General features: G+C 41.6%; 1 protein-coding gene across 1 annotated transcript; it reads left to right on the top strand.

The window, feature by feature from the left end:
• Nucleotides 1-33,324: 33,324 nt before the first annotated feature.
• LOC117535417 (E3 ubiquitin-protein ligase PDZRN3-B-like) lies at nt 33,325-138,166 on the top strand. The gene is given in 11 exon segments (XM_034199901.1): nt 33,325-34,157; nt 41,403-41,489; nt 43,581-43,688; nt 129,146-129,399; nt 130,949-131,033; nt 132,545-132,643; nt 132,803-132,865; nt 133,352-133,453; nt 134,043-134,159; nt 135,790-135,900; nt 135,902-138,166. Coding segments are annotated over 11 exon segments (3,138 nt in total). The 5' UTR covers nt 33,325-33,443; the 3' UTR covers nt 137,300-138,166.
• The last annotated feature ends 6,013 nt before the right edge of the window (nt 138,167-144,179 follow it).

Below are 144,179 nucleotides of genomic sequence, written 5' to 3'. Positions count from 1 at the left end.
TCAGACTTTGTTAGCCCTCTGACTTTTCCTCTTGAGCTACCACAAGGTTCATATTTGTGGTTTTGAGTGAAATGTCTCATCACCCATAGGATGGATTGCCATGAAATTGTGGGGCCAGGGTTTTTGAACCACGTCAGGATGAATTATCTAGCGCCATATGTACATTAACACTTTCATTCATCCATAACTTTATGACCTGAAGCTGTTTTCGCTGTGAAACTTGCATTTTCAATGGAAATGATAACATTGTTGTTAACATGCTGTGATTATGTAGAGTTTACATTGTAGACCAGGGGTGTCAAACTCAATTTCATCGCGGGCCACATCAGCATTATGGTTGCACTCAAAGGGCCGGTTGTAACTTTAAGACTATATAAAATGATGTATTATATATTACATTATTGCCTTTGCATTGGATTATAACTTCAGAATTAACTACGTCTGAATGTAGAAGTTTAGGGCAAATAATTGCAAATCTCTTCAATGAGAATGTCACAAAATAATTTTAAAAGAAAAGCCAAATTCTGGAAAAAAGTCAAAATCAAAAAAAAGAAGTGACATTTTAAAAAAGGAGGTGAAATTAAAAAAGAAACATTTAAAAAAAGTCAAATTCTGAGAAAAAAGTCAAATTTGAGATGCATTATGGGACATGTAGTTTATGGGCAACGTGCTTCTGTAAATCATCATGTAACCGTATAATAAACATATAATTATTTGCAAGCTCTTTGCTGGGGCCACAGAAAATGAAGTCACGGGCCGGATTTGGCCCCCGGGCCTTGAGTTTGACACCCCTGTTGTAGACCATGAACAGCCAATTGTCTGTGAAATCCACAATCGTTTTTCTTTCTGACTCAAGGGAAGATTTCTATAGAGAGAGAGCGAGAGAATGAAATCTATCAAATATATATATAAAGCAAATGCATGAAATAGTAAATGTATTAGTCAGAACTGTGAGGTATGTTATCCTTTTCAAACACTTGCTGGTTGCTTTTTTGTAAATACTATGTATTATAGCCGACAAGGATTTGAATTGGGGAATTCAAAAAGATACACTGAAGGATCATTTTAAAGATGTTCTCTAGGTTTCAGCATTGGAAATATAAATACAAACTAAGGTGAATGTTTGTATGTTGTATTTATGACCATGAACACAGCAATCTATTTACAGAAAGAAACAAGACATTCTTGATGATAGTCAGTGCTTGATAAAAGATGAAAATTGGTCGTGGCGGTAGCAACTGTAATTTAACAAGAAACTGTTGTCACTGCGAGAAAGTAAAAATGAGTTTGATGTGAAAATTCAAACAAACTAACTGTCAGTCCCCCAGCTTCTGTGTGAGTGAAGCATTTCCAGGTTGTGTCTCGAAGATAACAGCCCGGGTGTTCTAGTTCCTAGTTCTAGTTTTATGATTTATGTTAGTTTTGGGAGATATTGAGTGGTGAACAAAAAATTAACAATCAGGAAACATGTTGCGCTTCAGAATGGATTTTTCTCTGAGCCCAGTGTGGGAGACAGAACAAATGCCAACATTTTAAATGCAAATGTTAAATTGCCATTACATGATAAAGGGCATGTAATCAGCGGGAAACACATTTCTGCAGTGATTTACAACCATAGCTACATCATGAATGTCCGTTATGTCTGAAAGACAATCCTTTGTTGCACACGGTGAAGCCGACACTCAACCCTGTCATTGTAAATCTGAATCTCCTCAAGCACACATTTTATATTTTATGACAAGGCCAACGAAATAGGCCACTGACACTGAGCATTACTCATCATTCACATCGGTGACACTTCTCGGGAGCAGAAATGTCTCATTAGACAGGTCAGGACCTGACTGATGGCTTCTTGTTTCACAGATCTCTCTTACCTGACAAGCAGCTTTCAGGCTCAGCATACGTGCCTCAATTGTCCCGCATGCATCCCAGCCTCTGTGTGTGGATAACGTACCGTCAGCACGCAGATAAGCCATTTGATTTTCTGGCCTGGGAACAAGCGGGTGTTGATGTTTCTCAAAATGCCTGCTGTGATAAGGACAGACGATAATAAAAAGCAGCCACATAAAAAGAAAAAAGAAAAACTGCGATAGATTCCTCTCCAGCATGCCCTTTCTCCTGAGCTTGATGTTTAATATGTCATCCTGAGGTATAGCATTTACACATCCCTGTGAACTGATTAGATCTGCAGGGGAAATTAGCTTTTGATATGAAAGCCTCTCCATGTAAATAGCACCCTGAGCTCAAAAATATAAATATCCCCTTGCATTCAGGTGCTAATGTGAGGCTGCTTAGCGACAGAGGAAATCACAACTTTAAAGCAGAAATGTTCTAGCAATGTAACAAATATTTGGTATATTTTACAGAATATGCTATCTCTGAAAAACTGAATGATATGTGTCTACAGCATTGCTGGAAACTTGAGTATAACACCCTGGAAATTATATAAATTGTGAAATATTGTAAAGATGTCATTATTCTGTAGCCTGTACAATAAAAAAAAAAAATGTAATTTGCTTGGCAGAGTGGAACATGTTGGTGTGTAGATCAAAGCAGACGTGATGCAACCATTACAATGAGAAAACAGCATCCTCAATGCTTTTTTAAAAAGTCCCTCAATTCTAGATTTAGAGCAATGGCTAGCACACAAAAACACTGCAAACAAAAGCAACAGCTGTTTAACTCTGTTGATATTTCCATTTGGATAGAAAGCTGGCTATTGTAGCATTTGGTAATTAGGACGAAACTAAAGGCAAGTACTTCAATCAAAAACATAAAACTACAGTAAACAACAAAGTTGAAGAACTGTTTTCTGATCGGACCCCCCTATTGGCGGGACAACATTTGTCTGCGGGCCTAAAAACCGTCACAAATCTCTGTTGAGGTGACAATGCCAAAGGATAACAAAGAGATTGGTTGTGATTGAAGCCCACCGAATAGGAGGAGAGTAGATATTAAGATCACCAAACTCAGTCAGTTCCCTCTTCAGCGGACCATGAATGCTTGTACCAGACGTTACGGCGATCCCTGAAATAGCTGTCGAGATATTTCAGTCTAGACCAAAATATTGGACCGACTGACATCACCATGCCTTGATGCTATCATTGCAAAACATCTTGGTCCGGACATGAGTTTGACTTTCAAATGTCACACCTTGTGTTGGCTAAAGGATGTGGTTGTGATTGTGAACATGGATTTATGTCACTTTTTACTTTGTTCTGCTCTTCACACCTTTTCAAAGTTACCCCAAGCGATCAACCCCTGTGCATTTGTTTGATTTTCTATCATGCTCTAAATTAAATGCATGTCTTTGAAGCCGCAGAGTTGTTGTATCGTACCACAATGACGTTTTTAATCAGCCCTTTTATCAATACATGTTCCCATCCATCATTTCCGATTTGGCAACAGGCTCAAATATCTCTCCACTCCACGTTATTTGGCTTGAGTCCCCTGGCAGTTAACCTCAGCATGGCTAAGAGAGGTAAGCTTTGAAATAGACTTTGTAGAGAGGGATCCTGTGTTTGAAAACCCCTTGCACATCATCAAACCCAGCAGCATGAGAGGCTATAGGTCAGAACATCGGGGAAGAAAACATACAGGGGAAGCCTCAGAAGTGACTTTGATACACTGTAAGAGCACAGCACGAGCAGAAGAATGCTCTCCCCCGAGCAAAGATCCCATTTCCTCGTCCTTTGGCCAGAAAGCGGGGGTCCTGCCGCTCTTGACCAGACTTCCTCAGGACAAGAGCGCTTTACTGACCCATCCGTCAGTACTGTTTACATTGCCTCTTGTAAACTCTCAACTAACTCCGTCTCAAACTACCCCGGTTTCCTTTGAATTCCTTGTGATGATGGCACCCAACCTCAACCTCCCCCCCCCCCCATCGAGGTCCTTTGTTTATGTATTCCATAGTTGTTCCAGATGTTAGAAATGATTGAGAGTCAGTGTTCTGAGAAATCGCTTGCAGCTCAGTTATGTGTGGAGCTTTCATCAATGACACAGATCATTACAGTTTCTTTTTGCTACTGTGTCGGCGGCAGGAACGGAGGCTGCGACTTAAATAAGGCAAAAAAAAGTAGATAAGGATGATGGATAAGGATCTATCACGCTGATTCATCCCTGCTGTCAACAAATGTCAGACTCCTAATGGTATTCATCATTGTGCGAAGTTGAATGTGACTTTCTTGGGTGATTCTTTAAAGGGGAAAACGGCTCCTTTTAACCACTGCCAAGAGAAGATCTAAAGGAGACGCTGTCCTCTTGGTCATGTGTCCTTAATGCGGATAATTAAGACCAAAGAGTCAACAGTGTGACTCAAAGGCACCAGAAGATCTATTCTCCTGTGTCCTTAGAAGCCAAAAGAAGCTCAACATGATTCAACTCCAGTGTGAGGCGGGTTGGAAATGTAAGGAAGAATGCAAACGAAAAAAGAAGGGAAAGACTTTCAAAGAACTGCCTGGCTTTACCTTAACTCAATTTATGAGTTGTCACAAGTGAAGGATACAAAAAGAAAGGCTTATGGCTCGTCAGGAACACCAGCAACAATTCAAACCACATTAAAAATCAAATACAGGATGGGCCAATCTCATCTGACCAGTTACAATAGCACAGAAATCTCCTGTTCCCCTCCTTGTAGAAATCAATACTTTCAAAAAGGAGCCACAGCTAAGTGGGCATCAAAAACGAAAAGCCTAATTCATCTATTTCACCGGGGCCATTTCTAGCTAACGGTACCTGTGTTAGTCAAACAGTGCTGCCTTTCTATAGCTCTTCTCTGTATCTCTAGATGTGACCCAAAGGCCCATTAGCTTTCATCAATCAGACATACTGAAGAGAAGAACAACATCTAATCGACCTTACCTGTGAGTGAGGGAGTTATTGCTAATGGACCCCAGCCGTTTAGAGATAGTCTCGCTTTGTACCTTCATTTCTCAGCTGCACTGCACGCTTCACTTAATAGATAGGGACGCATTGAGGAGAAGGCTTCTTTTTAACTGTAATAAAATAGTGTGTACTCTCTATCCTCTGTGGGTATAGCAGAATACATGTGTTGTTATTAACTTTATCTTTGTGTTTTGTAGAGACATGATATGATTTTGTATGAAAAGAAAGGCTTGGCATTGAATCGTAGGAGTGTCGAGCTGATGGCTGATGTGAAAAGCATGGTTAACAGACGTGGTTTACATTATGCAAATATTATACCATCTACACTTCAAATATTTGTCAAACTAGCACACCAAAACACTTATTTGTATCAATATAATGCAGCTAGGGTGTGTAAGTGCATTCATTTGTTGCTCACAAACAGATATTTGTCGATGCTTTCCTTGTTTCAATGCTGAAAAGACATGACAGCTTCGGTTGAAAAACAGTCAACAACATTTCCGATGGCTTTACTGTTAAATGAGATGTTTTTGCAAAACTCCTTCATCTCTATTGACACTCTAACCACAGCTGTACGTAGTTAATAACAGTGATTTAGTGTTTTGCCATTCACACATTGGAAGGGGGGAAATGATAGCAATCTGTATGATAGGAACATAATCAGCATTAATTGTTTTAAGGCTTTTATGGTTTTGCCTTTGAGACATTAAAGAGGGATTGTCTTTAAACTGTCGGCTTACAAAACAGGAAAAGAAAAAAAGCAATTTGGCCTTTTGTAGTCTTTGTCTGGCATCTGTGTGACATTTAAAGACACCAGACATATGTCTGTTTAAGACACAGATAATGGGGATCAGACCACCATGGCTGTGGCACGCTCTGAGTGCTGATATGGTTGATGTCAGTCAGTCACGATCTGTGGAAAAGTCCCTCTGTCACACACACCCACACACACACACACACACACACACACACACACACACACACACACACACACACACACACACACACACACACACACACACACACACACACACACATAGATAGATGGATAGATAGATAGATAGATAGATAGATAGATAGATAGATAGATAGATATATAGATAGATGGATAGTAGTAGTAGTAGAACCTTTATTTATCCAGGAAAATCAATTAAGAACAAATTCTTATTTACAATGATGACCTGAGAGGAGGCAAAGGCTTCCTGAGGGGATGGGGTTTGGGAGAAAGAAAAAAAAGAGACAGACTCCGGGCACTACAGAACCCAGGACACAACACACACACATAGAGCAAAGATGACAGGCATAGCAGTTAAACATATAAAAACTCTAAAACAATATTGCTGTGGTTCAATCAGTCATTACAATCAGCATCAGGCAAAGCAGCTACATGTGTGTACCAGGGTGTCAATAATAGTGACATTGAAGGTGCGGGGGGAGACAAAGGTTTTCCTTTTCAATGTTTTTTGAATGACATTCCAGCTATCAGCTGCTGCAAACTGAAAGGCGGAGCGGCCAAAGGATGTATGGGCTTTGGGGATCTTTAACAGGATGCTTGTTGCTGACCGGGTGTTGTGCGTCGGGGGTGTGCGGATTTGCAGTAATTGTGTGAGGTAGAAGGGGGTGAGGCCTAGGAGTGTTTTGTAAACAAACATCAGCCAGTGGATGTTGCGCCTGGTCTCAAGAGAGGACCAGTTAGCCAGAGAGTACAGGTCACAGTGGTGTGTCCTCTAGGGGGCATTGGTGGCGAAGCAGATGGCGGAGTGATACAGAACGTCTAAATGATCGAGAGCTCCTTTACACGCCGAGAGGTAGATGGTATCACCGTAGTCGAACAGAGGAAGGACAGTCATCTGGACCAGAGAGAGTTTAGCAGATGAAGTGAATCCTATATAGAAAGCTGAGTCTAGCTTTAACCTTGGTCTGAATTTTGGAGAGATGTTCTGAGAATGACAGATTACTGTCAATCCAAAATCCAAGGTATTTATAAGATTGAACTATTTCGAGGTCCCGGCCATCACAATAGTGCCAGTTTGGGAGGCACCACTGCGGCCAAACCACATGATCTTGGTTTTAGTGGTGTTCAGGACCAGGCCAAGGGCAGAGAGATGTGACCGTATTCTCTGAAAACTATCCTGAAGAGTTTTCAGGACAGTATCCGGGGAAGGGCCAGCAGTGTACAGAATCGTGTCATCAGCATATAGGTGGATAGAGGAGTTGCCCACTGATTTCTCCATGTCATTTATATATATTGAGAATAGGATGGGTGCTAGGATAGAGCCTTGTGGTACTCCCTTAGAGATGGCTAGGGGCTGTGTCATCAAATTGTCAGATTTTACACACTGGGTGCGCATGGACAGGTAGTTTTAAAACCAGGTTATCGATTGGTTAGTGACACCAATGCATCTAAGCTTTCCCAGAAGCAGTTGGTGATCTACAGTGTCGAAGGCTTTGGCAAAATCGATGAAAATGGCAGCACAGTATTGTCTGGAGTCAAGGGCATTGATGATATCATTTAGGACTTTGAGAGTCCGGATAGATAGATAGATATATATATAGATAGATAGATAGATAGATAGATAGATAGATAGATAGATAGATAGATAGATAGATAGATAGATGGATAGATGGATGGATGGATGGATGGATGGATGGATGGATGGATGGATGGATGGATAGATAGATAGGTGGGTGGATAGATAGGTGGATGGATAGATAGATAGATAGATGGATAGATAGATGGATAGATAGAGAGATAGATGGATGGATGGATGGATAGATGGATAGATAGATAGATAGATAGATAGGTGGATAGGTGGATGGATGGATAGATAGATAGGTGGATAGATGGATATATAGATGGATGGATAGATAGATGGATAGATGGATAGCTAGATGGATGGATAGATAGATAGATAGATATATAGATGGATAGATAGATGGATGGATAGATGGATAGATAGATAGATAGATAGATAGAGATAGATAGATAGATAGATAGATGGATGGATAGATGGATGGATAGATATATGGATAGATGGATGGATGGATAGATAGATGGATAGATGGATGGATAGATAGATGGATGGATAGATAGATAGATGGATAGATGGATAGATAGATAGATGGATGGATGGATAGATGGATAGATAGATAGATAGATAGATAGATAGATAGATAGATAGATAGATAGATAGATGGATAGATAGATATATGGATAGATAGATAGATGGATAGATAGATAGATAGATAGATAGATAGATAGATGGATAGATAGATGGATAGATGGATAGATAGACAGTAGGGGTGTAACGGTATCCGTATTCGTCCCGTACCGTCACGGTTCGGACGTCACGGTTCGGCACACGCAGTCACACGACGAATACGCCTTTTTTTTATGAGTGGGAAAAAAGTGTCATTCAGGGCAGTATCCACTACATTATATATAATCCAGGGGGCGGTATTGCGCCTAAAAGCTGTTTGCCAGCCGCCCTTAAACAACAAATGAAGAACAAGAAGAAACACAACAACAAAACGAACAAAATACAAGAAGAAGAAAAGTTAGTATGGCGATTTCAGATAACACAGGAGCTAGAACCCACCTGCTTCTTTTAAATCAGCTGTGTGGGAACATTTCGGGTTCCCTGTGGACTACAATAACGATTAAGTGTGCGAGTGGTGGATCGGACGAGGACGGTGTGTCGCCGTTGTTCTACAGTGGTGCGGTATGCTAATGGTAACACACGCCAAACATGCTAAATCATATCAGAAGGCATCACCCAGATTGGCCAATCACCGGAGCCCGGCAAAAGACAACAGCAGTTCAACAGCTGATCCCCGCTGTTTTTATAAACCAATAGACATGAAAGCCGTGAGACCAAAATAAATAACGGAAGCTTTTGGCATATGTTTTTCAACGACTTTGCGCTCTTGAAACACTTTCTTATTATTTATGATGTCATATTTTCAAGACATTCTTTTTAGTTTTACAGCTTGATGAAACCTTTTTGTTTGACATCAGCCATTATAGATAATATGGCCATCTGAGTGGTACTGTGTATGGTTTGTTTTTAACTGTTTAATACAGTTCATTATTCAAAAAAGAGTTATTTATTTTTAAACTGAAACTTGCACTACTGTTCAAACATAAATAACAACAAACCTGGAATTATGCATTTGGGACTTTTTTTTGCTTTTTCTTGTTGTACCGAACCGTACCGAACCGTGACCTCCAAACCGAGGTACGAACCGAACCGTGACCTCCAAACCGAGGTACGAACCGAACCGTGACTTCTGTGAACCGTTACACCCCTAATAGACAGTTAAAGACAGTTTTGCTTTATTGGGGGGGTCTGGGGGGGTCCGAAAACCAGTCAGTATCTGGTGTGAGGGGTAGGATTAGGGTTAGGGGTAGGGTTAGGGTTAGGGTAATGTTGTGAATCGAGTGGCCTGTGTTCGTCGTCCATAACATACGCCTGCCCATACCATAACTCCACCACCACCATGGGCCACTCGATTCACAACATTACCCTAACCCTAACCCTACCCCTCACACCAGATACTGACTGGTTTTCGGACCCCCCCAGACCCCCGCAATAAAGCAAAACTGCACGTTTCAGAGTGGCCTTTTATTGTGGCCATTCTAAGGCACACCTGTGCAATAATCATGCTGTCTAATCAACATCTTGATATGCCACACCTGTGAGGTGGGATGGATTATCTCGGCAAAGGAGAAGTGCTCACTATCACAGATTTTTTCAGATTTGTGAACAATATTTGAGATAAATGGTTATTTTGTGTATGTAGAAAATGTTTTAGATCTTTGAGTTCATCTCATGAAAAATGGGAGCAAAAAAAAAAGTGTTGCGTTTATATTTTTGTTCAGTGTAGATAGATAGTTGGATGGATAGATGGATAGATGGATAGATAGATAGATGGATAGATAGATAGATAGATAGATAGATAGATAGATAGATAGATAGATAGATAGATAGATGGATAGATGGATAGATAGATAGATAGATAGACAGATACTTTATTCATCCCAAATCGGGAAAATGATTGTGTTACCGCAGCAATGTGTTAAGGTATTTAAAAATGTACATCAAACAGCAAATACATATATATCTACGGTAGAAAAGACATGTGCCACAAATATACACAATATCAAATGTTCTTGAGAAGTTAGAATGTTGTAAAGAAGACCGATACAGCAACAGAAATATAGACAGTATAGAAAATATACACATTTATATAAATATAGATATAAACAGTGAAAAACATGAACGGTCTCTAACTGGTTTTGTTCGAAATGTTCCCCACAGCTGAATTTGATAAAAGTCCCATCGGGTTTTAAGATGAATTACTTTTACCATAATGTGAGAAACACTTAGAATTGTCACAGTGAGAGTTATTTTAGAGAGTCCATTTTTCGAGCGCTGTACAGTATCAGGCCTCTATTTCACTTCAGACAACTTATCACTTTTATTATGACTTTGGCTCTAATTAATCCTGCAGCCACCAAGTGTGGTAGTATTAGTGGTTGAAATATGACCTATTTTCTGCCTCCCAGTGCAGCCTCTAACTAAGACATTCTTTAGATAAATCGCTTTTCAAAGAAAGCTCCCCTTTTTTGCGGCGCATACTGTAGCAGCTCCTTTTTCCCCCTTTCCTCTCTGTGACAACTTTGATGGTCAATTATATTTAATAAACAGTTAGGGCGCAGAAATAAATCAATTTCAGGAGGGCCTAATCCTCCTTCTCAGGCAGACTGTGAAGCCACATGTCCTAAAGAAATGTTTGAAAATGAACTTTAATGGAAGACATATGTCATGCAGCAGAGGTCCTGGGAGGCCCATTCTGCTCACTGCTCGCTCTCATATGTGACACGCAGAGCAAAACAAATGTTCTTCATCCTTTCGGTACATTTTCCTAACAGATTTGTGGACCATATTTTGAACCAATGTCATGTGTTCATTAAGGTCCTTTTAATTATGTTATCACTCTGGGGCTCGCTCAGCACATGACAGGGTCTACATTTCAGCAGCAGATGCCCGGCTCAACACATGTGGTCGGGATAGTTTACAAACTCTCGGGCCGGATGGTTTGCTGCTTTCACCAGTCTGGTTAACCCCGGGACATCTGAGAGACACTCCGCACACTGCTGGTGAAGCTACACAAACAAACATTTCTCAAAATACCTAAATGACAAATCACTTTTTAGGGGGGAATCCTAACGGCGCTCCATCATCTAAAATGGTTCCAAATGTTTGGCCTTTTCAGCGAGTGCACTCTATGTCACACTTATATTCAATCTTTAACCAGCTCAACACTACATATATATATATTTGTCTAATATCTAGTCAGAATGTGTCTTTACACCTGATATAAGATAACTTCAGAAGTAACACTGCAGTGAGATATCGGGTCTTGTTTTTAGACAATGCATCCTCTTGTTAAGTAAAACAATCTTATTTTGAGTTGTTTCTCAGATGAAACACATATTTATTTACATATTTATTAGAAAATCACCAACTAACATCAGAAAACAGAAAACGTTTGAGCATTAGCGGCTTATATTGTAACACAACATGTCCTGATTCTGGTCAAATATAGATCAAAATGAGTTCTCCCGGCTAATTACAACATCTGATTTATCTAAATATCCCTTCTTATTTCAATAAATCTTACCAAGCTAATTGTCACTTGTTCTATTGGCAGATTTTTGCACTTATTTCAAGGAAAAACAGCTTGTTTTCATTATTGTTGAACTTGTTTTAGGAGCAGCATTTTTTACAGTGAATCAAGACTGGTTTTCACTTGGGGAACGCAGAGACGCTCCTTCTTGAAAGTGGGACCAAGTCTTTTTACGTGTGTTTTGTGCAGCCTGGTCGTCCATCGCAACAGCGGACAGTAGAGGCGGCGTTTCAGTTGCTGCTGGTTCTGATCCAGAAGGTTAACGATGAGGCTTTGACCGCGGGGACTCCACATCTTTCCTGTACGTCCTCTGCGGTTCGAGTGGTTTCAGAGAGCACAAGCAGATTAAAGAAGGAACTTGAGGGGGGGAAGACATTGAACCAAGCAGCTGCCAAATCTCAAACACTAATTGCAGGGCAGCGTCTACGTTGAAGAACAGTTTTCCCTCTTCTCCTCAAACTACTCGCTTCAAGAATTGATGCTTGACTGAAGAACCGTGCAGATGATTGTCTGATTTTCCATGTTTTGCAGTGATATTCGAACTGATTGGGATTATTGAAAATAACCCAGTTGAGGAAAAAAGACACAATAAACGGTGTTCTTGCCTAATAAGGTGTTACAATTTTTTTTCTAATTTGCATCTATTTTCTCCCGGCAGGTTCAACATACAGTGATTTACTGTTAATAAAATCTCTTGTGTCTGTGGAAACGTGTTAACATTCTTAATGACCTCATTAGGATTCCTCAAAGTAAACCCCCCCTGTTGTGAGGAAACACTGATTTACATCCAGCAGGTAAATTAGGCCTGCTGCACGTCCTACAGGGATATGAATGTCTATAAATCAGCCTCACGTGAACAAATATCATATAATGAGATAAAGCTTGTGAATTTGAATATTCATCTTATGTGTCCTGAGACAAGCTGAATCCCCCGCTGTGAATCAATTAAAAAAAATCCCTGAAACGCCTCCATTGGACTCCTTTGTTTACTCCCCTAACATAGTGACATCACTATTTAACACTCGCACTTCTATTGGCTAGCGCTCCCAACGTATTCTACGTGATATAGGCTAAGGGGCGGGACATCTCTAAGCGGTTGACCAATCCCAACAGAGCCGGCCAGCTAACCAATCAGAGCAGACTGGGCTCTGGTTTCAGACAGAGGGGGAAAAGAGGTGCTGCAGCACAGGCAGTATGAGAAAAATAAAGAGCTTTTTGAACATTAGAGCATGGAGACATGTCCCAGTAGAGACACTACATACTGATATACACCTGAAAAGAACATAATCGGGCTCTTTAAGACATATCAAAACTAGAAATTCTGGTGGAATATGCGACAAGTAATATAAGATTTGCCTATTATTTGGAGGGTATGTCATCTTGGTAGTGCCTGCTTGATCTTTTTGAAATACATGTTCTGTAACATTAGGCTTTTAACTTTGTACCCTCATGAGGTGGTGGACATTTTTCACAAATAGCACTGAAATGATAGATGTTTCAGGCTAGGAATTTCTTATTTGTGCAATTTTTCTCCTTATTATGTGGAGATCTGACAGTAACAGTATGGGCCTAAAAGGATATTTCAGATATTTAACATTTATTTTCCCCAAAAGTTCCCTCGTGACACAATTTTACCGACACTTTCACATACAGATACAAGGAAGAAGGCATGCAGCTTTATCTCAGTGGGTGTGTTGCCTCGGACATGCAGCGGGCAGCACGTTCACAATGAATATCAGATTATTGCTCCACCAGCTTTCCAGTCATTAGCTCTCTGAGAGAGCTCTTTGGTTTCTGTATCTGACACAATAACATGCTTTTAATAAAAATGCAGATGATCAGCAGGTATAATTAGTTCCGCCAAAGAGGTGATGTGTTTTGGTTTGTTGGTTTGTTTGTCTATTTTTCTGCAGAGCTACGGAAAAACTATTGACCTCATTTGAATGAAACCAGGGGAACCTTGACCTTGACCTTAGTCCGACATATAATCTCCAACTGTGACAATTGCCAGAATCCCCCTACAATGTTGTGTAAGAAATTAAAATCAATGTTGATATGGCGTAATTTAAATTAAATACAGGGTTTTAATTTAAAGCAGTTTTATTCTGAAAAAAACGGAAGTTTACACTAACTATTAACTTAACACTTTTATTCTGAAAAGTCTTCATTTCCGGTTAGCATTAGCATGTGGCTAACATTTTGAAACTGTGAATTGAAGGTGAAATTACATGTGATGTTGTACCCTAAACACACTGGGATTAACACTCATTTATTGACGCTGAAATAACGTTTATTAGGGAATGTTTAAATAACCACAGAATCAGAATGATGTAATTTAGCAACAGAAAAAGGCAGGAATTGACCCGCCCCGTCGACGCCGGCCAATAAGAGAAGACTACAGTGGGCTACCCGTGAGCCACAGGAAGGATCGGACTCTTTTTTTCCTCCAGCTTGCAATTTCATTGTACATCACTGCATTATTTGTGTAATTAAATGCTGTTAACTTTTATAAGCTTCCCTTGACTCTTTTCAGTCTGTCCTGCTCTCAGGGTTCAAGAATTACTAACAGTTGTTAAATAGCATCAATCATTTGGCTCCTCTCTCTGGTAAATGCTCTTTTAAAGTATTTTGTTTTGTAACCTTTTGCTATAATTATAGTCTCCAAACTAAGATAACCCTAGTGAAGTCATTATGGCATCAACAGGGTTATTAAGACCTCTAGGGTGGCATTATACAACGGGTGAGTAATGCATCCCATGATGAGCAATCTAATTATAATGTGTAAAATCTGTGAAATGCTCTTTACTCCTTAGCATATTAATTTCATCATATTGTATTAACAACGTTAATGTGTTCATGCAGCCCTTGTTGCCCCATAATGCATGTCACCATAACCCTCTTCACTACTAAATCATGACGACTGAAAAGCTTCGAATTTGCCACATATTTCACAGGTCACAAATGTTAAATTACCACACAATGATGGTATGATTTCTGAGCACAGCGATGGGTTCGCTTCCATAAAACTCAAAGAACGACGACGGTGAATTAAAGCAGATATAAATTGGAACGGGAGGCTGTTCTACTTTGTAAAAACTTGTTTCATGTCAAAGTCGTCCCTTTCTTGTGGTTTTTCTCTGTTCTCACGATGCAAAGATATTGACATAGCTCTGTACAACAAAAGCTCTCGTCTGGCCACAACCCTGAGAAGCATGACATCATGGGCTAACTTAAAGCTACGCTGGAGAGCGTCCAGATAAAAGTGGCAGGGTATGCGAGCCGTTTAAGCCCCATCTGGTGTGAGGACTGTGTATGCAGCCTCGGAGCTTTATTATACATGGCATGAAAGGATTACAGCACAACAGTTTATTTAGATTTCCTTGAAGATCACTGATTTGGACCTGCTGCAGAGTCAACATTGACCTGTAGGGCAGCCAGATGGACAGCTCTCACAGACCGCAAACTTCAGAACAATCCATATCTCTGAGACGATGAGCATCAAAGCATATCTTCTCAAAGTATAGATTAAAAACACCTCAAGACACATCACAAGATCATGAATATGAATGTGTTGATAACACAACGTAGATAAAAACAAAAGGAAGTCATTTGGAACTTTAATTTCAAGCGCACAAAATTAAAAAACAAAAAGTAGTCCTTATTAAGAGTAGATTGCTTCCTGAACGATCATTATCAAGCTTATTACACGCTCATCATCTTCATTTAGAAAAACAAAACCACTGGAGTGTGTCCTAAAGGTGTCATTTAATAAAGTGTGATGAATTGTGTGTTATTGATTCAGTGCTGCACACAACGGTTAAAAAAGAAAGAAAGAAGCATCCCAGTACTCGAGCTGCCATTCTCAGAGTAACTAATGATGTCCCGGAGGATTTGTGATTCTGCGAGCAGCGTTAGTTCTGCTCGAGCTGAGCATTCAACCTGATTCTGATAGATTGGGTGGACCCCTCAACGTATTCCTTGCCACAAAACCCTCACTCTTATTAACAGTTAGGGCTGGTGATGCGTTCTCCCCATTGGTTTGCTCTTAATGGGTCAGTTCACCCAAATTGGAAAGAAATAAACATTTCTTACGCACCTCTAGTGGAGATAGACAAACAGTCTGGGTGTTATTGTTATTGTTGCCTCTACAGTGCATTGCTGGTGAATGGAATTTAGTTGCTTTAGGTGCTCACAAGATTGAAGAAGAAACAACAACAACAAAATAGTGTCACTGTAATTTTAAGGTTTGTCGATTTTGTTGAGCAACCGGGACATTGATTTGTGAGAAAGTTGAGTTTATAAAATGCAGTACAAAAGAGTTCCACTTACCTCCATTGTGTTGGTTGGTATCTCATACGGAGCAACGCTATTCAAAAACATCTGTTAGAGATAAGAACATGTTTTTGCATAAAAATGAAATTGGCATGAAATGGCATGCTCGCAGAAACTCCAAAGTGAAGTTATGTTTAGGGTGGAAAGAAAACACAACAAAAAGATTGTACAAATTAAAAAAATAGTAGATGTAGTTGGGTACAATCTGCATCCTTAACAATGGCGCCAAGCAATTCGGTTTTTGGTGCTATTGCTTACATGCTCCAAAGTAAAGTTGCTACACACTGTTTCAGTTCATTTGTAGCGTCCTCTGGAAACTGAAGCACATTCATGCTAACTCCCATATGTATGGTTTCTCTCATATTTTAATTCCGTCTTTGCCCCTCATTCGACAGGACCTGTAGCTCGTAGTCAGACTTTTCTTTCTTTCTCTCTGCCTACTGTGTTTTTGGCTAAAAGGTGACGTTTATAAATTGCCAGATAATTGCAATCAGAAGCAAAAAGGAGTAGCTTCTTTGAACCTTCTTGGGCTTTTGTGATGTAATTTCATTAGCGCACAATTCCGGGAATTGTACCTTGAAACAGGTCAGACAGCAGTTGCATGTGATCCAAACACATGGACAATTGGATGTTAAGAACAGATGAAAAAATACAATTCCCACCCACAGTTGTATGGGTTGCAGAACTGTTAGCTTTGATGTGTTTAACATACAAAGAAACAAGTATTTTCGAATGAATTTGATTAATTCTGGAGAAACTTGTTCCCTATTGATTTTCAGACTGTACTGACCCTTAGTAAACTTTAGCTGTGTTTAGCTTCAGGCTTCATTCTCAAAGCTGTGTGACCAAATATGTGTTTACTGATCGTCTTCTTAAGCTGTTTAGCTGCTGAAAAAGGTTGGCCTATTATGAATAAGGCTTAGTCCTATTCTTCTTTACTCTGTTATTTGCTTATCCTAATTTTCTTACTTTTAATCCGTCCCATTTCCATGAATGCGTAGAATTTGTATTTGTCTAGCTTCTATTTGTCATTTAGCTTTTTGTAAAGCACTTTGCTTATCAATATTTAGTCCACACCACACGTTTACTCTACATTATGTCATTACGGCGGCAAAAAGAGAAACCCAATGTGTTCAAAGACACAAACCAGGACAGCCTCAAGGCTAATCATTTCATATTCTTCTCCAAAATACAGAAGTTATTCAAGCTTTGCTGATTTGTGTGAAAAAGTAGGTCAAAAACTAGAATGCTAAATAGGAGACTTGTGTTTTGTTCAAAGAATTAACATATTTTTGCACACTATGTGTAAACCAAAGTTACTGCTTGTTATTTTAGGCCCAGCCCACACATTGTGATATCTCTCACCGTGATCCTTTTCAGAATCTAAAATATTCAAATAAAAAGGCTTTTCTTTTTGTACAGCGTTTACAGGAAGGTTGTGTTCGGCTGTGGGGTAGAGGTGTGTTTGTTTTCACGCCGCTCCAAAGAATATAAGCAGACGCTATCTCCATTCCCATCTGATCGAGCCAGGTAGAGCAGCAGCAGTATTGGCAGGCGAACACTCTGGACCGAATGGAGCCGAGGTATTTGCCTCTCAGGCATCTGAAGTAAGACAGTGAGGAGAATATAACCAGCCCTGCAATCAAGTCAAGTATTTCCATTGCATAATTCATCTTTGCTGTAGAAGTGTATTTTGCTTATTGAAAGATTTGACTATTGTTGTCAAGCATAAGTCACAAGAGTAATCTGCGATTGATCAAGATTACGTTGAAAGTACTGGTAACTACTTGTATTTTGGAAGGGGATCAAACTAATACCTGTGTGGGGTTCAAACAAACTGGTAAGAGAAATCCGAGGGTGTTTTCTTTTATAGTAGCATCATTTCTAAATGATTGGCATGAAGTCCAACAATTTCAGACACTTATAAAGCATTGACAAAACCACTGTCACAGAAAGGCGCTGTGATCACCCTCCGTATAATGTGGGCTACACAGGGCAAAAGCTTATTTTCTACTCTGCGAGCTTTTCCTCTGTTTTCACCGCACCTTAAGCGAGTGTAATTGTCATTTTTCATAGCTAAGGTTTGCTGTTACACCAAGGTAGTGATGGTTGTTACTGATCCACGGTGTTCACTGAATGAAATACATTGTGCTTAGTCCTTTGCTTTCTTTACCTTTTCACTGCCATGCAAGTTCATAGCAAACATCCATTCTGTAAATACAAGAGGGAGTTTGCGTTCATTTCTATAATGCATCAAGGTTTCCATATTATTCGCGAGCTGTAACGCCGAAAGCCTTACATTTTACCTGAGGAAATCCTTCTTTGTGAAGGATGTATTGTTCACTACAGGAAATGTATCTACAATGTCAATATGCATTCTTTAATCAAGAACTATACAAGGTAACATTCAGGAGAAAACATTCTTAAGAGTGATACACACTCAAAAACTTAGATTTACTGTCGGCAACATCAACAAAAACCCAGACTGTCATCACATTTTGATTTAAATATCGCAGCATGGAAGTTAACCCTAACACCACATTTTCCCCTCTGATTCTTCTGTTATTTTTGGCAGAATATTCTATGTTCCTACAGGACTACATTGCTCATAAGCTGATTGAGAAAACAGGGTTGCCTTCAAACAACATCAGAAAATGTAATTTCCTCAACATATTAAATGTCTGTCAAGTGATCTCTTAAATCACACCACAGCTCCACGGGCCAAAGAGGGAGAGAAGAACAATAGATCAAAACAAGTAACATAATTTCACCCGTTAATCCGTATTTACTCTCATGACGATGAATAACACCAGAGACAACCATCTCTTGATTATAATGGCACATGATTAGATTAAGGCTGCATTTAAAACTCTAAAAATACTTCATTTCGGCAACCGTTCAAATCGAGTGAAAGCCAGACCAGCGCATAAGGGAAAGCGATAACTATGACCTCAGTCTGTTATTTTGGTAATGGCTAATTAGAAGGGGCTTGTTTCCGATTAGCTCCTAATGTTACTTACACAGGCCATTGCCTTGTTTCCGTGTATATTGAGTTATCCCTCAGTGAATCTTGCTGCTGGAATAACTGGTTTGACTGTTCCAATCAGGCGGTTTGTTTTTCTCCTTGATCACATACACAATGTCTGACCATCATTCTTGCTTTTAACCCATTTCTTGTCATCTAATGTATGTTTCTGATTTCAGTGATCACTCCTCTGAAATTGTTCTGGTAAACTCCAGGAGAGAGAACTGATATTTGGATGCATGGCTTTAATTATTTTGTGAAGAAGTGACTGTGGTAATGATGTTAAGCTGTTGACAATGTTATCCCTCCAACATGTTCAGAGTACACAACACTACATAACAAAATATACAATATAGATCTAGTCATTAGAGCAATTTCAATCTGGAAATGTTAAATATTATCAGTAGTGAGAAAAGTACTAATGCCACAGTCTACAAATACTCATGTCCTGAGTTCATGATGTTAAGTTAAAGGTCAGAAGTGTTATCACCAAAATGTACCTAAGGTATCAACAATTAAAAGTGCTTATTATGCAGAATGGCTCTTTTGAAAATGTATATAATATTCAGTTTTACCAATACACAGCTATTTTTTGTTTGGATACTTTGTGTACTATTGAGGGAAAGAGTACACATATCATATCATGTTATTTATGTAACTTTCGGGCTCACATTAGGACTCTATTAGCTGGCAACTAGGTGAAGGTGTATAAGGTGAATAGGGGGCACTAGCGTGGCTTAATTGTTTGAAGCATGTCGACAGGCATTAGATAATAAACCCTTAAAGTACAATCTATAATAATAATAATTTTTTTAAGACATTTGTAATTTGAACCCCCGGTGTCACAGTGCCCAAGAAAAGTTGGAACAAATGCTATGATGAAAGTATTTCTGGGATGTGTTGTATTCACTGTTCAGTGGGCAATCGGAGGCTTTGGAGAAGCTTTGCTAACACCTGAAGCAGGGTGACAGCACAACTGGAGCTGCAGATAAAAGCTGCTCTGCTGAAAGCTCGTTGATAATGAGAACAGCGAGCATGAGGCGGAAAGCTGTGACTGTAGTGTTGACGTGGCAGGTCATCCAACTGGCATACTTCACACTTTCCCGTGCATGGTGGATGAGCAAGAGCATGATATGAACATTCCTTTTACTGTATCCGAACAACTGTTGATTGTTCATACTTTAACACCAACGGGCAAATGTGACCGTTACACTGAAGAAAAGATTGGATCAAACTAATTAGCGTTAATATTACAATCAGAGAAGAATACTTTATTTATCCCATGGATTTGCTCCCTTTTAGTGTATACAAGTAAAACAAATGAAATATAAAATGAAATAAAAATGAAATATAAATAAATGAAATAAAAAGAAAATAATTAAAAGAAAAGAGAAATAAAATGAATAAATAAAAATACAATAAAAAAAATTAAATAAATAATAAAACAATTAAATAAATAAAAATAACAGAAAATTAAATAAAGGTATGGGATCAAGTCAAAGTAAAAAGGTGCACATTGTCCTTCAATATACAGCAACAATAAATATATATATTTAATATATCAATATACACAGTGGTATAGGTACGTATCAATAAAGATATCGCAGTAAAAACCCTAAATGATATGACTATTGCACGGTTGAATAATTGCACTGTTTATACAGCCTGATTAAAGCGCATCCTTTTAGTTCAGGCTCAAGGGCTAAAGTCAGACGGGATTCCTGATCGGTTGCTTTTAACTAACCCAGCAACCGTTTCATTATTTCCAGCAGAAAGAAAGTGAAGCCATATTGTAGTTGAACAGAATCTTAACGTGCGAGAGGAAGTCATATTTTGATGCCACTCGCCAACCACTCAGTCTCTGGGCTAGCTGTTCAGTGCCCACTCTGCCTCCATTTGTGTCCCATCGTTTGTGGCCGATGAACATGACAGTATTTCCCCTCTGTATAGAAATCAGGGTCGATGGAATAGGACACACGCAGATGCTTTTTCCTGTTTAACTCTGGCATGCAAATGTAATGCATCTTCAGTAGAAAGATCTGAATACAGAGCACCATCAAAATGTCTCCACTTTTATTATACTAGTCTTCGAGCAGCTCATTAGATTACTTATATTTGAATATGGTAATACTACTGTGGAAAGACCAATGCTGAATACAAACACTCATTGCAAGTTTCTGTTATTATATCTTAAATATGAAATCTCTCTCAGCCGCATAAAATCCCATCTATTTTCGACTTTTAAAGAATTTGTTATAGACTTTTCAGAGTGGCACCTTCCCCAGAGTTATCAGGCTGCTGTTTGCGAGAATAACAAAAGTTATTTTATTTTAATATGTTATATGTGAAACATTTGGTGGCTGCAAGAAAGTGTCTTGCAACTCCCTCGGGGCCCCAACCCACAGTTAAAGAACAATTGTAATAAGGTGTTTTGGTTTGAGTTTGTCCTATCTCACAGATGTGCGATGCAATAATGTTCAAAATAGGTCTGTTGAAAAATACTCATAAATCTAGTAGTTTTTTTAGAGCTAGCATCATCGTAAACAATACATTTTATTCGTGGGAGGGTTTTACAATAACACATTTAGTTAGTGGCTTGCAGGAGGACAAATGAAAATGGCTCCAAATCTGACATACAGACATTTTGAATGACTGTACCGTCTCTTTTGTGTCGATGGCTCTGTTGTGACAAACTATTAACACACAGTCGGACTCCTAACTAAAACTCATGTCCACAGTTTAAAATGACTGTTACTGCCAGAAGGGTTAACAAAGGATTACAGTGTTGAAATGTATACAAAAGTTAGCGAGCAAACTAAACTAACCAGTCAGTCAGGGGCGGCGCCAGGGGGGAGCTAGGGGGTGCTGAAGCACCCCCCAGGATTGCCAAAGCACCTCCTAAGCACCCCCAATAAATATGTTTTTTATTTTTTTTCGAAAATTATTATTATTATTTTTATTAAATTAAATTAGAAAGATTATTGATTACATCAATGCATGTGAAACAAACAAATGTTTGACCAAAAACATAAAGCCAACACAGGTGATATGATTAGGCCAATGGCCAGCACCCATTCGATTTTTGACCTACCCATAGGCTAAATTACTTTGTGACACTTGAGTGACTTCCTGTTAGCTAGAGCGCCAAATGATTTGCTAACAGCAAAGTGAAAAAAATTATCGGTTTTTAGTCCTTAAACGTCCACGTGTGGACACTCAATCAAAACCACCTGAAAGCGAGAGGGATTCTGCACATAATAGGCCTCGTGAGTACAAGTAGCTTACTTCTGGGTCTCTGTGTTTCATTCAAGCTCTGCTGTGTGTGTGTGGCGGTTGCCCGAGCCATTTTGTGTGTGTGCGCGAGCAAGCGAGAGAGAGAAGCTCGCGCACCGGTGGGTATCTACCGGAGATCGTTGTGGTTAGCATCTGGTGCTAGCTAGCCAAGCTAACGGGTATAAGGAGCTTTTTCAACAACAAGGTGGAGGGAGAACTCTCTCCTGTCAGACTGAGAGTCTCAGATAACCTCAGCTCAGGTGAAGTAAAGGACTCTCAGTGTTTAGTTAACTTTAGTCTAGTTATCTCAGTGGGTCTCAAACGGTTTGTTTTAAAAGGGGAGTGATTTGTAAAATGTCTATGAAGAAATAGAAAATATGTTTACAGTTCTGTTTCATATGGGTGATGAGAGATGTATCCATATCTCTTAATGTTGCTCTCAAAGTGCACCAGATTGATGCTTTTAACTTCAATATTTAAAAAAAATCTTCCCGGGGAAACATGCCCCCGGACCCCATGGGAGGAGGTGAGGACCCTCCTAGAGGACGTGAGGTCCACTCCCCACTTGTAAAAATAGCACTTTACCCCTGCTTACGCCGTGAGCTGATTATCGAGCCTTCATTGTTACAGTCGCGGGTGCACTGTGTGTGTGTGTGGGGAGTGTTGCAGTAGAAAATTCAACTGTAGCGCTGGTGCATTAATGGGAAACCCTTAATGTTTGAGCACCCTCTATGAAACGTCAAGCTACCCCATAGCACCCCCTAGAGAAAATCTCTGGCGCCGCCACTGCAGTCAGTATGCTATTTAGCTAGTTAATGTTAGTTTTAGGGATGTCCCGATCTCCTTTTTTTGCTCCCGATCCGATTCCGATCATTTGATTTTGACAATCTGCCGATACCGATTTTTCCCGATCCGATCTTTATGCAATGCATTAAGAGAAACAAAAGGTAACAGATAACGGCTGGTCATCCAACGCGATGAATTCAGCTATCTTGCTGTTATTTGTTTGGCCTTTTCACTGTTCTGGGGCAGTTTCTCTTTCCTTTTGAAAGCCTCTGAAAGTGTCGGTTGTGTCAGTGCAGTTCCCTGAGTGGCCGCTGTGTACTCGTCGTGTTGTTGTTGGTGTTTGTTTCTCAGGTGGCGTATTAGATTGGTCGTGTTGAACGTAGCTCTGTTCTTTCCACCACGCGGAACCTCCGTCTTGCAAACATTGCATCTGGCTGTTACACTGCCTTCGCTTTCCATTTTATAATACTTCCAAACTCCTGACATTTTCTCTGTCCCGACTCCCGAGTCACCAGCTGAACGTAGCCTCTCGTTAGCTTACTGCTACTATTAGACACTGCGCCCTCTCTGTTGCCAGCTTTGAGAGACATGCAACCAGGTCTGAAAACAAGCCCAAAAGAAGCAACACATACATGATGTTGTGTAATTTTAAACCAAAACTAAGTCCTCAGGATGACTTTAAGACGTGAACATGGTCATTTTTGTTTTGTAACATAAAATAAAATTATACAAATATTTTATAAAAAAATAAATAAAATCCCGATCCCCGATTTTTTTCTCCCGATTCCAATCTTTTGAAAATCACGTGATCGGCTCCAATCCCCGATCACGTGATCGGATCGGGACATCTCTAGTTAGTTATCTTACTACTGAACATTAGCTGTCTATCTAACAAGCTGGCTAGCAAACATTAGCTATCGATCAAGGACAAATAATCTTATATTAAGCCTGATTTCAATTAGTCCTCTCCAAAACGGATTTCAACATCGACAACATAGAGTAAACACTGCTCTGTTCAAAGCTTCATAATTCGAAAAGTAATCATGATATTATAATAACTGACCTTGTTTTTAGTTCTACGTTTCTTTTGAATATTTTCACTCGTATTCGTCAATGGATGAAATGTGTTTCGGGGCCGAAGGGGATTTTTTTGTTGCAGTACCACCAGTGACCAGTGGGCAAAGTGGAAATGTGTCCTTCTTAGAGATGTTAAGATTCACCGATTCGCATCGGTGCACCGGCATAAACGTTCAAGATGCGAGTGCACCGGTTTGAAAGAGTGCACATCGGCTACAGTTTGGGTTGAACCGGGTTGAACTCGCGATGCATCGATTGCGTAGCGTCTTTGCATCGGTAAAAAACCGATTCATTCATATAAAATTCCCTCATCTTGTCAACGCTCAGCAGAGACGATCTTTGATATTTGCTTAGCCACTACGGAGGCCGAGAGTCTCAGTTATTAACACACACGGAAGTTGAGGAGAAAGAGAAACACAGCGCACCGAAAAATACCTACAAATCAAACGTTTGGCAACACTTCGGATTGTTCAAGAAAGACGGTGTAATAGTCCTTTATGCTATATAGTTGACCGCAGGTCATGGAGAGTAATAAGGTATCCGTAGACTTTTGTATGAGGTATCTTTATTACTTAACAGGTCTACAGCCATGATACATAGATCCGTCCTAGATGCGGGCTTGCATACACACAGTATCACGGTACGTCCACACAGCAGCTTTTCAAAAATCTTGAAAATCTTGGAGCTGGGCGTGTCTGAAAGCTTGGGGATTTCGCAACCAACAACCAATCACATGAATCTCCCGCCCCCGACATACAAAGCAAAAAACCCCGGTTCTTCTCCACTATTTCTTTTAACATTTTGAACATTTATGAGATTAATGTCTATGGTGCTATTTTATGCTACATTCCATGCTGGCTAATGATACTGTCTATGCTTGCTAGCAACGAAGTAAACTAGCAACGAAGTAAACTGGATATAAAATCCCCAAACAAGCGAAAACCTACCAGTTTCACCCACTGCCTCTGCCACCTCCCTCCATGCCTGGTTCCTCCGGGTTTGTATCCCGGTAAGTAAATAGGGACTGGTCATAAAGAACCGGGTGATTTGCTACCGCAATAACTAACTTCTCCTCCATTTTTGTGGAATATAGAAATGAACTGCGGGTCTGGCTCTCCCAGCTTGCACGCGGTTTGATTGGCTAGCGCTTGAACTGTCAGATTTGCATAAACGGATCTGATTGGCTGTCGCTTCCAGCTCAGCCTCAAAAGTTGAACATTGTTCAACTTTGGAATCCTGAACATCCTGGAAATCTTGGAAATCTTCGCCTCGCCCCCCCACAATGCAGTTCGGCGACAAGCGAGGGAAAGTGACGTCATCCCCATTCAAAGTCAATGGGCGGAGACGCGCTGGAAGCGGTGGACAAATCGCCAAAAGCTGCTGTGTGGACGGGCCGTCACTCCGCAGCCGCACCCCATCAGTAACGTCCTGATGGTATATGTGCGCGGCACTATATACTACAGACGGTCAACTTGAAAAATCGCTCGCAAATTGTTAACGATGCCGAGCCGCTTCAAAGTACACAAGTAGTACGAGGAACTTAGCGACGCACATAAAGAGGCGACATGGGGTCTGCGGCTGAAAAGAGAAACCTGAAAGTTAGACATACGAGTTAAATCACTCAGTGAGGTGTTCTGTCAGAGAGAGTGGTGTTTAGTTTACAGCAGCCTGTGACGGCCAATAATAATTTAAATGTCTTCCTTACTGTAAGCAGTTATGAAATACCTGTTTGTGAAAGGTTATTTGTGTTCTTTATTGTTCATATAGAACCCACTGCTTTCTGCTCACTGGTGAGTTAGCCTATGAATGAGTGTTAAGCACATCAGGCTGGCAGCTGTATGGGCATTGCACTATGGTAGCTGTTATTTTCACATTGTTAATCATGAGCAATGCATCCTTACATTGTTGGATGTGGACTGTGAGGTGTTATAGAATTGTACTCTGGAGAGCTTTTAAAGGTAACAAAATAAACGGCATGATGGGATGTGCAGTACCAAATATGTAAAGCACTTTTTTGTTAATGTATGATTTGCTGCATATAAGGAATAAAACAAAAATCCTCTCGTACCATATTGAAGTATCATTATTTTTGCATCGTGTTGAATCGCATCGTATCGCACCAAATCGCCTAATGTTGAATCAAATCGTATCGAACTGTATCGCAACAGGGGTGAATCGTATCGTATCGCATCGCCTAGTGTTTCAAATGTATCGTTAATGTATCGTATCGTGGTAACGTATCGAGATGCGCATCGCATCGGCCTCAGTGATGGAGATGCACATCCCTGGATTGTTGCAGAAAAAAAGTATAATTTGGGATTTAGACAAATGCTTGAGTACAGTCAGTGTTCAGTCATTTTATTCCACCATTTAGATTATAAAACATCTTATTTTTTAGTCTGAGAGGTCATTGAGTGTCTAAGGACTATCCTCGGGGAAGCATGAACATAGCCAGCAAAATTAAATATTGTAATTTGATATGTCTGACTAAGGAAATAAAAGAAATATGGGAGAGTCATCAAAGAGTCAAAAAATAGTTTAAAAAAAAATCTTGAAATAATAAAATATATTAAACATTAAATGGGTTTAATAAGAATATGAAATCATATGCATTCAACAGTGTGGTTTGTCTTTTAACTTGTTTTTTAACCGATGTTTTCTTTAATAAGCTGAGTTAAGAGGTGCCAAGTATACTTTGGATGTTATTTATGGTCGCAGTGGGAACAGAGCTTCCAGAAAATCTGCAGTGCTTCACATGCTTCAGAAGGAACTTTCTCTCTTTTTCCTGATAGATTCTCAAGTGCCTTCCTCCCCCCTGCTGAGGGACTCATCTGTTCCTGATATTACACCCTTGTGAGTTGGACACCTCTGTAACGAATGCATTATGTTAGTCCATCTGAAAAAATTGCTGGTCTGCTTACCGTCCCCACCCCACGCCTCGTCACCATGGGTGCTCGGGCTTTTAGCTGCACTGCTCCCAGACTCTGGAACTCCCTCCCCCCGCACATCCGACAGTCAGACACAATCACCATATTAAAATCCCAATTAAAAACCCACCTGTTCAAATCTGCCTACTCACTGTAGTGCTCCCCATTATATGTTTCATTTGTGTCCACTTGACTGTCTCCTCCATGATTTCCTGTTTGTGTTTTTATCATGTTCTGTTGCCTATTAGCGGTTTCTTTTTTTTAAACAAATTGTACGGTGTCCTTGGATGTCATGAAAGGCGTAATGTATTATTATATTTTGTGTTTGCTTATTTCATTTAAATATGTATATAGTACAATTGATTCAACAAACTGTATGTTTAGGAATTGCATCAAGTAGCATGCCATCTATCCCATTAGCACGATTGAGTTAACAGAGCAGCTTATGTTAACACTATGTGGTAAAACAATGACTCATGATGTATACAGAAATGTGTATATTGCTTATCCACACAGTAAAAGTGACCACCGTTATTTATGATTCTGTACACATCTGTCTTCTCGTGGGGGCAGTATAACAAGGTAACATTTCTTGGGATTTACATGATCCTTGTATATACAGTACATTGTTATCCACAGTAGATTTCTGGAAAGTCGTGTGAAATAAAGGATGACAAAAAGAACATAAGCTTTCTACAGGGGGCCAGATCACTTGTGTTGCAGGTCAGATCGCTCCTGCATAAGCTGCTAAATATTACAGAAGTCCAGGACATAGCAAGGATACTGAACTTGCTCTGCCTGGGGGCCACTTTCAAGAGATAACAGGAGGCCAGGGGCCAGTTAATTGCCTGTTTTCAACCTTTCAACATGTTCTGTCTTTACTCATCTTTGCCAAGAGGCATGTCCATTAGCAGCAGCCTCTTGACAGTTAGTTGTTCCAGAGGAAGTTTGTGGACATTTCAGGCTTAACAGTTTTTGAAACAAACAAACTCATTGACTTTATGTTATACAAAACAAATTCCATTACATTGTGTACGAGAGAGAGCTCAACAAGACTGCAAACTGCATGTTGAGTATCACTGTTCAAATATCAAACTAAAAGTTATTCTTGCTTGTCCAACTTTAAAAGAAAATGGAAATAGAAACTTTTGATTTAGATACTTTTATTGAGTATGAAATGGTGGAAAAAAGGATATTCAGTCATAATGAAAACCTTTGTCAAAATAGCGTGCTTTTCATATTCCCCACGCCTAACCAGCATTGAACACAGAATGATTGGTGTTGTTATTATAATCCATGTTTACATTTTCTCTCTTTTATTATTTTTAGAACTGATCGTTGCTACATTACCATTTGCATTATTCTAAATTGTATACTTGTGTGTCTTATTGTGTTATATGCTCGGCTCCCAGACTCTGGAACTCCCTGCCACTACACATCCGACAGTCTGATTCCATAACAACATTCAAAACCCAACTCAAAACCCACCTGTTCAAACTGGCATTTTCTTTATAATCTGTACCCTGTGTCCTTTTGTGTCCTTTTGTGTCCTTTTGTGTCCTTTTGTGTCCTTTTGTAGTCAATTTCCTGTTGTTTGTCTCGTCTTACCCCGGCTGATACTTCACTAAATCCACTGTTTTCATTTGTAAGGTAAAATTGTAAATCTGTAACCCTGTAAGGTGTCCTTGGGTGTTATGAAAGGCGCCCCCCAAAATAAATATATTATTATTATTATTATTATTATATGTATTGACAACTTGCTGTACTTGGAGAAGCCAAAGACACATTTCCGATGAGGTGACAATAAATTCATTTTAATCTAATCTGATCCAAACTTCTTTCTTTGCATCTATGGATATTGAGATTAATTATGAAGCTACAGTTTCAATGCAATGGGTGGTGGAGGTCGAGCTGCTGCAGCACAGGCAGTGTGACAAACATAAAGACCCTTATTAACACTACAGGACACAACAAAAGAAGAAGATGGACCTTAAAATGAGCATAATATGGGCCCTTTAAACAAAATACCCATCAGCTCCTAATAAATTACTTCTGTTTGACTTATTCTGGGGAAACTCTTTGGTAAATCACTTTGCTAATACAAATAACAAGTATTAAACGGTCGTGAACTAATCGGCAGACAAATCAAATCAAACCACAACTGTTATCTTAGCAGCACCTACTGTATATCATAATAAACGACTTCAGTGTCCATTCATGCACTAACCAAGCAAACAAGGTGTAAAGGGCTGGCTTTCTCACAGTCATTATTGTAATAATAGCATCAGCAGCGCTGGTGACACCACCAATAAAACTTGTTTTAGTAATAATTATTGTTTTTCTTTGGTCCAGAAGGGCAGCTCAGCCAAATGGGGCCAAAGGCACTGTTTACTCTGTCTGCACATCTCTACCATGATGTTTTAATTAGCTTCTGTTTGCAGATTTAGGTCAGATTTAGTTCGAAGACGTTACTTCAGTTCATATAAAATGGGGATTTTCTGTACTTGCAGTTTCGCTGTTGGGTAAATCCGGGTTCCACTGACCCACATCCTGTTTCAAACCTCCCTGCGAGAATTCATAGCCGTCTGCTGTGAGAAACCAAGCAAGACATTTATTGCCTCCCTTCATGCACACAGAGCAATTTGTGATACAGATCTCTTTAGCAACGGCAAATAGTTGGTGCATCACTATCTCTGCTGTGGATCTACTTTTGTTTTTCTGCATTTGACTAACAATTTACGCCGAGTGAGACGCCGTTGTGTGGCACAACACTCTCACAGTCAATTAGGAGTGTAAAACCGGTATGCTATCAAGAGTGTCTCAAAAACACCGCTGCTCACACCTGTGTTGTGCAATCATTACTGATTCACATGTTTATTCCTGTGAGGATGTTGTGACGGTTGAGCTGCTGTTCTCTGTCAAAACAGACCGACAGGGCCGAAGTGGTTATTTGGATCACCCCATCTGTCAGTGGCCTGTTAGCAAAGACCAGTGTATTGTTGGTTCCCAGCCACTAGACCAAACCGTCTATAAGGTCACCCTGAGATCTTTCCAAACAGCCTTTAAAAGTTACTTATTCACTCAAGGCGCCGGAGCCACAAAACTCATTTTCCCCCTCGTGAAAGGCACAATAAGTCACTGATGTTTGCAAGAAAAACAAACCATAGTATTGGCGTATAAATCACTGGGGAGCTAGTCTCGGTTTTGACAATATTACTGACTCCCGAGGGAGTTGCAGGCACATGAGAAACCACAGCGAGATGATAGTGTATTTCTTTTGTAAGTACATCGTGTTTCAGCGCAACATGAAAAGGCATCCCGAAAAGCAATAACTCATCTTTGTAGTTTCCCACATGGCCCTCATGTCTTTGACATATCTAAAGAAGAGTGGTGATGATTACTAAATGGCCCAACTCCAAACGCAATATACAAAACACCCCCATCACACATGTTGAAAACTCGATCTCTCTGTTGCCTTACAACAAAGGCTTCCAGCAAGAGGGTTCAACAATGAAACCCAGGACCAATCTCTTCATGTCACTCAATTGGATTACACACTTTTTTGGGCATCTATTATTGGATTATATGTTTTAATGAGAAATAAATGATAGTTCTCGGTTAATGGAATACTAAGACATTTTTGGAAACAGGCAAATTTGCTTACTTGAAAATGATAAGTACCACTCTTGTGTTTTTAGACTTTGAAGCTACAGCCAACAGGCCATTAGCTTAGCTTAGCATAAATAAGAACTGCAAAATAGCCAATGAGCACATTCCTTTAAATTAGAATCAGCTGATGCAATAAACCAAAAACACCTGGATGCTTGAATTCTTGCATGCAAATTATCTTCAGATGCCATTTTGACCTGCAGGTCAGGGAGGAGCGTTTTAGTCTGGTCTATCCTGACCCCACACTCACAGTTTAGGCTGGAGGACTGGGATTCATTCTTATCTTCACTGGTACGTTGTCTGTCTTTTGGGCTGGACCCAACACAGACTCGTCTGAGCCCCCTCTGTTGCCACTTCATAAAGCTTCATGGAAAACATTCCTGAACAGACAAGTCCAGTAGATAACATATCGGTTCCTTTAACAAACTGTACCATGAGAATCCAAAAATAATCTCATAGCTTTCTCTGACTCCAACATGGTCTATAAAAAAACAACATATTATTTATTCTCACTCCATTTTGAGAGCAAAAATGTCCCTGCATGTGGCACTCTCGCAGTAAACAGCCATACACAGACAGGCAGGTTGTTTGTTCCTGAGTTGAAATAATAAATCACAGAGGGCAGGTCGGCAAAGAGGTCGAGAGGCTGGTTGTAGCTGCTGGTTTGATTCTGCAGCCCTAACCTCAATATTCCTAGCATAATACTTCCAAGGTAACCTGAACCAAATGTGCTAGATTTCATATCTGCTTTAATCTCGGAACTGTGAAAAGATATATTGAGCTGTGCATGAAATAACTCCAATCAGTTTGTGAGAAGTGGCGAAAGAAAAGGTGTTAATGCAAACCCCTCTCGTTCATTTCTTCTCTCTCTAAAGGTCATTTTAAAAAAGAAGAGAGAGTACTCTAAAGAGTACCTGCTATGAAAAGTATGTCATCGCACAGTGAGTATGAATCAGGCTGCACTCACACAGTACAAGGACCTTTGGCGTGCACAGAGTTTTGCTTCCACTTCATCTAAGACAACCCATAACATCAGTGTAGGATTACCTGAGAGCTCAAACTCTCTCTGTCACACTTTGTCCATGAAGTCTTTGATAAGCCCTTGTTTTTAGTTCTGGATAATGCACATATGGAAAGGTTTTATTGAGCATGGCATTGCATAAAACTGGATTTCTGAAAAGAGGGGGCAACCAGGAACGGGTGTCTCATCAAGGCTGGGTCAGAACCAACAGCGTTTCTGCCTTAGCAGCAAAGGCCATTCTCCTCCTTCCCTGAACACATGCAGGGTGCACACTGGAGTTGAATTTACATTTCAAATACATTCACTATAGAGGCCTCCTACTGGGATTAAGAATGCACTCAATTGTCAAAGTGATACAATTATGCAATACCATGCTTCCTTTGCATATAGTGTGGTGAGAGGTGTGTGCGAACAAGAATCCCACGGTGGCATCTTAGATATTAATTGTCATACCGCACACCACGTTCAAGCTGGATTTTTTCCCCACTTTTACCCAATCTCCTCCTTGTTTAAAGTGTGTTGTAACTTGAACTTCTCACTTGTGGTTGTTCTAGTAGTGTCCTTCCAAAGTTGCTTGTTTTCACAAGTGTTGTGCATGCCTGAGCGCTCTCCCCCCGAGTTTTTTAAGTATCTAGTAGTCTTGTCGTCTGACTTGTATAACATTTATGCCTTGTGGAATTTGGCAGTTTATCCCTAGGAAACATTTGATTACAACTATAGGGCTCCATGTTAGACTCTATCTCAAATGTTGAAATACATTGTTATCCCTCTACAGTAGGGGTGTCAAACTCAAGGCCCGGGGGCCAAAATCCGGCCCGTGACTTCATTTTCTGTGGCCCCACAAGAGCTTGCAAAGAATATTATATGTTTATTATACGGTTACATGATGATTTACAGAAGCACGTTGCCCATAAACTACATGTCCCACAATGCATCTCAAATTAGACTTTTTTCTCAGAATTAGACTTTTTTTCTTCTAAATATGCCTTTTTTTCTCAGAATTTGACTCTTTTTTTTTTAAATGTCACTTTTTCTTTTTTAAATGTGATTTTTTTAAACTTTTTTCCAGAATGTGGCTTTTCTTTTAAAATCATTTTGTGACATTCTTACTGAAGAGACTTGCAATTATTTGCCCCCAGACTTTAAAAAAGCTTTATAATACCATAGTCTCAAGTCTCAACCTTAAATGCGCATTTAATAGAGTAGTTACGGTAAAGAAGTCATCCATACTTTCGCTCCTCAAAATGCTGCCTTCAGGAACTGTTGGAATCATTTTTTTATTCCGCTTTGTGTCACATGAACATCGTTTAAGAAAGTTTGAATTGTGTTATTTTTATCACCACGTCTGTAGAGTCATTAATAGCAAATATAATGTTCACATTTTGCAGAATAGACTGCAACTGTAGCTTTATAATAATCTATGATGTCTATTTTTCGGTTTCATTGTTTTTAAAAACAATCAACTTCATCCAGATGTTGTCTTTTGTATTTAAAAGTTATACGACAAGTATATGTCTTCTTAAAAAATTAACTCAAGTGATTATATTTTACGTTTAAAAACTTTTCGGAGAAGATTTACGAGGCGCACTTGAACGCACCAAAAGTCTCGGTCAATTAGTTGAGTTTAGACAGTGAGGAGAGCCTGTAGTCGGTCTGTGAGCACTCCACCAATGACCAGCTAAAAACGCCCCACTGCTCCGACTCAGAACAGCGGGGGTGGGGAGTGAAAAAGTTTGGCTTTGGACTTTCGGAAACCATGGGATTCGAGCTGGACCGCTTCAAGGGCACCGTGGACCCGGATTTTAAATGCAACTTGTGCAACAAAGTGCTGGAGGACCCGTTGACGACTCCGTGCGGTCACGTCTTCTGCTCCGGCTGCGTGCTGCCCTGGGTAGTCCAGCAGAGCAGCTGCCCCGTCAAATGTCAGCGCATCTCCGCCAAAGAGCTGAACCACGTCCTGCCCCTGAAAAACCTCATCCTGAAGCTGGAGATCAAATGTGACAACCACGCAAGGGGCTGCGATGCCGTGGTGAAGCTGCAGCATCTGCCTGAGCACACCGAGATGTGCGACTACACCCCGGCCAAGTGCAGGAATAAAGGATGCACGGAGGTCCTCAGCCTCGGGGACATGGATGCTCACATGCGGGAGACGTGCGACTGCAGACCGGTGGGGTTGTGCGAGAGCGGCTGCGGCTTGATGCTCACTCTCAGAGAGCAGAGATTAAAGAGCCACTGCTGCCTGAGAACCCTGAAGGCGCACAACAGCGCACTGCAATGCAAAATCATCAGCCTGGATAGAGAGTTCAAGCAGCAGACTATTAAAGCCAACAAGAGGGAGAAGGCACTGCTGGCTCAACTTTCGGAAGTGCACAGCGAGCTGCAGATGACAGCTCTGAAATATCAGAAGAAATTCACCGAGTACAGCGAGAGGATCGATTCCCTCACCAAGACCGTGGCTTTCTCATGCAAGGTAGGCTACTTTTAAGGAGTACAAGCAACTTTTGTCCTCTTGTACAATGTTACTTTCTCCCTGTCACTGAGGGATAACCTGCATTCTGATTTAAAACACATACAAGTACAAAGAATACAACCTACTTCTAAATTGTTGGTTCTGATTGTTCATTCTGCATAAATTGCATTTTCCTCCTCATTAATCCTTTCTGTGCCAACTTTATTTAAAATATCTTCCTCAAAATGTTTGCTTGCTATCTTGGACTTACTCTTCCCTTTACTTGGCTTCCATGTTGTTTGGGTAGTTTTGAACTACTCCCCAGATGAAAATAGAACTTTTGATTTGAGGATTTAAGGGATTGTCCTCCTTCAAAGTGTTCAGGAGTCCTCCAGTGCCTTTTCTTCACTGTCTGTTTTTGAAACATGGATGTCAGCTGTGCCTGTGGCCAGCTGGCAGTCAATGGGGGAGGGCCAAATATTTACTGCAGTTCTGTACACAACAAGAGCCAGGTTGCAGTTATATTGCCTCCTCGCAGCATGCTTGTTTGAGGCTCTCTGTCATCGGGTGTTAGCCCCTTTCCCCCTGAGACAATCATGACAAATTAGAACCGTGGATGTAGCAAAGTTACTGGCACCAAAGTTGTATGTGTTGTTGAAGAGAGTGGAGATCAGTTTCCATATTTGAAGAGCTAAAAGTCCCCATGTTTTTGTGGATACTGTGATAATGGATAAAAGGTGGAGTATTTCCTGCTGGTCACTGCTGGTTAATAATGTATCTAAATCTGTGGGCTAACGGGCCCCTGTTGAGGTCCAGGAGCCCTGGTGTAAGGGTGTTTTATGGCTCAAATAAAAAAAAAAACCTAATGCCTCCTGTAACAACCAATTATCAACGTCATAAAGGATGGAGTAGTTCATAAGTAACTTAATGAATTGAATTAGTGCATGGTGGTTGCACTGCTGCTGTGATCAGCAGAGGGGAGGGGTCCTACTGTAATAATCAGGCTTAGTTATACAATCTGTCCAAGAACAGGAGGTGGCGCTTTTGATTGGGCACACACTGCTGACAGGGTTACCTAAAGTAATGTGGATGAATGGGAACCTTCATGGACACTGCTCTTTAAACTTACACCTCTTAAAAGCGAAAGTCTGGATGTTTTGAAGTGCAGGAGATGGTGGTCAGCACGTCTACAGTTTAGGAAAAACAGACATTAGTACTGGCATGAATGCAAAGCAATTTTCTATACTATATTTATTATATTTTCACCGCTTTACCAAACACAGAGCCCTCTCTGACTGGTAACTGAAGCTGTTCTTTTCATTCAAGCTGTCTTAAAACTCCCCCAGACACCAGAGTTATTGTTCTTCCGCTCCCTTGATCAGTTATTATAGCTCACGGTTAGTTTCTGTTCCCTTTAAAACACCAAAGTCACACGGTAACACAAGCAAACTAACCGATTGAGGCAGCAGCAGACCAGCAGCTCCAGTGTTTTGCGAGGTAAAATAACAATTTTCGTCAATGCTATGAAAATATTCTGAACTCAAGTTTTTTAGGCGGGCCTTTCTTTAAGGTGGCTTAAATATGTTTAGCTTCTTCCCGTGCCCATCGCAGTACATTGCTTAGTACTTTTGTCTGCTCCTTCAAACTGGGGATTTTCTAACCGCCATCTACTGGTAAAACATTCACTATTGACCTTATACAACCCTACATCCGAACCAACCTTTTAACTCTCTTCTTTTGGTCATTGAAGTTTCAATTTCTCACTCAACTGCACATCTTGTTTAAGTGACATCTTCCAAAAACCTCTATTCTCTTTTTTTTTTGGTCCTCTTTTCCCTTGGTGGTTTCATTTCTTCGCTATGAACTCAATACCCAGAAAAACATGTTCCGCTAGAATGGCAAATTGCGCATCAAGATCACCGATCCGGGGAAATGGTGAAATCGCTCATGCTGGCATCCAGGGGCTTGCTGGGTCTGAAACACAGCTGTGTTCCACTCCTACCACTGAGATATGTTCAGTGTATGTTCAGAGAGGTAACAGAAGTGCTTTGTTCTGAAATGTACATTAAAAAAAGCAGGAATTGTTCCAGAACTCATTCACATAAGAGAAAGAGCAGGTCGGATGAAACTACCTTTTTTTATTTAAATAGTTTTAGAAAGACTCATTCATTGTGTCCAGTCAAGCAGAGAGCAGGCTTGTTTGGTGGGAGAGCCTCAACACACATGGCTACATGAAACGGAGCATAACAAGTGGGATTAGCAGTGGTGGGCGGGCGACTTGCAGACTGCTACTGAAGCCCCCTCAAAAGCATTACTTCCTTTTTTTTATGGTGTCAGTAATGTTATCAGGTTTGGTGACACTCATTGCCTCTCTCATGGGGGACATCATGATTTGTCAAAGCAGGAAAAGCCCAGGTTAATGACATGTATAATGGCTCCGTTCTTTTGAATCCATGCTAGGGAGCCAGCATTCATAATGCCATGAACCTGGAACAGCTAAATGGAGTGCATCCGTTACTATAGCCATGTTGCACAAAGGTACATTTCCATGGTGAAAGTGCAGTTTTGTTGTGACATGTTTCTTCCTCGATTTACTGTGGAAGAGGGAATCCTGGTCTATCGTTACGGGCAACCTACTTTAGTTTGTTTTTGCAACTCCGTCGCTTCTCGGCTTGGACTTCCTGAGCCAGACGGAGGGTTTTAATGTCTTCTTTTAATAACCAGGAAGCGACTGAAGGAGATCAAGCTGACCTGGCTATGTGGAATTACTGACATGAGTTTCCAATAATAGTCCTGACACTTTTTAAATGTCTTGTCTACCATAGCAATAAAACAAAGCCAAAACAAAGCAGCTCAGATCTTCCTCTGAGTCACTTCAGGGCTGCTAGAATTGCTCTCACACTTTCCATTTAGTTTCATCTCTGTTTTTGTACAGAGTTCCTCTTCAGCTGCCGTGGATGACGGTGTTTGTACTTGATGCGATAAAGAGTGTCTATCAAAATCACAAGACGTAAAACAGATTGAGCCTCACATTGAATTGATTTGGGAAATCATGGGCTCAATTGGATTAATCATTAGGCTAATTGTGGTCTAATTCTAAAGCATGAATCTACAATAATTTAACATAGGGCTGCTCAATAAAACGTATTTTAATCGCGATTATGGCTTGCAACGATTACGAAAACAACGTAATCGAAATAAAACGATAATTTTAGTATTTTTTATTTTTTTTTCAGTTGAATTATACTTAAAGTTCAGGGTAATCAACTGTTAAAAATATACTGTTCAAAATGTTTTCTCCAATAAATGGATGTTTTCAAAGTCAATGAATAATCGCATTTAATAATCGCAATTACAATTATTGACCCAAATAATCGAGATTATGATTTTTGCCATAATCGAGCAGCCCTAATTTAACAGTATAATGTAGCCCATTAGTTATCACATATTCATTGGTGCCAATTTAATATGTCATAAATCACATCGAGCTATCGAGAAGTCACTGAAAACACGAGTTCTGGGCATTTGATTTGAAAGTAAACCTTCAAATAAAGGAATTGATTAGGTTGCTGATTCCTTTTTATACATACTTTAGCTTCACTAATGATCTAATCGATTTGAAATCCATCACATCATCACACACAAACTGCTATCAATTAACCACCATGATCAAGCCACTGAGTTTCTGCTTCTTCAAGGAATACTTTAATCCCAACATGATCATTTGTTTATCAATTACCCACTCTGTGTCACTTTGATTCAGCGCTGCAGTATCTCAGTTTGTATTGAGTGTACGTCGCCGATTCAAAGCACTGGACTTCCCAGGCGCCTCAAATGTGTTTTGATTCGAGTCCTCTTTTTCCATTTCCATTCCTTAAGTTAACGTTGTCATTCTCAGATACTTGGTAAATAAAAAATACAACAAATCTTAATGGATCAAAGTAAACATAAACATTTTTTTAACAACAACTAGGCCTACACTATATCAACACATCAGTTAATAAACTCAGACACAACAACTGGTGCAGTCTAAATAATTCTAGCAAACATTAATGTGCTTGGAAAGTAGTGAGCATCTGACTGGATAAATGGGACTTTCTTCATTCAATAAACAGGCATGCAATACAGTGTTTCCCCTACCATTGTCTTGGAGGGGCGCTGCCAACGGAGCCCCGCGCCCCCCCTGAAATTCAAGGTGTTTAAAAAGATAAATAATTATAATTATTTTTTAAATATATATAGCACCAAATTGCAACTAATCTATGTCACTTTTCACATTGAACATGTGCTCTTTTATTACATAAACTAAACGCTTTCATTTTAAGTTGTGAGTTTAGTGTTTTTGACCCTAAGAAACACTGATGATCAATAACAATAATCCACAGCTCCTCTCTCTGCTCCAGAGGATTTAAAATATATATATCCCCCCCCCCCGCTCAGGCAGCACCCCCCCAAAGCAGTACACCTAGGGGAAAGACTGCAATAAATAATGGTCGTTTTGGGGGGTGAGAAGTATCCCCTTCAATTCTAGGCCAATGAAACATTTTGTTCTGCATTACAGTACCTTCACTATAATAAGATAAGTTTTAAGAGGCAGACTGAGGGAAGCAGTTTGATGCAGGACAGACTCGGAAAGTGTGACTGTTGCTGAGGAGTGTGCCAAGGGAGCAGCAGACCAACATTTCTCTGCCAGTTTGCTCTCTTTCCTCGCTGTCTTGTTCTTCTTTTCCCAATAAAGTTAATGTTTACTTGGCATCTCTTCCATGTGTTCCAGTGTGATCATGTTTTGCCTTTTTGGTGGTGTTATTTTTTATCACCTACAGGCATACCTTTTTGTTTAAGTAAATACACAACCTCCTGAAGAGATTAACCTCATTTTTTAGGGATTAGAGACTTGCTAGAGTGTTCACAGATGTGGAAAAAACACTCCTTAATTACTCCGAGTTCATTTTAATGGTTCTCGAGGACAACCTTTTAAAATTCTTCTAATTTCTTATGAGGGCTTGTGGCTATTCAGTTTAACTCCAGTGAAGGACCTGTTTCTTCTTTTTTTGTCAAATCCGTTTTCACTTGACGCCCAACTGTTTTCTTGTTGACAGTAACGGCTGTAGTCTCTCTAATGGGGAGGCATGTGTCGTTAATGCTGTGCCGTGACACATTGCAGGAGCACACATTCCCGAATGGCCTGACATGCACATGATGGTCTTTTTAGAATATAGGGCAGTAAGGACACTGTACATGCCAAGCTTTATATTTAGCCGCTCTACAGTATGTAGCAGCATACTGGAGTGGCAGCTGAAATTATGTTTCCTCATAACTCCCTTTTAAGTCCTGCTTGGAAAACAACTATTAAGAGCTGACTGTGCTGGTTTCCCAGAGGTTTTCATGTCATGTTGTCACTGAGTAAGAGGTCCTCTGGTGTATTCATTGACAAAGGACAACAGTTTTTGAGAGGGAAGGGCTTTTCTGAATGGTCACTGTTGGTCTTTCGGCTTGCTGAGCCTCAGGGAGTGGCCAAAGCCAAAGCTAAATGATTTGAGAACAAATATTCAGTTATTGTTTCATTTTTCTGACAATATTAGCCAAATACTAATATTATGGTTCAAAGCCACGGAATGGATGAAATGGATAGTTGAAAACGACAAATAATTACTTTTGCGAGATTGTTCATTACTGACAGTATGCAGAAGAAAAAATAAATAGTTTTGTCCTTTTGTAATTTGTTTATCTTTTGGAGCCCAGCAGAATTGGGAAATTACATTTAGATTTATTATAATTTCAATTTGAGGCTTACAGTTTTAAACAAGGGTATTTGTACCAAGCATAATCACAAACTTGTCTTGTGTCTAGATTCATTGAATATCAGATTCTTGTTCTTTAGGTCCTTAGAAAATAATGTCCATTTAAAGGGGACCTATCATGCAAAATGCACCTTTGTACGTCTTTTATACATGAATATGTGTCCTCGGTGTGTCAGGGAACTCACCAAGTGTCAGAAAACCCTCTCTCTTTTTCTCCATGCCCAAAATCTGTAAAAACGGGGCTTTAACGGATCTGATACAGATTTGAAAATAGTCTGACGTCAGTGACGAGGAGCTCCGCCTACATGGCCAACTCTCCACCAATCAGGGGAATGAGAGGTTGCCGTGGCATGGTAACAGCATGGTAACATGAGGCTAACTCGGCCCCCTCCTTTGCAGGGGGGCGAGGTCAGCTGCAGCGCATGCAAAGACAGGGGGTGGAGGAGAGCAAAATAGAGCTAAATGAGGCATGGCTAAAATGCATGATCTGTTTGGTATTTTGAAAAAGAAAACGTATAAATATACCTTTTTATATACGTATGGCCCTACAATATATTATTCAAATATAGCATGATAGGTCTCCTTTAAGTTAAACTGTCGAGTCGTCCATAGAAACCCTGAATAATTAATCCCATTTACTAATATAACATTGGTCTCTCAATAACATTCGGATATCATTTTGATGTTCTATTTAATATCAACTACTTGGTTAATGACAAACCCATGGTATGTCACACCCAACAGTGTTTTGATATCCAGCTAACGACCCCTAATTATACTGTTGACAGTTTAGCATTGTAAGCGCTTAAACTAGCCTTAGCTTCACAGACTTAGCCTACATTATGAACTGCTTCATAGAGTCCTGGAAGTCAAGACTCAGCTTTTTGAGTGATACACTTAACACATAGTATAAGACGGACAGTTTTACCATGAAATTCGCTAGCTGCCATTCATCATACTCAACAACTACAGAGCTATTGTTAGCGATCTAAATGTTAATCGTACAGACACGGGACCTCAGACAGATTGTTAACTAGAGAACGGTCAATAACAAGTTCAGTCTCACACCAAGAATATGCAAGCAAAATGCCAGCAGTGTGTAAAACCCTAATTTGCTACACCTTAGAAGCAGCTGTTAAATATGTATTATCATTAAGCCCATTACATTTGAAAGTGGCACTGTTTCAAACTGCAGTTTTAATATAAAATCAATTCATTTCAGCCCTAGTGAAGATGTGAGTTCTCACTTTTACACTTTCAGATCACCTCATGCAGAGCTATCATTAATTAACTCAATACAATGTGTTACACTATTATCCTTAATACATAAGATAATGGCATTTTCCTGCTCTGTTCTTCTATAAATTCAATCATTCTCTAGCTCACCTGGAGTTAATCAAGGATTGTTATGTCATAACCTCCTACCATCTCATTGTTCAAGTGTCTCTCCTCTGTCTGTCTTTAGGAAGGCGAGACAAAAAGCGTGACGGTTGTCCTTCTTCGTGAGGGCGGATCTCTGGGTTTTAACATCATAGGAGGAAAGCCATGCGCGGTAGGTTGGAAGCCGAGCGTCTTGGAGGTTTCATCTCCCCCGGTGATCAGCCAAGTATCATATAGCAACGCAGGAATGAATAGCACATACTTGAAGCACCACAGACTTTCTCTGTACTGACGTACACATCTTTGACATTCATGCATGTGTTTTGTAGTCTGTGGATTGATGCACCGCATCTATTACGTTTTATTGTGTTTATATATTGGTCTGGTTTCGCGGATTTGGCATTACAGATTAAAAAAACTATAATTACTTTTATGAGAGTTAAATCTGGGATTATGGCTTTGACCGCAGTTGTTTTGTCTCTAATTGAGGGGATTTTGGTGGTGAGGTAAACACAGAGGAGAGGAAAGGGTCTTTTTATCCCAGCCTGAACCTTTCACGGCCACTTTTCCGCCCTGGGGGCTCTGAAGTGAATGTCGTTAATGATGCCTCACGCTCTGCTGAGTGAAGGGTTGAAAATACCTCAACACTGGTTACAAATCTTCCATACATGGAGCCTCTTTCTGCAGCTGAAGTCCTATTGAAAAGGTATTCCCGTATCTGTTTCATTGGGACTGTACTGAACAGTGGCTTTTTTTCCTCACTGACAGTGACGCACTTTTCTGCAGCGACATAGATTATCATAGTAAAACTTTTTATAGCGGGAAACTATAAAAAGATCTTCACATAAAAAGCTGTGTTTTCTACTGGAGCCTCCTAGATTTGCAACCTTTTGTGACAGGACCATGTATCAAACCAAACCATAAGAGCGCAGATATAATACTTGGCTTTCCTGCTAGCCTCAAATCAACAGTCTGTGTATGAAGCTATTCATTAAAATGGAAATACCTAATATACCAGTAGCCTTTGACATCGTTTCATGTGGCTGTCACTCTGGCATGGCTTGGTACGAGCAATCAGCTGCCAGGTTCTGTGGTCTGTGTAAGGGCTAGTTTGTCTACAACTCTGAAGATAGGGGGTTAGTTGTAAAGCAAAGAAGTACGAATTAGTCGCAAAGCATTGCTGCGTTAACACTGTACATGATGCCTCTTGAGAGAGGAAGCAGAGCTGAAATAATTCATTGGAGTTAGCACTGTGACTTCTAAAGTTTCTTGAAGTATTCCATTACATTGCAGTTGTGTTGCAGGACTGAGTGTTTTTACATTTGGTTTTAAAGAGAGTGCTGATAGAGATGTAAGCAGTCTTAGCTCTGACCCTGGGGTCATGGCGACAGATCTACCTTATATCAATCCAACATGTCCACATGCCCTTTTGCAGGCCAGAAATGTCCCTTCAGGCCTGGGAAGCATCTGAAATTAAAGCTAACCCTTGAGTCAACACTCATGGGCAGGGTTAAAGGGTCAGTTCACCCACATTTATAAATAGACTTATTTTTCTCTTTCACCCCGACTGGTATCTAGCCCTCAGATATATTTGAATACATTGGCCCAGATTCTGGAATGAAATATTTGTGACCCATTAGGGCTTTCATTGCATTTTGTTTATCCCCAAAAGTGGGATTTTGCACTCAGTCATAAGTTAGTTGAAATACATTTTCAGTAGAAAACTTCACTTAAAAATTGAACTACCAAAATTGTTTTGGTGCCTTTTGTGTTCAGTTCAATGGTATTAAATACATGTGTCATTTGTTCCATTAAGGTATGTCGGAAGTCATTTTGTGGTATTTTAGCCATAACAATATTGTGTTGGTTGCAGGTCATATATCGTTATTGCAAAATGTCCTTTATATCACGCAGCCTTACTTCCTGGAAATAGTTTGCAGCTAAATATGACGATTGATCCGAGAAGTTTTTTTAAATGACTTCAGAAAAAACTGCTATTCAATTACATTTTATTGAGTTGGTAAAAGTTTCAGGGGATTCTTCAACTTCACTTAAAGACAAACAATTCTTCCTTTTCTGGTGGCGGCAACTGCTCAATGTTTCCAGGGTTTTAAGAAGTAGCGTGCAACTTTTTATTGAGAGATTTATTGGGATTTGTTTCAGATTTTATGAGAAATGTGTATGTACACCACTATCCTCTTACAATCGTAGCACTGTGCGTTTTTTTTATTGGCAAGACATTAATTTAAATGTATTCTCACAGGACGACAATGACAGCACTTCAAATGAAGGGATCTTTGTATCCAAGATCATCGAGGAAGGACCGGCGGACAAGGAAGAAGGCCTTCAAATCCACGACAGAATAATAGAGGTATGTGTTTCATATGGAGGAAGTCGATGTGCTGGAGATAGGGAGGTTGGATTATGTGACAGCTGCCGTCTACCTTATAAAGATGACGACAGCAAGGAGGCAATATTTATGTTCCTGTGACTTTAGAAAATTAAACTCCAGCGGAAAGCAGCAAATGTGACGCGGTGAATATATATTTTGGCCTTTTATTTCAGCTCAATCCTGCTGACAGTAAATGTTTCAACTGATACTTCTATCAATCAACACTCAGGCAAAGGCTTTGTTAAGTGGGGCATCGCTGCAGATTGAGGCGAAGCTGTCTGTCTTTGGTTTTTGCCGAGTGAAAAAGAGCCCTGTGTTCGCTTCCTAGCTGACAAATCCATTATGACAGAGCTGCCATGTAGGATCCTCCTCTCGCCTTTAAACAGAATCTCTTGTGGAAAGGTCGGCTCACCCTGAGGTCAACTTGAGGGATGCGTTGAGAACTCTGCATCACAAAGGTTGCTTTTATAGAACAGTTGTCAAGCAGAATCCCACACAATGGCTTCATTGAGCGGAGATGTTTATGTGCATTACGAATGTGTATCACCGCCTGCCGCAAGATGACAAATATGGTTTGTCGCAGGCTTTATTGTCAAACCTCAGTGAAATTGCCCCGGAGCTTTTTAACCAGACGGACATATTTGTTTACAAGAAAAGAAGACTTCGACATCTGGACCAAGTTGATCACTCTATCCTGTCATTCAGGCAAAAACGCCACAAGCACTCTGGCACAAGCCTCATGCCACGGCTCTAAATAATGTGGTTGTAAGTACGGCAAAACCATAACCAAGATGTGACATGTTAGTCCTCAGGTATAATCACTTGCAGTATCACAATCAAGTGGCTTTAAGCTTTCTGCAACCTGAGATCCCTCAACAAAGGGCAGGTTGAACGGGCTATTCTGGTGACTTGAGGTCAACAAGAGACTCTGAGTGGGCCACAAGCTGATGAGCGAAGAGACATTAGCTCATGTCACATGAACGTGGCACTTGAGTGTGTGTCTTTTGCAATGCATCTGCTGTGTCTGTTTTTATGAGTGTTCTTCCATGGGTTTGCCAAGGCGTGTGTGAAGGTTTGGGAATCATATTAACGGGCCAGATGTTGCTGTATTTAGTTACTTAAGAAGATATCTTGTGTATGATTTTGTGTTGGGATGGCCATTCACCCTGTATCACTGTGTGTGTGTGTGTGTGTGTGTGTGTGTGTGTGTGTGTGTGTGTGTGTGTGTGTGTGTGTGTGTGTGTGTGTGTGTGTGTGTGTGTGTGTGTGTGTGTGTGTGTGTGTGTGTGGTGTGTGTGTGTGTGTGTGTGTGTGTGTGTGTGTGTGTGTGTGTGTGTGGTGTGTGTGTGTGTGTGTGTGTGTGTGTGTGTGTGTGTGTGTGTGTGTGTGTGTGTGTGTGTGTGTGTGTGTGTGTGTGTGTGTGTGTGTGTGTGTGTGTGTGTGTGTGTGTGTGTGTGTGTGTGTGTGTGTGTGTGTGTGTGTGTGTGTGTGTGTGTGTGTGTGTGTGTGTGTGTGTGTGTGTGTGTGTGTGTGTGTGTGTGTGTGTGTGTGTGTGTGTGTGTGTGTGTGTGGCCATTGTGGGTGAAGTCAGAAAATCCCACCAATGAACAGAACACATGAACTGAAAGGAGGGAAAGAGCCTAAGGAGCTAGCAAAGCACCCTATTAAGTGACCTTTTCTTTTCAAGAGGTGAGAGATTATTTGACAAATGGCATCATAATAAATCATCCAACCATTGAAATAGAAATAGGCAGTTCAGAGTTGCTGTTCCACTTTGGATGGGAAACCTGATAGCACATTACGAAGACTCATTCTTTGTTCGCTGGGTCAAACAAAGGTTCCATGTCATGGTTTCTTCAGACCACAATAAGAAATTCAACGTCACATGTTTGCGATTGTGCAGGTTGCATCTTTAACCTCGGGCCATTGGGGCTGTGAACTCTCAGTGGTGAATCAAAGGAATTTAATCCTGAGCGCCAAAAGGCAGTTTCATGTTTTTAACTTGTCGGTTGAAACCAACAGATCGTAAAAACAACTTCTCCAGCATCCTGTGTGGAAACGCTGAAGCCTTTAAATCTGATCAAATCTCATGAAGTAGGATTTGGCATCAGTGGCATTCACACATATCTATAGGACAAGTTTTAGTACACGTTTAATGATCTTTGCAGAAGCTATATTTTCAAGGTACACCTTTAAAAATAGGTGCTTTTAGGATGTCTAAAAAGATCCATGAACCAAATCTTGTTTTTCAATTTAGTCCAAAACCTCATAAACAGTCATTAAAGGGCAAAACCTGAGATCAAATAGTGAGATGTTTGTTGATGACAAATTGATTCCCAAATAAATGACCAAACCTGGAAACAATTGATCAACAAGGCAATGAATGGAGTAATCGTTATGTGCAATCTCAGGGGGTCCGCGGGGTCGTAAAAAGTATTAAAAGTTGATAAATCAATTTAGCGAAAATTAAGGCTATTAAAAATTATTAAACGGCATTTTCCAAGGTGTTACATTTTGTAGCTTGTTTCCAATAAGTATATAAATTGTCCAAAGAGGTTGTATTCTACAGTCTGCCTGAATGTAATCATTGCGTAGGTGTATAGTGTGATTCTGTGTAGTTTATTTATGGCATCCCGTTGGGTTTGACGTCATCTGAACAGGACATCGCACGCTCACTGCTTGATAGCGCGCGAAGGTCCGTTTACGCCGGTTGCTAAGCAACATCGTTATGGGGAAATGCAAGTTTGCGTCCAAATGGTTGGAAGATAAGGAGGAAGGACAATCAATACTGTATATAGTAAATGTGAGGTAGAGTGTCGCCAAGGTAACCGGTTAAAACTCCAAGTGGCGATGAGGTCTTAAAATGTGTGGAAAGGGTCTTAAAAAAGATCTTAAAAGGAATTACATTTGACTTCAGGATTCCTGCATATACCCTGAATCTAAAAAGTAAGCTTCAATCAGCTCTTCAGCTCTTAAGTTTTTCCTTTTAATCTTTCATATTTACCTTAAGGTGTTGGCTCCAACAGTACTTCTAAAAGGCAGCGGCTTCAGAGCACTTCTTGCCAAAAAGAGAGCTTGAAAAAACACACTGTATACTTTTTAATAAATCCTTTTACACCTTGGTTTGAGTTGAAATGTACTTTTTATAGGTGTATGTTTTAATGTTCCTTATATTAAAGCTGCATTGACTTAGGGTTAGGGTTAACAAACTAACAACATGACACAGACTTATTATCCCATTAGCATTCATTTGGTGTTTCTGGCCATGTTATGAGCTAGTTTAATTATTCACACATGTTCACAAGTTTTTACTTTTGTCTGTTCATAGCGTAAAAAAAAACGTTATTGTTGCGGCATAAAGGTTAAATAGAGTGGAGAGTGGGCTGGAATTACGAAAACATAAAGTATGCTAAAACTATGAACCACTATGAGTTATTTTTAGCATTCTCCACCACATCACCACCCTCATTGACATTGCAGTAGACAGGCAAGTTCTTCCTTTGTTCCCTCACAGGTGAAATCTGACTTACAGAGGCAATCTTTTCGACAGCCCTCACAAGCCATAGCATTACCCCGCTGCGGGGGATCAACCGCTCTGTTACAGAACAATCATATTACATGGAGCGGTGAAGAGCAAGTTCACCTGAGGAGGCAGAAAAAACTGAGCTGTTTTCTCTTCCTGTAGTAGAGGTGTTAGTTCCAGTAAGTTTATATGGATGTCACATGTACATGATGATCCACGGCTCGTCCTTCTATAACAGGCTCTTAGCGGGGGAGTGTGATAGCAGATGGCTGTCCTCTCACTGAGCTATAGGCTGGTATGAATCAGCACATGAATGCCTCCTTGTTCAACCGGACTTTTTTCTCATAAAAACCTGGAGCCGTGTTTGCTTTCGCTCGCCCCTCTGCATGCTGAAAACTCTTAGCACTGTGGTCAGGATCTGCTGCCGGTGTTTGCCGCCGGGATTTCATAAATAAGTTCTGATTCAGAGCTACGAGGGGATCGCTGTGGAAAAAGGGCCTCTGCTCTTCAGCTCTGGTTTTCACACAGCTGATTGACATGTTATTTAGAAAGTCAAGTGTTTACGTATGTATGTAATCCCATCTTTTTGCCACCAATGTCTCTACACAATGAGCAATACTGGAAAAATCCTGACCTTCCACTTCCCTTAGGCCTCTTTGATTGTGCAATGCAAAGCCAATGTCACAATCCCCGAACGAGCGTGCCTGAACTTTTAAAGCGAAGGGGATGTTTTCGGTGCAGGCTTTCGAGTGTGAAAATAGGAAGAGAATGGAGACGCCTGGGCTGCTGTTGTTAACGTCGCCTTGTAAATCCTCAGCAAACATTCTTAGGTCGCAGAGGGTGAACGGAAACAAGTACTTTAAAATAAACTGACATCGGGAGCAGCCAGTTGGAATATGGAGGTTGTTTTTGGATGGAGGTGAGGGAAGGAATGTGCCCCTGCTAAGACAATGTTTGCATGCATATATTCTCTGGATAAAAGGTAGAATTTATAGAAAAACCTTTTCATTCATGATTTTAAAGTAGTATTGCTGGTTTTTAAAGCACTAAATGGTTTAGGACCAACTTATATTAACGAGCTCCTGCTAAAATATGAACCATCCAGGAGTCTCAGGTCTGCTGGGACGGGTCTGCTCTCTGCTACAAGAGTCAGAACTAAACAAGGAGAAGCAGCATTTAGTTGTTATGCCCCGACCATCTGGAACACACTCCCTGAATCCTGCAGGTCAGCTGCAACTGTTGATATTTTTAAATCGAGACTAAAAACGTTTTGACGCTGCATTTGGATGAGTTGTTCACATTTTAACTGCAGTATGGCTTTTTATCCATGTATTTTATACCTGTTGTGTTTTTTTTATTATCTTTGCTTTTTAAATGCTTGTTTTTAAAATGCCTTTTTATAATGTGCTTCATCTGTATACTGTTCTTAAATGTCTTTTGTCTTATTTTGTAAAGCACTTTGGGTTGCCCTGTGCGGAAAGGTGCTCTAAATAAACGTGCCTTGCCTTGCTTGATACAACCCTAACCCCTTGTAATGCATGGACCAAAAATAGAAGGAATATTTGTGCTGGGAAAGTGTAATGCAAGTTGGATTAGCTGCCAGCAACCCCTGCTCATTGAATCTGTTTGAGATGCATAATGATTTGTTTTAGGGTGATTAGCTTGAGCAGTAGGAATGTGGTGGAGAATTGCCAAGGGTCACAATCAAGCTTTTCTGAAATGCAAAATAGGCTGCTCTTAAAACAGCACTGTATTATTTATTGGCAAAGAATATGAAAATTGAACCTTCGTCCTGAGACTTTGTAACTCACTACATCCTTATCAGCTTTATTGTGTTTGACACAACCTGTTCCCATGGCCTTATTGCTGCAGCTTATACTAATTACCAAAGTATCAATGGGTGGCTAAAGTTAACTCCATTGTAGATGTTTAAAACATGAGAAAAACGACTTTGTACTCCAATGAATACATTTGATCCTAAACTGCCAAGAGTGATTTCACGTCTATATTTCAAAGTGACACCCCTTGAAGATGCACATATGCAATCTCTTACTTGTCACTAGCTGTAAGAGTTGCGAGGTAACCCACAGTGAGCCACTAAACACCCCACAGTTACTTAAGTGTCAAGCCCCAGCCAGATAGCACTTAGCAGTGACTGACAGAAATGTGAAGTGAGCTGCGTTTGAGGTGGGTCCGAAGCATGCGTGTCAATAAGCCATTATTCCTTTTTCAGTGTCAGGGCCAGCGATGCAAGCCAAGTAAGATTACTGAACAATTTAGGGAGGAATTGGAAGCAGAAACGCCGCCCTTTGCTGCATTTTAGCTGCATTAATGTTTCCTTTGGAAATTCCAAATAAAATCCTGATGACAGAAAGGTTAGTTTCATTATAGCTGATTCAGTAAGTGTTCCCTAATGTTCTCTATGCATTACATGGCATGCTGTACAATGTGCTCAAGGATAGTTTTACACTGTCAGTGTGTTTAAGCCCTGAATGAAATTGTATACTTGATTAGTTCACTGTTACTGACTGTTATTATTACCTCCGCCAAGGAGGTTAAGTTTTCGGCTCTGTTTGTCTGTCAGCAGGATTATGGACAAACCTTTGGCCCAATGTTTGTGTTAAATATGGTAGGAGATTGTAGCATGGGCCAAGAAATAACAGAGTTACGGAGTTCGTTACAATGGCAAGATGGGGCATTTGTGCTGCAATTATGTGGTGTCGAAATACCCACAAAACATTTCCCAACTAAGAAGAACGCCCTTCAAGTCTCAACAACTTGAAAATGGATATCAAGGTGTTGTTCGAATCCCCTTAGAAGAATTATACAACAAATCTTCTTTCAAAATTACAATTTAAGACTCAACAATACAACGAAAAACTACTTCCCAACTCGGGGAAACAGACAATCCGAGGAGCATGTGAATGCATCATTGGCATCGATCTAGGCTCTCTGAGTGCCATTCTAGTTGGCGCATGTAGTGTCATTGAATCTGGAGAGTTGTCGTGTCAGAAGGTGTATTTAGGTGCATGTCACGAGTCCTCCTGGAAAAACACTGTCAGATTACAACTGAAGCGTATGATTGTTCGGACTTCACTGTCACTAATAAGTTGTCGCAGCACATGACATCGTTGGCAGGACATGTGCTAAAAGTTCCCCAGGCGTTATTTCTGACCCGGAGGGCTACGAGGAACAGACATAGAATTTATTTCCCTAAGGGGGATCACATGTTGTTTGGCATTCTTAGGCAAGAAGCAGGCCTTTGTCAGGCTCTTTATTGGATTGTGGCCCCTCTGCAGGCAGCGTGTTTATTCCCCAGATGGGCAAGCTGAATGTGGCACCGCTCTGTTTCTCCTGTCTGGCCTTATAGACACGATGAATCCACCCCAGGCTAAGCGAGCCAATCCTAGCAACGAGCCACATTCCTGTGCCCCGTGGTCCAGCTGAGGCAGGAGCAGGACATTAAATCAAATCTAACTTTAAAGAGTCCATAATCAGCTTCTGGTGGTAGCCGCTACCCTATTCAGAGCTGGTTTTAAGAAGTGAGGACAAGCACACCTTTGTTTTCCACTGCTCCATACGGGGAGGGGGGAAACGTTTTCTAAGATGTGGAGTCGTGTCAGTCTAGAGATGGTGTGAGTTGAGCTTATGCCTCGCTGCCTCCAGAAAGCTGCTTTTGTGTCTCTCCCGCTCGACACACACAGCATTTTGTATTTTCCACTCAGTTTAAACAGCTTGTGTCCTCAAAGGCCGTCCGTGCGCTTAATGATTTATGTGGAGACGTACAGTCTGGGCCTACTGTAAGTGTGTTTGCTCTGCTCCAACAAAGTCTCGCTCCTGCCCCCTTGTTCTCTGGAGCTATTGGGTTAATGTACGGCTCCTAAAAGGTCTAGAGAGGGCAGAAATAGACAGGTGTAATTAAGGCACATTTTCCTGCCAGTCAATCACTGTCCTTGCGTAAATGGATCAGTAACAATCGTCTCAGGTTGCTCTTCCAGCTGCTTCTCATGTCAGCCTGGCCCCCAAGCACAGACTACCCACCGACTCCTAATTAACTACCCTCAATTAAACCCTAATAAGCTGATTAACAGACCCTTAGTTGGGCTGTAATGGCCCGTCGTTTCCTCCCAGTGCCCCTCTGAAATGTATCTTGACGGCAGCATGTTAATGACCGCCCACTCCCTCTCTCCCTTTCTCCCTCTCCCTCTCTCTCACACTTTCTCTCTCTGGAAAAGACAGTGGGTTTCCATCTGGTTAAATTACTGCCACACAAAGTTTGAAGCATTTTTTTAACATGAATAGATTGACATTCAGTTAATAACAAAAAGTGAGTCTCTTGCCGTTTCATCCTATGATCAATTTAAGATCTACATAACAATTACAAGAAGACATATGAGAAGTACCTCAGATTTTCCATGGAACAAGTAGAGCAAGTGGTCAAATTACTTTTAAGTAAATCTTAACCTTAGAACATTATTTGACTCAACAATATCACCTAAGCTTCCATTAAGTAGTTCTTAAAATGTACACTTCATGAGTGAATAGTTTGCCAAATTGTCATGACATTTTCAGAGCACTTTAAGGACTGTTTGTCATGTTGGCTCCAATCCTGACAACCTTTGAAAGCTATTAAATGTGCTTTGAGGTTTCAAGTAGAGAATTTAAGTTCTCATGTGAATGTTGGCATGGCGTAGTTCGATATACGGTTACCTCTACTATTTCAATGTGTATTTTAAATACGAATATACTAAATTCCGGTATCTCTCTCGAGGATTGACACCACTCTTTCACCATACCAAGGAACCCTATATAATAATAATAATAATAGCTTCGATTTCTATAGCGCCTTTCAGGGGACCCAAGGTCGCTTCACAAGTAATAGTGCAAAGACAAACATAACAAAACAAAAGACAGACAAACAGAACAACAGATCGATTTAGGGGCCGAAAGCCTTGGCAAACAGATGGGACTTGAGGGCCCTTTTGAAGGCTTCAAGTGTGGGGATGTTGCGTATCTCCGCAGGGAGAGCGTTCCAGAGGGTGGGGGCTGCCACACTGAAGGCTCTGTCCCCGTAGGTTCGCAGTTTGGTGCGGGGGGTGGTAAGCAGGCCAGAGTCTGAGGACCGCAGGTTCCGGGGTGGGGCATGTGGGTGAAGGATGTCCGATAGGTACTGGGGGGCAAGGGCATGGAGGGATTTGTAGGTAAGGAGGAGGATTTTGTAGGATATGCGGGACTTGACCGGCAACCAGTGTAGGTGGATGAGGGTGGGAGTGATGTGAGACTGGGATACTCTGACCTTGCATGACACCTTATGCTAATGATATCATCAGATCACATGAAAATCAATCTAGTCCAGCTTCAAGTAATGCATTTGTGACCAATCAGCATGTGCGACAAATAGATTCTGCATTAGCATCGGTTTATCTGAACTCTAGTGCATTCCTTCATTTAAAGAAGAGGTCAGATTGGTTGAACTAAGTCTTTGATAGAAGCTGATAGACAGATTCAATCATGGCAGAAGTCTTTTCTGGAAGTGTTTTTTTTTCTTTTCAGAAGGTTACCAAGGACAGCTTCTCAGATTGTTCTGAACAACAAACAATCTGAAGATCAGGGTAGAGATACTCTGCGATAGTTTAACATGTCAGTGCTACTCTTGAGTCCCATGGCAGATTTCTGTTCAACTGTACCAAAGATAACTCAGTATTTCAATGTAGCTTTCTCAATATTCAACATGAACACAGAAGGAACTTCACCAGGGAACATGACAGAAATGGAAAACTGTGGCAAAGTCCTAAAACTAGCAGCTTAATAAAAGTGTTGACAGTCTTTACCAGATGTATTCCCATTGTGTAGACCACAGGTTAAAACTCCTATGCTTCTATATTTAAAGACATATTAAATCTGTGTTCATGGGTTCCTGCTGCAGAGGAGACAGAAATCCTGAAGGCCTTACTTCCTCATTTCTGTCTGAGCGTTAGGGACAGACTGCATAAATGACTCTAGACAGTAAAATACTTCACTATGGTGCTTTAGTCAAATAAACTAGGGTATATGGATGTAGTTTATTCCACAGAGAGCTCATGGATAACGGCAATTTGGCCAACATAACAACTAACTGGGGGCTGGTGATTGAGAGTATGTTCCATGATGGGAAATCAATTAAGTGGAGGAACAGGCTGCCAGCTATGTGGCCAAATAAATCACAAGATGTTGACATGCATGCTGCTCTGGTTATGGAGTTGTTGTTGTTGTTGGTACATTTTATAAGATTACAAAAAAACCTGAAAGTCAGTTAGAGAACACCTACAGTCATATCTCTTTTGACACAACAACTGGATTCTCGTGAGTCTGTTTTATGACCGGTGCCAGCATTACGGTGATGCACAGAGGGACTTTCCTGTTTTTATTACACAGATTCCATCCCTCACTATAGTTGGCGGCAGTCAGACGCTTTGGCACGTGTATTTGTTTCTACGGAAATGGCTATAGGCTGACAGTGATTTAGACATGGTTTTGTGAGGCATTGTAGGATCCAACTTTGGTCCCCTCAGCAGATTATAGGCTTAAGAATTCCCTCATCAATCAAAATGCCCGAATATACTAGTCTTCATCTCCGATGGAACCATTGCAGTTTTTGCTCCAGTGAAATGATGAAGTGGTCTTCATTTCTTTACCCACAGCTCTGTGTGACGTTAATCTCCGCTTGCTGTTAATCATATACAGTAGCTCTTTCCTACGCTTCCCTAACTCTGTCAGCCCTTAAGGTCGCAATTCATTCTGTTCTGAAGCACTAACGGGACTTCTAAAATCATGAAACTTAATTGTTCCCGTAAGCTTAAGGAGATGAAAGACTGACTATCAACAATCAACAGGGTAAAAAAAAGTAATGCCGGCTCAGAGCTATTGATTTTAGAATTAATGCTTTCTGCTTCCTAGCATTCAGGTACTTTACATTCGAAGCAAGGCAAGGGCACACGCCTCAAGTTGCTGTCTTCACCGTAGAGCAGGCGACACCCATGATGAATGTGCCCTAGTGAGCTATGCAGCCCTTTCAGCTGTATAGTACACTAATGCAAATAAATCTGACCAGAAAAGTGAGTTTGGGCCTCAAGTAGGCATTTCAGATCAAAATTAGATAAAGATGTAGCCAAATCAAAGAATATTTGAAAGGATGATATCGGTAACTTAAAGACTCTTGCAGTGTGGAAGGTCCATCCAACCCCCTCTTTGACCGAAAGTCGTGCTTTCTCCTGCTTTGCATTTTTGACTTTGACATGCAAAGTACTTCTCCTGATTGAAATCTATTTCTCATTTGTGGTTCAGGTAAACATTACTTTTTCCAATCACTCCTTCCCATCCGAAGTTCTACTCTGACCTTCAGAACAAGTCTGAAACAAGCCTGCTCTCATCAGCCCGTACACACTGCAGAACTGCGGCTATGACCAACATTGCTGCCAACAGATGTTAGGTTTCATTTCGTAAGGCTCCATTAGGACTTAACAGATGCAAAGCACACGGGGTTGACATCACTGTACATAATTGTCCCTCCTGTACAGAACAGATGTTTGGTAATATGTGAGCTAATTGGAATACACCAACACACATTTTCTTCAGAGAACATTTGCACATGTGCCTTGACTTTATTTATAGTACTCATGCAGAATTAGTACACAAACATTTGGTTCTTCTACTTTAAAGGGACAGCTAACTCTCAAATATATGTTTTCCTGTAATTCTATTCATCAATATAGATTATTCTTGGTGTGATCTGCCGAGTTTTGTAGATATCGGATGTAAAGATATCTGCCTTCTGTGAAATATAATGAAACTTGATGGGATTCTGCTTGGATTGCCCAAGGGTCAGAAAAAAATATGTATATGAAAAGTTTATTTGTCCCTTTTACCCAAGATGATGCACTAGAACAAAATAGTTCCTACAGGAAACTGCTCACAACCAGATCTGCGGATTATACTATGAGTTATCGAGTCATGATTTCTGTAGAGACATTGCTATTAAGTTCTTAAAATGCATTTAATTGATGAGAAAGCACACCCACTCTCTGTATTAAATGGCGTTAGATGCTAGTAGCTCTTGGTACTACAAGCCTATGAGGTATGGGCATTAATGGGTCACAGCTAAGAAGCGACCGTTTCCCTTATCAAAATGTTTTTTCCACTCTACCATCTTCCCATTCTCCCTACCTCTTTGGGAGACGTCTTAGAGCTCCCCTCCATTCACCAGCCAACTATTGGAACCGGTGGCCGCCGCGCCGCCTTTTCTCATGCAAATGTATGCAAATAGAAAACATTGTTCTTCAGCGTGGTTCTCCGTCTCTGTTACGCCGCTTTGCTCTGGCCTTTCTCTAGTTCCCCAGAGAGAGATGTTCCCTTTCAAGTGTTACCTCTCTACCTCATTCAAGACTTCCTCTTTCCTTTTGACAAACAGCCTGGAGGACTGGCCGTCGCCGGCTCATTGAGCAAGCTTTTCAGCCATCAAGCATACTGTAGGGAGAAAAACAGACAGAGATGTTCTGCAGGTGCCTCCCTCAGACATCCTCGCTCATGTCTTATTTTTTCCCTCCCCTCATATGATGAGTTACTCTATAGAGGGAAGTAAAGTGGGCTCCCTCGCAATACTCCCTTTTCTCTGAGTATACATGTATACAGGTGCTCTTCCTACAAGTGCTTACTTCTCTTCCTTCGAATTCAACCTGCATATATTCAGTGATATATGCCACATGTTCTTTATTACTAAGCAATCAGTAAAAAGAACATAGCCTCTCGCATCACTGAATTTTGTTGGACATAGCTTGAAAGAAGCTACTATAATTTTGAATAACACTTTTCATAGCCCACCTGTGAATAGCTGACTTTCGGTATTTCGGCATGAGACTGCAGTTTTATTAAACTGCTTAATCAAAAACACATGTTAAATAACTTCTCTCTCCCATTCACTTGTCCTCTCATCAAAATGATCATGTCATACGATAGTGCTTAGGCAGAGAAAATAACTGGCAGGCTCAGGAGAAGCCCAGGACCACCGGCTGAGAGCACAGAGCCTGTGCCAAGGTCAACGCCAAGGTGTCAATAAAGATACCTTTAGTCCCCGCTAACAGAGGGGTGCTTTGATTAGAGCCTCAGCAGGAATATGCAGCATTTAATCAGAGGTATGCCAGCGGACGCACAGTGGCAGCCATTTTGTCTGAGTCTTGGAGTGAGATCCAAACAAATGTCCCCCTTCTGCCCTCCGTACCGCACCGGAGCTCTTGGCCGAATGTGTGATTGATATGTGCAGGTGGTAAAGGATATCCCCCAGAGTATTTTCCCTCTTTGCCAACTTATGAAAACAGAAGTCTTAAAGCAGAGAGGCAGCGCAGGCCAGGAAAAGAAAAATAAGTGTCATTATCGTCTAATGTCTCTCAACGTCATGCCTCCACTGGCTGGACAATAGGCCTTTTGTAAGTCCATTGTCGGCTGCCTTGGGCTTACTTTTAAATACAACGATATTTAGCCCTTTTTGTCACTACAGTTTCCACACTCCACTCGTCAGTGACAGTTCACCCTGGAAATAAATGGAAGGAGGCTGCGAGAGCCAAGAGAGAATAAAGCAGGGAGCCTTTTCTCCTGCAGAGTGCTGACGTGTTTCAGTTCATGCGTGCACCAGTAAAAGTCAGAGGGGACTTTCACTGATGCTATAAAATAGTTTTGTCAGGTTTAACTGATATGCAATCATGTATATGGCACAAAGGGTTTAAGCCTAGGTTATGGTCCAAAAGAAGACTGGTTTTGATTGTGTCCATTTGCTCAGATTATCTGCTATGATTTATTGTCAGGGTTAGAAATATCCCACATAATCCTTGAATTCTTGATTTATGCTCTTTCTAGCAAACAATAGGTCCCCGCCATCTCTTACATGCAACCTAAATGTACACCAGATATCTATTTCTTTCTGTTTTCATATCTTATGGCATCATGTAGCCTTATTCTGCCAGGACATGCACTCTTGGCGATAACAGAACAAGAACACTAGATGGGAAATGTGAGCACTCAGGAATTCAGACACCAGAAGCAGAGCCGATGTCGATAAGGCAGAATTTGGCCACAATGAGGGTGAAACGGTAAGGATCTGTTTGGCTTTGAAATCCCTTCCTCTTTGATTTTCTATCCAGACTGTCTACCGAGGGGGAGATTGCGAACGAACAAGGCTCGTTGAAAACTGTGGCCTCTCTGCTCTCTATACTATATCAGGCCAGCAGCTGCTGTCTTTCAGCGAAGGCATGCCGACTGCCGGGGCTTGGCTTCCACACACACCGGATCTTATACAAGGCCCTTTATTTTTGGGCTTATGACTTAAAGAAAAAGAACACAACCCCATCTCTATTTGTGTTTTAAGAAGAAAAAACATTTATTCAGGAAACCTTGACTCTCTGGATAAGATATAGTGTTGTCTTACTGAGATTTAAACAAGGTGCCAAACATCAAATTCCTTGAATTGGAGCCAAATAAATGTTAGCCCTCTCCCAGCTGTCCCTTGGCACATCAAGACAAGACCTTTTTTATTATCTGATTTTTGGAGAGTTTTCGTTAGTTCTGTTGAAACAGTACCGCTGCTGGAACCGAAAGCCATTGGGAACGCCACCCTTGACACACACCCCTACATGTGTAGGACCAGATCAACATTTTAAAATTGATACTTTTTTTTTGTACGCCACAACTTGTTTTCACACAAAGCTACCAGATGTGATGGTTGCAATAATATTTTCCAACATTATCACTGCGTGTTTAACTCGCTGTGAAAATAAGAACCACATGTCTAGCCGTCGTCTATACATAAAGGTATAGGTTGAGGAAAATGAAAGCTCTTCTGTGTCTGCTGGACCTCCTCCCAGTCCCTTCCCTCCAAGTAGCCGACTCGCTCCTGCACACTAACCACAACCGCAGCGCATTATACCGACATATACTCTCCTGTGCTCAGAAAATCATTTTTGTGTCCTGCAAGAAACATTTCCACAAGTCACATAATTCAAACAATAATTAGGAAACGTCCGTGGCAGTGACTATCCCCCTAAGTTCTCGTTGCAGGTAGGGGTTTTGAAAGAGAAGTGGTTCCAGACTGTTAATGTCTGTCACAGCAGAGTCAGAGGCCTGTGATTATTTTGGTGCAAAGGTCCAAATAAACCCTGTGTGGGTCATGACCTCCCTGATCTGAACCAAATGGGCTGCACTTTGCGACCTTTGTTGAAAGACTAGTGGCTAAACATGGGCGACAATAGATTTTCTTCCTCCCACTATCGCCGTCAGACTAAGCTCTTCTCAGGCAGAACATTCCAGAAGTGAGAACATTGCCGCTCACTGGCTTACTTAGTTTGTTTACACAACCTAATTTGTCAAAGAGTCATCAGGCAGGTTTTTTTAGACAAATATACAAATCCTTACTTGAGCCAACCTTTTGAAGGCTCCTTCAAAATGTGTCTAGACAAATGCCTTTCTCATCCATCACTTTCCATTTGCGAAAGTGTTAAATGAGTGCAGTCGTGTCGCCCGCGGCTGTATGAAAACTGTGGACATCAGCATGTATGTTACACATCCATTCAAGTGAGCAAACACAGTTCATTATCACGGGATTCCTTTGAAGTGCGAGTGATTCATCAAGTGATGAAAGTCAACACTTTCAAACATGTTCAATGCCCGGAGGACTCCTTCACACATGCTGCAGCTATCTCCCTGCTTTTGTACCACTGGACAATTTACATGGCCCTCCAAATCTAGTCAATATTTATGTAAGGGTGTACATTAGGGGCAGTCCGCCGGAGCTCTGATCAAACGTTTCTTTTATCTATGACCTTCGTCTGACTCATTTCACAGAAGCCTCTCACCAGGCTGGGGGTAATCAGATGTCAGGCTGGGTGTTCGCCAGGGACTTGAGCATGGCTTCATACATGGGGGCCAAGGCTTCAGCACTCCCCCCCCCCCACCCCCCGTGGCCTACCTAGCCGACTGCCCTCGTCTTCTCATCTCACCCTGACACATTGCAGTGACAGAAGTTCCTTTCAGAGTACAGCACCTAACAAGGAATGAAAGGTTGGAGGATGGGGGCAGGATGGAAGCGTTCAAATCCATTGAGAACACATGGTGCTACCCAGATCCTCTGCAGTGGGATTCAACTGCTTCTTAATCAATTATTCAGCTAGATGTGCTGCCGTACATACAATGGCTGTAAGTAGTATGTCTTGGCAGTTGATGCTAGGTTTAGTTCTTTTTCTGTTCTACCTAAAACGTAACATCCATTTATGTAACCATAACGTATCTAAGAATAACTAAAACATGGCTCTGGAGGATTAGAAAAACAAATCTTTACCTTTTTGTGTTGAGAAGAGCCTGCCAGCACAATGAGCTCAAGGGCTATAAAACTGGCCACAACTGGTACCGGCGCTGCATGATGTAACTGTGAGAATTTACAGAAATCTTATATTTCTTGTAGACAAGAAAATGGATCACTTGAAATGTTTACTCAGATGTTTTTGCGCTCATTTGTCTAGTGGTAAAAAAAACACAAAATAAACGCCATTCATAAATGGCTGCTGTGGTTATGTGTCTTCTGTTTGAGCCTCGCTTGGCTGTGTTTCGTGGCCCATGAATTAAATTACATGATGCAGAAACTCTAGGGGGCCAGACTGGAGACTCCACTTACTCAGCGGTGAGTGGCAGTGAAATTACTCTCCTGGTTCCCCTTTTCTGAGAGGATTTTGTACCATAGAGCCTAAATGACTAGAAGCCCTTCCTGACTCTAATAGCTTCGCTCTTTCTCTCGGTGTCTCTTTCCTTGTTTTCTCAGATGGTTCTCTCCTCATCTTGAGCACACATTGGTTCTCTCTTCCCCCAACCTCTGATTAATCAAGTATGACTTTCAGAGGAAAAAATGCAACTCTGTGGTTTTGATTCTTGTCGGTGTGGAATGTTTTTTAGCTAAATATTAGGTCTGGACTTTTGGGAGTGAGTGTCATCCCAGTGGAGTGTCCATCGTGAATAGTATCCTTGTAATCTTCCATCGAAGCATTACGAGTCAAACCAAGCCATTAAGCTGAAAGTTAAAAAGTACAGCATGGTAATGAAGTGCAGCGTAGTGTGATTTTCTCAGCATGTGTCTGTGGGCTAGCACCTCCGCACTCCACATGAAGCTCGCTGTTTTACATATTGTGGTGTAGGAAAAACAAATTGCATGAGAGAGGTTCAAGGGCCAAAGCGAATGTTCGTTTGGGGAGAAACGTTTTGCTGCATATCATTTACATAATTTAAAGGGGGATTACGGTAATCTACCACTTGCATCACCTGGTTGTAATGTCGCCCTGCTCCCCTCGTTGTTGTGTCTCCTGAGAAAACGGTTACATGGGCTTTCACAGCTGACTGAGCTGTTTATCCAGCTCCTACGCAGAGAGGAAAATTCAACTCACAGAGTAGAAGCTGCACTCCCCTCATCACAAGAACAAGAATCATCCAGCTGGAACCAGAGGAGGAACACACACCCGCAAACACATGATTCACTTTAGTCAATTAGCTTGTTTGTTCAACAAAGCTTTTATACCTCTTCAGAAATATCTTGCCTTTGTGCTGTTCATTCCAGAGCTTTATCTGTAAGTCGTAAACAAGCACCTCTTAAAGGAGAAGCCCATGGGCCCTGACAAGAGAATGAGGGAGGGGACAGGTCAAGAAAAAAGTGATCAAGATGCCCAGCAGGACTAAACTTTGGAGCTAAGAGTCAAAGGAGGATAAGAAGCTAAACCTTTTTCTTCCTCTTGGGTACATACCTTTTAAAACCTGCACCATTTAAGTATTGGGGCCCAAATCGTGGCATGTTAAGTATAATTACTTATTTGTCCATGTCTTAATCCAAAGGTAGCGCAGGTACAGTATGCTCGAGGAATGCATCACTTATGGCGCATTTCCACTACACGGCCTCGCTCTGTATGGCTAGGCCTCGTTAGGTCTTGTTAGGACTGGCTCACTTTATGGCGCATTTCCATTACAGTTTAGGAACTGGGGCAGTATCTATAGTAATGCAGTCATGGCGATGAGAACCACAAAACCAACATCAGCCGTTAGCTGTTAGCACTCAGAGCTCACAGCTCTTCATATCTGTTCAGAAACTAGACAAAAGTTAAACAAGTACAAACCACAGACTGTCTGTGTCATGGCGAATACAGTCGCTGGTTTATTTATGTCTATATAGGCCGTTGTTGTGAGTGTGGACGGTCGGAGCATACTGCGTTAGCTTTCCATTTAGAAAACACGCATTTTAAAAGGTTTTTCGCCTGCCGTCTGTCTGTAGACTTGTCAAAGCATTAATTAATGGTTTTTACTAACCGGTATCAGTATGTTGTTACTTCGGCATCATTTTGAAACTTATATTACAATTTAAATCACGGTCAAATATGTTCATCTTGTTGTGGTTGTAGCCCCCTTGCCAGCGATTCTCTCTCTAGTTTAGCATACTCAGCCCGACTCAGCCTGGTTGTTGGCCCGGAAAGAACCTCGATTTTATGGGGCCAGAAAAACTGTGAAATAGTACCCGCTAGCCGGTTTCAACGCTAAACGCAACCAAAAACAGGCCCCGCACGGCTCGGCACGCTTAAAGCGAGCTCCGCGCTGTAGTGGAAATGCGCCATTAGATAATTTAGGCTTTTGGCAACTATAAAGAAGCCTGTGTGTGGCCTAGATTTCTAGGATTTGTTAGTTTATGGGGGATGGGACACACTTTAATAAAGATGAGTTGTCTTTCAAGAGGCACTTTTCTCCACATTTCTGCAATGTAACACACTGAAAATATAAATACTTTTGGCTTTTAATTATTAGAAACTGCATTTTTCTGCAGATGAGAGATTGAGAGGCCTGTTCTTCTTTGTTAACATCGTTTTAAGAATGTTATTCTGAAGAGGAAATAAAGGGGAACAAAACATGTTGGCTGTTTGTCAGGAATAACAGGAAAAGGTTTATTGAGGTGCAACATTTCCGCTGTGAGGGATTGTGCTAACTGGTCAGGTTGTACACTGATTAGCAAGTGTGACATCACTAGATTGTACAATGATTGTGTTGAGGTAGTGAAAGGAGCTTTGTATACTGTAAAATAAGGATGGACAAAAGAAGGAATGTTGAATGTCTGGTCAGTGTTTAAGGCTTGAGAAAGTATTCGTGTACAGCTTCCCATCTGAAGCACAGAAAAAAGGCTACAGAGACATATTGGCAAGAGGAAAATATGAAGAAGACAAAGAAGGGAGTGGAATTAAAACAGGATCTCCCTATTCCTGCTGGTTCATCCAAAAGCTGTGGTGCCTGGAGGCTGTCTGCTGTCTGCTGTATTGCTCAAAGGGCCAGATCCCTCCGGTTGTGCTTATCTAAGCACATCCAGTCTGGTCCAGTTTTTGACCCGCTGCTCACTTTCAGCGCCGATGTTTTCTCCTTTGAGCTGGATGTGTGGTCCATTGAGAGTGTGGTAAAAGGCTGGCAGCACAGGGACCACCAAAGTTAAGGAAATGCCCAATAGCCTCTATCAGCAGGCGCCTGCACCAGAATCCAAATGTCATGCTATTAAAAACCATTCTCCAGCTAGTTATCCATCCATCTACTTTGAAAAGCACATTCCCATTAGCATTAGTGATGTCCTGAATATCTAAAGTAGCCTGGTGGAGTTTTTTTCTTCCAGGTGGAATTTCTCATCAAAACATAAACACCCTATTTATACTTAGACTCTTGATATGTCTTGGGTAGAATAGTTACAACCAAAAAAACATTAGCGACAAGAATAATTGTGTCCGAACCACATCCCATGGGCCTATCCGTATTTGTATGTGGGAAACCAAAACGGATGCAATTAGATTAATAATCTTCCCAACGGAAAATATACATGTGTCAAAAGAAACATGTTGAATAGTTTGCTATGTTTCTCGTGACAATCAGTCACATGGTTCGGAAACTGATGGATGTCTTGTCGTTTCAGTCGATAAACAAGAACAATCTTTAAAGTAAATTCCATTACATGGGTGATTTGCTGGCAGCCCTTGGGATGTTTCCCACTGAGGTAATGCTGGTATCAGACGACATAATATTTTTCACTGACAAGATTGTGGCTATATCATTTTCGGTGATAATGAAGTCATAAAGAATCGTCCTAGCTTGACCAGACACATGGCAGTCTTCCCATTAGACCCACCTTATCCCAGCTTGAATCTTTAATGACATATAAAGATGACAGGAGGTGCTAAGGACTGACTTCACTGTTCATGACCAGCAGCATAATTGTTTCCATTTGTTAACAGTTCTGCACCAAAGAGTCTGTGTCTGATGGATCGAACCATTATCGGGCATAAGATACGTAAAAAAGATTAGCTAGCTTAGTTTATTTTCTATGTTTTCTGTTGGGTTTGTCTGTCTGCTAGATAATGGAACAAAAACCTTTGGCTACATTTTCATGATACATGTTCGAAGGTTGTAGCATGGACTAAGGAAGAACCCTTCCAAAATCCATATCACTTAGGGCAATGCCTTGAAGTTGTTCCTGTAGTTTATTGTATGCTTTGTACATGGTCTACAAAGGTTCAAAAGGTTCACACTCATCCCCCAGCCTTAAACACCTCAATTGGACTCCATTGATATCTTCTGTAACATGATGACATTACAATGTTACAGTCGGGCTTCCATAGTGCTCCTAGACATTGTACCCAATAGGCTCTTATTATGCTCCTAGTGTTCAAATGAAGCTGCTCAAAGGTCTGCTTAAAAAAAAGTGTTTCCTCCCTGCAATAGAGATACACGTGCACTGCACTGAGCCTAAACTAAAAGGACAATGTCCACACTTGTGAGTATTGGATCTTAAAATGTCTGCAATGGGCTTGGCAAGGTTACGCTCATGATCAACGACAGATCTGCAGCCATAATAATTTTATTCCAGCCTCACAGCTCTGGAGGGGAGCAGCTGGGAGGCTCACATGTCGCGAAGACATTATTAATGTGTATGTTTATAGCAAGGCTAACACTGCCAATAGAGATCTCGGTTACCATTATGTCTATATGCTTGATGTGTCAGTTGGATCTCTTCACTGTTTTGAGTAACAAGGCCTGAGACTAATGGATGTTGCGGGGGGTGAAAAGTCTTGTTCTGATGCTTATCCAAACATCAGTTTTCAAACTAGATTAGAGTTCACATTTCATAAATTTGATGTCAGTGTTCTCATTCAGTTCATGTGATATCACGATTTGGTATTTCACTTTGGAAACCAAACTCCTTGGCAAAAAGAAAAAGGGATTTAATTTTTACAAGACTCCATCAAGAGAACTACGTCCCATTTTTTTCACTCCATCTTATTTACTAGTTTGCCTCTCGCTTCTTTTTGGAGCAAAACAATTGCTATGGTTGAATAAACAGCTGCACACAAGACGAGGCTTTGGATTTATTCGAATTTTGGATTGATGGTTTGCCAGTGTAATTTAATCCTAAATGACGTCTCATTTCATCTCATTTTCGTTCAATTGTTCACATAATAAAAGAGAATAATGACAGAAAATTGGGGTTGTTACCAGCGTGTCCCACTCTCAGCTCTCTCCCAAATCAAGTCATCAGTCCCCGGCGCATATTGACAGCGGTGATGACATGGGCCCATATGACTCCATACCAGCCTCTGATATGCCTTTCTGTCCACAGAACAAGAGAGTGTTATTCCACACATTCCTGAGTGGAGCCTCTGTTCTCTCAGGATGACCTTCAACTTATCTCTCCATCTGAGCATGTCTGGTATAGGGAGAGGAGTGGTGGGACATAAGAGAGGGACGGGGTGAGGGGTACAAATCTCACGCACACACTCAAAGAACTGGTCGAGCTTGTTGGGCGAGCGAAAAAAAAAAAATCTGCTATTTTATTTGCGTTTGAGTCTGTAACCCTGAGGAATTACATTTTCTTTGTGTGGTTTATGTCCGTGTGTGTTCTTTGGATTTCATCAAAGTGAGAGCCAGTTTGGGCTTAAGAACTTTAAGGTCAGAAAGTTTTCTAAGTTGAAGTCATTTGGGCAAGTTCCCACTCCTGCAAGGTTTCTATTTTAAGACTAAGCTCTGGGTTAAGAGTTTACCATAGAATAGGGAATTAAGGCGAGACACAACATGCACTGGCTTTGAGTGGCTATTTTGCTTCAATAACATGTTCTCTTCAGATTAGCGGAAATAAAACAATGTCCAAGAATCACATTTAGGTGTTAACTTCAATCTATCTCTGTGCAACCGTATTTTGTCTTAGATTCAAGGCTTAAAACACCTTATTTTCACAGTAAATCTTAACATTTTCAAATAAAATGTAATATAAAAATGTTCTTAATGGAACTTATCAACTGGGGAACTGTAAGGATGATATTTATAAGTTGACCCGTGGAGGATAAGTTGACCCGTGTGTGACCCGTGTGAACAAGAAATGTGTAGTTTCTTGCAAAGCATTTAATTCTACAATTCGTTCAAAGCCCTTTTTTCTTCAGAAATCACCTTTTTTAATAATCCCTTAAAAATATGTCAACAATATTAAACCTTGCTTTATCCAACGGTTCGATTTCTGGTCTAGAAGTGAAAATATGTTTCTCTGAAATCTAAAATAAATTGCCTTAATGTAAGTAATCAACCGCGGAAGCTTTATGGTGATATATACTAATTAATATGTTTGTATACCTGTAGTGGCAGTGAATTAGATCATAGTACCCAAAATGGTCGAGGTGGCTACTGTGATAAACGATCTCAACTTTTATTTGAGTCTTTCTGCTTGCTCCTAGCTTCCAACACAGGAAACTGACTTGAGAACATGGTGGCGTTTGCCAAAGTCCTCCCTTTCAAGTAGAATAGACAGTTACTGCATGTACACGGTCCATCAGGTTTGCGGTTGTTTCTGCTGATCTGTTCATTCACAGATATGTCCAACTGGGTAGGAAACAGTCCTGATCCATCCTCTTCAGGCTTCCACTTTTATACTCAAAACGTCAGCTTCACTTAATTAAGTCATTTCAGCTCCATGGGATCCAAGAACAGCACTAAATCTGTCACCCCAACGTGTGCTGTCCAAGAAAGTATTGAGCTCTGTTGCTAGAATAATGACCTTGTGTCACGGTAATGGAGTCATTTTGAGGGAGTGAATCGAGGCCGGGAGTTTGCTGCTGGACTTAGCTCTATAGGGTTTTACTCTCCAATCTAAACTGCTGTCTGTGTTTTGCCTAGCCATTATCTGCTATCACATATGCTGTTTTTGCTACGATATCACAACAAGATTTAATGCTATTTGAATATCTCTGCCAATAGAGAGGCGAAGTCCCGCCCATCTACTTCCAACCCATGGGACCTTATTTCGGAAAAATTATGTATTGAAGTCAAACGTATCTTTCGATCCCGTTTGAATTGTGCCACGAATTACACATATGATGTTTGTCAATCTTAAAAAATAATTTCCATGTAAAAAAAAGTCACAGTTTGTCGTAAAACTGTTGAAATATAAGACTATGAAAAATACGCAACTAGAAAGACTACGAATCCCGGTCCCGCATGCTGGCTCTTACGGAACCGACTAACTCCCCTTGTGTGTACGTACAGCTCTCAACGTGCCCAGACTTGTAGTGATTTTCACCTCTTTTAATACTTTTCGCCTCGTTCTGAAAGAAAGAAGTGAAATGTGCCAACGTGACGGCCATCTTGGTGTGTGGTGCGAGACGGGAGATGTAGTTCATTGAGCGGTTTCACACAAAAAAAAGTGTTCCTTCACAGTTTTACTTCACATTTTAATTTTTTTGACTTGCAAAATTATCTTTTAAATTGACAAACATCATATGTGTAATTCGTGGCACAATTCAAACGGGATCGAAAGATAATCTTTCTCTCACCATTGACTTCAATACATAATTTTTCCAAAATAAGGTCCCATGGAGGTCCCCCGGAGAGGGAGGGACTTCGCCTCTCTATACCGAGCGAAACACTGGAAACCATTTGGACTGATGAGACGGTTAATGTGCATCAAAAAACAATTTCTTTCTATTTTTTGAAGATACTATTTACCCTAAGATAAAAAACAACACCACTTTCCTCTTACCTGTTGTGCTATGTATACATGTCAATTATTTTTGGTGTGAGTTACTAAGGGTTGGAAATATCAGCGTCAAAGATATCTGCCCTTTGCTGGATTTAACAGATTCAGAGGGCACTTGGCTTTTTCAAACTTTAAAAAATCCTCACACAGTTAATCAAAAATAATCCAGATGTACTGTACCATTGCACAGGAGGATTATTACATCTACCAAAGGATGAGAGAGGAAAACCCCCAAAAGCTGAATAGGGCCCCTTTAAGTATTTTATTTTATACATTAGCAGGAAGACATCTTTACAGACCATATCTCAAACACCTGGAAACTCACACAAAAACAATCTAGATTGATAAAAAGCACTAGAGGCACACCATCGAGGGAAGCTTTAGCGACAGAAGACTGAATATAACCTGGAGAAACTCTTGTGACAGAAGTTGTTGCATTTATATATTGAAGTGCCACTACTACACACAGCAGGTGAAGTAAAGAAGCAGGTGGTGCTTGGCCTTATGTTCACACCATTACTCCACCTGACAGATTGAATTACTTCACCCTCCCGGCAAACATTATGCATGCAAAAATAAAGGTACCCAAGAACAATTTTTTTTGTTATGAGTTCAAATGAGGAGATACCAGCAGTTCATCGGGGAGTAGCCAAACTTCTAATGAGGAAAACACGCATATTATGCTGCACACATCATTAGAGGAAGAGTTAATTGTGAAGTTAAATTAGAGCAGCTGCTGAAATGATCAGTGTAAATACGTGAATATATAACAGTATCACTTCTTCCAGTATGTATTTCGTGTGTGCAACTGTTCAGTACATGTGGGTGTTCCTCTGTGTGTGTGAGGGTGCAACTAAAGCCCTGTGGACTTTTCACATAAGTCCCTCTTATGGCCCCGTAAAGCCTGATAGCCGACCGCCACGGGGTTAATTGGAGAATGCGTGTCTATGTACTTGGCTACAGCCGAGGTCGCAGGGTGTCATAACCCAGCTAATCAACATCAACTGCTTGCAAATTAGCAACACATGCTGCCTGGTTAGTGCCAGAGGTGGGGACAGACTCTTCAGAGCCTGACATGCAATCAATACCTTTTTATTTGTATTGTAAGCACTCACGGCCTGTTGTAATTTCAGCCATTTTTGTAATGCTATTGTTAAAAAAAATAGCAGAATAAAGTATAATTGATTGACATTCCCTTTAGAAAATCAGCAGGTTTGAAAGATCTGTCACAGTGCAGATAACAACTGCTCCTCTCAGTCAGATGCAGAGCTGAGAAGAGGCCCCTTGTCATTTAGAAATTATGCAGGGATGAGTCCCAGAGCACATTAAACATGTGTCAAAACCATGAACAGCCAGTAGCCCTGAGCCCCCTGGTTACCACTCTGCCTACTGAAAGCTGCCCAGATGGGTACTTAATAAACACCAGAAAATACGACTTGGAGGTGAATCAGCACTCGAGTTCCAAACAAAACCCCAGCATGGATTTTAAAACACTTTACACTGCTACCATGTAAGGTAAAAAAGAGGCAGTTTGCATGTGGCACAATGCTCAGTTGTTGAGCGATTTGAAAACCACACTGTCCCCTTACTGCTCCTAATTAGCTCCTCGTAGTCATGATTTAGTTCTGGACCCCAAATCCCCCTGTTCCTCCACCGGAGACCATAAATCTGCTTAAAGCCGACCCAGTCAGAGCGGGGCTGGCTCGCAGAGGTCCGTGTAGTGTAGCGTTTTATTTTACTTCCACACAAATTGCTAATTTCATTTGCAGAATAAGTAAACAACCTCTGTTTTCCCCTCCGTCAATCCGGTTGGAAACATGATGAAATATTGCATCTTCTCAGGAGTGTTTTGACAATTTAGAGCGGTTCTGATTTACTGGTAACAGGCTGCCATGTTAGACTTGGCAGTGCGTTCAGTGTTGAGCTGCTCTGGGCCGGGGGGGGGGGGGGGGGCGGCACAGACTGACTGACTGACTTAAAGCTTGCCTCAGCATCCAGCTGGATCTGAGCTCATCTCCCCGCTCTGACTCAAGCCCGAGCGAAGAAGCAGATGACGCGTTTGTGTGAGGGATCGGGAGAGGTGCATTTACAGACATCATTAATATCTCCGTGCCCTGTGCGGTCACATTGTTGGAGTTACACATCATCAGTCAGATCAGGGAGAGCGATGCTTAGTGGCTTGAGTCGTTTTTAAGACTGTCCCATTAGATGATGCTCTTAACTACAAACAAAATGTTGACATACTAAGCACAGTTTCTGCTAGCTGCTCGCTCAAATGTTGGATCTATTGTTGTCAAGTAAGTGTTTTCATCACCTGTTTTGAATAAAGATTGTTTGCAGGCTCTGACTGTTAGAGATAGTCTCTAACATAATTCAACAGTCAAAGCCAAAAGTAGAACATGAGCAAGATCCTGTCAGAACAATGTTTGTCATTTTCACATTTAGATATTTCTAAATAGTGGATTTTAAGTGCTTTTCTCATTGAAGTGGGCAGAGTTCTAATCGAAAAGCTTATGACACCAATCAGAACAATTCAAAATGTCAACAATACAAGATTTACTTTTTACCCTCACATTCCTGATGAAAACTAGCTTGGCAAACTTTACAATTGTCTTAATGTGTTTTCCAACTTAATGTTTGATTGTTATTTAGTCAAATAAAGATACACCTAGCCAGCATAACACTCTTAGGTCCCTCGGGGGCAGGAGAGCAAGATGTAATCATGACAGTGACATGTAATCGGCATGGGAACAGAGCTTCTGGGCTGGAAAACCAAAGCAAAGGTCAAAGGCTAAAAAGCTCCACACAGCTGCAGAGTTTGGTGATAATGGTGATAGGTTTGTCAAAAATGGTACCTTTCACACTTCACATAGTCATTTGACCCATCGTTAATATAAAAAATATAGAAATGTTGCTGCTTTGATTTGGGGATGTCTGCTCCAGTTGGTTGTAAACGATCCTACAAATAATTTACTAAATTCACTGAAACTCTTAAAACCTGCCAATAAACATAAATACATGAAAATAAGTACATAGTTTGACATGAGTTGAGTCCATGAACTAACTCAGGGATGCAATTATTACCCAAAATGCGCATTCATTGGCTTACATTCACGATAATCACTGTATTTAATTATTGTATGATATATGGACAGGCCCTCCTTTTGATTAATCATAAGATGTATGGATTTAGGTTGAGTGGTTCTATTGAATTTAGTTGTAAAAAGATAAAGATGGAAGTGTTTTCTTACATTATTATCCAATTATCATTATATCCATGGCAAAAGGGTCTTTAAATTACAATAATGTTATTTATTGCAACTTTTTCTGGGATAATATGTGATATCCATCAGAAGCAGTTATTTTGACATGCCTACTAACATGTGCCACCATATTCGACTGGTCATACCAGACCAAGTAGGGTTATAGCAACACAACAGTTCCTAGTGTATTAAATTGCACAAGGATGAGTTTTTATTACCAATGATCTCAACCTTTTTATTTGTAACTGAAAGTTGCACTATGCTCTATTTCAAAGGTGTCTTGTAAAAGTTACTGTGCATAAAGTAGTCTTGCTTTAAACCCTGACAGAAACATGACATTTATGCAACACATTAGCGTGACGTCTGGCTGCTGTTCTGTTTTTGTCAAGACCCTCGCAGGACAACTCGAAGTGCCCCCCCACCAACAGGTGCCGCTACTATTCTCTGTGTACACTGCCCCTTCACCATGAGGATTGCATGTTACAACAGAGCACTGTGTTCCGTCCCTGGGTGTGTTTTTGTCATTTTCAGACGTCAGTTATCTTCCGCGGAGCCTGAAATTACAAGTCGTGACTGATTCGCACGCTCTCCGGTTGGCATTGATACCCCATCTCGTAAGAATAGGCGTATATCAGCCCTTAATTTGGCACGAGTGTAACCGATCTGTTTTATCGCCACGCTTGGACGGCATGAGGTGTCAAAGCAATCAACGATGATGGAAACTAATCGCATTGATGAGCGCATGGCCGTGTAACTTCATCTCCAGCCTGCACATGCCTTCCTGTGGATTTACCCTGATAACCACCTTCATAAACTAGTGCTGAGTGCATAAAAAAAACACATATATCCAAGAGGCGTTGCGAAAGGCTCATAAACGGTCTATATTAATAGCCGGCACTTTCAGATGTCGGTATTTCATTTGCACGGGATGCAACCCGGAGGTATTCTGGGTAGTTTGCCTCCTACAACACTGGCATGCTGTTCGCTCCATAGCGCAGACATATAAACCTTCTCCTCAACCGCCCAGCCATGTGTTTATCCTGGATTAGGTCATTTGTATCCTTACACCTTGGAGGCCTGCTTTTAGCAGCGAGGCTGAAAGTGAGAGAGGGCCCTGTCTGAAGTATTTTCCCATCCCAAAAATGGTCGTACGGTGAAAGACGCCGTGTGTGGCTGCTGTCAGCCGCTCAGGTCTTGCTCGCGTTGTTTGTTTATGTGACAGTCATGAGTGGCGTGCCGCTTCACATCCAAACATTGTGTGTGTGTGTGTGTGTGTGTGTGTGTGTGTGTGTGTGTGTGTGTGTGTGTGTGTGTGTGTGTGTGTGTGTGTGTGTGTGTGTGTGTGTGTGTGTGTGTGTGTGTGTGTGTGTGTGTGTGTGTGTGTGTGTGTGTGTGTGTGTGTGTGTGTGTGTGTGTGTTGTGGTGTGTGTGTGTGTGTGTGTGTGTGTTGTGTGTGTGTGTGTGTGTGTGTGTGTGTGTTGTGTGTGTGTGTGTGTGTGTGTGTGTGTGTGTGTGTGTGTGTGTGTGTGTGTGTGTGTGGTGTGTGTGTGTGTGTGTGTGTGTGTGTGTGTGTGTGTGTGTGTGTGTGTGTGTGTGTGTGTGTGTGTGTGTGTGTGTGTGTGTGTGTGTGTGTGTGTGTGTGTGTGTGTGTGTGTGTGTGTGTGTGTGTGTGTGTGTGTTAAAGGTCCACATTCATCCACTGAAGCCCGGTGGCGGCCAGCAGCTCGCCAAATGTACAACAGAGCGCCTGTTGTGTTTTGGTCTGAGCTGCGTCAGCTCCTTCGGGGAGAGACGTTAAAGAAATGCCTCGGACATGAATCCGATTTCTGTGTGCAACGTGTCGTCCTCCCCAAGCTCCGATTCTGACGATGCCGAGTCAATCATGAGCCATTTGACTGTTTGTTTGCACAGACTTAACAAAAGCCCTCAAACTAAACAGCTGTGCTCTTTAGAAAAGGTTGTATTGTCTTAAAGCCTGTCTTACCACTCATCCCTGATGCCAAGCCTCGGGAAAAGGAGCATTTTAACTGATTAAATCGACATGCCCACTGGGCGATCATTAGCATGATGGATTAGATTACGCTGACTCGTAAAAATGCTGACATGTTTTGAAGAAGCTACAAAAAAATGTGTAAGATGTAAGTTACATGTTGTCAGAAGAAAACCGGAGGGTATGTGAATATTTCTTGATGTAGCAGAAAGTGGGTGTTTTTAATCAGGTTGTTTTCACGCCAAATAATTACCTTACTTAGATTAAAGCAGCAATATGAAAATCACTGTAATTGCCTTGACGATGTAGCACATAATTACTACATAAAAACCTGTGATCCTGAAATACTTCTTTTAAGGTTAGGAGAGATTCTATCAACCCAATCATCCATTTGAAGTAGATTTAATTTACAAAGTCAGGACAGAAACATGGCTGCCTCGAATAGCAAGAGGAAGTATTGATTTATTTCTGTTTTGAGTTATTCTCAGCCCAAAGAAAAATCACAACTTTATCAAAAATGTCTGCAGTGTCTGATCGCTGCAGTTATGTCTTAATTTAAAACTGGCTGAACTCCGAGGCAGGGAAGTGAACGCAGTAGGGGAGAGACTGATGGTTGAAGGCTAGAGGAAAATAAACAAAGGGAGAAAAAGTAAGCAAGCATGTGCTGCTCTCCATTTTTAAGGGGAAGATGTGAGCGCACTGCAAGCCAAAAATCTTACATCATTTCAGTTGTTAAATCCTATTTCTGTCAAGTGAAGAAATCTGTCTGTAGAAAACCCCAATGCAAACTTATTTTAAAGGGTCCGTACTATGCTGTTTTTGGTTTTCCCTTTCCTGTAGTGTTATATATACGTTCTGCCTGAAACGCCTCGATTGCACTCCTTTGTTTACTTCCGTGATATAATGAAATCACCATGTCACACTCGCACTTCTTTTGGCTAGCACTCCAACACATTGGCTAAGGGACAGGACATCTCCAAGCTGTTGACCAATCTAAAGCTAAAAAGACTACAGACACTGCTTTGGATATTGTTACTACGCAAGGACAAGTACTTGAAGTGGTTGCCTGTTATAAATACCTTGGTATCTGGCTTGATGATTGTCTCTCTTTTAAACTTCAGGTCAATAATCTGCTTAGAAAGCTGAGGGCTAGGTTTCTTTTTCAGAAACAAGTCCTGTTTCTCGCTTGAGGCCAAGAAAAGGCTAGTCTCTGTGACCTTTTGACCTGTGCTGGACTATGGTGATCTGGTCTATATGAATGCACCTGCCCATTACCTGATCAAGTTAGATGCTGCCTATCACAGCGCACTGAGATTTGTTACTAACTGTAAAGTATTAACCCATCACTGTACCCTGTATGCCAGGTCAGGTCTGCCTTCACTCACTGTACGGAGGCTCAGTCACTGGTACATGTTCATCTACAAAGCCATGTTGGGTAAACTACCTTTTTATATCTGCTCTCTGATCTCTCGATGAATTGAAAGTACATATTGCTTGAGATCTCATGATGTTGTTTTATTAAATGTGCCAAGTGCTAGGACTGTCTTAGGGAAGAAAGCTTTTAGTTGTGCAGCTCCACTAACTTGGAACAGTCTGCAAACATGTTTAAAACTGAGCACTTTGGTTCCCCTTCATCATTTTAAAACTCAGCTGGGTGACATGCTGTTTGATACTCATGGTACCTGTCTCTGTAAATAGAGTTTGTAAACTGTACCCTGTACATTATGTTGTATGTCATCCTTATTGTTGTTCTGTTGTTTTTATGTTACATGTGTAACTAATGTCCTGCAGGTCACCCTTGAAAAAGAGATCTTTTGATCTCAAGGGGCTTCACCTGGTTAAATAAAGGCTACACACAAACAAACAACAGAGCTGACCAGCTAACCAATCAGAGCAGACTGGGCTCTGGTTTCAGACAGAGGGTGAAAAGAGGTGCTGCAGAGCAGACAGTATGAGAAAAATAAAGAGCTTTTTGAACATTAAAGCATGGAGACATGTCACAGGAGAGGCACAGAATATAAATATGAACCTGAAATGAGCATGATAATTACGTCCTCTTTAAGTAGGTTTTTTTGGTGACATTTTTCTTAATATGTAATCATCTGGCTTCCTCTGTCCCTTAGACAATCCCTATTGTATGTGGCACTGCTCTGGGTATACGGGAATAATTGTTCTCTTTTTACAGAATTTCTCAAAGTAAAATCTTGTAAGAATGGACCAAATACATACAACTTTACTTGTCACTGTGCATATCATTCCCAAATGTATGCATTATTCATAGGAATGTAGCCTCAATCTTTAATCAGATTAGATCAAACGACTTGCAAACACAGTCAGCACGTTGTAAACAGTGCCTCCGAATATGCGGCTCCTCCAGTTTTCCGTCATTGTTTTTTTTTTTACAAGAACAGTTTTTCTCCTTCTCCCTTCCCCAGGTCCCTGGAGGTTAGATCCGTATTATATCTTCCAAATCCGCAGCTCGCTACGACGGCATAACTCTTCATGATGGCTGGATTTGGGCTAAAGCTGCTGTCAGAACAGGATATCTTGCTAATGTGTTGAGCAGGCCCTGTCCTGGAACAAAAGAGGAGGGGATACAGAAAGAGTGGATGAAAGAGTATAGAGCAGGAAGGAGAAGGAGAAGTCAGGAATACAGTGATAAAGTCTTCGTGGGTTTAAAGTGATGAATCTGTCGGAGATGATGCTTTGATCATGGATTCTTTCAGGACAGCACGGCTGTTTCTTCTCCCTCCCTGTCTCCCCTTCCCCTCTCTTTCTGTTTCTGGCCCTGACAGCCGTGCACAGCTGCAGCCACAGCTGTGCACAGCTGCAGCAGACCCTGCTCTTTATCAGCTTGATTGGTCACATGTGGTGTCATTACTTCCACCTTGTCCAGTGTGGAGGAGGATGGATGGGGGTGGAGAGTAGAGGTCGGGGGTGGAGTGGGCTTCCGGGGGCGGTGGTACCTGATGTTAGGCTTTAGCTGAAAGCCACATGGCTCTGTTGTTTGTGTTTGTTGGTCGGGCCCCCACTGTTTGTTTTTACTCTCTGTGCCCTCGAGGTCCTCCAGCGCACTGGGCCCCAAAATTGTGTTCAGTGCAACTCAATGTCTTTACTCAGAGGGGTCTTCTCCTAGGGTCAGATACACAGAGGGTGGGGGAAAATGCCCATTTTACATGATAAGAATACACAAACTAATATTTTCCTTACAATAAATGCATTCAACCAAGAAGATTCTAATTCAAAAAAGCTTTCAATGAGCCACGTTTTTTTATTGTTTTTGTATCGGCCAAGGTGCGGTTCATTATGTAAGGATTCATGTACAGATGGTCCTTAATGCAAAAAAGAAAACCGAACATGGTGATCCTGGTACAATTGTGTCCACAGCTGATGTTAAAAGTACCTTTCTGCGGATTGATATCACTGCTCATAACCCCTTGATCCTCCTTAGCAACGTTCGGTTCTCCTTAGCGGCGGTTTGTTAGCGAGAATCGACAACCTCTGGAATGTCCAAATTGACCAATAAGAATCGAGTATTCAACTAAGCCGTGTTAAAAAATATTTCTAATAGCTATCCGATGATCTTTGCTATTTTCCAGACCTAAAAAAATGCCAAACCTTTTAAAGTCTTAAGAGAGCTTAGCACTCACTTTAAGTCATCAGTTTGTGGAAGCAGATTCTGAAAATGTGTCAAACATTTTTTAATTAAGAAGGCAGTATTTTGATAGACTTATAGGCATGTTTAGTGTCTTGTCCAGACAGGTATTAAACAAAAAGTTTCTGGTCCTAGTTGAGCAATCAGAACGGCAAAACAAAAAATGCTTTTGTGTTTGTCTGCAGTGATCCATGCTAACACTCATTGAAATATTGATGTATCTCTAAAGTGAGAGAAAGGAGAATCTGTACTGCCTCAATCATTTATATTGAATTGTACTGTATTCTCTTTAGCAATGCTCTTTTCTAGTTGCTTGTGCTCAACAGCTTTTCACATGTTATAACTTTTTTATGAAAGGAGAGTTATAGTAGAACACGTTAATCCCAAGATGAACACTTCAAAAATCTTTGGTAGACAGTTGGCCTCAGTACTGTATCAAAGACTTGCACAGTTCTGAGAGCTGATCCATTGCGTGGTCAGAATTTACAGCCATGTTTACTTATATTTCGATCAATACTTCCTGTTGATTTCCGACTCATTTTCTCAACCAATACAACTTGTTATGGTGTGGATAGCTTCAAAGTTCAAGGTGCTTTATTGTCAAACTAACATAGCTACAGAGTAATTATGTCGTTGAAAATCTTAGGTCACAGGCTTCTCCAACAATGCAACACAATACAGACAAGCAGACAATATTAAAACAGTATTAAAATATACTATATTAAAAGTAATACAAAAAGAAAAATAGTTTTTAAAAAAGTGAGAGAAAGAAAAAAGTGGAATAGTACAAGCTATTGGAATGATATATTAGATAAATAGATACATAATTACTAAGTAGCAGATGAATGTTATGGATGTTGTTACAACAGTTCAGGTGTTTAACAGTCTTATTGCCTGTGGGATGAAACTTTATTGAGTATTTGAAAATTCTTATATTTATATTTTCTTGCATTTAAATACATTGCCCAGGTGATTCATCTGCCTTGGTGTATTTTCTTTAGGCAATGCTCTTATTCGCCGGTGTAACCCAAGACCAAAAGGGTTTATAGAGAAATAAACGTAGATTTCTAAGTTTTTTAATTAAACTCAGGTATTGCATTGGCACTAATATAAAAACAAAATGGAACAATACCCAGCCATACTGCTACCTTCCCATGGTTATGCTCTCTGATTTATCTTCTGAAGTGAGATTAATTATAAGAAACCCTGGTACTCTCAACTGAGTCTACTTGCTTTGTTGACGTGGGACTTCTCTCATCCCTCCCTCCCACAAAAGTGTCTTCATATCCGGAGAAACCCCACCATACCTCGCACCCTTTGAGACACAGAACCTTTATTTCCCATCATCTCCATTTCCTTTTCTTTCCCTCTTGTACCACTTGTTGAACCCGGCCCCCGCGGTGTAGTGCCAACAGCTGCTACCACAGATCGCACTGACAGTCTCTGTCGTTGCGTAGCTGCCTTGAAGCAGTAAAAACAAAGCCGGTGACAAATAAGATCAAGACCGTAGTGCGGAGAAGTGTGTTACATGGAGGCTGAGTAACAAAGGGTTTCTAAGCCTCCGAATGCTGCGTAGACGATGCTAATTCTCTGCACATGTGCCGAGAAGTATCCCCCGAGCGCTAGATCCAGATGCAGATATACAAAGCTCTGAACTGGCCTGACCTCTCGGCGGCACAAGGATCTGCATCGACTCGCGCCCGACTCTGTGATCAGTGTGAAAGCATTACTGACGGGAGCGGTACGCCTATGACTCGAACGACCGAAACAAATGGTGACTGTACATCGGCCGTCATAGCTGAATGGCTGTCGAGGGACGAGGACGGCGGTTCTCTGTCTTTTTCTGTTCTCTCTCTCTTTTTCTCTGGGAGGACATGAAGTGTAGCAGCACACCCACCCCCCACCCAGAGGAACCAGTTTCCTGCTATGCCTCCGTGCTGAAATCAGATCCTAGCGTCTCTCCGGGCCTTGTTTTTCTTGGCAAGGGCCGTATACAGACACTCACACAGAACTCAGACCATTTCCACCATCACTACCTCTCTCTTTCCCCCCTCGTTCCTTCTCTCCACCTCCGCTCTCGTCTTTATAAATGTACAAGGAAACTAGGCCTTTAACCCTCCTCACCACCAGCAAACCAGTTTTTCACACCACCAGAGTCTGACTGATAAAGCCGTTGATGGCTCACAAAGTGTTGGAAAAACGTGCGATATGAGGATTGATGCTAGACTTCTCGCATGTTTCTCCAGACATTTTTCGGGGCTGTAATTTGAGCCCAACCCGTTCAGCCAGCACATATTTTAATGACATTTAAGCATCTCCAGATGTAATTTGAAAGAGGTCCAAACAAATGCCTCATGAGGCTTTTAAGATGATATGTTTTCCTTGCTTGCAGAGGAGCGATGCAGCTTGCTTCAGAGATAAGTCGAACAGTACATTTGCTCTTTTTCAGCTTAAGGCTCGTCTTTGTCGGGCAGGGCAGCATTCCACTGAGTTCATACACAGGTTTTTTTCCTTCACTTCCTCCAGCTCACTATCCTTCAGCTCGGCCCTAACATGACAGCATGTGAGTGATGCAAAGTAAGCTCATTGTTTTCCAACACGGCTCTGCGGCTTGTGGGAACAGGGTTGTAAAGAGGCTTTGAATGACAGAAGCGTGCACTCTGGTCAGTCTGCTCATTGTCGTCTGGTGTTTACATGCCTTCGGCCCTCACACCACTGCCATGGCCCGAGGCAGTTTAACTGCAGAGCCGTGAGTTAGGGCCATGTGTTGAAAAGGTGCTCTGTCTCGTGGAGCAGCGCTGAGTATGTGTGCTTTTCATGGATGGGTACACAAGGCTCACATTCCCCCCGCCTGTCTGCTTGTGTTTGTGCGGTTATGTGTGTGTACGCACATAGGGAAGAAGTGAAGGGGGGAGGACTACAACAACAAACTGGGCTCATCAGTGACATTAAACAGTCCCATATTTCGGGAAGAAAGCAAACACAACTGGCTGTTGCCCCGCATTTGCACTTACTACAAGTGCACGCAAGTCAGCCAAACCAACAAGGACATTAAATCCCAGTCCCTGATGGAAGTTTAGTTATCTCAGGCGTTCTTCTTCAAACCTACAGCAGAGCCCAAATGAAACCCATATGCCAATCGCACAGGCGTTGTGAGTCACCGAATCAAAAACTGAACCTATACGCTCTGATTTCTATTTGTCATGCAATGTTTTTTTGCCGCAGAGGAGTCAGGGCAGTCCTTTTGCTCCACGTCACCAAAGCAGACAGAGTTATCACACAATTACACTGACAAATGGATTAAATGTATTATGTCAACACATTTCACATAACTGTAGTTGAAAGCAATTATATTACGTTGGACCATATATTTTGTATTTAAGCTTAATGTTATTGCTTTCAACAAACCTTATACAGTTATGTGAAATCTGTTGAAACACATGTAATTAAAGTCAACATTAACATTGTTTCAGTGTAGACATGCCTTGTAATGCAGCTGACCCAGTCTTTACCTCCGTCCGCCTCGCCGGAGCCATCACGTGTCCGTCCGCCTCTCTGCTCATTATGCAAGGATACAGCTGAGCCTCCTTTTCTTTTTTTCCTCGTCTGGCACTGCATTTCTTTTGGTCCATGCTCCTTAATTTAATTTGGTTCTCAGCGGATGTTACAGCTTGATCTTTGCACATCACAATGTATCGTTGTAAAATGTTGTTGTTTTGCAGCCTTCCCATGGCTATTAATTAGAGGCGTGTGATGTGTGTGGAAAAGGAGGGGTATAAGGTGGGATGTGATAGTTGGGATGTCTTCTCAACCTACAACCCACCCCTCCTCTCCAGCCAAGGCCAAATTAAAAGCCTTTGCAACTTGCATTCACATTCAATTAAAAGCTCCCCTCAGTGGCCGCGGAGAAGCAGCTGCAGAGACTCCAGGCTGTCTGTTCTCCTCACTTTTTGCCAGGAAGGTCGCCTCCCGTTTGCACCCCCCCCCCCCCCCCCCCCAACCCCAACCCCAACCCCGACACACATTAGACACTGACACAGAACAGCTAAGATAGCGCCAACTAAAATCACATCCAAATGTTTACACGAGAGGCGGCGTCAGCGTTTCATCGCTCCCTTATCGCTCCGGCATAATATGGCGCAATTACAGAAATGATAGCATAATGTGGACAACAAGCCAAGCAAGAGGGGGAAGTGAGTAATGGCTTGTAAACAGATACTCTCTGGCCCGTGTTCTTTGATGGAAAAAGATGTACCTCAAAAGACCTGAATGAGCCCGTACGTAATTATGCGCCATTTGGTGATTTGAATGCTGGTCCGACTTTCCACATCAGAAGCTCCGATAAGACACATCACTATTATCATTACCTCTGATTGAGCTGTAGTTTGCACACTGCAGAATCAAACAATGAGTCTCCTTTTTCCGTCGTTTCCAGAGTGAATGCAAAGACAAAGTTTGGCAAAGAAAGCTCTGCTCTGTCTGTTTATATATAAAGATGGAAATGTAGTTGGTGGTCTAGAATTTGAAGAGTAGAATGTATACAGTGTGTTAAGATTTGTAGGTGGGAAGCGTGCAATTTGAAACCACAATTACTCAAAAATAAGAGTTAAACATCGTCCTTAAATGCTTATTTAAAAGCCCTAAGAAGTTAGTCTTGTAGAAAAGTAAAGGCACTGGGGTGGCTGTGGCTCAGGGGTCAAAGGGAGTCTACCAATCAGTCAGTGGTTCAATCCCCAGCTCAGGCAGCCAAGAGTCATTGGGAAAGATACTAAACCCAAAATGTCTCCCCGAGGCATGTCGTCGATGGTTATTGAAGTGAATGTGGCTTTTGATAAATGTAATAAAAAAGTAATACTAATAATAATTTTAAAGATGTCCTTTTATGCTTTTTGAAGTTGTCCCTTTCCTGTAGTGTGTCATACAGGTTTTTGTGCATTTAAAGCAGGGGTGGGGAACCTTTTTCCTCTCAAGGGCCATTTCAATTTTTCGACATCCTCCGAGGGCCGTACAAATTATTGAGCTCTGCTTAAAAATACTAAAATCACAGCCCATTCATTTGGCCTTTCTTTCATGCTGTGCAAAGAAAAAGCAACCTCTTAATCCAGATATTTTACCATGACTCGCGTATGCACGATTGTGGCATGACCACCAAAACAGAAAGATATGGACAAAAGATGTGTGCAATTTAGTTTCCTATCCATGTGAATATGATTTAAGTGATTTTTTTTTTTAAATGTAGAAGTTCAAAGCATCAATCTGGTGCACTTTGAGAGCAACATTAAGAGATCTATGGATACATCTCTCAACACCCATATGAAACAGAACTGTAAGCAGATTTTCTTTTTCTTTATGGATATTTTACAAATCACTCCCCTTTCAAACTGTATTCTTGTTTATTAATAACGACTTTTTTTGACTGTCATATAGTATTTTATACCTGTTTACTTTATTCTCTTATTTTTTTTATAACTATAATGATCATATAAAGATGTGCCTTTACCTCACTGGTTGGAGAAAAAGCTTCTTATATTCGTTAGCATAGCTAGCTAACCAGATGCTAATAACAACAAAGTTATTGACTGTATGATCAGTGTGATGAGCAGATCGCCACTGGGCTTTCAACTAAAGACACAGCCACGCAAAAAACTGCGGCATGTGTACGGCTCCTTATGGGTACTGACATTTGTGACGTCCCGGCCCGGAGCGACGTCCTGGTGCTCTCCGGCAGCTCTAAACCCCTGTCGGACGAGACATATACCACGTGATGACACGTTAGGCTCGTGTTGTGTTCAAGGACCCTGACCTTGGCCAGGAAAAACAGGCACTCGCTTGTTTAATTATTTTGCGGTCTAGATTTCTTAATTTTTTTTCTTTTTTGCGTGAGTTACCTCGAGGGCCGTATCAAATTGTCTCGCGGGCCGTATACGGCCCGGGGGCCGGAGGTTCCCCACCCCTGATTTAAAGGGTCTGCAAAGGCAAAATTACATCACGATGTAACACTTGTACTTCTATTGGCTAGCACTCCATCATGACACCTCTTAGCAGTTGAACAATCACAACAGAGCCGGCCAGCTAACCAATCAGAGCAGACTGGGCTCTGGTTTCAGACGGAGGGTGAAAATAGGTGTATGAGACAGGCAAAAATAAAAAGCTTTTTGAACATTAAAGCATGGAGACATGTCACAGGAGAGACGCTATACAAATATGAACCTGAAAATTAGCATAATATGTCTTCTTTAAATTTACCACCAGTCCTTAAATCCAGAGACTTTCGAATGCATCCAGTCAAAGTTGGGTGGCCATGTCTTTTTGTCTGAGAGGTGAGCAGGAATGATAATGTGGTCAGCGATTGGCTTCCCAAGGAACTCGCCGACTTGCTGCGAGGGCGAGGGCCGTCTGATCCAGCCTAAATTTAAACCTGTGGACAGACGAGTCTAGCCAGCGGCCGGCCTCATTCCAGCCGCTGATCATCCCTGGCATGGAGAGAGAGAGACAGAGCGAGAGCCTCGGGCCTGTATAGTCTGTCCTCCTACTCCTCTCACTCCCTCCTCTGTTTTCTCCCTGCTTTGAAATTATTCTTTATAACTTATGTTCTCCAGCCTGCAGACTCTCCAGGAGTGGGCGAAAAAAGCTGTATATATTATAACACTTAGAGGGGAAAGATAGTGCTTCGGTGTTATTCAATGTCTCAGGACTGATTGTATTTTGTCATTTTTAACTTATTATCCACAACAAATACACTTGGCTTCGTTCTTTATAACAGTGATTCAATTTGTACCAAAGCTGTTTTCATTTGCTTTTATGAACACCTGGGAGGATGTCTCCCAGAAGAAAAGTACACAGAAAACCTCAGGCGCACTGCAAGTGATACGTTTAATAGTTTCAGCTGCAGCACAATGGTTTCTTTGGAACAGCAGTAAATAAAATATGTACTTTAGCAACTGCGGTCATCGTCGCCATGCCTGAGCAAAAGAAAAGAAAATATTTGATACCAAAATAGCATCAAGAAAGAAGATTTGCAGTAAATGATGTCCTTACCAATGACTTGCTTCTACCTTTTGAAGTATGAGTAAATTGATGACCCAGACCCATTTTGCTGGACGTACTTCTTGAAAATGTTGGCTCCCTCCCCCTGATGTACTCGCACAGCCTTTCCTTATCTCTCCTCTAAATGCTTTGGCTCCACAAATCATGTAATAGTTGGGCGAGTCTGGATGGAAGATTGAAAAGCATACACAGATGTTCACAGAACAGTGCTGCTATTATATGCTACATTTGTCTACTTGGTTTTATTGGCGTTCTGAGAATCGATGCCGTTTGTATCACACTGGAAACAAAGCTTTGAGTGCTTCCTAGTGCTCTCAAATGCAGCAGATTTGAGCAGAGTCCCACATGGCTTGTGCCTTGCAGGGCTTAGCTAAGCCGTGGAGAAAGCATCATCTGGGAGCTCAACGGACCTCACAAGGCAGACAAGATATGTTTCCATTCTGACTCCGTCCAACTCGCTTCTGTCCTTCCTTCCTTTCAAGCCTCTTGTCTTTCGGTCCCATCCTCCTCTCGCTTCATTCCTCTCCTCCCTGTAATCAGGGCCCTTTGAAGTGGGCCAAGGAGACGGATTAGAGTGGGACCTGCAGGGTCTTTGACCCAGGGTGAGCCGGGGACGAGTAATTAGACAGGGAATTAAGAGGAAGCCCAGCCCCTCTCTCTCTGTGTGTCTCATGAATTGTGTGCCTGCTGTAGTGGAACCATGCGGGGGCTTTTCTGAGCTTTTTCATTCTACAAGTAGCATTTTTATTGTTTTGTAAGGCGGCAGAACGTGTTCATTAACACAAGCAATACACCACAGACACACATCGAGGCAATGAATAGCTGAATTAAATACCAGAATTAAATATTTAATAGAATATTTTTATTAGCTATAAAAAAGAAAATATTTTATAGATCTGAAAAGCAATTTCCATGTGTTTAAAAACATTATAGAATTAATTGAATTTGCGCTTTTTCTTCTTCCTTTTCCAATTTATTGGTTATCCAGCATTGAAATAGAAGTAGCCGTGCTTTTTCCCATGTAATGTCTTCCAAGGACACTAACAGTAACTTTGAAAAAGTGAAAGTAATGGTAGAAGTTATGGTAACAATTGCCACAATACATTATATTTGCAGCAGTGTGTGTGTGTGTGTGTGTGGTGTGTGTGTGTGGGGTGGTGTGTGTGTGTGTGGTGTGTGTGTGTGTTGTGATGTGTGTGTGATGTGTGTGTGTGTGTGTGTGTTGTGTGTGTGTGTGTGTGTGTGTGTGTGTGTGTGTGTGTGTGGTGTGTGTGTGTGTGTGTGTGTGTGTGTGTGTGTGTGTGTGTGTGTGTGTGTGTGTGTGTGTGGTGTGTGTGTGTGTGTGTGTGTGTGTGTGTGTGTGTGTGTGTGTGTGTGTGTGTGTGTGTGTGTGTGTGTGTGTGTGTGTGTGTGTGTGGCGTGATGCCCAACCAGCTGAGACCAGGCACTGTTATTAAACAGAGAGCGTCTGGAGGAGCGCCCACATGGCCAAATAAGGACATCCAGTCGCCCGCTCCGTCGCCCTGAGGGAGACGATGAATGAACCCAAAGCAACTGGCCGACAAGTGACATGAACATTCTGCGCTAAAGGAACACACTTAACATTCTCCATCTCTCTTTTCTCTCTCCCTCTCTGCAGGTAAGAAAGATTTGCTGTGTGCTAAAAAGCCTCTATGATCTGCCATGTAAGTAAAGTGCCACAATGTGAGGCTCTCTATCCTGTCCTCCTTCCTCCTGACATCTCTTTGCTGTGTGTATTTGCTGGTAGGAGTGTGTGAGATCCCCAGGGTACCTGTTGTTGTGACAGGCTCTTGACTTGAGCGGCGTTAGAAGATAGCGCTTCAATTGTAATCTGGGAGCTCCCATTCCTTACCCTGTGTCATGCTAATAATGCAGCGCGTCAGTCAAACCTGGCCGCTGATTGTAGGCATAAGCCGGTGCTATCTCTCCTTCCTTTTTCTATGGTGCTGACGATACAAAAGGAGACGTGGTATTGGCTGTGCGATAATGGAGACTTAACCTGTATTGACTTACTGCTTTGCATAATCCTTAAACTAGTGGTCACTTCCAGTTGGGAGCGTGTGATTATTACAAGTTATCAGCACAGAGGTAAACAGATGAGTAACACTTGGCTGTAATCCTTACTGAGGGGCAGCGAGCTCAGGTTCTAAGATAGATAACAAGGTTAAGAAATGAATGAAATCGTCTTTACAGTCAGTCAAAAATATGAGTGTTTGACTTCCTTTTGTCATATTCTGCAGCTTTACCGAAGGAAGTTTGTGTCACCTGAAATGATCACTCTTTCTATGTCAGTCTAGAGAGATTCGTCAGCTGTAAATGTCCTAAATGTAAAGGGAACACAGATTGTATCCCTACAAAAGGACACAGGAGGCTTTAAATGGTTAAAGAGAGGTGGGTGCTGGGTTTTTTGTTGTTGTACGAAGACCACTAATACCGAAACACACCTCCATCAGCACCAACACACACACACACTTCCCAGTGAACCCATAACTCTTGCTTACATAACCCACCTGCCTTTCGCCGACCTCAGCCACATCTTGGCAGCAACAGGGAGCGGAGGAGGGCTGGATGACAAGGGGCCGTAAAAGATAAGCCTGTTTACTCTAACATTGTGGGGGAAGTTGTAGACATCCTTATCATTAACAATGAACAAAGTCAACAATGGGAAGAGTTGTGGTAGTCTGACAACAAAGAATACAAAAGGAGGAATCAATGTTTAGAAAATAAATAGGGAAAAAATAACGAAGTTGTTATCACCACAGGACAACAGTCAAACTGAATACTTGACTACAGAAACTGGCAGATACAGTTGTTGCACAGCACAGTAGCGTGGCTGGTCAAGATTCAACCATGACGTGGTGGTAGATCGCAGGCAAAGCTGTAAATCCCGGTGGTGCCGTCTATGCATAACCTCAAAAGCTGAAGGGGAAATGACTGCTCTACCAGAACACGTCTTTCCGTTCAATAAGGTGCCAAGCGCAGGAATAAGAGCACGCGACTTGTAAAGCCCCCTTGTTAATATTCTACATTTTGACCTTTCATCTTGCCGCAATTCGAACCCGAGGACATTCCACTGTGACCATATTCTATCCCTGCGTTGCCTGTTATGGCTGACATCATCACTGTTTTGCCCATTAGGTTTGCCTTTCTTGAGAAGAAACGGCTGCGTCACCCAGAGACCGCGTTGAGGGTGTATTTCGGTTCCTCGGTTAAATAGAACATTTGAACTCGGTTCTCCAGAGGGCGAGCCAGCCCGACCGTTGGGATCGAGAAACGGAGCAAGTTGTGCAGTCTCACATTCAACCTCATTTCCCTTCCAAACCTTCATCCACTTTGGCCAGACCACACATCCTTAGCCGTTGATAGTTCTGCTGGCTTGCTTATGTTATCCTCCACATACAACCACGCAGTCACGACCTCAGATAGAGATCACATTCAGCCTCGCTTGGCTTCGAAACACCCTCAATTGCATTTAGGGTTTACAACCGAGCAGAATTGAGGTACCCCTCAGTATTTCTAAACAGTTATGTTACACATTTGCTCAATTCAATCATCTGAAATAATTTTTCTGGAAGGTCAACAGAAACATGGCTTTCGAGTAGATCGAATTTGCACTGCACTTTTTAAAGTCATGCTATTTCTGCGGTTTGGTTTAGGCCGGGCTGCCAGAAAATATGCTCAGTGAATGAGTTGAGCAGAAGGTTACAAAGGGCTGCAGCAGGCCCTGATAAAACTTCATGTGGGCAGCTGGTAAAGTGCAAAGCCTGGCCCTTTTAGGACTGATAAATCCAGGCCTCTTTTGAGGTGTTAGGCCAACCAATAATGGTGGCGGTGGCAGTGGTTGTGTAAAAAAGGTCATGGTGGAATCGGAGATCCTGTCGTGCAAGTTTTTGGTCTTTTAAAATATAATTATACCTCATGAGGATGCATGCAGTGCAACTTCTACGTCTATATGAAGAAAAACAGATGGACACATTTATTATTAGATTGGAGAAGACAAACAAATTCAGAGGCACATCAGTCCAGAAGAAATCGGCTATGAATTCTCAAGGTAGCTAATCAGATTGAAATAGCTTTTTTGTTGTTCTGTTTACTTTGTTTATCTCCTTTTATAATTGGTTTGGGCAAACTTCTAAGTTATACAGAGTGGGTCGAGACTCTGTGTCGCTCACCGTTTGAAGCCGAGAGGCCGTGCTGGGAGAGCAATGCCCCGTTATGAGACGAGAAGCGAGAGGTGAGGGTGGTGATGGAGTTGGGGGCTGATTTGCCATGTGATACAGAAAGAGGTGATAATGAGCCTCGTTTTAGCCTTCCACATTCCCCCCTCGCCAACTCTTCACACTACCAGTGCCATCTGCTGCTCTGATTGTGCTTCGTCTACAGTACCAATGACGATCTGGCTGGCTGCCTTTCCTCTCTACTCTGGGTTGTCTGGTCGAATAAACATGTGTTCTTCATCAACCTCTCTCTCTTACTACTCCATTGTATTCATTCCCAGTTTTCCTTCCATTATTCTTTCTCTTTCACCAAATCCCCTCAATCAGCCGGAGTCAAGTAAAGATGCCAAGAGGGGAGCATTGGCTGATCAGCTGATGACTTTCAAAAAGGGTCAGAGGAACGGGGTTTTCAGCTTGGCTCGTGATGAGCTAGCAGCTTCAGCTCATCAGGGGTGAATGATGGCGGCGCATTGGCATCTATAGAGGTGGGGGGCGAGGCATCAACATGAAATGGCAGCAAGTCATAACTAGCTGGCAGCATACTGACAGTTCTGGCTCAAATGCCACTTTAGCCTTCAAATCTGCCAAATCAAGCTTCAAAAGTCAGCGACGCGTTGCTAGTTTAAGCCTTTCTGAAATGAATGTGGGGTCACTGACATGTATCTGTAAGAAGATCACTTGAAAATGAGCCAGACTGTTGTAACTAAGAGAGTCTGGGTTTAACAAGAGTGCCAACACAGTGAGCTGCCTGCCTTTAATTTCGCCCGGTTGGACTGCAGCACAGCTGGAGGGATCTCCGTTCGCAGGGTACAAATCTTCTTCCCGTACATTGTGTAAGCCCCCCCCCCCCCCCCCCCCCCCCCCCCCGCAGAGCAGCTAACACACAAGGGTGCATTCCTCTAACCCAGGGCAGGGATTGGTCCGAGGATCCTTAACCCTATTTAAAACCCTTCATGGAGCAAGCTTTGGATCAGGTGGAAGTTGCCCAGGCAGAAAAATGTGTTTGTGTGTGTCTTTTGCTCTCTGTCTTTAGGAGGACCATGGCTCGTTCAACAAGTTTGACCCGACTGAAGAACTTAACCCTAACCCTAGTTTTTGGTTTAAGGCCTTGTTATGATATCTTTACAGTTGTACTTGGTTTAAACATTTTATAATTCATATTTATCAATATATCTTAGTTTTTATGTTAAAGAGTCATTCAAGCATTTCAGTATTGTACTTATATGAGATTTGGGGGTTACAAGAGGCATATTGAACAGATAATGGCCAGAAATGGTGACGGCAGAGGTGAGAATTTCCTGATCTTTAATTGCTTTTGGTAAAGTGCCAAAAACACTGCATCCCACATCTCCCATAATGCATTTAGATAATATTTCTTAAAAATACAATCATGTGTTTGGGCCGTGAACAATGTGCTTTCACGTGCCTATGTGGTTCAGTGTGTATATGTGCTGCACTATCCACAGGCTGCTTGTTAGTACAATGTCAGACGGGTCCATCAGTGACATCCCTTGCTGTTCCGTAGGCGAGCCTTGGGTTTATAGCTGTTGTATTTTAAATCCGTATTTAATGTGTATAAGCACGCAGTGGGAGATATTTCCTTGACCTTGTATGGCTGCTTTGCTGAAAAACACATGTGAACCCAAACTTTCTAACACATCCTTTCACACATTCTAGCACTGTTTTTGTTTCATTAGCCCAACTAAATCTCAGCAGTGGAAGCTGACCTTCTGGAACTGGCAAACTCAATCAACAGCTAGAAAAAGTTAAGAACAAGACTTTCCCCTCGTCACCTTTTGCTCTCTTGCTCTGAGATGAAAAAAATCTAATTCAATTAGCGGGTGCAAGGGCAGGAGGGGTGTAGAGAGTGAAAGACGGAGAGAACTCAAGGCCGGATGGGGCTAATCCCGGCGCTCCTTATCAGTGCCGACCTCTGGGAGCCTGTATGTGGATTCTTATCCTCCGGGGGCCTCCTTTTTGGGGGGAATGCCTTTTATTCCCCCGTCAGATCAGACTTCAAAGGCGACGCAGGGAATGGTGGTCAACGTTTCTTTTATTACCAGGAGCTTTACGTTAATCTGCGATGAGCACACCTGATGCCCCTCCCCTCCCCTCTCCAACTCCAACAAACCTTTCCCATCTTTTCTTTGCGCCAGTGGAGCTAAGTGCTGGCTAATCTTGGTATAAGAAGACCCTAATTCCTTTAGCAGTCGGGGCTCGTATACTCCTGCACGGCTACCTGAGGCCTGGATACATTCCTGAGCTTGTTAATTTGTTAATCAGAGATGCGTTTGAGGAGAGGCCTAGCAGGGATAAGAGGATGAGTCAGAGAAGTTGTTAGTCAGAGATTAAGTTACAAACTTTGACCTATGCATTAGGGCATTTATGACATATAGAGACATAAATAGTGGTTGTTTCTAAAACAGAGAAGACATAGGATCAAAATAATCTCAATCCTGCCTCTATGCTACTTTTCAAGATCAGTTTAGTTATTGATATGTTTTTGACTGGTTATGTCAGAATAAGCAAAATGTCAAAAATATTGAAGGGCATTTTCCACTCATGTCTTTTCTTAGACTCAACAATGTATTCAATTAGGAAGGTAATATTCAGTTGTGTTCCCAATTAGAATGCATAATCCTAATTATTATTAAACTCTGAATCTACATGTGGCACACAGTTTAACGGCTTTTAAAACACATTCAGGGTTTCAGAGAAATGTTTGAGAAAAGGGCTCTTTTATCATTCACACAGAAGTTGTAACGTGTTACTCAGAGTCAAAGAGTAACCCACGATTGTCGGCTGTAGACGCTCCTTCAAATAATAATAGCCCCCTCACTTCAGATCGAGGTTTGCATGCTGCAAAAAAAGCCACTAATTGGCTCGCATTGAGAGGTTTGAGAAAAGGCCTTTGTTGTACCAAGACAAGGACGAGTGGAGAAATACAACGGCAACAACAACGTAAGAGCAAAAGTCATTGTACTTTTGTAGGCCTTGCTGTTACATTTCTCTCAATGAATATATTGCTGTTCTGCGTTTTAGATTGCCCACATGGAGCTGTCTTTAATGCGCATCAGGTCACATGCCTACAACCACAGCACGAGACAAAACTTGGAACAGATGTGTACTTGTTTTTACCGGTCCATTGTAACAGCAAAATGAATTTTCCACTAACTTCATTTTGGGCGATCTGGCTCTCAGCAGCCTTAGAATTAAATTGCAGAGGGCCTTTGGGACAGAGAATATAACAAGAAGTGTTTGGCCTAACAGTGCCGATGTGAACTGCACTGCATGAGGCTGTTCTCTACTGTGTAATTCTTTCCCTGGGAATCTGTGATAGATAAAGATCGATGCGAGGGCTGGAACCACACCCCCCCTCTCAGCACCCGCCCTAACCTCTTGCTCCGGCACTCATTCCCTCGTTTTTTATCATTCTTCTCCACCCTTTTCTCTAAATCTCTATTCGTCTTCTCATGACCAGCGGTAATTACAGCAGCTCCTCAGCCTTCACCGGCAGAATGAGCTGTTTACACTGGGCCACTTGCCTCTGGCTGCTGTGGCCAGCCTCTTATTCCTCAATTGAGCCCAGTAGAAGTAGCCACCGTCACCAAAACACAACCAGGAGCGACCCAGTACCCATGAGCCCCGGCTCACCAAAAACACCCCACCCAGCCCCTCTCTTTCCTACTCTTTCTAGTGGCAGTGTGGATCTCTAGCACTCTTACAATTACATGTTGTAGTTACCTGTAAAAAATATGTAATCAGTAATCTGAGTATCACAATATAAAAGTATTCTAACTTCATTACTTTCCGTGGATTGCAATGATGTGAAAATGCAATGCAAATACATACAAGAGAAAGTAAATACAATAACATGTAGGCCTATAGTGTATGTAACACAGCAGAACAATGTGACCTTAGAAAAAAGAAGTCTATACATGTTTTAGTTTAATTCATTAATGTAAAGCAAACACAGTATTTGTATCAAAAACTGCTTTTAAAATAAATGATATTTAAATGAAAGTAGCCTAAATGAAAACAAAAAAGAAAATGCAGGCAGTACGTAGCGTTGTTATCCTAGCTATCCCCATCTTTTAAAAACAGTAATCTGATTACTTCTTGTTTTAATGTAAGGGAATACAGTAACCTTCTTTTGCATCATGAATAAGTAATCCTGTTACATGTAATCCGTTACTCCTCATTCCTGCTAGGGCTGCTTCGGGAAAAGCATTTAATTTGTGTGAGTGTAGAAAGGCAGGTCTCAGAGCTAATGGTTCCAATGCACATCCGCGTTCTCTGTGCCGGAGGGTAGAGGCAGAATGAAAGAAGGATCTCCCCTGTGTTGCAGAGGAGGTATGTTTGTTTACACAAAGGCAGCCGGGAGTGCTGTTTAAAGCCAGCACAGGATCCTTCAAGTCGAGCTGATGATGTGTTGCGTTTGGGCGCGGCCAATGGGAAAGGGGCGGGTGGCCGTTCTCCGTCCCTCGGACCCAGGTGCTTCCTGTCTGCCTGCTGGATAATGCACTAATGGTGGACCAAGTCAACCATGAGCTGTGTGCCGCTGCTTCTCCTGCAATGCCCTGTGGGACCAGCAAAAGGGCTCCAAACATCCAACAAGTTCTTTTTTTCTACTTCCCCACCTCCCACGCTTCTTGATTTTCTCTTGTAATGAAAAATAGATACATTTGTCCCAACCATCTGCAGAGAGAGTTAAAGGCTAAGCTTATTATTCCATTGTGTGCCCCCCCCCCCTCCCCCCCCTCTTCTCAGGTGTGGTCCGTTACAAAACGAATGCTAATATCGCCTGACAGTGCATTGTTGCGTTTGCTTTATTTTTTTCTGCATTGTTCTCCAAAGGAGCCCCGGAGTTGTACATGATAAAATAATCCCAAAACAAAGGAATATTCTGGCAGATGTTTTCACAAGCGAGAAGGGATTTACAAGTTGAAGTACCAGCTGTGGCAGTACCATAAAGTATTTATGTGCTCCCTAAAATATGCATTTTATATGTAACTGGAGCTGTTGTCTGTTAAAAGAGAGCAGGTCGAGCAGGCCGGGGTTTGTATCTGGATAGAGGCTCAGTTCTGTAAAAAATCTTTCTTGACTGCTGTCCATCTGGCTTTGCCCTCATGTGTAAAACACACTCAGGAGGGACAGAGCGACCCCTGGTGGAAACATCGAGGGTATACAACCTACAAAACCATTCTCTCAAAGCAGCTTTTCAAAATAGATAAGTCCAAGTGAAAGGAACCTGTCACTAGTGGCTGATTTTGTTTGTTGGATGGATCCTCACCGCAGTTACATTCATTCCCCTCGTTTTACTAGCTGACTCACTTTTCCCCCACCTGTCATGTTTGTGTTTTATGTCCAACACAAAAGCATTTAACCAACAAGTTCTGATTTACGACGAGTCTGAAAGGTGTAATTTGCGGTTCCCGGTGGAAGTTTTGGAGGAGAAAAAAAATGTGGGTGTCTCTTTGCTGTCAAATCATGCTGGGCCCAGGAGGAGCTGTGATCATTTGCATCCCCCCCCCCCCCCCCCCCCCTCTGACACCCGCAGGTTCAGACTGTTATACCTGTGGTGAAGAGAGGAGAACACATAGACACCTCCCCCCCCTCCCTCACCCCGCACCATGAGTCATCAGAGCAAAAACAAAATGTGTAAAAAAACATGGCCTGCGCTCCCAAGATTTATTCTCTCTTGGTTCCTAAAGAGAGAAGGTAAACAAGCTTTTAAATATGCTGCCCCTTCTGCTTGGAATAATATACAGAAGGAGCTGGAACTCTCAGATGTGATCACTATGGGGGAATTCAAGTCCATCTTAAAGGACAGAACAAGAATCCATTGGTCGATGTGATTCCTCGTATAACCCATAATTGAAGTCGTTTTAAATTGTGCCAGTTTTTAATGATTTCTTTTATTTGCATATTGACTGGTTGATGTGCCATTTAATTTGTGTTTTACGACCGCTGTATTTGTCTGCCTGTATTGTCTGTGTTTTATCTGTTGTAACTTTGTTCATGTTGCTCTTCTTGGCCATTTTGCTCTTGAAGGATTGTAATCTCAATGAGACTTTTTACCTGGTTAAATAAAGGATATATATAGAGTCTGTCTGACAGGACTAAGTGAACGGCGGTAGAAGCAAGGCAGTACATTAGTTGCTCGTAAAAAAAGATCTGATGGCACTAGTAGGCAGGGTATTGTCAGGTATGTCATTGGCCTCCCCAGGGTGTCTCCAATCAGGTGGTGTTTATTCCCAGGTACCTCCGTCTGTCCCCGTCCGACGCCAGGAGTCTGCGTCTGCTGATAAGGCCGAGACAGGGACTCAAGGTTAATACCAACAGTCTGGGAGACTTTTGCTTCAGGGTGAAGTTGTGCAAGAGAAACTTTATTCCTGTTTGTCCGTTGGAAAAGCAAAGTAAGTGTCTGCTTTACCCGAAAGCCTTGTGAACTTGTTTATGGGGCAGGAGCACTTACGATAATACTTTATTGTCAGATTCAGAGTCTGAAGTGTTTCTCGCATCACAGCAGCTCAGTTTGGAACATCAACAGGACACATATTAAAGACTAAACACAAGAGGAACAAACCTTAGCAAAACATCACTGAAGAGAAACATGCCCTCGTACATTTGACCTAAGCTCTGTATTCAATTTGAGGATTGACTGGCGCACAAAAGGATGCTTCAGTCTGACCTTATGAAATCTCAGGACCTTGTATCTCAGATTTGATGGGAACAATTCATATTCACTGTTCAGTGCATGGTTGGGGTCAGAGATAAAGTTGTATGTTATTATGATTCATAGAGTCTCAATATATCATGCAAGAATGATGAAATAAAAAGTGTTATTTCTCTTTGGAAACTAAATGTCAGTTCTCCATAAAGCGCCTATTCTTTGCCGTCTAAAAACAGCGCAGACAGAGTGGTTCTTTAAGGTCATACCCTGCTTGACCCTGAGTCATCATACGCCTTGGTGTGAGCAGTGAGCTGAGCAGTGACTGGCCAAGGACGTTTGTCCCCGTCCTCCTCACTGCGTCCCATCCATGGCCCTCTGTTCAGGACTTTGACCTCTGACCCACCTTAAGGCTGTCTTCCAACTTTTATAGACATGTATGTGATGTACCGCTGGGAAATGTTGACATTAAAGGCTTTAATTTTCCACCTGAGTGAGTTTAGGGATTTTTATTTAGGTTCTGAGCCGGGCTAGATGTGCAGATAGGGGAGAGACGCTCCGGGAGCAGCTGTGGAAACAGAAGATAGCGAGTGAGGAAGTGAAAGGGATTTGGTGTGCAGCTCTGCAGAGATGGAAGTTTTAATTTCCTCGGGATAGCTCAGGCTGTTTGAACAGGTGGGCCAGCCCCCCGGGGTCGTAAAACGCTGCGGCCCCTTCTCATGTTGTCCAGTTAGTGCTCTCTCCCGGTGGCGTCGCATTCTTCAGCCTCTGGAGCACAGAGCTTTCTTCCCTGGAGAGCTCCAAGGAATACTCGAAATATCTAGTAGTGGATTGACAGAAAAACCAACAGCCGTTTGTTGTCAATTGATTCATCTTTAGTCATTTTTGATGCCAAAATGGCGGGAAATGCAGATTTTAGCCTTCTAGATTATTGAGTTGTACTTCCTTTCTCTGTTTTATAGCATATCAATGTTAATTTATTTTGGTTTTGGACTGACTAAACAAGACATTTAAGGACATCACCTTCACATTTTGAGAAGCTGGAATCGATATTTTTCACAATTTTCTGACATGTTATAGTCCACACCATAACATAAATGGAAGTTATGCATGCCAATATGGAAAAATATGCTGTTTTCAAGCTCTCAAATATGGAGATATCATGCTTTTCTCTGTTAAATATCATATCAAAGTTAATTTCTTTGGGTCTTACAGTGACAAGCAAGACATTTAAAGACATCATCTTGGATATTACGAACCATGATGGAAATGTTAGACATTTTACAGTCCAAGTAATTTGGACGTTAATCAATAATAAAAACAAATCATTAGTTTCAGCCGCACTCCCAAACAGACTCTGCACTAATGCTTTTTCAGTCTCCCTCCTGTCATTTGCTGCTGTTACTGCTCCGAGCAGCTGGGCTAAGAGACGTGGAAATGCTTGTTAGAGGGGGAGAGCTTCTGAACACGCTGATTACAGAGGGTGATGGGGGGGGGGAGCCGTGTGCTTTGGTACATGTATTGTGTGTTTTCCCCGGGGCCACGGATGCACCCAGACTGAGTCATGCTAGACTGGCTCCATGGCTCCGGCTCCCTGAGCGCCTTTCCCCCTTTTCCGCCCTACCTCTCCTCCCACTGCTGACACAACCAGCTGGGCTCCCAGAAACATCCCAACACACACACACACACACACACACACACACACACACACACACACACACACACACACACACACACACACACACACACACACACACACACACACACACACACATTGGAGAGGCACTTGATAGGAGGACAGAAGGAGTGATGAAATGCCAGGAGTAGTAAGGGCGGGCGGTTTGAGGGCCCACATTGAGATTGATGGCATTCTGTAGAATCTAGCAGGTAAACACCAGTGTGACCCCCCCACCCCTCCTCCCCCACACACACTTGGATACGACACACTTGCTGAAGCCATTTCCACAAATTCCCCAGAAAAGTCACCCGCCCCCTCCCCACTCTCACTTTATGTCTGTCTCCTTGTTTATATTTTTCTCTTCTACTTCCTTTCCCTTATCCCTCTGCTCGTTTCATTTTTATTTTCCGTGCTGAACATCTGTGGAAGTCATTACAGTTTCTCTGTTTAACATGTACGCGACATGAAAGCAGAGCAGAAAAGCCTCGAGGCTCCTTTGCTGCTCGGCTTCAGTGGGTTCACTCCCAGACTTCACCAGTAGGTGGCGATATGGCTCTTCAGAAGCTCCTTCAGAACTCTCTTTGATAAATTACCTCTCTACCTTGTCCTCGTTTGATCCCACGTCTCTTCAGCAAAACACCCTTGTTACTGCTTTGTCTGATTTGTTTTAAAGACAACTCCTAGATGTCTCGGAACTATTTTTTTGGGCTGCTTTTAATGAAATATGAATATGCTTTTGAAACGGAATTATTTAAAGGATATTCTCACTCTGTATTGGGAAATGTTCACACTTTATAGGAAGGGGGGACTGTTTTGACTCAGGGGTTAATGCCCTGCTGACCAATCAGACGGTCAGTGGTTCAATCCCATCTCCTAACCCCCACTCTCAAATAACATAAATGAATACATAACGTGTCATTTAGTGTAACATGGATGGATTACTTAACAGGCCTACCAGGCTGGCTCAGAATATCAGGTGCTTGGCCTTCAACTACAAATGTTACTCAATGAGACAAGTACCAACCAGAAGGACTGTAAAACGACCACAGAGAAACATAACACAACATCAATGGATACAAAGCAGCTTCAGAAAGACCCATGAGATTCAAGTGGGCAAAACAACCACAAAGAGACGCAAAATGACAACTGCCAACAGATGCGTAACAAACAAAGAGCCACAATCCAACAAAAACATTTCTAAACATCTAAAGTCTGAGTGTCTTGCTCCTATGTCTGTGCCCAGGAGCCAATCGTCTCATAATCCGCCCCATGCATGTTCTGCAGTTCTGACGATTATACAAGAAATCCAGCCACTTCACTAAACGGCAACCTTTCCCTTTCTCGCTGCCTGTGAAGGGTCTGACCTTGTTGATGTAACCCCGAGGTGGAAATCTCATCCACTCCCTCTCAAACGACATGACCTATCTGTCACATGAGAGAGGATGAAGTGATCGCCGCTTCGAGGGTTGTTTAGTCTGCGCTGTGCTGAACTCTCAGTGGCCTCACGTGTCTCTCTGTGAGTGTTGTTCACTTGTTATGTATGTTTTGCATGGGCAGGCTGTTTGTTGTGTCCCCATCGGTGCTGGAATGTGAGTGAAAGTGCATGCCAGAGAGCCGAAGCATGTGTGTGTTTGTTTGTGTGTGTCACCAGTGGTGATGGATTCTACAATCCAAATCTCAGCTCTGGCAGAGGACGGCGGCTCGGGGCGGATTTGTGATGTAATCGCGAGTTAATCTCCGCCCTGTTGCTTGCTGATCAGCCCCTCAGGGTAGTCAACCCAAATGTGTAAACCTCATCCAACACACACACACACACACACACCACACACACACACACACACACACACACACACACACACACACACACACACACACACACTCCATATATCTACAGTCCTTCAACCTTTCCAATTCCCATCTGAACCAATAATCGTATTACCAAAGCGAGCGCACAAAGGAGAACGAAAGCTTCGGTTTACCTGAACCCCTCGTACTCATTACACATCAAGAGCAGCATTAGAGCCCGCTGGACGGAGAAAATCACATTCTCTGCCCGGCTCAGGTTGCCTTACATGACTTTGTGTGTAGTTTAGCAGATTAGAACAGAGCCGACGCTAAGGACCAAGACCGCTGATGTAGACGGGGATGGACTGACTATTTCACTTCATTCCCGAAATAGGAAAAAATACATAAGAAAACACAGAAATTATCATTTGTTGGGCTAATTGTGTGGTATTTCAGTATCTGATTTCTTTCCCTGTTGATTAGAAAATGATTATGAATGGAGTGGAGAGGGTGTTGTGACCTTAGAGGGTTAGTCGAGTTGGCACAATAATTAATCTTTTAATATTTAACAGCCCAATTTGATTCTACACTCTGATGAAGACACATGTCCTCGAGAGAGAAATCTTTAACAATGAAACGTTGCTCCTTTCAAGAGAGCCCTTGATACTTTTCGGATGTGGGTTGCCATGACGACGGCCAGAAGCAGGTTGTGTTTCCTTGGCGACCCGGGTCTTTCCCAGCATGTGCTTCATTGTTAGCTGATACTGCCTGTCTTTTCATACCAATCACACACACACACACACACACACACACACACACACACACACACACACACACACACACACACACACACACACACACACACACAAGGTTTTCTTTCACCAAGGTCAAGATCATTCTGTTTCCAGTCTGCATTAGTCCGAACCCTCCTAACCTTTTCTGCTCATTTCTCAGTTTCTTTACCTTGATCGTTTTTTTCCGAGACTGTCTGTCTGTCTCTTTGAGCGATCCTTTGGTTGGTTGATGGTTTCTCCTGCTGCCCTGTTTCTCCCATTAGGAGCCTCCGTGTGTTGAGGCGAAGGTGAAATGACAACATCAAAGCAGAGGGGTTAGTGGGACACCATGTCAACCTGTGGCTCTCAATTAGGGGCCGGGGGACATATTACCCAGGGACGGATAATGACAGTCCACTGGGAACTGGGCGGGGGAAGTGGGAAGAGACATGTGGGGTCATAAATCCAATCCACTTTCCTGCTTTTCTGCATTGCTTGGTTTTGATTAGGGTTTTTGTTGAGGCTTCTATACTAGCTTCCTGGCATACTCAGTCAGTTGGACAAATATTTAATACATTCTTAGTTAAATTGCATGTATTTATTTATGAATAAATGCCAGTTTCCTGTGACAAGGAGTAAGTGCTTACACTCGAAGAATTTAAGTACGTTTCAGTGCTTTCGTTGTCTTTAGAGCTGTGTGAAAGGATTGTTCTCCCTGACAGTTGTAGAGAAAACACTGAAGAAAGTCGACAACTTCATAATTATTTCTGAGTTGCAATACCTGTACTTAGAACATCAGAATAAAATACAATACAAGCGCTGATTCCCCAAGATCAAAATCTGTGTGCAACACTGCATTGAACTCAGTGAGATCATTTGTATGTGGGTAATATTGAGCCAGAGACTGATGTGACTCCACTGCCTGAATAAATATCTTAAACATGATTGTAATATTGGCCTTAACTGTATTTACTATGTACCGTAACAGCCGATTATCTGATCTGCTTAATTCGGTCTGATCGTCAGTATCGGTTCTGCAAATCTTTCTAAACTGAGACCTTGAAGTCTGTTTTGATGTAAAAAAATATTAGCAAAAAATCCCATCTATTAAACCCAGAAAGAGAGGGTAAATGTTGGTCTATACAAGCCCTTATTTCTAAGTTTTGCACTTTAAAGGAATTTCATCTGTAATGTTCTGAATATTCAAAGGCGGTTATTTCAGCTGTTGGTCGTTTATCTGGATGTTTCCATTGATAACTTTATTGTCAAGTACACTATCAACAATTCGTTTTTTTCTCATGCCAATACTCTATGATAGAATACATCTAGCTGGCTTGGATCCCCAACAGTTAATCAGCCAGTGCCTCCTCTTGACAATTGTCTTCTTAACCTTTGGGTTTGGTATTCAGTTTTGATCTCCAGGATTGTTGGTGTTACTCAGAAGCCTCTCTCTGAGCGATCTGCTGTCTGCAGCTGTTCCCTCCAGCTGGCAGCACAGCCAGCCGTGACTGTCACCTCCGTACCTCTACCTCTCAGCAGCAGAAATCAATCTTTTTTTTTACCTTGGCTGAGGGACGTCCACTAGCCCGGAAGCAGTCTGAATAATAGTGAGAGCTGAGAGAGGTAGATAAGAAAGTAGTCAGTGAAAGTGGACTGAGGAAGGAGTGCTTTGTAGTGAAAAGCTTTGACAGAGATAGATGGGGCTAAAGGAGCTCTGAGTGAGAGCCTCAGTGGAAAGGAAATCTGACTTCCTTCTGGCAGGATTGGATAGTGCAAACAGCATCATGTTCGACTGCAGGGGTGAAATATTCCTTTGATTCATCTTTGCTTAAGAGTTCTGTTTGGTATATTTTTAAGTTGGACTGTGCTACGCTCTAGTTACCAATTAACTTGTTTTATGTGACCGTACATATGTCGACATTTAACCATAACATCCCTAAAACCCCATTTCTACAAAAATTCAAAATAAAGAAAAGTATAAATACGTAATATATGGCAAACTACAGTGTATTATATTTTAGTGGAGGGCTGTGCCATGACTTTATATCTCGCACCACCAGCAAACTTGTTTTACTTATTCCTTAACAAATTATTGATGGATTAGCATAACATGTTGTACTCAACGACTCTTGTCAAAATACCAATATAAGTATACAATTGAAAGACCTTCTGTTAGAAATGTGTCTGTTATTTACTTAGGCAATGTAGTTTATTTTAAAACTTTGAATCAGCAAATTACGGCTTCAGAAATGTGCTGCAAAATCCCAATTACACCTTGGAAAGTTCTTGAAATCCAAACTTATTTTTTTCAATGCCGGGTAATGAAATAAAGTTTTTTAAAAAAACGTGTTTTTAATTGCCGTGTTTGATTAGTGTTGTCCTGGCTGCTCTTGAAGGTCTTTTTATGACCCGTACTGCATATTCATCCTGACACCGTGGACTGTCGTGCTGCAGTAGCCAGCTGCTCTGCTTCTCTTATTGTTATGTGAAGTTTTTGAAACCCAGAGAGTAGGAGTCACCTGCTGGTGGGGGGCTGCCCTGTTGGTGGAGGACCTCTCACCTCGGGGCGTCCCCCATGTCCCCCGGCTGGCTGTCCGTGTCACTGCCTGACTGACAGGTACAAAGTAACCACTGTGTGCTCTGAGGTCCTCACCTCACCCCTGTCACTCAGCTGTCCCCGGACAAAGCCCGACTGTCCCTCCCTCTCGACCTGCTGCTTTGTCTCCTTATTGAATTACAGAACAAGTTGGTCCTGTGCACTCTCTGAGTAATTGAAAACATGTGATTAAAAAAAGTCAGGGATGTGCACCACCGAACGTGACTCCATCCAACAGGAGCACCGGTCAAACGGAGCCTGTGAAAGATTATATTGGCATGTGGCATCCTCATTGTGAGGACTTAAACGTCCCCTTTGTAGGTGTTAAGACCGGAGCCAGGACTTTTGAAGTTATTGAAGGGATTGTGCCAACCACAAGATGAAGTCATGTTCCACCAGGTGGCTGCAGACAGAGCGTGGCCTTTTAAGGAGCCTCCTCACTCTTGGCCTTGTCAGGGAGTCTGCTGGGATACAGAAAGGCTGTTATACCTCTTCTTACATGCTTTGCTGAGTTTACGGATTTGAAAAAGGTCTACAAAGTCCCGTAACTTATGTTGGATTTTCCTGTAATACCTTAATTCTTTATAAAGTATCCTTACCTGCAAATCCCAAACTAAACTAAACTACAGATGCTGGTTTAGTTTTAAGTGCCAAAACAATGTTTTTAGGATTTCTTAACACTCAGTTGGTTCATTCCTGTCTACACAAGATTTTCGCAAAAATGTTCCACAGTAACTGAGCTTTTCTTACACCTTCTTTATACCATGGCACATTCAGCATTTAAAGCCTGTGACGTCAGTACCACTTCAAAGACACGTCCTTGGAAAGTGGGACAAAGGCTAGGTATCCGATTAATGGCGCGCGGGGGGGGGGGGGGGGGGGAAGGGGGGGAAGTTTCATTGCTATTATTTCACATATCTATATCTGTCCGCAGTGGCCCCCTTCTGTCATGAAGTAAAACCCCACAGGCAAAATTGTCGAGGTACAGACACACACTCAGGAGAAAGGCAGGCAAGGTGCATAATTGTTCCTTTCTGGGGGTGTTGGGCTCATGAATGTGTGCTCTGTTCTCATTACTACCCTTGATTACCTTAATCCTCCGTCTGAACTCAGGCTTGTCACACGCACCAAGGGATCTGAGAGGTCAAAGATCAAACCATCCCCCTCTGCTCGCTCCTAAAATCACTGTTTCCTCATTAAACCCAAGCCTTCTCTCTATCCTCCCTTTCTCACTCCTTTTTCTCTGCATTAGCACCCCGAGTCACTCCATCCACCATTTCCCTGTCCGTTGCTCTTTTTCCTCGAGAGAGAAGATAGTTCTCTATCATTTCCTCAATGGACTGGGTACTCTTAGCATCACCGGAGCATCGGGCTCTGTAAAGGCAGCATTCACAGGGGTACTTTAGCGCAAATGAAGTTGGAGCGAGATGGAAATGACAGTCTTGGGTTCCTTAAAAGCATGCTTCTATTTTGCTCTTGTTCCATTTGGAAATAAATGGGGTGTGAAGGAGGAGAAGTGGGGGGGAATCGGATGCTGAGTTTTCAATTATTATTATTTTCAACCAAACACACTCCTTCTGAAGAAGAAGGATACGGTTCTCGAGAAATTATATTTCGGTAAATTATGCTCAAGGCATCAAAGGCGAAACCTGCACTTTGCGCCATTTTCCAATTCCCAGTTTGATGTGAGATCAATTGAGCCCACTGACTGAATCAGAAATGTTTTCAGCCTGCGCCTCGTATTGACGTTCGTATTTTCTTATTGTCCTGGCAGCCAAATGTTCCATCATAATTGGAGCACATAATGTTTTTCATTTTACCAAAACGTACATGCTAAACAAAATGCTTCATTATGAACTACTCACACATGCCCCTATTTATTTGCTTTGCCGTTCATATTTCCCTTGCTATTCGAAACTCTGCATAGCATTAGGACACTTTCTGAATAACATGATGGCACACTAACTGCTGCCATTTGCATTCTAAGAGCCACTTTACACAATCATGTCAGTGCATCTATTGACATATGCAATCACTAATTCATTTTCCATTTTGGCTAATAGCATTAGTAATTCCTTGGTTAAAAGCCCCACCGTTTGGGATAGTCATCGGATCAGTAGTGAGAACGGGAACATTGTACACACTTGGATTTCCTGGGAATTGATAATTAAATGTACTTGGGGCAAATCTTGTTTGTATTGTCATGAGCAGATGTGTCATGGGAAGCATTACAGTGGAGTTTATTGGCCAAATCTAATTCAGTACAGACTACTAATGACGATTTACATAATCAGTCATTCAAACATACATAGGCCTGCTTCTACGGCAATGATGCATATTTAGAGCTTACAAGTTCACAGGGAAAACAGTCATTTTGACAATGTGGCCATCCTGAAAAAGAATGTATCTCACAATCTGAAATTGGTTATTTTCTATCGGAACAATGCAATCTTACCACAATCTGTTAAACCCAACCCCAGGGCTATATGGGAAGTATAAGAGCAAGGACAGATGAGCTGAAGCCACCATATCAGTGCTAAATGTGCTGCTCAAAGACAATTTAACTTTGAAATGGCCAGTAGCAGAGAAAAACGAATTCTATGGTTTGTCTAATCGGGAAGGTCAGCCTTCATCGTCAAACCAGATTGTCTTTGGTATCCTGTGGGATTTCTCGGTTAATGATGATGGCGGATGTACAACTTGTCATTTCACACCTCTTAAAAATCAGGAATGATTAAAGAGACAGTGTTCATCTAAAACACAATGTGGCTTCCAATATTTGGATATTAAAAAGCATGGAAATTAAATGGTGTGAACAATGTGGGAAGGGAACATGTAAAACAAAAAAATGGCTAAAAGCTCTTACATCTTAATCTCTTTGTGTAGAGGTTTTTCAGCCATGTATGAAGTTGTCAGTCATAGTCATGTTTAGAATAAGTCTCAGCCACTGGAGCATGACCTGTCTGAAGAGGAGTGGACGTCTCGCTTTCAAATTACTGACTGGCTCGGTAGAAAACAACAGGGAGGCTGTGAATCGTCCCTTACTGCCCATAAGGCCTTTGAGGTCATTGACTCGACCTGACTTATGTGCCACGGGGGTCGCGTAGAAAAGAGATTTACTGACTGGTCAAGACATCCAGTTAGCATTGCTAGCAATTTCATCAATTGCCATGAAGTGCTAAAGACTTGAACTCGTGTAAAAATAGCCTCCAGGGTGGTGGGCTCATTCATCACAGCTGACTTTTGTGCAGTTAAACAGGGCTTTCCGTCTGGGTATTGAGACATTTGAGTGATGTCAACCAACATGTCAGTCAGTTACCTCTCGATGAACTCAGCTCTCACTCAGGTTTTCATTTAGAAGAGCGCTGTAATGTAATGAGACTGAAGGCTGAACATAGACCTCTGGGCTATAACTCACTTTTCAGAACCTTTCACTCACACAGGTTGACAGATCTCCACTACAGGGACTAAACTAAATATACTGTAAGGTGTAGACGTTGTCGAGGGGACTGCCATTTCCAGTTATGTCCTTGCTTTTGGGAGACCTTCCAAATGTCAGCCCTGCACAGAAGGTTATACTTAGCTCCTTCTTCAGTATAACCAGGAGTGTCAATGGCTATGGGGAATGGGAACACATTGTCTACCTTCATGTAACAAATTCGGTGTAAATGTGTTCCTTATAATCCCTCGTGAATGTGATCTGTGTGTCCCATCTTGACTCATCTGTTCCCACAGAACTGGTCTTTAGATGCATCCTCCATATCTGTGCAGTTCGCTCTTCTCTTGTCAGTTCTGGTTGTATTGAATGGGTGAAAATGTTGAAAGTAGTCAAAAAAAAACCTGACATAACCAGGTGTTTGAATGACTTGTTAATCACTGGATTAGCCTTCCCCCTATTTGTGTCTCTAGTTCTGATCCCCCAATCAATTCCTGCTTGAGATGCACCGACACTTATATTGGATATCGATTAAATACCCTAATTGAACGGGGTATTGCCGACAATGGGCCAATTTGGGAATTGGATCCCACTATATTAGTAAATACCAATTCAAGGCATTTAAATCTATGTATCAGTTGTTGTTAATGTGTTTTACAAAGCAAGGACATTTTTTTTTTGTCTAGCTTCATTCTGCCTTATACATAAAAGATCCCAGTCACTTCCACACATTGAATTGTACAGCTTATTGATTATACACAGGTATCAAACTGGTACTCTTGGAAATGTCCAGTTAAGTTACTGGGAATGTAAAATGTCTTAATTTCTATAACTTGTATTTCCGTTGTATTCACCTATTCACACACATTTGCCTAACATCTAGAAAAGTGGGTGTCTTGCTCAGAGACAGACAGCGGGAGGAATAACTGATCAAAATGCCAACCCTGCGCCCATTGGACAAACCTTTCCTGCTGCCACTCAACCACAGCTATAAATTAGTTGTTGGTTCAACTCTCGACTGACAAATACAACTCAAAAATGTGAATATGTCAACTCTATTCTCAAGCTTTTGGCACTCATTTGTGAACGTTTTCTGATTACCTTCATACAGTCTCAGTCCAGAGCCAGTTCGCTTTGTGTGCTCACCTCTGCTTACTGTATTATCAGTGTGTGCACCCACGCTTCCTCACTCTGCAACCAGTGTATCTGGAGGCTTTCTCTGGTGACTCTGGCTGCCGAAGTGCTGGAGCAGCCGTGAGCGATGAAGGCTCAGGGAATTAGCTGGTGACAGGAACTCTGTGCGGACTCTAGCGTTGGCAGAGGAGTGGAGAGTGGACTCAAATCCTCTGTACAGGAGAGGGGGTGAAATATGAACTCCTTTTAATACCCCGTTTAATAACTGTGTTGACAAGCTCCATGAGTTACCTTCTGCATGAATGTCGTGGCATTTGGATAATGAGCTGTAAATACTCTTTTATTATACCTTGCCATCAAACAGTGGTGGAGAGGTTTTTATAGTAGCAAAGGTTAGGTGGTAATTTTACTCGGGTTATTATGGAGCTAACAACAGGTCTCTTACAAGTGATGGTGGGCTGAAAGGAACCAGGCCAAAAATAATTATTGCAAGAGCTTGTCTGTCTACACCAGGACCAATTAATTTACACTTCAACTCATCCTGCCCATGCCTTCATCTTCTTGGCACCATTACCCGGCTCATTTAGAAAGCCAGAAAGCTGTCGTCCATACTCCTTTGAGGATGATGTTTGTTTTTACCAGAAGAACCTGACAGAATTTTCGGTTTTGGAAAGTGGTTATGTTCCCACAACTCGGCAGTGTCTCATGAACACACACAAAAACTGATAATTACTTTTGCGTGATGTTTTTGCCACAACAAATGCTTGAATCTGTTTTTTCCCCAAGTCTCAAAGAAATCAAGATCATTTTATTTTGTATGTGTGTATTTTGCTGTCAGGCTTTTGATAATGGGAAACTGCCTCAGGGAGCTTGAATAAAAGGAAACCAGTTTACATCTTCTGTTAACCAAATCAAAATTCCAAAAATGCCCATTGTCATACATTAGGGTTAGAGTGTGAAATGAGCATTATCACAGCGTTTTGAATCATCATATCAGTCTTGTTAACATCTCCTCATACGAAGTAATTACACTGAAGCGATAGTGATGGCATTATTAGTTGTTTGAGTCTCCAATTAAACTGTTTCGGTGGCTGTCGCTCTGCTGGCGGGGCTCCCTGTTGGCACTGGATCTGGCTCGCAGAGTAAATAGGAGTACAAAGCTGACAGCTGTCTGATGAATTATGCACAGCCCAGTGTTTCAGTGGTGGACACACACACACACACGCACACACTCGCACCCACAAAACTCACTGATCCTCGCATGCTCGGGCCCCAGCGGTACAGTTGAGAGGGACTGGGGACTCATTAAACTCCTCCACACATGTCGTTTCTGTCTCTGCCCCGTTCCCTCCTCTGTGGCTTCTGTGTGTGTCTCACGTCTCGTGTGTGTTTGTCTTTTTCACACCTATTATTTTTTTTACATCCTTTGTGTAATCTCTTGTCGCTCTGGTTCGTGAATCTGGTATCTCCATTAGCACGGTGGCATGGTAGCTCCCTTCTCCTCTCATATCCTCTACAGATTAGACGGATGATAGCAGGGCTCAAAGCAAACCATATGAAGGGAGACTAAGATGTGGCCAAGATCGCTTTAGGAGTCCTTCTAATCCCCGTCTATGGAGGACCAAACCTGTTGTACCATTGCCTGAGAAAATTCATGTTATAGGAAAAAGTTGTCAGGGAAAAAGGTATTTTAGCAGTATAATATCATCTTCTTGTAGTTCTGGTCTCAAGCATACTTTACTAGGTACTACTTTAAAATTAAAATAAACTTTTGTATGTTGTATACATTTTACCTTATGGCTTTAGTTTTGCACTTCCATAAAGTTGAGGTACTTGCAAAAGGATACACTTAAAGATGACGGTCAAATACAAAGCAGCAGATGTCCAAATATACATGTCTGCAAAGGAGGCTGTGTTTTTTGCTTGGTTTGTCCGTCTGTGAGCAGGATTACTTGGTGGCAGGTTGTAGTATGGGTTTATCACATTTCATGCAGATTCAAAATCACAGGTTGGATGCGTTATGTTTCAAGATAGATAAAGATATGTGAAAATGCTCAACTAGGAAAATTCATGTTTAGACCCCCGGAAGTCACAACAGTACCTCAGAAAAAGATATCGACATGTTGTTTAAAAGCTACAAGCAATTACATATATTATACGTTGTTCATAGCATCAATAAAGTTTTCATACTAAGATTCAGAAACTCATCAGCACACCAAAGTTAGAAGAACGACTTCTCATCTCCGTAAATGGGACCATCTGAAGTGCAGTTGAATTGCTGGAGGTCTGCTCTCTCCTAGTGCCATTGTGATCTGTAGTTTGTGTAAAGCTCCAAAGATGCTGGAGCCCATATTCCCCGAATAAATCCTCCTTACTAGCATCTTTTGTAAGGACTTATGATTACATCTTTCAAACTTAATGCCACAAAAGTGGTGTCCTTTGCTTTAGAGAACTCTGTCATCTCGGGAAAAAGGAAAATGTAACTCTCTCTGCCCGTTTCCATTGGTGTTCCCACAGAAGTATGATCCATTAAGGACAGTGGAAATGCCTTTCTTTTTATTTCAGACGCCAAGTAACATGACTTAAGAGTGACGTTAATCCAGCCTCCGCTGATGCACAGAACAATGACAGTTTATACAAGAAACAAGCCACACTGGACTTGAACTTGGAGAAGATTAAATATGACCTGAGGGGCTCCTCAAAACGATTTGAATCTGTCTGAGGCTCTATGATGAACTTAAGACACTAAATTAAGAAGAAAGGGGGAACTACGAATGTATGTGTTTGTTATTTTTGTTGTTGTTGTTTTGTCTTTATATACATGTATGTGTATGTGTGTAGGTATGTACATATATATGTGTATGTGGGTATACATATGTGAGTATATGGGTATTGTTGTTACTATTCTATATTTTCTTATCTATTAATTTTCTTTTAATATTATCTTTTACATTACTTTATTTTACCTATAAATGTATCTATTTATTTAGTTATTTACTTTACTAGGACCGGGAGGGGAGGGGGGGAAAGGGAAAACAAATATTGACTGTTTAAATGTAAACTCATTGTGCCTGACTCAATAAAAAGAAACAAGCCACACTAAAACATTCTCCTCATGGATTCACAATATGTATTCAATGTGGTCTTCCCCCGTCCTGTCTATCACCCCCCCCCTCCCCCCTCCCTCTCCCATCCTGCCGTCTGGACACTGCATTAGAATCATGTGAGAGAATGTGGACGTCATCCCTTTTCCTTATGTTATCACTATCAGCCATCGGTGTCTTGTTTCTTCACATGTTGCCACGTTGTCACCTTCTGTAGACTTTGTCTCCACACCCTGTTAAGTCCAGCTTTAAAAAAAAATTATTTCTGCATTTTGATCACGAAGATCTCCATTCCCACGATGTAGAGATAAATGGCTCGGCATTTGGATGAAATGTCGAGGTCAGGTTACGTTCATTTCAGTCGATCTGCAGCGACTCCATCATGTGGACTGAAGACAATTGGGGTCATGTATGCAATTACTCCTCAGACACACACTGTAAATATTCAGAAAGTCAAGGAGAAAAGTTCTGGGGAATGCACTTATTCTTCTTCTTCAAATCCAACCATCGTAAAATGATAAATGAGATTCAACGCATTCATTTGTTGGATAAACAGGTGCCGATAGCTCTGTATTGTCTGTCTTCGGACAAAGCCAGGCTAGTTGTATCTTCTGTGTCCAGGCTTTATAAGTTACAAGTCAGTTATTTAGTTTGTAAGCATATTTTCCAAGATGTAAAACTATTCCGTTAGTCGTGGAAGGGCATTTGAAAGGCGTGGACCTCCACTAGGGCCAATCCACTCCAAAATGAAATAGATTATTCTTTGGCCCATGCTACAGCCCTCCACCAAGTTTCATGTAAATAGGTCCTGTGGTTTTTCTGTGATCTTGCTGAAAAACATAGTATCCAAACCGGAGAAAAAACCTGAAATAATATTTATAAATGCTGGTTGCAGCTTCTCATATGTGAGAACTTTCACTTTTCACTATTTTACATCATAATTGATTAAATATGGATTATTGGTTGTAGAAAATAAACCATTTCAAGTATTTTTTAACTAACCAAAACAGATAATGAAACTAGTAATGACTTGCTGCCAATATAACAACTGTGACATTTCCTTCTAGAATTCTAGGTCCATTTTTAATTGATGTGAGGTGAATAAAAAGCTCAGAGGGTGGGAAGACGAGGCATTACACAGTTTTAAACCACATAGGGATGTTGAACGCTGCAGCCATCGCCACCTGATCCCACTGTGGCTCTAAAGCAATGGCCCAGTGCGACACTGAAACAACACCAGGCGGCCTCTATGAATATGAATGATCCAACCATGCAAAGATCAAATGCCCAGGATCCAAGCACCACATTGCTAATTGGTACGGGATGTGGTAACCTCGAGACCTGTGGCTGTGAAAAAAAGCACAAATGTTGATGTTTATAATAACAAATAGCGTGACACTATTATCGTTTGGTCTGTGTCACCGTCTCGACCAGTAATGAATAAAAGCTGAAGTGTGTGGTTTTGTCACCAATGCAATCTCTAAACACAATGATGGCCGAAACTCTGTGGTTGAACACAGTTGACTTCTTCGCTCCATATTTTCAAGCTGCTCATTATTCTGCAACCACTACCAGGTTGTTCACATCAGAGCACTGTCTGCGTTTTGACTTTGTGAATGGGATAATCTCAGTGTGAAAGAAAGATTAGGTGGGCAAGAGCGCCGGCTGAAACTCTCCACTGATCCCAGCCCCGGGCAGCAACAGCGCAGCGAATGTGAGCGTAGAATTAGTTGTTCATGCCCATCCGGATAAAAGTTTGAGCCTAGAATCCAGACAAGCAAAGCCTGCAGTAATTATTAGTGATTGTTAAGTTCACACAGATACCTTCACAGTTTAACCTCAGGCAATATTTTGTTCACTATCTAGTTCTGCCTGAAGGTTCTCTCTTTTTCGTTGTTCTCAGTTTGTCCAGTATTCTGTGTGGTTATGGGAAAGAGATGAGAATGTATTTGAAGACAGTCTTTGGGTAATTGCTGTTGGACAGAATACAAACCGATTACATGAGAAAGTGGAATCTCATTATCCAAAATGTTTTTATGTAAATTTGAAAATTGGGGAAGCTGAAAAGAAAACTCTGATTAAGTAAAATACCAACACTTAGCTTGAGGCAGGAGATTGATTTATACATAAATGATGGCAACCAGTGTACGAGATGTTTACAAAATAACTGTTTGTAGACTCATCAAAAATGTTGTACATATAGTAGAGGTCAGGACTATTGTAGTTTATTTTAAAGTTTCCATCTTTGCATAGTATTAAATATTGACATCAGCTTTCATTCTGCTTTGTGTTTCTGATGTTTATTTATTCTGTGGCATTTGAGGAAATTATCATAGAATTTGCTTTGACATTTGACTGGAAACCTTCGAGCTGCGCTATTATTGCGTCTGTCTTGGAGAAGCGCAGGAAGTGTGGAGCTGCTGGTAGATAGGGATCAGTGGACACATCTGGCAGGGGGAAACACCACTATCACCAGCAGGCAGGGTTTCTCCCTCATGACCAACCCCCCCCTGCTATGAAATCCATCCAGGTATGTGGCTTAGCACCAGAATGGACTTAATTGAACCAATCCTTTTGTATTTCGCAACGATAGTAAGATTAAATCGGGAGGCGGTGAGGTTTAAATACACTCTGGCTACGTCTCCTGCCTGGGAAAGCTTGCCGTTTCTGACCCTTAACACCAACAAATTGTAGCCAGCAACAACATGTGTTGCCCTTCTTGCCTCTAATGGACATTTGTCTTTGGTTGGCTTTGAGCAAACAGAGAGACAGATGCCAAGTCAGGCTTATAAAACCATACTCTACACCAAGAACCCAGAGAACTGTACTGTGTGACACTGCTCATAAGACTGTCCTCTGGGTAGGAGTCTGTATGGTTGCAATGGAGAGCGCCAACATAAATATGTATCTGGTTTATTTGGTTTCCCTGGCTTTGGGTCTGTGTATTTGGAAAGACTTACATGAGGAAAGAATGCTCAGTGTCTCTTGCCGCTGGATTAGTAAACCAGAGGTCACCAAGTGCTAATTTAACTGGGGCACGGAAAGGGTATGTTGCAACAAAGCTGCAGACGGAGCATGGATTTGGACGACTAAATCATGGATAGTTAGCGGTTAAAGGAATACTTCCCCTCCAAAGTGACAACATGTGACACCAATGACTCTTCCTGTGTTACCTCGAATTCTTGAAGAAAATGTTTTGGAACGCTCAAAGATGAATACGACATTTTAAAATGGAAAAGAAATAGCCACTCTACCGTTCAGTTGTACTGGGGCTTGGTTATAACAATAACTATCTTATGATAAAAATAACCTTTAACAATCTCTCACAACACGTCACGTATAATCCAAGTCTCATGTACACAGTCTTATGATCTCTACTTACCAAACACATGCGTTCTTACCAAAACCTTACTTCTCAAATCACTTCTGCATTATAATATTACTGTTTGTACATACAATCTGCACTTGCACTACTCTGTTAATATTCGGTCAATACTTGCATCTGTATATTGTAGTTTTTATCCTCATTCAATGCTCCCTGTATAGTCAGTATTTATAATATGCACCTTGTTTATATTTATATATAGCACATCTTGCATTTCTGGTTGGATACTAACTAGGGCTTCTCAATTAATCGTATTTCAATCGCAATTATGATTATGGCTTGCAACGATTACGAAAACAACGTAATCGAAATAAAACGATTATTTTTTTATTATTATTATTATTTTTTTGGTTTTTCAGTTGAATTATACTTAAAGTTCAGGGTAATCAACTGTTAAAACATACTGTTCACATTTTTCTTCTCCAATAAATTGATGTTTTTAAAGTAAATGGATAATCGTTTTGAATAATCGTCAATTATTGACCCAAATAATCGAGATTATGATTTTTGCCATAATCGAGCAGCCCTAATACTAACTGCATTTCATTGGCTTGTACCTGTACTTTGCACAATGACAATACAGTTGAATCTAATCTAATAAACAATGTTAACCTCGGGGAGCAAGCTACTTGCCCTTCTGTAAAAGTCTTTATGTGGAAGAGTTTTAAATGGTAACAGCTAAAGCAAAGAGTACGGTTTTATTGAAAATGCATGCGAGAATTATTCAATATGTTGTGATGTGGTGCTCATTGATAAACAAATATTATTCCTTAAATACATTTCATAGATTAGTCTTTTTGACACTCTTTGGATTTCAGTTTAAAAGTCTTGTGTTCTTTTTAAGCTTCGAGAAAACAGGTGATGATTAATTGATATACAAATGGTCTTTTTGGGGGCGAAGTATTCCATTTAGCTGTTATGCCCCGACACTCTGGAACAAACCACCCAAATCACGCACGTCCGCAGAAACGTTTACTATTTTTAAATCGAGACTAAAAACATATCTCTTTGCCGCTGCTTTTAATTGAGATGATCATATTCGAACTACAGTATGCCTTTTAAACATGGATTGTATACCTGTGGTGTTTATTTTAATTATTTTATTATCTTTGCTTTGTAATGCCTGTTGTAAAATGCCATTATATATAATGTGTTTTTACTGTATTTATTCCTAAAAAGCCTTTTAATTTGTTTTGTAAAGCACGTACAGAAAAGTGCTATATAAATAAACTTGCCTTAAATACATTGTCATAAATCCATGTCTTCTTGTCACTCCCTTGATTTCAAATTAAAGGTCTGGAACTGTTACCAAACAAGATTTTGGGGCCACATGAGACGCAACTTGTTTTTTGCACAAAGGACCTAATGATGCTTATTAATTAATAAGTCTTCATCACAACCCCGTTGGCAAAGCCCATTCATGAGTGGGCCCCTCATGAATAATCAATGAGCGGGCCACTTAATAAACATGAGGGGGTGTATGTTAGGCGCGCCCGTAAGCTCAGCAGAAAGCTGGAGAGCGTCGGAGAGGGAGGGAGCATGTGAGGCGAGGAGGTGACGGGTGGGGGGGGGGAGTAGTGTTTGAGAGAGACGAGGCTGAGCGGGGAGAGATAGAGCCACAAGCTGGGGGGAAGTCAAGGGACTCAGTTCAGACAGGAGGAGAAGAAGAAGATTTCTGCTCTGTTCCCGTCCCGAGGGGCTGGAGGGGGGGTCTGGATGGTGTGATCTGCTCCACCATGGGATGCAGCCTCTGTGCCCTGCAGAAGCCTGAGGAGCAATACAAACTACTCTATGAAGTCTTTCAGGTACTGTGAGCGGACCTTTTCAAGAAGAGTTTTTCACACTCGTTTTTATCAGAATTCCTTTATTTGTCCTGCAACAAGATTCAAGGCTTTTATTGTCATGTGTGCATAGCTACAGTGGAGATATATCGATGGAAATCTTAGGTCACAGGATCCTCCAACAGTGCAACACAGTAAAACAGATGCAATAGTTAAAATAGTGCAAGTAAATAACACCTTACAGAGCATAATTAAAAACATGCAACAAAGAAGATCACACAGTAATACAAGACTTAAAAACAAAGACTTAAAAAATCAGTTTAGAAAAAGTATTAAGATATTGAATATGCCAGTTTAAAAAGGTGTGTTTTCAGGCTGGATTTGAAGGTTGAGAGTGAGTCCATATTGCGGATGTCTTGTGGGAGAGAGTTCCAGAGACAGGGGGCAGAGTGGCTGAAGGCTCCTGACCCCATGGCGGTACAAATAAACAGTAACATTTAGTAATCAAAGACTTCATTCTAAAGAGTAGACTTAATTGGCACATGCTATTAATAATAAAAACACAATATGTAAAAAAGATAACTGATAAGTAAACCATGGTTACAAAAAAGCTAGGTAGCAGTGTAGTTTAAATATTAAAATATAGAAGTACTGCTTACAGATTGAAAAAAGTATATATTTGAGGTTGTTTTATTGCACTTTCTCAGTTTCAGTATTTTATTGTGACTTTGTTTTTGTCTCTGTGGTCAGTTGAGTGGAGTTGCTGCAAGAGATTCATTCTTAAAAGAGTAGACTTAAGTTGACACTATTAATAATAAAAACACAATATGTGAAACTAAATAACATAAGTAAAAAACGAGGTAGCATAGTTAAAATAAATGACTATATTAAAATGGAAGTAGCTGGTACTGCTTACAGATTGAAAAATTAATTGAAAGGAAAATATTCTGAATTGCACATGTATATTTGTGTATATTTGTATATATTTGAGGTTGTTTTATTGCACTTTCTGTCAGTTTCAGTATTGTATTGTGACTTTGCTACGTTTGTGTCTCTGTGGTCAGTTGAGTGGAGTTGTTGTGGGCTTCTTCTCCTGCAGCTGAGCAGCCTGAACTCTGGCCATGGGGTCAGCGGGAGGTGGCTGCTTAGAGGAGGAGGAGGTGGTGGGGGGGGGGGTGATGAAGAGGTGACAGCTCACTCAATGTGCCTGCTAGTGTGTGTGCCGATCACTGCCCACCTCCTCATTGTCAACTGAATGCTGACTCTGAGCTTTTTCCCGCTTTAACCCCTGTTTGACTTTTACTAAAGTTTATATTTAACACTCCGGTGCTTGTTTAGCACTTTTTTTGACACCAAAGAAAATAGAGCGGGCGTGTTAAAGATGCATCATTAACACGCGGGAGGAATGTTTTCACAAAGGCAATAACAGAACTGGTTATCTGAAACAATACTTGGGTAGAAGCCTAGTTAGTGCTTAAACAGTTAATGGATTAGTTGATTAATCGACATTTAACAAGAAAAGATGACAAAAAAATGGTATTCAAGTTCCTCAAATGTGAAGATTTACTACTTTTCTTTGTTTAATGTAAATTGAATATCTTGAATTTTGGATTGAAAGACAAAACAGCAATTTCAAGACTTAAACAGAGACTTTTTAATAGTAATTGACATAGAATATTTGAATGGATGATGAAAATTATAATTCGTTGCACCATTTCCTGAAATTCTAAACACATTCTTGGCTAAGGATGTTTGAATTTGCATTTAGAAAGGATAAGTAAACCCTAGTTGTTTTCTAAGGTTTGATTTTGATGGACTTGTGTTGAAAAAAATCAAATGCAACTCTTCCTTAAGCCTATTTCCCTAGACATTGTTAAAAATGTCAAAGCAAGGAACCATCTTCGTCTGTATCTTCTCTGCTGTCAGGTGAACTCGGCATGAACCCACTTTCTCCCGCTATATTCTCAAAATGGATTGTAGTTTGCAAAAAAAAGAACATGTTTGATATTGAATTCTTAATGAAACTCGAATTATCATATATTCCGTCAGTAGAAAAAAACGTGGGTATATCACTTGCTGTGATGTCCCAGAACAACGTTTACAGTATGTTTCCATTCTCGACGTCTTTGAGCGTCGTCAACTTTAATTTAGAGACGGCTCACTCCGGTTTATTTATCTGAGAGCATTTGGATTCAAGTGGTAGTCCAATCTAATGACTGAAAAACATCCTAACAGCAGACAATGTAAGACTCTGACAGTCTGTGGCACATCTTTTGAGGACCGGGTTTCTATACCATGCTCCAATCTGTTTTGTTGTTCCTCGCTCTTTTCATCCATAATGGACGCTGGCCAAGTGTTATCTTTCAATCACGATAAATTACATCTCCATTTACTGCACAGGGTGCCGGGTGGCTGCATTAAATGAACGTAATGATAAAGCTCTCTGTGGATCTCGCTCATTATTCTCCCTACCGTCAGGGGAAGATAATGGGAGAATACTGACATTGTGCCTGAGAATAGTTGGGCTTTTATCAGGTCTAAACACTAAAAGGTTTTTGCTTGTCTCCAAAAAGAGGGGTGTTAGTACAAGTAGTTAGTGAAGTGACATACGAAGTGAATTATGGGTGCTGATATTGAGGTCAGAAAGCCCTCCACTCCTCAAACCCCCAACAGACCAATAATAAAAGCAAAAACATGGTGTTTGGAAGAGAGCTGTCACTTGTTTTGTTCTGCTGTCACGGTGTCATTGCTGCTGTCAGTCCCTTGGATTGGCAGGCTGTTCCTCCTCTTCTCTCCGTGTCACAGCAGTCTTTACTTTTGTCAGTTACTACATCTGCCACCGAGGCTCTGTAGAGAGAGTCTAACATGACAAGTCATTTGTCACGTTGCTGCCCTGAGACGAGTCAAGCATCCCGACACGACAGCTGAGATATAGCCGATCATTTCTGATGCACGGTGAATGTATATTGTTTTCATACAAAGTTAAGCACAGTGATGCTTTTGGAAGTCAATGAAGGAATTAAACCCAACATTTTACCCAAATCTTGGATGGGAAGCTTTCTCTTTTCATTGTTGCCTGGTTTGGTTTCTACCATGGCAGCCTTTTCATTTTGGCTGCAGCTAAAAAATAAATTCACCATCCAACAATCTGGCAAATATTTTCTTGAGTAATGAATGAATCATCTATAAAATCACTAAATAGTGAAAAACTAAATTCCCTACCCAACTGGCTTCAGATGTCTTGTTTTGTCTTACACACTTCAAATACTAGCATGAAAACCTTGGAAACAAAAGAAGTTGATAAAGTACCAAAAGTAAAAGAGCACAGAGAGTGGAGACGTCCACCAACACAGTCTTCAAATGGGGAAAATAGTGTGTGTGCCCCCTGTGTTTCAGATCCCTTCAAAAGATGAATGGGTTCTTTCTTGGCCCATGCTCCACCCTTCCACCAAATTTCCTGAAATGTTACTGTAATCCTTCTGACAAACAGACTTATAAAGCCAAGAGCCAATGACCCAACAACCCAACTGAAAACATATCATTAAAGGTGGGGTAGGTAATTCACTTCAGAAACACTTGTTGTTATATTCCATGGAACGCTCTTAACATCCCGATAGCAATGAATACATTAAATGCTTTGACAATACATAAAAAAATGTGGAAGCCGTGGCGCTGTAAAAAGCACGACCAATCATCTTAGCCGGCTAAAGTAACTGGATGGCCTACCTGCCTGTCAGCCTTCCATCTGTGCACTAACTTATCTCGTGCCCTCATTGGTCATGTGCGCGTTCGTGTGTGTTGGAGGAGGGGCTCTGAGGAAGTCTGAAGGAAGAGGCAGATTTTTTCCGGTTGAGTACTGCGCACTCGAGCTGGTTTCTCCATTCTACCTTTAAATTATATAATAATTAATCGAATAATGAACAATGTATGAATTGTTTTTTATTCAACTTGTCAATTTATCGACCAATCATCTGTCTATCCTGTTGTAATTTGCCAGCCAATGTTTCTTCTACTGTAGCAAACTACAACTGAAAGGGATATAGAGCAAAGGTTCCCCTCTGCACAGCTGCTCTGGTTTGGATGTCTTTAAAACTCATCAGGCAGCCCTGTAGCCCTGAAGCTTGAAGATTTGACTCACATTAGACTTGAAAGCAAAACCTTAATCATTTATGACCTGGATGAGTTCTTAGGGATCATCTTGCAAATGTAATTATTTGCCTTTACCACAAAGAGTGACTGAATTACAGTAAAATATAACAAATCTTAATAGTTCGTCTACTTATCCAGAATTACTAGATCTGGCGAGTTCTTCAATGACCTATGTAGGACCGGACACATTATAGAGCAGAAGCAAATAGTCCAACTCTTTGACACTCTTTGTTTAATCATTACATATGTCCGACTGCAAGGTGCATTCATAATGTACAACTACTAGCACGAGTTAATGATGACAAACTCGTCATTGGTCAAGCATTTGTGGTGTGGTGCGCAACTTTTGATATTTGTTTTAACAGTTTGATGGATTTCTAAAGACCGATTGATCTCAGCTGTGGGTGCGAAACACTCTGAAAGGAGACATTTTCAAAGTCAAAGTGCTGCGATTTTGCATTGACGGTCATGGTCAGCTGCAGTGAAAGGCTTGCATGTTACATTTGCTTCAACTCAGACTTACCCTCAAGGACTTGTATCTTGAGTCTTGCTCTGACGGATGTGACACAGCTCAATCATCAAGTAATGATGGTAACTGAGTGCTCTATTACTATCAAACATTGCCACTGTGTCTTGTTGAGTGTCTAAACCATTTTAGGTGACAGGCTTTTTCGGTTGTGTCCAAAGAACTTGGACGTAATCCTTTTCTTTACTTTATCAAGCATGTATTTTGTGCCTTTTCATGGTACAGATGGTGTTGAATGAAATGTATGTGAGCACATCCTTTGCTTGTACCTCTGGGGGGGGGATACTCTGAGGTCTCATCTCTTCTTAGCGATCATACAGGCAGAACCTCTTGTTCAGCGAGCCTGGCAAGGCGCCCACTCTGCGCCCACTCTGCGCTCCCCTTCATCTCTCTGAGGATTTAATAATCCACGAACACTTGAAATCTTTCCAGTTCATCAAACACCTAAGCTCCAAAATCCCATGTTGGAAGCATGAAAAATATGCTTTATACAATTTTGTGAAAGTCAACAGACTGCACATTATTTATTTTTTACCTGAAGGCTTTTTAACAGTCATGGCAGGATTATAAATGCTCCCGTGATTTGATAACTTTAGTGTTATTGGAGAGAATTAATTAAGATTTTCTCAAAAGCAATTGTTCTTTTTAAAAAGAAAATTCAAAGCACTGACTTTCAATAGATATTTACTGGAGATCAAACGGTGTTGAGGTCTAAGAAACACAGCAACGTGGCGTTTTAGATAAGCGTTTTCCCTTTTTGTTATGATCATTAAAGACCTGAGCAGCAGCAAGCTCCTCAGCGTTCCCTTTTAAACTTGACCCTTCTGACAGCAGCGAACCCCTCGGTGCTTTCTTCAAAGCCAAAGGTAAGCACCATGTGGAGATGTAAGCTCAGCTGCTTTTGTCAGGGACTTTAAGGTAGAGGCCTTGGAAACTCTGTTTGACAGTCCTAGGGCTCTTAATCTCTCGAGAAGCGCTCTGTAATGGCTGTGGCGCCGCGCAGCAGCTCGTACTCGACCCAGAGCTTAATTAGAGCCTCGGCACAAGCTGGCTGAGCCATGCCAAACTGATCTGGACTATTGTTCGTCTTCTATGTCTGTTGCTTTCCAAGGTCTGCGTATCAGTCTCTCTTGATATCTTTCTCTGTTCCCAGACACACCAAACCTGAAATTAAAGAAATGGTGGCAAAGGAAGCTAATTGTTGCGCTGCTCACATTGCCTGCATCTTATGTGCTGTTTCCACGGGAACGAAAACGGTTGTATCCGCTACTTTTCTCTTTCGTAGAGCCCGTTCGTTCACACGAGGCCGTAACGAAAACACGGAAACGGACCCCTAAAACGATAACGGCACCGAACGCTCTGGGGGTCCAAACGGCTCCGTGTGTACGCCCTATACGATCATTTTCCTGATAACGATGAAGCCATAGCCCCACCTCTCCCCACCTCTGCTGCTCACTGCTGTAGCATGGTCAGTAGCTACTGTCAGTAGCTACTGACCATGCTTCAGATGTTAGTGCAAAATCTAAAGCTCCTCTACCACAACCATCAGCAACAAGTGGACATGGAGAACTACATGAACTACATGTTGCTAAATCCACCGCGGAGAATAAACAGAAGGGCAACCATGGCAACCATGCTCAGGGGTCTTCTTCACTGCTTTTGGTGTATTTTGTGGCGGAAGTACAGCGCCACTTACAGGCCCGGCATATGTACTACAGCGTCTCCAGCGCTTTCGAGCGGTCTCGTGTGAACGGAAGACTTGTTTGATATCGTATTCGGTTTGTTTCGTATCTGTTTGCATTCCCGTGTAAATGGGGCACTTGAACACAACACAAAGACTACACCGCATGAGAGGAAATAACTCAGCAGGTGGCAGAAGTCTATATTTGTCATTAGAAAAGGAAGACGTAAGACCCCCAGGATTACAAGCTAGTTCATACACTTTCACACAACTCTAGCTCACAACTTCTTCTTACAGCTTCATTCCAGATGTCATTTGGAAATATCCAAATAAATATGAGATAAGGATGTGACATGAAAAGATCCTCTGTGGTCGCTCTTGAATTTAGAAGTTGTTCTCACTTCAGCTTCTATTCTAATGCACTGATATCCTTAAGCTGAACAGACAAGAGTTATTTCTGTTACTGACATCGTTTTTTTGTTGATCAAAAATGCTGAAAGGTTGTAGGCAAGGGTTCAAAAGGGCAGACGGTCCAGGACACACAGCAATAACTAGGGCAATAGGCGCCCACCAATGATCCGATATTGGCCTACAGCCAACCTTTGACTGGGTGTGTCAGGCCCTTTTAACTGAAACTGATTTATCTGTTGAGCAATGTAGTTTAGAGATTAGCCCTCTGGAACATTTCCTTTCTGAATTTCTCAAGTGCCACTCCCTAATTAGCCTTATTTCTGAATTTGAAGGCTACAAAGATGTCTTGCTCGACTCAAGAAGCCAAGTTGACACCACGCCAGATGGTCTCAGCGTGACGCCTTCTGGGTCAGGAGGACAGAGAAATTAGATGAAAATATTTATACAAGACGGCCCGTCATCCTTTCAAATCCTCTGCCCCCGCTGTCAGAGACCCCTGTCATCAAAGCGGTTGCCAGAAAAAAGGAACTTGCAAAAGATGCACTTTCGTCCCGAGCCCCTGTAATGAGGCCTGACGCAGACGGCGTACAGAGACAAAGCCGGGATCACAGGCTCCGAGACACTGTGTGTTTTTAATAACGGCTAAGATCGGCCCTGGTGTGCAGTCACATCTGTTAGACTCTGGAGCAGGTGGCCGGCTGCCACAGGGGAGCCGTCACAGGAGCCCCTTACCGTCAGATCTCAGACAAAGAGAGATCACAGGCACTACAGAGATATAACAACGTCCCGACAATACAGCAGGACAGGACTGAGAGAAACCAGCAGGGGTGTGCAAACCAAACAATAAGTGAGCAAATAGAAACATAACATTGATGCTGCTCATTAGATTGTAAAGATTTTAACAACATCAAACACCCCCCACCGCACTCCATTCATATGGAGAAACGATAACATATGGCTTAGTGTCCCTTTATTGGATCTTGATCATAATTATCAAGTCCCATGGGCCCTATTGGAAAGATAACCTCTTTATGACCGTCTAAATGACAGACTCACTAAGTGCATCTTTCAAAAGATATTAGAGTGTAAGTTATACACGTTTGTGCTCCCACCCTGTCTTCTGAAAATAAAGTTTACATACATTTGAACTTATCGTTATGTGGGGAAAAGTGTTTTCTCCTGGATAACAGTCAAAGCTTTAAACCGGTGCAACAACACTTTTTATTTGTCAAAGAATCGTGGTTTGGGTTGACCTTGTAACGTAATTCAAATGAAAGACATACATTTAAGAAAGTCCACATTGCCTTTTCATTGGGACACAAACAGTGGTCTTCTGGGTAAGAAGTCAGCTGTTGGACTCACCAAACCTCCTCACTAAACGCTCTTCTGCAGACCGCTTAGAAAGGTATTTGTGATGTGAAAAACAAACGTAATCTGGGACAAAATACGCTTTCCTCGAAAGTTAATTTACAATGAAGTTTAGTTCAATTGATTTTTAGGGGACAGGCTGTGTGTTGCACACGAGTCCTTCTGCTCATGATTAGAAAGAGGATTGAGTTGGGATGATTTCAATAATCATTGTCAGATTTCTACCCCAAATAAGAGGTTTGTTTCCTGTTATACAATGCTCTTAATATGCATTCATCAGCTGTTGTTATAAAAGAGCAGCAGTGCGTTCACTTGATTGTCACAGTGGGTATATAATTAATGTTTGCTGATTATAGAATTAGCTTTAACAAGCACATTGTTACTGTTTATTTCTGTGTTGTATACACCCCGCTGTGATTAAAACATGTGGGGTACGAGCAGTCACATTTGACTGATTAAGGATGATTAGCCTGGATGTCCCATTAGTGGTGTGTGTGTGTGTGTGTGGTGTGTGTGTGTGTGTGTGTGTGTGTGTTGGTGTGTGTGTGTGTGTGTGTGTGTTGTGTGTTGTGTGTGTGTGTAGTGTGTGTGTGTGTGTGTGTGTGTGTGTGTGTGTGTGTGTGTGTGTGTGTTGTGTGTGTGTGATGTGTGTGGTGTGTGTGTGTGTGTGTGTGTGTGTGTGTGTGTGTGTGTGTGTGTGTGTGTGTGTGTGTGTGTGTGTGTGTTGTGCTGTGTGTGGGTGTGTGTGTGTGTGTGTGTGTGTGTGTGTGTGTGTGTGTGTGTGTGTGTGTGTGTGTGTGTGTGTTAGACAGAGACAGGTTTTGGCCTGTTAGCTGATTCCCCATGAACTCTTCCCTTAAATTAAACGTTATACCCCATAAACGCAGAAGATTATGTTTTCCAACTGGTCCTCCATCTCCTCCAGTCTCCTTCAGGTAGCCTTTTAGAGGAGGTTGCAAATATGTTCAGCTGTTAATAATATGACAAAATGTTACCAGCTGATTCTATAGCCAGTTTCCATCCGGACTGGAGCATAGATTTAAGGTGGAATGTATCTTCTACTTGGCTCAGTAGGCTGTTATCATCTATTGGAAAGCTGGATACTGCAGGGAGGTTTAAAACTGTTAGCCGTGTACTTTAGTTGGAGTATTAATTGTGAGAAGAGCAAAGAAGGAACTGAGGTGACATAATATAATGAACATAATATAATGAGTGAAACAGTCCATGTAGGGAGGAAGTGGAGTGGATGGGAGGATTACCCAAGAAACAGCTGTTGGTGGAACATATTGTACATAATGTACTTAACTTAAGTTACTTAAGCTACGTAACAAACATACAGGAATCGATCCTATCGCTGGAATCAAATTGTTCAACATTTTTTAATTCTAATAATATTATTCTTGCGCAATCTTTATCTTCAACTGTGGAAAAATACAGTTTTAACAAAGGATTGATATAAGCTGCTTAGCATTGTAATGATGATTTAGCATTTGAATGTAAACAGTAGAAATTAAGCTAAGAAGCTTTGAACTGTTCATTACAATTTCAATATATATAATGGACTGATAATAAAGGGTGTACATTTGTATTTGTTGAATTCTTATTCAAGGGTTAGGGGGGGGGTAATTGCCATACCCAATTAAGACTTTAGACTTTTGTCTGCTTTCAATTCTATACCTTTTGTGTTTTACTGATAAGTTCCTGAGAGAACATTTTTCATTTTTTTCTGAAGATTATTCAAAAACACAATGCATGAAACTGGAGATGGTAAAGGGGCTTAACTGAAAAAAGAAAAGGTGTTCCAAGTCAAATAAAGTTCAGCCGCTCCCTGAGACAAACACCACACCTTAAAGGAGAAGAAGCATACTGCAGTGATCCTGGTTTTTAATTGATCAACTGTGGATAACACAATGCCCCATGCTTAAATCTGATTAGCAGTGAACAGTGGTGTCTTTTTCAGTCCGCATTAAGATTTGAGCCGTTTGTTCTGTAATCCTCGGTAAGCTTGCACACTGTGGCAAATAAAGACTGCTGTGTTTTCAAGCCTCAAACCTTGGAGAGTTTCCTGTCCAGTCAATTAAAAGGAACGTGTGCAGATTGCAACCCATTTGGTAGCATGCGCAGCCACACACACACTCTGATAAATCATTGGCTGGTCCTTGAATGTTATTTATTTCTTATGAAAATGGTTTAAAGTGAAATAAAAGAGGGATTAGCTGTGTTTTTCAAGCAGAATGACCCACATTCAGACTGCCACTCATAGGCTACAAAGGCCCCCCTGAAAATAAGCCTTCAAGTCTTCATGCTGGCTATCACGTCAGCGCTTCTCTCTGTTCCGAAATACAGACTTTGAAGAATTTGTCTAAGAAGTGTATCGGAGCAGAAAGAGGAGGCGAGAGCCCGGCTCTTTAAAATACTCGTCTATAGAGTGAAGTTCCCAGGGTTTCCTCTGCCCGCCTCTCACTGGCAGAGTTTCCAGTCTGTTCACATCGCTGCGTCTCCCCGAGGAACTGAAACACTGGCACTTTAATGATGTTCTCCTCTTTATTAAAGGATTAGGTGCTGATTGAATGGCCGTATCAAAGACTAATGTTACACAACACAGGCAGGGAACTGACTAAATATCCTGCAAAGCTTTCTATATCACCATGATTAAACTAGGGGGTGTTACAGTACATGGTAGTTTTGTCCTATGTCCGTTTTTATTTATTTTTAGCAGTCTCACCTTTCCGCTTTCATCCATTACAAACATATTTTTGATTAATTTACGTCCCTGAGCTTCATTGATTGTTATAATTAAACACATTGTTTATTATTTCTTAACCCCTGCCCGAAACAATAATTGACTTAGCAACCGTATCTAGGAACAACAAGCCTATCAAGCTTTTTATTTCTCCCTTGGATTAACAAATATAGCTGGATATGCAGCCAATTTATCCAATCGGCTAACCGCGGTACTGCAATAAAACATATTAGCATGTCTGGCTAACTACTGCTATGCCTAGAGTGGTAACCTAGCATTCCTTCTATGGCTGTGAAGCCTTTCATGAGATTATTCTGTGGGTTTACAGGTTGCATAACAGCCCTGTTTACTTGCTGAACACACATGGTCCATTCATAAAATACTTTTCTACTTTAATATCAAAGGTGAAACTTGCTTCTCCAACTAGGTAAGCATCCAAAAAGTGTTATGTTATGTCTAATAATTGAACTATAGACCCTATACATGGCTTTAAGTGTTTAGACTTTTAGTATAGCATTATATTGTATAGATGCAGTTCTAAAACCAAGTTAGTTGGAAGTAATGCAAATGTAGACATTGTTCACCTGTCTTTGGAGCTAAACATAGCTAGTAAGCTAGCAGCACTGGCTGGTAACCTTCTGTTAACTACCTCTGTATGAAAGTGAGGACCCTTTGTCTCAAAAAGTGCACAATAAATGATCTGTACGATGTCATCGGAAACAGCATTTTTTGCTCAATGAACAAAAACTTGACCGAAATAGCAACGGCAGCTAAGCGGTGCAAGGCTTCAGTCAATTCTACTTTATTGTAACTAAGACTGATGTTTGTATTTGTTTTCTGGTTTCGTAATCAGCCATCTCATGCATAAGAAGTGGAATGTCAACGAGACTACCTGATTAAATAAAGAATAAGTGAAGAGCGGAGGCAGCCTCACCCAATTTACCATGATACAAAGATGATAATGAAAGAGATGGGGCTCACTGCCAGGCAGATAAGCATCTTTGGCAGCAGGTTTGCAATCACTGTATACACACACACACACACACACACACACACACACACACACACACACACACACACACACACACACACACACACACACACACACACACATAGAGATTCCAAATTCAGCACATAAATCCAGCTTGATTTGCGTTCTGTGGAAGTTACCGTGCCGGGGCTTGCTGCACTACTCGACCCTGCTGCCCACTCAGAAGGCTGAAGACCGGAATAGAAATCTCATAAAAACTGAACTCCTGAAACACTCTAAACCAAACCCCATAGCAGGGATACATGTTCCCGATTCCACTGTTGCTTTAGAGGTCAAATGTGATATTTGAATTAAAGAAAACAGGCTGTGGATAACAAAAGCCACAGCTGTGTAAATTCCACACCAAACACCGACAAAGCAGACGTGTGATTTCAAACCTAATTAGTATTCCTTTAAGAAGGGCCCTGTTGCCCTCTTGCCATTAAAATGGATTATCAGAGACCTTTCGGAGGATGCACCAGAGGTTGACGGAGACATTTCTGGATGTCAGTCATCATTGCTTTGTGTCATCATTGCTTTGTGTCATCATGAACAGCAGCTCAAGTGTTTGCGAAGGTAAATCAATTCTTACATTACAGTTAAATGGTAACTTTATTTTGCAGTGCTTTGCTGTCTAAGTTAATGGGGACTCAAGTGATTATTGAGAGTAACAGGCTACAATGTAATCTTATCTAGCACAATCAATGTACATCCAATGAAATTGCTTGTTTCCGCAGTGATTGGCTCCTTTTTGGGTGTGTCAGACAATATTATAGACAAAACGTTTTTCTTTCCCTTTAGCTTGATTAAGTTACTCCGTCCAACCAAGTCTTGCTCAAGAAAACGTATTGTTCAGAAATACCATGTTGCGTCCACTTCAACCCAGACATTGAAAAGCATTTAGGTGAGACTAAACAGAGCTTTCTGCACTCAAACACAACTCGCTCTTCTTCAATCACTAGTCCAATGTTGACTTACTGCGACAAGTCACCTTATATAAAACATGTCAGTGAAAGATTGTATTTCCACATAGAGGCCTTTTTCCATTATTATGCCATTTTTTATTTTTTCATTACAATCTAAGACTGTCAGTAGCTTAAACAAAACACTTGTAGTTGTCGGACATTGACAGTGTGTACATTATAGCTGGCTTCGCGGCTGTCAGATTCAGGACTCTCATCAAATACTGGACCGTTTTTTTTAAATGGTAGTCCCCATCAGTTAATAAGGAACAAAATAGGGTCTAGGTTTAACATTTCTGAACTTACCAAGTACCAAAATCTGGTTTCTTTGGCACGTCAGCATGAGTTTTGGTGCCGGCTGTGCTGCGGCCCGGGGTTAACACGGCATAGTTGGAGAGCTCAGTGGTGGTGGAGCATTGTGTATTGTGTCAGGGAAGTGTTGTGTGTTTTTTCCCAGTGTGCTGCGAAGGGCCGCTCTGTGTCAGAGGTGAGCATGTTGAATGGAGGTCGTGGGACCCCCTCCACAGCTGGGAGGAGACGTCCCCCGCCATCCTACCCTCCCTCCCCATAGAGAGCACTGAGGCAGAATGCTCCGGGCACAACAAGACGGGGGCTAAAGGCTTTGTCTCTGGTTCACTGCCTTAAAGTAGCCTCAGGATTCCTGGCAACCAGGTTTGACTGCAGGGAGAATAAAGCACAATGGCGCTTGTATTCCTCAGCTGATGTACAACACGGTGGCTCGCTGTGGGAAACAAAGATGGTGGTGATGTGAGGTCCGGTGTGATTTAAGAAGGCTTGTTACCAGCAGACAGGAATGTAGATGTTTTGTAAAGTTGTTTCGAGCTCATAATCAAGAGCAGTATTTTTCTTCGTTGTAAATCTCAGGGTTTTTTCACTTGGATTTTTTACATTAGTATTCCGCGATATGATAACGCACTTTTTCCTCAATGTCGTATTATTCGGAGCAAAATGCAAATATTTGAGCCATTTAATTTTGATATAGAAGAAGTTTAATTCCGCTGAAATGATCCAATTATCCTGCAGGCCCAGGATAAGCATTAATCTGCTGGCACATAGCCTCTTCTGACTCGTGCCTTAAGTAAGTTCCCTCCTTGTTCATGTCCTTCCTCTTAGCTCACACACACGAGCCAAGAGCCTTTGATTCCTATATACTCTTCTTTATAGAAATATGTACTCAGCTTTTACATTGTCTGGGTCAAAGTCAGGTTGCGCGTATATACAGCATTCATTCCCTGGAGGAAACTTAATAATGCTGCTGCCTCTTATGTGCAGCACCACAGTTAAGTCTGCAAAGTGTGCCATGAATTTAAATGAGACGACGGTAGCTATAAGGCAGGCGCACATACTAACCAGCCACGTGGTTATCAGAACATTAAACCTCAAACATGGACGTGCATGTATGTTAGATGTCAGGAGGAGGCACGATAACGATTTATGTCATGCCTAATGATCCGTAACACTAAAAGTAAGCTTTGAGAGTGTGTGTTTCTTCCATGAGGAGGAAAAGGAGTGTGTGAAATGAGAAGAGCCCCAGGCTGAGATCCTATCAGAGCTTTCCACACATCCAGGAATCACAAACCAACAAAGTCCATATGACGCAGTGATTGAAAGTGGAACAGTGGATCGGTGTACCCTGATTCAATTTAGAGGGATAGTTTGATTACCCAGGATGCAATATGCTTGCAGGGGACTCTAGGTTAATGCTTGTTTTGGGTTTTACGCAGTAGCCGGTAAACTAACAGTGACATTTGGGCGACAGCTAAATCAAATTTGAATCCCCTTATTTGGCCTGGCCCCTTATTACATTTTAGACAGCAGTGTGCTCACTTAAAGTCTCCTTTATTTAACGCTGTCCAATCCATTGAGAGCGGGGACTGCGCTCGTCTTCCATCGGCACACAGAGGATTTAAGTGGCTCAACCAAACTTAATTAGCCCCTTCTGCGCGACACGCCTCGGCCTTTTGCTCAAATGAATCTCAGGTTAACGCTCGGCACCCACTTTACTGTCTCTGACGGGAGGTCAGATTTATCCTCCGCTGAGAAATGACTTAGCTAAATGAGGGCTCCTCCATGCAGCCTCTGCTAATAACCTTGATTAATTAAAGAGAGACTCATCCTCATTAGGGTCTTATTCTACTCGGTCCGGTTGTGACCCTGTAAAATGAGCCGAGGCAGTAATGAGTCATCTCTCAGACAGAATATCTCACTGAGCTTCATGTGAGGCAGTAATGATCAGAGATAATGGTTTCATCAGTGTGGAACAATGAACCCTAACCGTTCTCTTCAGTTTTACAGATTACAACACCTCCCTGTTTCTTCTCCATCAACAAACCATCCAATATCCTAAAGAAAGTAGCTAAATAATTTCTCTTTTTGATCTTTCTTCCAGGTCAATGGCAAAGACCTCTCCAAGGCCACCCACGATCAGGCGGTGGAGGCCTTTCGTGCCGCCAAGGATCCCATCATGGTGCAGGTCCTGCGCCGATCTCCACATCCCAAAGTGTCCGGCCAGGCGGGTGACTCCCAGGTTTCTGACATCAGCACCCAGACGGACATCACCCTGCAGCACATCATGGCCCTCACAAAGCTGTCTCCTTCTTCACCCCCCATGACGGAGCTGGGGGAATATCTGCTACCAGAGGAGTGAGTAACCACTATAGATGAAGCCTTGTTAGTACATCTACACACACTCATTGCAGGCATCAGGAAAGTGTATTTAGGGCTGCCATGGCAGAAGGGACAAACGTCCTGCTTAACCTGAATAAGTATTAAAAGTATTTAAATTAGGTTAAGAAAACAGACATATTCTCTTTTGTTTTCACAGGTAGCCAAAGTGTGTTGGCCCCGCAGTGACTTAAATCTGACACACTGTGACTTCTTGCCAGACTAGTGATAAATGAAGCATTAGATAGACAAAAGGGATGCATGCAAAACAAATCCCCCTTATTCAGCAGGTGTTGCAATAAGAGCTAACAGGGTGAAGTGTTGTGGTGTCTCGTAAGCTTTTAAACTGAACTTATAAATAGAGCTGGAACCAACATTTTTGATCAATATCGATGAATCTTTTCAATCAATCAATCAATGTTTATTTATATAGCCCAATATCACAAATGTTACATTTGTCTCAGTGGACTTCACAGTTTGTACAGAATATCAGTATGACAATACGACACCCTCTGTCCTTAGACCCTCACATCGTACAAGGAAAAATTTCCGGAGAAAACCCACAGTTTAAATAGAAAATAGTGGAAACCTTATTATGATTTAAAAAAACACGTACAAAATCCTGAAATCTTGCAAAAAATCTGCCATTTTTGTATAAATAATTATTTAAAGTAACGATTCATCGATATTTAACAGTTGGCCAATGTTTCTTTGTTAAATAAATAATACATTAAGTGACTAATCATTGCATTTCTAGATTGTATTAAATGCCTCAAGCGATACATCACCACCAATGGTCCCCACCTTGACACCCATGCCTACCTTCCCGGTTCTCTCTGGTTTGAAATACATTCAGAATGTAAACCCAAATCTACACATGCGAAACCTATCCTGACCGTGGCATTATTTGTGGCACAGGAGTCGGGAATTCTTAAGTGTCATAAACACTTGGCTATGTTAAAAGTTCACTTCACTCAAAGTCAGACATTTCCCCTTAATGAAGAGAGTGACAGCTAATCCTGGTCTGCAGACGACACAGCTGTGATCAGGCAGGATGTGTCTGAAGTTTGAAGGGAAAACGTCCCTGTCACTTACTGGAGACGACCGCTCCTCCGGGGCACACAGATGCATTGAAATTATGGTTTATGCGTATTTGCATATTCCTAAATGACATCTTTTGTTTCTTAGTGTGTGTGTGTTCGCTTGTGAGTGTGTGTTAGCCCTGCAGCGAGGAGAGTCTGGCTGCATTTTCCACCCTGTGGCGGCAGCAGTTGCCCTTTAACAAATGATTATGATGCCTATAATTGATTTCCGAGTCAAATGAATAACTCGGCATGTTAATTTGCTATTACCCTCGGGATGTGGCTTCAATATATCTGATTGAAGAGTGATTTCTACATTTAGTTCTTATTACTTCTTCTCATTTATTTTTTAAACTCTGGGGCAAAATTAAATCCGGTTTGATAAATGTGTTAGTCAAGGACTTTTTAAAACCGGTCTGTTTTACAATCTTTTCTTTTTTCATCAGGCATCCTCAACACGCATACTTCAACCCCAATGACTTCCTGGAGGTCATTCAGCACGACATAGAGCGCGAGGAGCTGGAATACGAGGTAAACATCATCTTCCTCCTTCCTCCTCTCAATGAAGTCATCCAGACAGCAGAGCATCATTGCTTCATGAGCAGAGCCAAGGTCGCCTCAGTGTCTCCAGCCCAATGGCCCTGCTAGCCACAAGTCCCCATGCATCAGAGTTATTGATGGGGCACTCTCTCTCCGCATGTAGGCCAGACAGGAATCGAGTTGCTGGTTTGTTCCAGCAGATGCACAACGGTGACATCATTACTTATTAGTGACAAGGCGTAATAAGTCTTCCCCGGCCGGTGGATAATTAGATGGCACAGATAATGGCTCTGCGGTGATGAATCGCATGATGCGCACTAACAATGCCCGGATGAGACCATGATCAAGCCTCCGTTGGGCTCCTTTTAATGACCTCCGCCGACCCGGACACCCCCTCCCCTCAAACCCCGGCCACCTACTGCTTGATGTTAATATTTTTTATGAAGGAGCGTTGAGGCTGAGATCAGAAAGGTGAAGCTTTGTGCGGCTAACGGCAGATGGGTAAGACTGTGGGTCTTCCTAGAATGACTTTTTGTTGTCTTTTAGTCAAAAGGACAAGTGAAAAAAAGGCTCTGCTCATGTTTGATACGTTTCTGTGTCACTAGGTATAAAACGGACAGGAATCCACTGACCGTTATCATGCTGTGTTCAAATGCTTTCTGGTACACTTGATCTTTTAAGAGCAATATACAAAAGATATCAGAGCGAACGGTCTGTGTTTTAAGTTACTACTAGCTTTAAGCAGCTTATAAGACACAATTTAACGTTTAAAAAAAATACAAAAGCAAGCATTTCAATGAGACATTTGAATTACATACCAAAGTGACATATATGAAACGTGTGTATACAAATTACATTTACAATGTTCCACTGTTTACACAGACTTTAAAACAGGTTTCTGTTTCCTAAATCAACAAATTCTACTGTATAGGAATAATATGGTCACTATAACCTTGAAACTCACTACACTGCATGATCTGATACAACTCCCTGTAAAAATGTTACACTACTGCATTACATGTATATCATAGTAAAAACAAAAATGCCCAAAGACTCTTAACTTGTGGCATAAAAAGGGTGTACATTTGTTCCCAAAATGTACCTATTTCTCCAAGATAATGATCAGCATTCTCTATTTTCGGGGCGGTTCACCCTCACGGTGCCCGTCCTCTGCCCTCCCAGAACAGCCCCTCTCGTATCTTTATCTGTATCTGTGAGATTACAAGTGAAAAACGGCGCTCTGCCCGTCTGCAGTCCGCTGCGTCATCTCTCATTCTGTCAGTGAAAGCCAACGGCTCCCCGCGACCCGCTGAAAGATCCATTACAGTGATTGATGGATCTCTGTTGCTCCATGAACCCATTTCCTAGTCCATATATTCCGTCCATTCCAGAAAAAACAACGGCGAATAACCAACCATTGTCTACTCAATCTTGTAAAAAAAAAAGAAAAATCCTATAATTTCAGATGTGTGGGATATTTATTTGTTCATATGTTTTTCCAGGAAGTGGATTTGTACCGAGCCAATATCCAAGAGAAGCTGGGCCTGACGATCTGTTACAGGACTGATGATGAGGATGAAGCTGGGATTTACATTAGTGAGGTATGTGTTACGGGGGAACGCTCAAATTTACTTCGACAGGAAGTGGATAGCGACTGCTAGGGCTGTCAGCGGGGATGAAGTCGTGAGATATGAAGTGTAGAAATGTTTATCTCAGAGTGAAAGTCAGCAGTAATCATTTGTATATTTTCTTTTCTTTAGATTGATCCACACAGCATTGCTGCGAAGGACGGCAGAATCAGAGAAGGCGACAAAATCATTCAGGTAAGGTCACTGAAGTCTCGTCAAATCTCATCAAATGAAAATAAGAGGGGGGAGAGAGGTCATATTGCAGAATAAAAAATAATGTTAATAAAGTCTTAAATCTAGCATAAACAAATCTGAAATCACAAGTAGTTTATTTAGTAGAAAAAAAACAGGAATGTTTGTTTAAAATACTCTTTGAATTATGTTTCAAAACGTTTGATATTTAGCTTTTTTCTCAATCGAATTTCTTTGAATATTCAAAATGTGTTGTTGTTGTTACATGGCCCTACTTTGTTTCCCTTTTCTCTTGAATATGTATTTGATGTATATTTCTAGGACCCCATTGCTTGCTTTTAAATGAAATACTAATGTAGAAAAACAACATTTCACCTGTCTTAAGACCTTAAAGAGATGGTGAAATGTACCTTACATTTACAGAGGGTACAGACTGTCATTATATGTGGAATATATAAGGTATTTAAATATTTCCTGCTGTCCCACCAGATCAATGGTATCGAGATCCAGAACCGGGAGGATGCTGTAATGCTGCTGACCAGCGAGGGGAACCAGAACATCACTCTGCTGGTGGCCAGACCGGAGATCCAGGTAAACTACACTGTGTTTCATGTTAAAACCTCAAAGGGTCACTTAAGTAACCAAAAATAGTTGCCTTCCAATTATATGTCTACAAACAAGAGTAGGATTTTCAATAGTTGTTAGAAAAATATCACTCTTCACCGGCTTGAGCTTCAATAATCAGGATGTATTTATTATCCTCTCAAGAATGGAAGTAGTCATCACATACAGAGTTCCTGAACAGTGTCCTTCACATGCTGATACAAGAGAGGGAGTTACAGTCACAAGATGGAGGAATAGAAAGCAGTATTCAATGTTTACTTCAGATTAGCTCCACGTCAGAAATGAGCATGCTTGTCATATGTCTATCTCCATAGAGGCTGAATCATCATGTTAATCACATAGCTATCATGTGCCTAAAACAGTCCTGATGCTCTTCTAGGTAATCATACATCCTGTTATGTACACAGCTACCTAAGGTGTTCTTTATCATGTGCTAGTCTGATATTGGAAGAGTACATTCAGTATTTTCCCAACAATAGTTGATGTTTTACTTTTCGAGTAAAAGTTTGAAATATCTGCATCTAATGAGGCGTCTCTTCTCCTCGCCATGTCTCAGCTGGACGAGGGCTGGATGGATGATGATAGGAACGACTTCCTGGATGACCTCCACATGGACATGCTGGAGCAGCAGCACCATCAGGCCATGCAGTTCACCGCCAGCATGCTGCAGCAGGTACACGCACACACACACACACACACACACACACACATACGCACAGCCTGTAGACACAAACTAGCACAATCAATCTGCACTAACACGTATGTTCGTCTATGGTTTTCTTTGGTCGAGCCAATCCTGCCGAGAGTGCCAGCTGGTGTTGTCGAATGTTTTTGGCAACATTTTTCTTTAGAGACTGGCATATGGGAAAACACATGCTCATTGAATTAGGAAAAAAACTGTAAAGCCCTGCCAATAGGTAGGTACATATTACACTAATATGTTCCCTTAAAAAGTAGCATGTTTAGTAGTAGTAGTAGGAGGAGGAGGAGGAGGAGGAGGAGGAGGAGGAGGAGGAGGAGGAGGAGGAGGAGGAGGAGGAGGAGGAGGAGGAGGAGGAGGAGGAGAGGAGGAGGAGGAGGAGGAGGAGGAGGAGGAGGAGGAGGAGGAGGAGGAGGAGGAGGAGGAGGAGGAGGAGGAGTAGTAGTAGGAGGAGGAGTATGAGTAGTAGTAGTAGTAGGAGGAGGAGGAGTAGGAGTAGTAGTAGTAGTAGGAGGAGGAGGAGTAGTAGTAGTAGTAGTAGTAGTAGGAGTAGTAGTAGTAGGAGTAGGAGTAGTAGTAGTAGGAGGAGGAGGAGTAGTAGTAGTAGTAGTAGGAGTAGGAGTAGGAGTAGTAGTAGTAGGAGGAGTAGTAGTAGTAGTAGTAGTAGGAGTAGGAGTAGGAGTAGGAGTAGGAGGAGTAGTAGAAGTAGTAGTAGGAGTAGGAGGAGTAGTAGTAGGAGGAGGAGGAGGAGGAGGAGGAGGAGTAGTAGTAGTAGAAGTAGTAGTAGTAGTAGGAGGAGGAGGAGGAGGAGGAGGAGGAGGAGGAGGAGGAGGAGGAGGGGAGGAGGAGGAGGAGGAGGAGGAGTAGTAGTAGGAGGAGGAGGAGTAGGAGTAGTAGTAGGAGGAGGAGGAGTAGTAGTAGTAGGAGTAGGAGTAGGAGTAGTAGTAGTAGAGTAGTAGTAGTAGTAGTAGTAGTAGTAGTAGGAGTAGGAGTAGGAGTAGGAGGAGTAGTAGTAGTAGTAGTAGAAGTAGTAGTAGGAGTAGGAGGAGTAGTAGTAGGAGGAGGAGGAGGAGGAGGAGGAGGAGGAGGAGGAGGAGGAGGAGGAGGAGGAGGAGGAGGAGGAGGAGGAGGAGGAGGAGGAGGAGTAGGAGGAGGAAGAAGAGTAGGAGGAGGAGTAGGAGGAGGAGGAGGAGTAGGAGGAGGAGGAGTAGTAGTAGTAGTAGTAGTAGGAGGAGGAGGAGGAGGAGTAGGAGGAGGAGGAGGAGGAGGAGGAGTAATAATAAAATGGCTGAACTCGTATTGTAAACATTAAAACATTTTATATTTCATTTATGTTTTGTATTACTGGATGCTTGTGATGATGGACTTTTCGATTTAAGGCAAGATTGAATATATTCAATAGAAACATTTCAAATAGTTTACCGACATTAGCAGGAATCCAATAGCTCTGATAATTGTCACGTAAAAAAGTCCTGTATAGGTACACACAATAAATGACATGTTCAAGCATGTTAATTGCAGTATTCTGGCTCAAAATCAGTGCTTTTTCTTTCCCCTGGTATGCAGCACTATTTCTGAGTCGTTGTGTCTTGTGTTTTCTCAGAAGAAGCATGAGGAGGACGGAGGCACCACAGACACGGCCACGCTGCTGTCCAATCACCACGAGAAGGACAGCGGGGTCGGGCGCACGGACGAGAGCACGCGAAACGACGAGAGGTTCGGAGCAGGAGAACCTCGGCGACGACCACACCACGGCCTCCAACACGCTGGGCAGCTGCAGGAAGCTCACCTACAGCCAGGACACGCTGGGCAGCACCGACCTGCCCTTCAGCGGGGAGTCGTTCATCTCCGCGGATTACCACGACGCCGACTTCCTGGGTATCCCCGCGGACGAGTGCGAGCGCTTCAGGGAACTCCTGGAGCTGAAGTGCCAGATGAGGAACAGTGGAGCCCAGGGTCTGTACTACCAGGGAGGTCAGGACCAGGACGGGGTGGACAAAGAGCTGGAGATGCTCAACGAGGAGCTACGCACCATCGAGCTGGAGTGCCTGAACATCGTCCACGCTCACAAGATGCAGCAGCTGAGGGAGCAGTGCCGCGAGTCCTGGATGCTCCACAACAGCGGCTTCCGCAACTACAACACCAGCATCGACGCGCGCCGCCACGAGCTCTCCGACATCACGGAGCTCCCGGAGAAATCGGACAAAGACAGCTCCAGCGCCTACAACACTGGCGAGAGCTGCCGAAGCACCCCACTCACGTTGGAGCTTTCTCCGGACAACTCTCTTCGTCGATGCGCAGAAAATCAGGGTCCGTCTGTGGTGGCCAGCTCCACAAGCTCCAATGGTAGGGTCGTCAAACCCCTCCAGTCCCCAGTGCAGGAAGCCCCTGGCCCCAGCAGAAGCAAAGGTTCCTCAAAAGATCAAGATGGATCCCTGCAGGCCGAGAGCAAGGAGAAGAAGTCGGGAGAGTCCAGTAAATCCGCACGAAGCTCGCATCAGCCACATTCGCCGTACAAGCACGCCCACATCCCTGCACACGCCCAGCACTACCAGAGTTACATGCAGCTGATCCAGCAGAAATCGGCCGTGGAGTACGCCCAGAGCCAGATAAGTTTGGTCAGCTTGTGCAGGGACCCAAATAGCCCCGGCGACCTGGACCCAAAGATGGAGTGGAAGGTGAAGATCCGCAGCGACGGCACGCGCTACATCACCAAGAGGCCGGTGCGCGACAAGCTGCTGAGGGAGCGAGCGCTGCGCATCCACGAGGAACGAAGCGGAATGACCACGGACGACGACGCCATAAGCGAGCTGAAGATGGGCCGCTACTGGAGCAAGGAGGAGAGGAAGCAGCACGCCGTCCGCGCCAAAGAGCAGAGGCAGCGCCGCGAGTTCATGAAGCAGAGCCGAGCCGATTGTCTCAAAGGGGAGTCCGGAGCCGAGGACAAAAAGGAGCCCAACATCATCGAACTCAGCCACAAAAAGATGAACAAAAAGAGGAATAAGAAAATATTTGACAACTGGATGACCATCCAAGAACTGCTGACCCACGGTACCAAGTCGCCAGATGGCACAAGGGTTTACAACTCGATTCTGTCTGTGACCACAGTCTAAGTGCTGCTCTGAGTGGTGGACTGTACATAGGACACTACCGATTGGTGTAGAGATTCCTGCCTCGTTCAATGTGGCAACGTTTTGTAAATAGGAAGTAAGCCCCGCCTTTCCTGGACGAACATTTCCCACCAGAAGTTCAGAAGTTCTTGAAGAGAAGTTCTTTATAATGATGGTTGGACTTGACAAAAATTAGACATGGCTATGAGGATGATTTTGGAAACATTTTTCAAATTCTTACAATAACCTTTTCTACCTTTGTGCTTGCTCTTTTGAATAATTTTGGTAACAAAAACACAATATGTGACTTTTCTTTGGAGGGTTTTGAAAGTGTGTAAAGACAGTGTGCCATACATAAATAAACAGCCAGCATTTACACTATATTACATTATGTTGTTTGTACTATATATCTCTTATCAGTATTTTACTGTTATGCATACGTAATGCTTTTATGGAAACACTGCTATTTTCCTGCAAGGTAGAACACGTAATCCTTTTCAAAAGGACTTTTGTAAATTAAAAAAAACATTTTTGTAACAAATTCACATTTTTAGTTTTAATTTCTCTCTAATGGTGCTGATTCCCCAAAGTTAATACCGTCAGCGAAGTACCATCTGTTACGTAACGTAGAGGACGTCATAACGTGATACTATTGTGTATGTACGTGTCTTTAGAGAAATAAGTTTCTCACGCTAAAATGTAAACGTCTGTGTTTGTTAAAGCACACGTTGTAGTCGCTTTTTCTTTCTTAGGGTTTCATGTATTGGACAGAATAACAGTGTAACAAATCCTTAGTTAGCCACACAATTTGATGTCTTGTAAAATGAGAGAAATAATAAATTATTGTTTTATATATGATGAGCTTTCAAATGTTGTTGGAATTTGTTATTTGTAAGAATTGTAGGAAGAAAAAAAGAGTACTGACCAGTAGGGGTGTAACGGTTCACAAACATTTCGGTTCGGTACGTACCTCGGTTTTTTGGTCACGGTTCGGTTTGGTACGTTTTCGGTACAGCAGAATTTTTTTTCACAAAACATATATATATTTTTTTTTATTATTATTAAACTGTGAATAATGTATTCACTCAAATAAATAGAAAATATAATAAAATAAACATTAAGGTGCAGCATTTCGATGAACTGAAATAATCTGTATTTGAACTTTACTGTACTAGTACTCACAAAACATAAACTATTAGTTTTGGGTTTTTAATTATTATTAAACTGTGAATATTCACTCAAATAAATACAAAATATAATAAAATGAACATTAAGGTGCAGCTTTTCGATGAACTGAAATAATCTGTATTTGAACTGTACTGTACTAGCACCCAAGCAGCCAGTTTGACATTAGGACTTGCTTGTCATTGTATTTTCATGTTGTTTAAAGAAAGATGAACTTGTCCACATTGCTTGCCTAAGGGCAGATCTGCTGGCACTAACAATGTCTCCTGCTGTGGAGAACACCCTCTCGCTAAGGACAGAGGTAGCAGGTACAGCCAGGTAGCGCTTTGCTAACATGGCAACATAAGGATATTTGGCGTTTGTAATAGCTTTGGCTCGGTCTGAACTCTCTGCGAGTGGTGGAGGCTTAAATGCTAGCGGGAGTTGGGTTTGCACTTCAGTCTTTTTTCTTTTGGTACCGGTGATATTCACATTCGGGTGATGCCTTTTCAAGAGTGTGCAAGTTTGATGTATTGCCAGCCGCGTAACCAATTTGAGTTGAACAATGCCGACAAACAGCTTTGGTTCGGTCCACCTGTCTTTGTCCGTCATCCTTGTACGTAACTGCGAAACCAAAATGTTCCCAAACCGGAGACTTCAATGATGCTGGAGGATTTTCGAGCTCAACTTTATCTGCGTTCGCCATTAATTTTCGACAGTTCCTCAAATTACTGACTACATTTGAACGCATCCCTCTGACCAGCTCTCATAGTATGCCTCTCATCCAATGAAATGACTTGCTCGCTCTATGACGCGTTGAACCCAATGTGAGCAAATTACTCTGAATGCTGCGACGCAGCACCTGAGATTACTTCCAAAAAGTTGTTCACGTTCTCAATTTTTTACGTTTAACGATATATTCGTTCGGTACACTTCGGTACACAGCTGTACCGAACCGAAGGGCCCGTACCGAATAATTTCGGTACGGGTACGTGTACCGTTACACCCCTACTGACCAGACAATAGAAAGATGAATCCTAAGTAAACCCTGCACACAATGTCACAAGGTGTGTTTTATATAGAGACTAGTTACACTTTGTTTTTCTGAAGTCTGAAAGGTAACTCCTTTTGCTAAGCTTATTTTAGGAAGTGAAACATATCTTGAAAGTCATTATAATGAGTTAGTATTGCTAAATAATGACTTGGTATCTCCAAATGATGACTTACAATCCAAAAATCTAAGTAAAATAATTATTAAAAAAATAAAATAATGACTTGACTCAAAATATTGGCTTCTCCATATCTTGAATAACTATCCCAAAATAATAAGTTAGTATCTGAGGATAATAACCAAGTCACCCAATAAAAGTACCTACATAACATTATTTTCAAAACCTTTCTGATTATTTTGAGGCAAGTTTATTTATATAGTACCTTTCAACACAAGGCAATTCAAAGGGCTTTACCAAAAACGAAAGACATTAAGAAAATGGCATTTAAAATCAGAGCATACTTACTTATTTTCCTCACATTGGCAGTAATGGGCTTCCATAGTTAATGTTTTACTTTATTTGCTGGAATTGCATAATATCACCAAACTCCATGAGCCAATAGGAATGATAAGAGAGTAACTTCTATCACTCTAACAGGGTGAAATAAAAATAATAGCAGTGTGAGTGATGACGATCAAACAAAGTCCATACAAGCCCACACAGTCCCCAGAAGAGGTCCAATCAGGCAAATAATTAAACACCCATGTAGGACCTTAAAAATAAATTGGGACTTTAATAACTTGACTCTGTAAATGTGTGTTTACAAAAGCTAACTGTACACTCCATATTAAACCCTCAACATCTACTATTTACGATTCCCAGTATGACAGATGATCTGTATTAATGTGAGGATGTACACTGGGAGGTTGTTAATAATGACACCACACAACTCTCCATATTTTAGTCTTACGGAGTAGTATTGAGCGTGGAGAGTCCAATAATCCGTCAGAGGGTGGTCCATGGTACAGGATACCCAAGAGGAGGTTTGAAAGTAAATGTTGGATTTCCTTCGAATCCAGCTTGAATTATGTTTACATCTGGTGCTTGTTCAACATTACAGTTGTAGGGCTAATCAGAGCCTTCCTTGCTCTCTTGTTTAATGCATTTGTAAAGATAGGGTATTCATTCTTAATGGCAACACAGAATCAGGCACTCTGTTCATGTAAATGTGCCAACTTGTAATAATGATAGCACTTCTATTGGCTGTGTTTTTTGTCAGAGCCCATGATGGGCAACAGTATGTCCGACTGGCATGGACATCAAACAATCCTATCAGGAAAGACCCCTGCTGTCCAGATCTGATGGTTGAAGGCTAAAAACAAAATGTATTTTTGGTTGTGTTCTCATTATGACAGTCTTTCCCTCACAGTTGCAGTTGTAGCATCCCTACATCCGCTTTTATTGCTTTTACAAAGTGATCATTCAGTTAAAAAATAAATATGTTGGAACCGATTGCTGGTCACATGGCGATATGTCCTCGCTAATGGTTTATCTATCTGACTCAAGACCTCCACCATCTGTTAGAGCGAGATGTCCCCTCAGTCCCATATGATCCTTCAATTAGCTGCTCAGTGCCTCATTAGTGAGGACAAAGGCGCCTCAGACTGCTGATACACTACTTTTGTCATCTCCCCTCCATCAAACACAACTTTTGTTTTCTTTTTAACGAGTAAACTAAATTAGGACAGCATAAATATTCATTAAGAGTGTCTGTGTACACTCTTGCAAAGTATAAAGCACTTAAAATTTAGGACCTAGGAATTTGACCTTATCAAAACGCATATGCGTTTAATGCTTAAAATAGGTTGATCTTTAAGCTGTATATTTTATAAAAAAACAAATTGGTACTGTGTCTTTTAACTATACTTTTGGATGAACTTCGACAACTTTACTGTTTTGGTTCTCACTGTTGTAATCACCTAGGTTTAAACAGCATACAGGAACTGTTTTGGGCTCTGATTAACCCACTATATGCCATCTGGCCAGAACCAAGCAAAGTTAGCACTTAGCTAGTAAATATGAAGCGTTAAGCTGCTCAAAAGCCCAATGTTTGTCTCAGGAGAATGTGGAGACCAAAAACAGAGCTAAAGGCAAATCAATATTGAACTTCCATTTCTTCATTACTACTATGTTAGACATTGTGTAAGTGTTTTGGCTAACAACAAGCATCTAGACTATTGTCTTCCTATCTAGACGTGATGTATGAAATACATGTTTATTACAGGGACACATGATATGAAGGAATAGTGATTGACGGATTACAACAAGTGAATGGAATGATGTTTGACGATTAGGCCCCGGTTTGCAGGATGATCATTCAGGAGGGGAAAACCGCTCCGATGAACCCCCCGGGTAGACACTGGTGGTGGTGATAAGTAGTTCGGTCCGGTCTAAAGGGAGAAGGTTTTAGCTTGGCCCTGTATTAGGAGACAGGGGGCAAAGGGGTGGAGGAGGGTTGCGCGTTGACACCTGAAATTACAACTGACGGAGAGGGAAGAGCAGATTTAAAGGGGTTAGTGGGTGCGATGATTGGCTAGCCGGGGAGTAACGCCCCTGATCACTTAATGAGAGAGGAGAGAGTGTTGAAGTGACGTGTAACACCAGAGGATATTGGTCTTCCTGATTGAACTTGCGCTGAGCTACATTATGACATCACACCCACATTTCTCAGTTCAAAAAGTCTGCAAATTAGGAAAACTAGTTCTAGACACGTTAACCCTTGTTAGGAATACCGGTTGACAACAATGCTATATTTTTTGCATACAAACATTGTAACATCATGTCCACAGATAGAAGTTGGACAGTAACCTTCTATAACTGATTCAATAATACACAAATAAGACTATTGATTGTGCTAATAAACTGTTTAATGCTACAGCTTTGACTTATGTCGACGGGCGAGCAACCGTCTTTTGAGGTTGGGGTTAAACAGACTTTACAAATCTGAGCTACGGCGTTCCTATTGAAATTCTGGGAACCTATAAATTCCGACTTTCCAATTAAAATGGAGCACAGCATAACTCCCGGTAAATATACGTTGACATGTAAAACCATTGAAGTGGTTATTTGAAGTAGCTTGGTCATGGTCACAACCTTGAAACACCACCCTTGTTCAACTCTTCTACAACAAACACCTGCATTAATTATGTGAAAGCCTTAAAAAACATTTCAAAGGTCTGTGATTCTTTTCTTTTTTTAAGTCTGACCTGGTATTTTACACAGTTATCTTTTGTTCCTATTTTTGACTCTGCCTCACTAAAGGGGGGTGATTATGATAATGAGAGCAGCCAGGGTGCAAGCTCAGCCTCTTCCTCTTGTGTCTGCTGGAGAATAATTGATTACTCCACCGAAGGCCTGACCGAACCCAAGCCCTGTGATTTATGTCTGGGTACAAGTCTCTGTACACACTCTTTTAATGGGAGATAACAATATGGCATGCAAGGCACACAAAAAGCTCTAGCAATCAATTCTGGGATACACCCCTCCCCCTTGCACCTCTGAATGCTGGGAGATTAGTCGATCCACCACCCCCATGTATTTTTATTATCTCTGGGGATGAAAGTGTTTGTCTCATTTGACAGTCCTGTGTTTGGGCGGGAGAGCGGGGCTCATCATTTTAAATGTCAGCGTGGGGAACAGGCCGACATTCCAGTGTACTCATCCATTAGCTGATAAGGAGGCGTCTCTGCTGATCCTGATGTTGCTTCACAGAGAGCACTAAGGAGCTCTGATGTTCTCCACAAGCACAGACTTCATCCTCAGATTGCCATTTTGAAAAGTAGAATGTCATGATCTGGCGGTGGAGCTCAATCCAAGGGACCAGTTGTGGCAGAGAATTCTACTTTTAGGGATTTTTTGCAGGTATAAAAACATATATATATTTTGACTTTACCTTGCAGCAAGGGTAAAAATCTGATTGTTTTTATGCACGTATTCATAATATTTTGACATACTATATTGTGTTTTGTTATATATTTGTACTCATACTATACCATGCACCTGTTAATGACATTTTCTATAGTATATATATAGTTTGAACTTACTGTAGAGGAAACTTCTGTGTAGCATGCAGTGGAGTCACCGACTCAGGAAGGAGACACGGGAAGAGTCGGAGCTTTGATGTCAAACCACTGTGATTTATTTGGAGTTGGTACCAGAGTATTCACATCACAAATCCAAGAGTCAGAGGTTCTGACTCCACGGTAGAGTTGCCACGTCAATTCTGGAGAGCCTCTCTCTTGCCAGCCCATCTAACTGGTTTCGCAGAGAGTAAACAACATATTTGAGGAGATAGCCTAAACAGTGTGGGAACACAGAGCTACTTGCCTCGGACACTTATGACCTCGAAGATTTTACCTTGGAGTCCACAAATACAGAGAAGGAAGTGTCCCAGTGTACCCACAACACAGACCATCTGTATCCCAGTATTGACCGGTCACAGAATGGGAACAATAACATTATTGGCTAAGCCGCCTGTGTCCTTAAAGAAGGTAAACAGACATCAAGGTTTGTCCTGTATGCTACAAATTGGCGTCTTATGATAATTATTTCCACAACACTTACTATACTCTGACATTTGTTGGTATTTTAAGACATACTATACCATATATACTTAACTAGGGCATTTTCATATTTTCAACAACATGTTTCGACATATTTGGATGTGT

The sequence above is a fragment of the Gymnodraco acuticeps genome, unplaced genomic scaffold (genome assembly GCF_902827175.1).
Source record: "Gymnodraco acuticeps unplaced genomic scaffold, fGymAcu1.1, whole genome shotgun sequence".
NCBI classification, from domain to species: domain Eukaryota; kingdom Metazoa; phylum Chordata; class Actinopteri; order Perciformes; family Bathydraconidae; genus Gymnodraco; species Gymnodraco acuticeps.
The sequence above is the reverse complement of the archived record's forward strand: the minus strand, read 5'-3'. Positions and strand labels throughout refer to the sequence as shown.